The 134,568-nt window shown below is 49.6% G+C and overlaps 2 long non-coding RNA genes across 7 annotated transcripts; one reads left to right on the forward strand and one right to left on the reverse strand.

Annotated features, from left to right (window-relative positions):
• Nucleotides 1-29,574: 29,574 nt before the first annotated feature.
• On the reverse strand, nucleotides 29,575-33,865 carry LOC106980355 (uncharacterized). 2 transcript variants are annotated; one of them, XR_001431057.3, is made up of 3 exons: nucleotides 33,578-33,865; nucleotides 32,819-32,920; nucleotides 29,575-31,129 (listed from the first exon to the last, which is right to left on the reverse strand). It is a non-coding gene; the product is annotated as an uncharacterized LOC106980355 (long non-coding RNA). The 2 variants fall into 2 exon arrangements; XR_008289657.1 differs by having other exon boundaries at nucleotides 32,819-32,957.
• Nucleotides 33,866-35,390: 1,525 nt separating this feature from the next.
• LOC106980354 (uncharacterized) lies at nucleotides 35,391-105,499 on the forward strand. Of its 5 annotated transcripts, none has more exons than XR_008289659.1 (4): nucleotides 35,391-36,498; nucleotides 98,356-98,517; nucleotides 99,250-101,365; nucleotides 104,985-105,499. It is a non-coding gene; the product is annotated as an uncharacterized LOC106980354 (long non-coding RNA). The 5 variants fall into 5 exon arrangements; XR_008289660.1 differs by lacking the exon at nucleotides 104,985-105,499 and having other exon boundaries at nucleotides 36,127-36,498; nucleotides 99,250-99,428; nucleotides 101,062-102,271; XR_008289658.1 differs by lacking the exon at nucleotides 104,985-105,499 and having other exon boundaries at nucleotides 36,130-36,498; nucleotides 99,250-102,271.
• The last annotated feature ends 29,069 nt before the right edge of the window (nucleotides 105,500-134,568 follow it).

Consider the following 134,568-nt stretch of genomic DNA (forward strand, 5'->3'; position numbering starts at 1 on the left):
ACACAAGAGCTTCCTACTGACTGAAAGTTTGCTAGCTACCCTGTGCACTCATTGTCATGCAACACCCGAACGCTCCCCAGCAAAGTGCCAAAAGCCTAGAAATGTCTACATGGAAAAACTACAGTGAAAAATTTGAAAGTTGAAAAAGCACAATGCACGGCAGGAGCCCAGTGTCCTGAGGGCACCTGGCTGCCCTCCCCTTAGAGTCCCATCCAGGCTGCCACCCAGCCCCTCAGCTGCCCCTCTGTGGCCGGTCTCCCTGCCTGGGGCTCCTGGCATCGGAACCCCCGGCTTCAGGTGCTATCCTGAACCCCAGGTGTGTCCTGGGAATGTAGGGCAAGAGGGACCATTCCTTCCAGGGCCCTGCACCTGTGGGTGGAGTGGGGACAGCAGGCTCTGGGCGGCATTGCAGAGTGAATTATACTTTCCCCGACATATTGTGCTCAGAGTGTTCGGAGGCCAAGACAAAGACCTTAGCTCATCCATTTGTTCTACATTGAAAACACTGAATGCCTATTTTCTGCCAGCCCCTACTTACAGTTGTAAATAGGCAACTTGAATATTAACACTTCTACTGAGCTCACTATGGGCCAGGGGCTGCTCCACACCACACCTGGGTTATTTCATCCACCACCGACAGCTAACCCATCTCTGAGACCTCACTACCGTGTGCCCCCTTCACAGACACAAACTGGCACACAGAGGAAGCAACATGTCAGTGAGCAGCGGAGCTGGGTTTGGACGCAGGCAGCCTGGCCCCCGAGTCCACAGTGGGCCGTGCATACACTGAAGGCAGCACTAGGACTGAGAGGGCTCGACGTCCCTTCCACGTGGGACCTGCAAGGTTCCAAGACCCAGCGTCCACCTGCTCCCATCATCTCTAAATGGCAAAGCTGTGCCGCTGCCCGCGGCTTCTCTTGCTCTGCTAATTCCCTTTCTGGGTCTGTGCTCCATCGTGTGGTGCTCTGTGCTCCTGCCGGGAGCATCCCCACCAGACGGCATTACCCAAACAGGATGGTGCCATAAAACCAGGTTCACTCAGTGAACCTAACAGAGAAGTGAAAATGTGAAGGGGGTTAACATCATATTCAAGTTTCTCAGGCACCCCTGCCTCAGGGGATTTCTCCCTGCCCTTCTCAGTCCTTAGCTTGCTGCCCTGCTTCCCACCACCTTGACCCCCTTCTCCCCTCTTTTCTGCGTTTTCAAGACTCCCCCTGCCCCCCTCTGCTGGGAATGGAGCAAGGAGTGATGTGTCCTTTTTTCCTCACCTTTACATCTCACCGTGGTGCGCCTGGCCATGTGTTCCTACGTTGTGTGGGGATGAGGGCTCCTTGAATTTTCCACCAAGAGTTCGTACAAGTTCTTTCCTCAACTGACGAGCGAGCCATCTCCTAAATCGATTGTCACCTTCTTAATTTAAGCCAGTTTCTGTTTTAAATTGCACTTTCTGCCTCGCTTGCCTCTCAAGTTTGCTCCAGATCACAAGGTTACCCTGTGCCTTCACATCCAGAACAAAGATGCTTCGTGCTCCTCTCAGGGACGTCATGGTAGGGGGCTCAGTGTGGGTAGGTTGGGAGAGGTACCCAGAGGTGGCACTTGAAGGATAGAGGCATCTCAAATGGGGGGTGGGGGTGGGAGGCATTTCAGGCAGAAGGTCCAGCTTTGGCAAAAATAGGGATTCAAAGGGCACCTGGGTGGCTCAGTTGGTTAAGCGTCCGACTTTGGCTTAGGGGTCATGATCTCGAGGTCTGTGAGTTCGAGCCCCTCGTCAAGCTCTGTGCTGACAGCTCAGAGCCTGGAGTCTGCTTTGTATTCTGTGTGTCCCCCTCTCTCTGCCCCTCCCCTGCTCTCGCTCTGTCTCTCTCTCAAAAATAAATAAACATTAAAAAATTTTTTATGGACTCAAGAGGCTTCATGCTGATGAGGCATGAACACAGGTGTGGGAAGAGATGATGCTGGAATATGGTGAGAAGTCACCTGCAACTTCTCTGCGGGTCTTTGAGGAGGGAGCAGATCCGGGAACCGGAGGGATGTGAGGCTGAATCCCAGGACAGCAAAGAGATGGGGAAGAGGAGCTGGGTTTGAAAACTTGTTCAGAGGTGAAACCGGCAGAACCTGTAAGGCCTGTCCCCACTTCACTGGGCCTCACCTTGCCCTCCCCAGGTGCACTTCTCACGTGGAGTGAAGGTTGTCCTCTGAGCGGGTGGTCATGGGGGGCAGAGGTGATGGGAGCCCACTGCTGGGCCTCAGGGGGGTCATCTGATGCCACTTCCCAGGTTGGCATTTCTGGTAGGTGGACCCCAAGAAGCATCTGGGGAAAAAGTCTTCTTTTAAATGGGTCTGCAGGGGACTGCCACACAGGAGTGTGGGGCTGTGCCCCCTGCTCCGAGGCTCGCTCTCCACCTCTGTCTCCGTCAGCAACCCCCCCCCCCCCATCCCCTTTCTCTCCAGCCTGGCACAAGAGCGAGGCAGGCTGGCTGCCTTGGAAGACCTGAGCTCTGGTTCCCAGAGCTGCAGAAGCAGAAGGGGAGGGCCCTGAGCCAGGGGACCCTCGAGGAGCTTGGGATCCTGCCAGCTCTGCCTGGCCGTGATCACAGCTCTCACCTGGCTTTCTCCCTCCACCCCCCCCCCCTCCCCAGCATCATAGCACCCCGTCACCCAGTGCCTTCTTTGAGCATCACCAGCTCTACACCTGCTGGCAGAGTGCGGGGGTGCGTGTGAACGCACTCCCAAATTGGGCCCTTGGCCGTGTTACCGTATGCCTGCTTTGCTTCAAGCCTGGGCTCACAGCTCTAAGGAGAGGCACTGAGGCCTCTGTGCCCCTGAACTTCTGGGTCACTCCTCTTGGCACCTCTCACCACATCACCTAGGTGTGTGCTTCCACATTGGCTTCCTGCTACCCTGGGTGCTTCCTGCAGGCGGACGCTTTATTATGACCCAGCACGAGGCATGCGCTCACTGCAGAAAGGGAGTCTTTGCCTTTGGGGTGCTCCCTGTAGCCACCTGGAGCTGCTTGCCGTCTTGCTCTGAAAGTCAAGCTCGAAGCTTATTCACAGTGCAAGGCACCCCCGCACCCCACAACAGAGGCTCACATTAGAGATGGATGATAGCTGGGGAGCACGTGGAGCGCCCGGAACTCTTCCAGGCGGCTGGAGAGCGTGCCAATGGACACGTGCATGGTGGAGCAGAATCTGACGAAGAGAAACCTGTAGCTTCCTTCTAATCCAAGCGGAAGGAGGGCTCGCGTCCGCTGGAGGCTTCATTCACCATACAGAGCCCGAACGTGGAAACAAACCCCAAACAGGACAACGGCGAACTAGATGGTGACACGCTGATGCAGTGGAATACTCCTCCGCAGTCAAAGAAACGACCAGCTGCTGTTCCACGTACAACATAGATGAGTATCACAGGCAATGCGTTAAGCTCAAGAAACCAGACACAAAAGAGCCCCGATGGCATGATTCCATTCATATAAAGTTCAGGAACAGGCAAAGCTAATCGATGGTAATAAAAGCCCGTGGTGCTTCTGATGGGGGTGTGGGATTGGCAAGGCAGGAACATGAAGGAAGCTTCTCTGGAAGGTTCTCTGGCTTGATGTAGGTGGTGATTACAGGGGTGTATGCATACGTAAGGCAATCATCAAGCTATACGCTCCAGATGAGCATATTCTGTGTATGTTATTCTGCAATAAGAAAGTTAAAGTGGGGAGGGAGGCTTTTAAAAGGGCTTCTGAGATTCTAATTAGTTCCTTTAAACCCCACTGTAGCTTTTTCAGCAAAAAAACGAGGGAGGCCCACATGGCCTACGTTTTCTTTGGGATCCCAGAGGATTCTAATTTATGGGCAGAGAGGCCCAGGGCTAAAGCCTTTCCCAGCCGTGGGCCGAACAAGATCAAGCCGGCTGCCTCCCGGGTCGGCAGCCCGATGCAGGGCCCGTGCGCCGGCCAGGAGGGTGGGCACCGGGCGGAGGCGTCCCGATGACCCTTGGCCCGGAGCTGCAGCCGGACCCCGCGCCTCCTCTGGGTCCTGGGAGCTGCCCGGTGCAGCGGTGTTTCCAGCGCTTAGGGCCGGGAGCTAAGCCGCAACTCCGCTCCAGGAAAATATTTGTTCAGGGACTTGGCACCACCAAAGAGGAAATAAAAGCCACCGTGGAGTGAGCGGGCGGCGCTGCTGCGGGTTGCTTTGTCTGCCCCTGCAGACTGCCTCGGCGGGCCCTGAGGCCCCGGGATCCCGCCCCACTAACAGGCCTGCTCGAGAGCCGAGCCTGGGTGCCAGCTGTGCGCTCGTTCATTTCAGGAAATCATCTGTCAGTTCCGTCAGCAATCGCTGTTGAAACCCACCGTGTGCCAGGCATAGAGCTGGGCCCTGGACGCTGTCGGTGAACCAGGGCCTGTCCTCACCTTCCAGGCCATTGTGAGATAGTGTTGGGGGTGGGGGGTGGCTGACGGGCGGAAGAGGCCTCACAGCGTGATAGGAGCGCCTGCCTGACAGAGGTGAGGCCAGGGTGCTGGGGAGCCAGCCAGGCAGGGCGAGACGGTGAGCAGCGGGGGAGGGGGCATGGGCAGGCGCCTGGTGCCAGGCTGAAGGAGGAAAAAAGCAAAACTAAGAGGCAGTCGGAGGGGCTGAGTTTTCCAGGTGGATGGAACAGCATGGCCAAAGGCCCAGAGGTAAGAGAGAGCAAGGGGCTCTGGGGCGTGGAAAGCGGATGGGGCTGACTGTGGCGGACCCAGGAGTCGGGAGACTGGAGGGGAAGCAGCCGCTGGCGCCAAAGGACCTCCCAGTGTGAGCGCAGGAGCATGGACTTTATCCCCAGGGCAGCAAAAGTTTTTGTTTGTTTTGCAACATTTAAACACATTGACTTTGATTCTTTTTGATATAGAAAAGTACAAAGAAGAAAACTAAGTCGGCCTCAAATCCCACCACCCAGATATTTCCCGATGACATTTTTAAAAGTAAAACACTCTGTGCACACGATCAGAAATCCAAGCAGAATAATAAAGTACGCAGTGAAAAGAGAAAGCCTCCTCCTCCACACCTGTCTCTCGCCAAACGCAATTTCATTTTGGAGGGTTTTGGTGTGTGCTTCCAGAAATGTTTCCATGCATATACTTGTGAGGATAAGCCTATGCTTTTTCAAGAGTTGCACCCAAAGGAATGGTTCCAACCTTGGACATCTGTAGCTCCTTTTCCCGACTCAGTGTCACCTTGGTCCCTCTCCATTCTTCTTAATGTCTGTGGAGCATTTCACAGTGTGGACAGAGCATTAGTGACTCGACTCTCCCCTGCTGGCGGGCATCTTATTTCCAGGACTCTGCCCTGGTGAACACCGTGGGAGGAAGCCTCCCCACACCTCTGTCGTACAGCAGGTGTATCATACAGACATGACGAAGTGTTCTGAGTACAAACCATGGGCCCCTTTCTAGCAGTGGGTCCTGGATGGAAGGGGATATCCCTCACGATGACCCTCCAAAAGTTTCACCAATGTGCCACACCTGTCACCATACCCACACGACATGCGAGAGACTCCTAGACCACCCCCCCCCCCCCCCCCCGCCGCCCCCGGCCACGTTACCACCCATACCCACAAATGGTTCCATTTTCTTTTCCCCCCCGCTGTGGTGGGGGAGGGAGACATTATCACATGCTTGATTTTCACTTATTGAATTGTAAATGCAGTTAGGAATCTTTTTATATGTGTTTGCTATTTGTATTTCTTTTTTCATAGGACAGCTGCTTTTTCATGTTTTTTTTGGCATGTTTTCCTAATGGGCCTTTTGTCTTTTCCTAATGGATTGGCATGGGTTCCTCATGTGCCAGCGATTTTGAGGGAGCAGACTGTCGGGTTCTGGTGTCCGAAATATCCCTCTGGCGGCAGTGTGAGGGACAGAGGGGGCGGATCAGCTGGGAGGCCGGTGCAGGGGTCCCTGTGAGAGGTATAGGGCCTGGAACAAGTGGCCTTGGGGAAGGAAGGTGCGAAGACATTCAGGAAGGAAGACCAACAGGACGAGCCAGTGGATTGATTTTTTGCACAACAGTCCAGGGCACCTTGGGGTCAGTGAAAACAAACAAACAAAAAAAAAACCCCCGACGACATTGCCAACTGCCCTCCCCAAAAGTTGTGACATAGAATTCATATTGATAAGACACATAGTTAGGCCTGAGCCCCCACGGGCCACCTGCCTGGTTGTTTGTGACCACCCCGCCGCCCGCCACTGTGTGGAGCATGGAGAGGTGGGGTGACCAGGAGGTGGGAGGTGTCAAGGATGGTTCCCAGGTTCCCACTTCAAATATTATGGTCCCATAAACCATGGAAATGTCTCAGAAATTCCAGTATTTCAGCACATAGTTACTGATTGACCCACATCAGTCAGCGTTAGGCTGAAGTGATCCAGAGTCCCTTTAAAGGGAAATAGGGGTGCACTGGGCCTCAGCAGGTGTGTTGGGAGGTGTGGGAGCAGGCACGGGCTGATGACGGCTGAAGAGGGATGGGGGTGGGGAGGTCCCCGAGTGGGCTCAGGCTTCAGGGTACCACTCCCTTCTCTGGGCAAAGCAGAGGGCCTGGCGCACAGGAGGCACTTTGGAAATATCCACTAAGTCAAATTGGTTAATATTCAAATTTGTGTTAAGGTCAACATGAGTGGAAAAAGAGACAGAAAAGGAAATGTAATTTTTTTCTTTTTCTTTTTTTTTTTAAATTAAGATCTATTTTACATACAGCAAAACTCACTGTCGTACAATTCTTCTACAAACGCAAGCAGCCATGTAACCGCCATCACAAATACACCATAGGTCAGTTTCAGCACCCTGAAAACTCCCCGGGGCCCCTCTGTAGTCGAAACCCTACTCTCTACCCAGCCTCTGGCAACCGCTGATCCGCTTTCTGTCCTGACAGTTTTGCCTTTTCCAGATGTCCTGTAAATGGAATCATATACCATGAGCCTTTTGGGTCTGGCTTCTTTCATGTAGGAGTCTGCCTTTGAGCTCCATCCAAGCTGTGGGTACAGCAGGCTCCTTTTTATTGCTGAGTAGTGTTCCATGGTACGGATATGGTGACTTCACTCATAATCACCCCAAACTAGAACAACCCAAATGCTCTTCAACTGTTAGGATTTCCTCATTTCTAGATTCATAAATCAGTACTTCCTTTGTCCAAGTTCAAATCCAGATTTCAGATCCAGAAAGCATGGTCCTTGTTGCCTGAGGGAGAGAAGTTACCTGTGAGAGCCTGCCGGTTCACAGACACCTTTGTCTAGTAAGAGAAAGGACCTTTTCCTCCAGGCCCATGAACTTTGAACCTGGACAATAGGATATTGACCCCCTGCTTGCTCCTTGACCCAGGCAAAGCTTTCACAACCACATGGGGCAGCCCAGATTGGGGCCTCCCACCCTTAAAAGCAGCAAAATGCTGAAATCTGCAGGCCTGGGAAGCAAGGAAGCCTGAGGCCCTGTGGGAGCCTCAGAGGTGGCCTGTGCTGTGTCACTGGGCTGCCTCGCCCCCCTCCTCCCCCCGCCACGGGCAGTCTGGACCCCAGAGACCTTGCCAGGGGAGCAACTTCAATCCTGAACCTATCGAGCCCTTCCTAGGACAGAAGCCTTGGCCGGTCAGGACCCACACTGGCTGGCACACCTGCTCCAGCAGCCCCAGGTCTGAGGGCTTCCGAGGGCGGGGGCTCTTAATGCTCATGTCAAAGTGAAGGTGGTGTGGGGGGAGCGGGAGGTGTGGTTACCCCTTCAGAACTCATGGAGAAGGCAGAATGGCATGATGGTTGAGACAAAGACTGGAGCAGAAGCCTGGGCTCAAAAGCCTGGTTGTGCCATCTACCGGTCACGTGATCTCCCTCACAGGGTGTCCTGAGGACTCAGTGAGGTATTAGGTGGACAGCATGTAGTCTGTTGCTGCCTTGTGGTAAATAATAAACACTGTGGTTAAACCAGTGACAGCATCACAGGCTAGCAAGGTGCAGGAGCCTGAGTGTGGACATTCACCAGCTAGTGTTCTCTCCCTCTGGACACAATTTCCCAGTCCCCTAGGATGTAGCCGTAGGTGAGATCACCCCTCGCATCTTCCAGAACTCTGCCAGGGCAGGGTGACCTGACCTGGTGATAAGCACACCCAGGGGCTTTGAGGATGCAGATCCCAGCACTCACCCTCCTGGGAGGTGGTCCCCGCAGCCTGAGATGAGGGGCAGAAGGTCTACACCAGGCCCGAGGGGTTCCTGATGCAGACGCAGCCAAGCCTCCCTGGCATCTCCAGTTTGGCTAATCGTGAGCCACAACAGAACCTGAGGCACATGGGTTTGTTCAAGTTTAACTAGTGGCTGGCTGTCCAGAGTCCATAGAAGGAGGGAGAATTTTATCAACTCTTCTCTGTACCACGGGTCCTCAAGTCTATTTGAAATGTTGAGATATTTTTCTTTTTTTAAACTAGGATGTTTTGCCAGATCAGGTGTGCCTCCACTGGATCTCACTAGAGAAGTCTCGTTTCCTGGTGTGACAGACAAGCCGCTGTCAGGCATCACAGTGCAGACACAGAGCAGGGCTTTGCTGTGAGCAGCAAGACCACATCATCACTGTTTGTGAGGTGGGCCTAGCTGTCCCTGAGATGCGCCCCTCAGCTGCTGCTCAGCACAGGCTGGCCGCGCCCTCCCCGGGTGGGGCTCCCACCCACAGGCCAGGTGTCACCACTCTCAGCTCCTCCTATTCTCCCCAGGTCCTGGGACTCAGTGGTAGTGCGGGTGTCATTATCGCTCCCATTCCACACGTGAGGACGCAGGGCTGGAGCTGCAGGCACCCTGTGCTCCCCCGGCCCCATCCCAACTCAGTTATGTGGCCCAGGGTGGGGGCAGGAGAAGGGCTGGTGGAGGAGGAGGTGGGGAGTTGGCCTCTACGCCCCCTCTGGGGCCAGGCCCAATGGTCAGCCCTCCTCAGCCCTGTCTTTCTGGCCCCCTTCCTCACCTGCACCCACAGACACACCAGGTTTCTCCCAGGAGCCAGAAGCAGGCCCTCACCCTGCGGAGGACGGGCCCAGAGCCTGGGAACTAGCTGCGGGACCCGGAGAAGCTCACACCTCCTCAGGCCTCCGTCTCCTCATTTGAAAAGCAGGAACACCAGTGCCTACCTTCAGGTTCAGATAACACTGTGCAAGGGATATTTAAAAATTCCACCTCCTGATTATTAATAATAGCTACTATCTACACTGCGCCTGGGATGTGTCAGGCCCTACACACACCTACCTTCTAATTTTAGGGACACAGAGTGGCACAGTGGTGGCAGCAGGAGCTTTGGAGTTACACCCCGCTTTACTTACTGTGTGACTATAAACTCCTCAGAACCTCAGTTTACACATCTGTGAAATGGGGCTAACAACTCCAATCTCATAGGGCTATGGGGGGATTATGGAAGATAATGTGAGTAAAGTGCCTTTCCCTGTGGGCACTTTGCAAGCATTCCATCAATAGTGGATGTTACTCTTATGTTCACAAAAACCCTGAAAGGCAGATATAACCACTTCCATTTTATAGATGAGGAAACTGAGGCCCCACGCCGTTACTTGGTATAGCTACTGAGTGGCCACGCTGATGTGCAAACCCAGGTCTTTCTCCCTCGGCCCTTTCTCCCCCAGCCCTTCCCATACCATCGCTGCTTCCCGTCTCACCCATTCTGGTCACAAAGGACCACCTGGGCAGGACCTGGGGGAGGCTCATCCAGGCAGAGGCTGCCCCGGCAGCCCCTGAGGCCATTCCCAGGCATGGGAAAGGGTGGCCTCCCTGAAATGCCTGGGTGCTGGTGTCAAAGTCAATAATGATAGACTGCCCACAGGAAAACGTGGTCACGAGGATACAAACAACCGGGAGGGGCGGCAGGTCACTTCAGCCCCAGCCCCAGCCAGCATTGCACCCCTCTGTGCCAGGGGGCAGGCTATGGCTGGCACCTGGTGTATCTCAGACCCAGGAGGTAGACGGATGCCCCTTCCCCCAATATAGGCCATGTCCTCTGTCCCTCTCCTGCAGCTCTTCTAGAAAGCTGGCCAAGAAGGTGGCACCGGGCTCTGCTGGGAAAGGTCCCAGGGAGTGCCTTGGATCCCCGGGTAGCCCCTCCCCTGGAGCCCTGGGCCCCAAGCTTGCTACTCCACGAATCTCACTCCCTCAACTCAATCTTGAGGCCTCTTCTGGATCAGGGGCCGAGACCCAGAGACCCAGAATATAGCAGTGGCCTCTGCAGAGCCTTCAGTTTGGGGGCAAGAACAGAAATGCTTCAGGGCCATATTCTAGGGTCACAGAGGAAGGGCACTAATCAGACGTGGGGAGTTAGAGGAGACATCCTACCGGAGGAAACATCTGAACGGGGTATTAACAAAGGAGCTGGCCAGGCCAAACAGGAGAGGAGTGTTTCTGGCAAGTGCTGGGTGCACTCGGGGACCCACGGGTGCCATCCGTGTGCAGTGTCTGTGTCAGGGCTGGAAAAACGGTGAGAGATGAGGCCAGAGGGACAATTAGGGCCAGGAGAGGTGGACTTTGCATCCTTAGTCAAGGGTGAAGGGGTACAGGAGCTGAGGCCAGCTCCTCCTGACTTGTGAATGCTCACTGGGCACGAGTTCAGTGACTCACACTGTTAGTTTGAAATTGGCCATGGTGAGGATATTTACACCACAGGAACTGGTAAGCGCTATAAATCAGAGCCAGTTGTTAAAAAAAACAACAACAAAACAAAAAACCACACGTGCACACACTCACACGCATGCACACAAAGGGCAGCCTTTGGTGGATTTCAAAGTAAGGGCATGGGATCATTAGCTTTGGTCCACAGAAGGATGCCCTGGCTGTTGCGGTGTGAAGGAAGGGTGGATGGGTGCAAGGGAATGGGCTTGGAGCCTGGAGCCGGGCCTGGGGTGACCTCCTGGCTAGGTGGCGGGAGAGGACAGGCCCCCCTGTGTGGGCACAGCCCCGGGGGTGTGTGTGTGCAGGATTGGGGAGCTCCTTCAGCCTTCCTTAGCCAGAGCCTGAGAATCCGCAATAAAACCCTTAATGGGAAACACCTGGGCTCTGCCGGCCGGGCTGCGAGCCGGGGACGGGAGGGTGGGTGGTTGAGGGTGAGCGCGGAGGACCTTACTCCCCATCCCTTCCCTTGCTCATGCACCAGCTCTTGCAAGTGTTACACTCGACTCCCTGGTCCTGGGCTGGGCGAGGATGTGAGGTGCTGCAGGAGACGCAGGATGAGTCACAGGGCCTGGGCCCCCAGTGATCACCTGAGCCGAGGTGCTGGTTGTGTGGGTGCCTATTCTATGCAGGCTTTCAGTCAAGGTCACAGATGTCAAAGCCACAACCAGGCGAGGTCACATGTCTTTCGCACAGAGTCCTGGGGGATGGAGGTGGGGGCTTGACTGGTGATGTTGCAGGGAGGAGAAGGCTGGTGCTCCCGCATCCTGTCCCCTGCCAATGACCCTGTGATGCAGGGGGGAGGGAGTGTCTGAGACCCCAAACGGGAGACTTGGCTGATCCTAAAGCTCCCTGGGGCTTCCTTGCCCAGCCTGGCCTTCAGATCAGAACTGACCCCTGGGCTTTAGTGCCTGGAGATGGGGTTGTGGGAGGGGCTGGGCTCCAGGCCCCCACCCACCCTTCTCTTGAGGGAGGGACTGACCGGGCAAGATTCGCCTTGGGTGGAAGGCACATGCTACCAGGTAGCCTTTCTCTTTGGCTTCTCGGGACAGTTTGACGCTGGCCCAGAAGTGGCCATGGCGCTCCCAGGCCCTGTGGGAACTGACTGAGCGCTTGGACTCCCGGCTGGAAGCGCCAGTGGTCCCCAACCAGGTGTGTCAGAAATTGGGAAAAAGACGTTCTGGCGTCAAGGGGATGCCACTTTGTGAACTGAGTTCCCACCTGTCGTGTAGCTTCCAGACCCTCCTCCCCACCCAAATTCTGCCCAGGGATGGGCACCAGGGGCACACAGCGCATCTCTGTGCACATTAGAAACAGCGTCTCCTCTGGACTGATCCAGCGCTTCAGGCAGAGGGCAATGTGAATGGACCTGGCCTTGACTGTAGTTAGAAAGGAAGACACTACCTTCAAGCAGACACAGCCCTTGGGCAGTGACCAGTGTGCACAGACACAGCCTCAGGGGGACACTCCAATGGGCAGGAGAGGGCTTCATTTGCACACACAACTATGCCCTCTCTGTCCCTCCCGCATCCGTGGGCCACCCCAGACCCGCCTAATAAATGGTCCTGAAAAGGATGGGAGGGACCTGTAGGGCAGGGAGGAGTGCCACGAAGGCAGAAATCCTTACCCACTTCAAGGGCTGTGGGAGGTGTAGCCCACTCTAACCGCCCCCCCCCCACCGGTTCTGCCCCAGGCTGTTTCCAGGAGGGGAAACCCCACACTCCTTCTGGGCACCATGTGGGGAGGGAGGCCCGTCATCTGGGGATGAAAGGCACAGGACCAGCTGCGGCCGCAGTCACCCCTCCAGGGTTTCCCTCTGGTGTCACGTGCTCCCATCTGGCCCCCACCCTTCCTCCAGACACGCAGAGTCAACAGCATAGCCATAAATGCTCCTGGGTAGAGGAACTGGCCTTCCCAACTAGGCTGTTGGAGGTGGTGCCTTCATCCCAGCCCTTGAAAGCCGAACCCCCTTCCACACCCTGGCCCTCTTTAGGACATCGACTCTTCAGGGTGCATCCTCTGGGGAGGGAGGGGCAGGATCCCGGAGCTGCAAACCAGCAGGCTCAGGGGCACACTCCAGATCATGGGCGCATTCCTTCTTCCCGGGCCTCAGGTCTCCTCTGTGAAAGTTGGGTCATGGGCAAGTGAGGGGCAGAGCTGGGGTTGGAACCCAGAACCACAGCTGCCAGGCCTGCTCTCAGCCAGGGGATTTGTGCCGATGGCGACAAACCCCACGTGGGTCCTTTAGGATGCGACCGGCCCCTCAGCACGTCTCCACATAACACGAATTTCTGAAAATCACAAAACTGAGGATTCTTAGGGTTCTTGAGGCCATACCCTTAAAGCTGAGGTCCAGAGAAGGGGAGTGATTTGCTAATCAGAGGGGGAACCAAGACTCCCTGCGTCCCCTTGCTCCCAGCCAGGTGTCTTTCCTCCACTCAGGTGGTTGTCTAGGAACCCATCTAGTTACACTGCGCGTACATCTAACCTGTATTGTGATTGGGGCCTCCTTCCCACCGGAGCAGAATGTCTCTCTGGAGAAGCAGAAGCTGATGGGCCTTCCCCCATGACTATAGCTGTCACATGAGGCCACCCTTTCCCTCTGTCCCCAGTTACTGACTCACAGAACAGTAGTTAGTTCCTCGAAGAGAAAGGAGCAGTGGCCAGTGACCAGTGGGAAGTTGTTGAGAGTTCTATGGGAGCCAGGTCCCAGGTTTGTGCAGCCTAGAAGAATCTGGGCTGCTGCCTGTGCAGCCTGGGGCAGGGCTGTGCCCTCAGGCAGGAATTCCTGAGGCCAGCAGCCATGGGGAGTGGACAGGGGAGGGGGCAGAGGGGCTGTAGCTGAGGACTTGGCCCCTCACTGAGTTCCCACTAAGTACCTACAAGATGCCCAGCCCTAGACACCCCAGTGGCACAGGCTGTCAGGGACCCCACGGTCCTGCTGGGAAGACACACATCAGACTCTGAGCACTTGGCACTGTGAGGTGACTCCAGGCCCTGCAGGAGAAAGAGGATGAGGGAGAAGCCTGCTGAGGGCTGTGGGTGTCAGGGAGGGCCTCCCCGGCTGGCCTAGAAGGATAGGATTTCTGATTGGGAGGGGTCCAGAATTAAGAAAAAATAAAGAACTAAGAGACCTAGTCCCGTAGGGGAAGTGAGTTGGTGGGGGACCCCAGCCTTTCTAGGCGTTGCCACAGTGGGTGCTGGTTCTCCAGGAGCAGTTTCCTCATAGCAGCTGAGGCCATAGCGGGCCACCCCTTGGGCATGATGGTGCAGGGGACTGTGATGGCATGAGCTCCAGGGAGTCAGGGGCCACCCTTGGCGCTTGATTCCCAGCACCCCCTCCTTGCATGGGGAAGATGTCCTATGAGGGCTCAGGAAGAAGGGTTCAGCTCTGCCCCAGGCGGGTGAGTTCAGGTTGCCCCCAGGCGGGGAGCTCAGACAGCACATTTAGTGTGTCCCCACCCATACAGCGCTGCCTCCTGTGGGGAGGCAGCTTCTCTGTGGCCTTCTGGATGCTCCCTTTGTCCTGTCCAGGAGGGCCTTCCCTCCCTCTTACCTGCTGCCTCCCCCAGAGGGCCACCTGCACCATGGGCAGCCACCTAGAGGAAGGATCCTCAGGAGCTGGGACCACACAAAAATGGAGCCAGCCTCCTGGAGAATAAGAGCCCCAGGATGGACGTTGTGGCTTCTCCTCTCTGTCCCTCCTCCTCTTCCCCCATACTTTTCTGGCCTCTGCTTCCCCTCATTACTTTCTCAGCAGCTGCCCTCTGGTTTTAAGACTGCCAGCACACACAGGGCGGGCTTCCAGGAGGCAGTGTCACTGAGCTGGATCCTGGAGTGCTAGAAGGATCCATCTGTAACTCTAGAAGCTTCCAGCAGTTTCTAGGAGCCTTCCAGGGGAGGGCCTGAGGCTGTGAGTGGAAGCATCTCTGCCCTTTATCACCCACCCTTACTGTGACCCACAGATTCTCCTCAAGCACAATGGGGGTAGGGTGCAGGTTTAAGCAGTGGGGACAAGGCAGGACTAGACTGAGGCATTCTCAGTCTGTGGGACAAAGAATTTTGTCTGTCTGGGGGGATCTGCAGGTGTGGGACAGCTGCCTGGGGACACAGCAGGAGGATTTAAAACCGAGAGGGAGAGAGAGAGACAGGAAGAGGCACAGAGAGAGAAGGGGTGAGGCCATCTCTCCTCATTGCCTCCACAATCTTGAACACAGGAGCACCCCTGACTCTTATACCAGTGTCTCTGTTGCCAGATGTCCTCCCTTCAGCTTTTTGCTGGAGCTCCTCGTGATTTTAGTTGGGTGGTGCCCACCCCAAAGGGGCTTGTCTCTGTGCTGTGCTGTCATGGAGGCTGTGCCGAGAGATGGTGTTTTAGCCCGGTGCGCTGACCGGAGGGATAGCTAGACGCTACCTACTCATGACAGTTACAATACTATGCCCCTCCCTGACCCTGCCACAGAGACTGATGACTTCCCGAAAAGGGGTTAAATGGGGGATTTGTGACATGGAACATTTGATGTGACCTGAGAACTTCCTATTCAAATGACCCCTGGGACTCCTAACCTCTGAAAGTGTCCCACGCAGTCAGCATGAGCCCCGGGGGTCATACTTCCCGAGGCAGAGCTGTCTACAGGCTGTGACTACCCTGGGGGAAGGGGAAGCACCAGAATCCAGGCTCCCCTACTCTGTAGGCTCATCTGACTTTTTGCTACAGAGGCTGCTTGAGGCTCAGGAAATCAACAGGGGAATCCCAACAGGAAGCAGATCTTCCCATCAGAAGGTGTTCCCGACACCCCTCCCCCTCCTCAGGGCACTTAGGAAAATGGATCCCGAGTAGAACCTTGGGATCTGGTATCAAAATGCCCAAGCCCTAAAGCCCCCCAAGTGTGAAACTGCCTAGGGCTCCTGCTCAGGGCCGTTTGGGGGCCTCAGTGAGCTTCTTGAGAATACCAGATCAAACCCACTCTCTATAGGGACCCCTATATCACCATTCCTTACATGAACTAGACCATGAGGGATAGGCAGGGGACTCATTTTGGTGTCTCTCCTCTTCACCCAAGGAGTTCTTGAGAAGCCTTAATCACGGTGGGCTGATTCTTATCATCAACGTTCTTGTTCAACACTGTCTTGCGTGACTGGGGATGTCCATGCGTTTTGTTAAGAAGAAATCGCTAGCAACTGATTTCTATGGAGACTTGCATCCCTCCAATTCTGTAATACCCTGGCTATTCTGCTATGTGATGTGGAGCCCCTAGGTGTAATTTGAGCCCAGGGGCTACAGTCTGAGCCCAGGGCATACCTCAGTCTTAATGAGGAATTTTGTGGTGGAAACCTGCTTCTTGCATGAAGTTTGAGCTGAAAATGGATTGGCAGAGATAAAGGTACATGAACTTCTTGTATAGCATCATTCCATTCCATCCTCTGCCCTGACCCCTGCAAGTGAATAACATAGTTTAATTACTTCATGCCCACTAAGGTGTAGGTTCAATAGCTAAGCATCTAATGGATCTTCTGGAAAGCTTAAGTCTTCAGCAGTTGCCAGTATATCAGAGAATAACGATCCAGAAAGCAGTGCTCAGTCAACGAATACCCTATCCTCTGCACAGAGCAGTGCAGGACCTAAAGAGAGGTCCCAGGCCTGATGGCAGAACCAGGAAGGCTCTCTGGGAAAAAAGGCCTTCCTGGGTGTTTCAAGGTTTCAGCATCACCTGGTGAGTCAGAGCAAGGGGCTGTCCCATGGGCCCTGTCTCAGCCTCCTAAGGCTGAGGTCCACCCAGCTGTTCCTGTTAGCGACATGACCATCCAACTTGACCAACCAGTTGGTCAGACCTGGGTTGCCCAGAGCATTAGCTGTCTGCATGCTGGGCTGACTGTGAAGCAATGTGGCTGAATCAGGCCTTGACTAGACACTAATGAATACCAGACCTGTGGACTGGGGCTAGAGGTGGTGGGGGTAGGGGGCTTAAAGGCAGGCCAGCCTCTCAGGAGGAGACATGGTAATTCATCATGGGCAAGTGGAGAGCAGCGTTGTGCAAACCACTGCCCTCTCTAAGACCATGAATCTAAGATGAGACTCGAACTTCCCAGTGTTCTGCGAGCGAGAGAGAGCAGAGAAGCCCAAACACGCATCCCAGGAGAAGGTCCAGCATGACTGTGGTCAGAAAGATGAAGAGGCAAAACCAGAGAATGTTTGATTTCCTGGGAGAGGGAAAACTGAACAGTGACTCAATTGAGAAATATTCAATCAAGTATTTGTTTGTGGAAGGACACTGTAATCAGAGGGCAGTGCAGTTATGAAGGAGATAAAGCCCTAGGGAGGTCTGAAGGAGGTACCCCTCCCCTTGCTCCCCAAAATGTTCCAACACCAGGACCCACCCTGGAAGAAAGCCTGGATCTGACCTCCTGTCTCCTACAAGCCACAAGAGATGGGTAGTTAAAAAGATTTAAACCAAATACTGTAAAACCTTGGATCATGAGTAACTTGTTCTGCAAGTATTCTACAAGATGAGCAAACATTTCTTTAAGAAAAATTTTTTTAAATGTCTATGTATTTTTGAGATAGAGAGAGACACAGAGTGTGAGGGGGGGGAGGGTCAGAGAGAGAGGGAGACACAGAATTCGAATCAGGCTCCAGGCTCTGAACTGTCAGCACAGAGCCCGACGTGGGGCTCGAACTCACAAACTGTGAGATCATGACCTGAGCCGAAGCTGGCCGCCCAATAGACTGAGCCACACAGGTGCCCCAACAAGCAAACGTTTCTAATAAATCTTAACTTGATAAGTGAGTGATGTCTTGCAATACAAGTAGTACGTGACACTGAATGTCACATGATCACAACTGAGCCAATGGTTCTCTCTCTCTCTCTCTCTCTCTCTCTCTCTCGATGCAGGATTGTGGGGGATCATCCCATGCTCAGTTGCTCAGTCTCAGGCCGTGGTGTTTGGCAGAAATCAGTGATTTTTCAGAATGTTGGAAGGTGCCCACAACCGGCACCACTTTTTTTTTTTTTTTTTTTTTTGGTCACTTCAAAGCACCTATGGACAGTCCTTTGCTTTTCCATGCAAGAGTAAGCTTAGGAATGCTTTGCTTCATTCTAGGTCGGGCTGCCTGCAGATAAAGACCCTTTCCTCTGCTGCCTTATTACCAGTTACATTAAATACAGTATATGACAAGAGTTTATTTATACTGCACTGTAGTCAACCTCCGTGCAAGCGTATTCAATGGCCCCTATGCAGAAAAAGATTCCACTGAGCCAACAGATAGCAGTGATTCCATTAGTGATCATGAAAGTCGTCCTATACGATAACCCTCCTCTCTCCTGTCTCCCCTGTACCAGCCACGAAGGTTTTCAAAGGTAAGTGCAGGTTACTTTCTTTTTCTTTTTCTTTTGTATTTTCTTTATTATTTTATATTATATGACAGTATTGTAATCATCTTTATATGAATATTTTGGGGTTGTGGAACGAATCATCTGAGTTTCCATTATTTCTTATGGGGAAATTTGCTTTGATATGCAAGGGCTTTGGAGTACAAGCATGTTTCCAGAGTGAATTAAGCTTGCAAACCAAGGTTTTAGTGCATATCACAAATGGAGGTGCCTCATCATGTTCAGCATCCCTGGCTGATGGGCAAAATTGCCCCTTGTCAATATTACTGGCTGGTGGCTCTGTCTTTATTTAACCAATGGCTCTTTGGGGACAGAGTCTTCCTGGACCTCTCCTGAGGGCCCCAGCATGCCCTGTCACTCCTTCTTGCTGAGTCCATGCATCTAAGTGCCTTCTCCCTGAATCTAAAGGGCCAGCAATCATTTATGCATTGACGCCTCTCAAAGGCTCCCCGGCTATTCCCAGCGTGGTGGCGCATCTGGGGGAATGGAGGGGTCATCGCTAAAGGTTGGGTAGAAAATCAGGGCTGCAGGAGGGCTAGGGTACACCTGTGCACCCAGCCACCTGGATGTCCTGCAGGCATCACTTCAAACTCATCATTTCCATTCCAAATGGCTGCCTCCCCTCCTGGATACCTCCTGGGTATCTCCATCTTCCCAGTTATCCAAGCTGGAAATGCAAGATGTCCCAGAGACTCTCCCTGTCCTTCACGCTCTCCGTTTGACCTGTTTGGCTTCTAACTCTGTTTTGGTTCCAGCTCTTCCTCCCCCCCCTCCCCCCCACCCCCCGCCCCAGCCCCAGATTATTGCTTCATCTTCATCAGAACGACAATGGTCTCCTAACTGGGATGTCTCTCCAGTCTCCCTCTCTTTGAGTCAATCAGCCAGGGTGCACTCCAGTTCTGACAGCCAGAAGAATTTGCAAGCATGTGAGCAAGGGGTAGGAAACCGTTGAGAACTGGTGAGGTCAGCCAGGCCTGGTGCTGTGGCTTTCCCCAAGGGGTGCAGCCAGTTTGCGACACCCTGCAGGGAGTTGATGCCTGAACCTGCTTCTCCTGTCTCCCCCCACCTTCTGCAGGGGCTCCCTGTGGGAAGGTAGAGATGCCCATCAGATGTTGTCCACACAGGTTGGTCTTCCCAGCCCAGGGCCGCGGGGGGAGGGTGGATCTAGAGGGCAAGTGGAAGGTATTCACACCAATGCTGACCCATTCTTCACATGGCCACCAGGGAGATGTTTCCAAAATCCACATCTGAATAAGTTGCCACCGAAAAATTTGAGAACAACTGAAACAATTGTATGAGTTAATAAGGACCCCCTTCCCATTCCCCACCTCAGCAGACCAGATTCACAGGACTTTTAAGGTCAATGCCAGTGTTCCATTTCACTCTGTAGCAGTTGAAGCTCAGAGAAGCAAACACCTGGGTCTCATAGCCAGGGCCTGGTGACACTGGAGCCTGACCTGGGGCTGACCCTGCTGTGACAATACCTGCTCTCAGGGCCCTCAAGGCACCCTAGGGGTGGCTCCAGCCCTCCTCAGTCTTGGCCCAGCCTCACTTCACAATCCTTGGGCTCCTGGGCTGTAGCCAATCTGCATAACTAGCTCTCCAAGCCTCCATACTCTCTCACCTCTGTGAGCCTTTAGGGCAGATGTTGGCAAACTGTGGCCCTCAGCCAAATCACTCCTCACATGCCTGTTTTTGTATAGCACGTGAGCTAAAAACACCTTTTACATTTTAAAAGACTGAAAAATCTAAAAGAGGAGTATTTTGCAGTGTATGAAAACTGTGTCACATTTCAACGTCCTTAGATAAAGTTTTATTGGCACACAGCCATGCCCATTTGTTCACACACTGTCTGTGGAGGCTTTGGGGCTCCCGTGGCAGAGTTGAGTCGTGGTGACAGAAAACGTATGGCCTACAAAGCATCAAATATTTACCATCTGGCCCTTTACAAGCAAAGTTTGCCAACTCCTGCTTTAGGGTGTTGCTTTTTGACATGTTACTTAGTCTTTATTGTGTTTGTGTGTGTTTAAATTTCACCTGTAATACATAAATATGTGCTCACTATAAGAGATTCAGACCAGACAGAGGTATGGGGATACACGGCCCCCTGTCCCCATCTCCTCCCCGGGGTTGTGGGGGTTGCTCGCTGCTAGCATCTCCCAGCCTTGCAGATATTAATTCTTCTGTTGGGGTTGCCCCATGCTGCTTCTTGACAGACTCCTATTCACACCTCAGGCTCGGTTCTGCCACCATCTGGTTTAGGAAGCTGCCCCTGGCCATCCCTTTCTCTTCTATGCTGCTTCAAAGGCAGCAAAGCACTGGTGCGGCTTAGAACACTGGTGCCCCGGTTTGAATCCTGGTCCTGCTGCTTACATCCTTGGGCAAGTTACTCAATTTCTGTTTTTCCCTCATCAGCTACTGTGCGGGGCATATCTTCCTGTGAGGCTCATGGCATAGAAATCAGTAAATACATGGGACCTGCTTAGAACAGGGCCTGGTACACAGAAGGTGCTGTTTAGGGGTCAGAGCAGCCAGGACAGGCCTCCATCGTGGCAATTCTGACCTGTTCTCTGCCATTTGTTCATGTGCCGGTCTCTCCCAGGAGGTCACGTGCTCTGAGGGCAGGGAGCATATTCTATTCTCTTCCCCTCTGTCCAGCCCAGATGCGGAGTGAACAAATGAATTTGCTGAGTGAACAAATGAATTTGCTGTAAGAAGGCTGGTGGGAGGGGCTCAGCTGAGAGGCTGAGACCTGGGTTCAGGGCAGGGGCGTGGGGGTGGGTGGGGGAGGGTTGATTTCAGAGAATACGCAGGACGGCCAACACTTGAGTTCCCGAGGTGGCTGGGCAGGTGAATCTGGGACAAGGAGGAGCTTACCCTTTGTTTATTACTGAAAAGTTTTTGGAAAGCCTCGGGGTCGCCGTGTCCCTAGACTGTGAGGAGAGGTCAGGCAGCCCAGTCAGGCCCAGGCCTTGCTTAGTGCCCCCACCCCCGGGGACTGTAGGTAGCTGGGGGGGCCATTCTCTGAGGGGCATCCAAAAGGCTGACTGACCCCCCATGTCAGCCAAGACACCTCATTGGACCAGCAAGGAATGGACGTCCTGGAATATTGAAGAAGAGGAGTGGGAGCGGGGAGAGGGTCAGCCCTGTCTATGGCACCCACACCTCCCTTCCAGCTTCACAGAAAATTGCCTTTCACTCCTCCACCCCGCCTCCCACCCACACAGCCCAATCCCATCTGGCCTTCTGAAGCAGCGAAGGCAGACCTGACCCAGGCACAGACTTTATGCAGGACAAAGGGCTTTCGTGCTCCATTCAACCAACAAACAGGCCGGGCCGCAGGTGAGCCTGGGAATGAGGGCGTGGGCATAGCAGTGCATCTCGAGGCTGACTTGGCCTGGTCTGAATGTGGGTTCACTACCATCACCGCTCCAGGAACTAGTGAGCAACTGGGGAAGGGGCCCTGGGGGCGGTGTGGGGGTGGGTGCACCATGCCTGCAACATGCATGTGCCTGTGCTTCCTGCTGTAGCAAGGACAGGGGAGGAGGTGCACAGGAGCTAGCTGTGTAGCTCCTTCGGCCAAGAGCCTGAAGCGGGGGTGGAGGGCCCCCAGGGGGAGCTACCGCCTCCTCTGGTCCAATCTGGGTATACTGTTCCTCAGCTGGACTAGAGGGGATGGGCTTAGGTGATACGATCTGAAAAACACCTCCGGCAAGGCGGATCCCACCAATCCCTGTGGCTGGAGTCTACTGATGGGACGCACAGGAGCCCCCAGAAGAAGCCCCACGAGTTGAGGCCAGGGGCGCGGGATGTGGTGGCGGTCCCTTGCAGCCAGGCTGTCCCCCGTCCTTCCCAGGGCCGTTTCCCTAGCTTCTTGGAGCCTGCCCGGCCCTGCCCCCCCGCCCCCCCGGGCCGCCCCTGAGCCGGGCAGGCGGGTGCGGCAGCCGTTGTGCAAGGGGTGAGCTCACCCACGGAGCCCGTCCCAGCCTGCACTAGCCTGCCCACTGCAGTTAATCATTGTTCAAAGGCCCTGGCAGGCGAACGAGCTGCTACGGAGGAAGACATGATGGGCAGGGCTACCCCTGCCAGGGATCTGCAGAGCTCCCCCCGAAGGCGTGGGCTGGAGCCTTTCCCCAGGACCCCATAGTGAGCGTCCGAAGGTGGGCCTGAGACCAGCTCTCCTAATTCTCTAGTAGGAACTCAGCAAATAGGTTGAATGCATCAAAGAACGTCTCTTTGCCAGTCTCCTCTTAGAGTGATTCCAGAGCAGTGGGGTGGCAGAGAGAGGCTGGTGGGTACCGACGTCAAATGCCTTGGTTCAAACCACAGCTCTGCTGCTTACGGCTGTGTGACCTTGGCCAAGCGTTGCCATCTCTCTGGGCCTAATTCCTGGACTATGAAAAAGATGGTGTTGTTGCGGATGATGATGATGCTTTCCTCCGAGGACTGTTGTGAGGAGTAGGGTATACATAAAGTGCTTACTGGGTCAATAATGCAGAAACCCCAGCACCCAAAACCAAGATGAAAACACTCATCACTGGGCTTGGCTAATCCGCAAGGGGAAGCCAAGAGGCCACCAGGCACTGGGCTGGGCTGTTTGTGCCCATTGTGTAATCACCCCTCACGCGGTCCCTTGTGATTTAGGCAACTGTCCCCACTTCCCAGACAAGGACACTCAGGCTTAGGGGAGTGAAGCCACTACCCGAGGTCACTCGGTGTGGGTGACAGAGCGGGGATTCCAGCCCGGGTCCGTCTGTGCCCAGATCCTGAGTTGTCTCCTGCATTGCCAGGTTTGCAGATCAAAGATGCGAATCCGAACTTGCCAGGCAATAATTAAATTCTGCCCACACTCATTGACATCCTCTGTCCACGGGGGCGGGGGGTGGGGACAGGGCGAGGGGGTTCTGGGCTGAGTTCTGTTGTGGGAAAGACAGAGATCAGCAACACCCAGCCCCAGCCCCAGCCCCATCCTTGGGCCCAGAGAACCCCAGATGGATGAGGAGAGGGCAAGAGCCACAAGCAGGCCCTGTAGAATCCCAGTGCTACTGTAGGCTATGATCTGGGGAAACTCAGAACCCCTGGACAGGCAGGGCTTGGGGGGTAGCTGGTGGGAAAAGGGCCCAGAAGCAGCAAACCGGTTTTGTTTTGTTTTGTTTTACAGGATATTTATTTGTCATGATTTGGGGAGGGGAGCTAATAGGATTATGGTAGACCTAGAACCCCTTCTCCCTCCCACCCCAAGCTTCCCCGTGGCACAATACCTGGCCCTAATAGAGGCAAAGACGGCTACAATGGGCTTGTACCAGAGATTTCCACTAAATAACCCTGGCAGAAGAGCACGGGCCTCTGGGGGGATCTCGGCCCCCTGCAGGGACTCTTCTGACTGTGACAGAGTTGCCCATTGAGGGAACTTGCCTTTGGGCCAGTGGGAGCATTTGGGGGGCTCCGAGCCCTCACACAGTGGCATTAGCAGCTAGGAGATCTCCATGTGAGGCATGTAATCTGAGACCTCGGGAAAGAAAGGGCCCTGAGGTCAACAAATGCAGCCCAGAGACCTCTGGTGGGCTTGTGTATGTGTATGTGTGCACATGTGTTGAGGACTGGCTAGGACGGCAATGCTTCTCCTCCGAATGGTGAAGTTAGTGGAGTTCATCTCGTGACAGCTCTAGAAAGTTCTCTGTGGGCCCTGCAGCCTCCCTCGGTGTGCTGGTGTGCTGGCATTCTTCCCCTGCAATGCCCACCCCTTTCCCCACTCACTCGGTGGTCCCTGCCCTCTCCACCTCTCTCCAGACAAATAGGCTTTTCAGAATATGCTCTGAGAAGCTCACACCTCCTGAGCTGTTGATGACTGAAAATGAGGCTTCTTGAGTGGTCCTCCCAGCCACTCCCACTGTTCACTAACTGCCCCCTGCCCCTAAATGCAAACCACCACTTATGATCAGGGAGCCTAGCTGGGGGCAGGAAATGTGACGCTGAGCGGCCAGGCCCCCTGGCTTTCTAGGACATTGAGGCAGCCTGTTCCTGCCTGACTGCTGCTGGAGGCAGATGAGAGGAAGCTGAAAACCAGTCTTGGCCACCATGATGAATTCCAGCCCCAGAGGCCAGACTCAGGCCACAGAGCTCTCCTGAATGTCTACTGTCCTGCCTTGGAGGCCCTGGGCACAAAGAGACCATTCCTGGCCATGGTTGAAGCCACAGATGTAAGTGTTCGGAGATGTGGATGAGACCCCTGCGGGATGGGAAAAGGTGTGATATGTGGTGCTGGTGCCAGGAAGGTACAGGGCTTTAGAGACACTGAAGGAAGTGGAAAATGTCCATTTATCCTCTGCTCACACAGCCAGCATCATCCTCCTGACCTCAGCCAACCTGGCCATTCCCTGATCCTCAAGTTCTTAGGTCAACATTGGTGTCACCAAGGATTAGGTGGGGCTATGAGTCTTTAGGTGATAGATTGTTATAATGAAAGCAAATTTCAGACCAGATTCTGCCACAGTGGCATATTTTCAATAGCGAGTAGGCACAAAAACGGTCATTTGACCCTGTCTACTAAGCTTGGGGGCATCCCTTTCCTTTGTCCTTAGGTATGCCAGCAAACACGTGCGTGAAAAGTTCAGTGCCCCAAAGACAAGCCTATGTTCTGTCTGCCTGAACAGCCCACCTTCTGGTTGGACGAGGGACAGAATCTTCTATTGATGTTGGGGGTTGGTTGGGGCTCAGAGAGAGACCCAGAACCACATGGAAACAGACCCAGAGCACTAGTCCATGGGCATGAGCCATTTATCCAGCTTTGTGGGATTCTTCTATCTTGTTCAAGTAAAGACACGTGCATGTACCATCTTTCCAGCCAAACACATCTCTTGAATATCACTTACTTCCCCAAAGACAAAGTATCTAGAACACCTTCCATGCTAACTAATGAATTTTGGGGAGTGGATTTAGGTAACTATATTTGAAGCCCTTACTTGCCGCTCCTACAGTGTGAATTTCTGTGAGTGTTTGTTTACTAATCATCCTTAGAGCACAAATTACAGTGAACGCATACCATCCTGCCTTCACGGATTGGTGCTTTAAAGTAAATTGTAGACATTGTCACTAGCCCAGGTCCCCCAACCTCAGCACCACTGACACTTTGGGCTGAATAATGCTTTGTTGTGGGGGCTGTGCTGTGCTGTGCACCGCAGAATTTAGCAGCCTCGTTGGCCTGTACCCAACCCCACCCCACATGGTGACAACCCAAAATGTTTCCAGACATTGCAGACTGTTCCCTGGGGACAAAATCCCTCCGGGTGAGTGAACTAGAGTCACCATATTTATTGTCCAATCTGGGACACTTTCTTTTTTAACTTTTTATATCGGGAAATTTCAGGGGCACCTGTGTGGCTCAGTCGGTTAAGCATATGACTCTTGGTTTCAACTTAGGTCACGATCTCACAGTTGGTTGAGTTCAAGCCCTGCACTGGGCTCTGAGCTGACAGTGCGGAGCCTGCTCGGGATTCTCTCTCTCCCTCTCTCCCTGCCCCTCCCCTGCTTGCTCTCTCTCTCTCTCAAAAATAAATAAACTTTAAAAAAAATTTAAAAAAAGAAAATTTCAAACAAATATCAAAATAGAGAGATTAGTATGTTCATTAGCCTCCATGTATCCACACCAAATCTCAAAAATTATTAACTCAGCCAATTTTGGTGTCATCTCTGCTCCCACCTATCCCCTGCTGCCATCCACCCCACAGATTATTTGGAAGCAAATCTCAGACAACATTCACCTATAAATAATGAAGACTATATCCCTAAAAGATAACAACTCTTTTTTTTAAAAAACGTAACCACAATGCTACTATCATATCTTAAGCAATTAAAAATAATTCCCTAATAGCATAAAATATACAGTAAACAAAACCAGGATGGTTTTGAAAGTGTAACAGGGAGTTAATGGAGATAGCAGGCATAAATCGGGACCGTCCCAGAAAACCAGGACTGAGCCAGGCACACTGGAACATTCGGTTTCCCTAAATAGAACATTTCTAATGCACATGTCTCAAAAGTCACTCCCCTGCTCAAAAACCTGCAAAGGCTCCCCAGCACTGAAGAACAAACTCCTGACTCCAGCAGACCCCCAAGGCCCCACTTGCTCTGCCTTGTCCTCCTAGTCCTTCTGCTGCTGCTGCTGAGGTTATATCTGGTGGGCAAATCTCCCAAGAAGGCCAGCCCAGCTCCCCGCTGCCCAAGGTCCTTGCTGGCACATGGGGCAGGGGGCTGTGCCTGCAAGAGGCGCTGGTGGTGACCAGGTGACCACGGTGTGGTTTCTTTTATCATGTAAGTTCTAGCTGTCCCTTCCAGGCACCTGAATTTGAATGTTGGCAGAAGTAGGATGTTTGATGTTTTCTGTAAAAAATGTTGTGGGCTAGAGGTGCCTGAATTCCTTTTTTGTCCCTTTTTTCACTCCTTTCTTTTTTTTAAACATAAATCCTGGGCCTACTTTGCTCTGGCGGGACTAAAACAACTCATTCCTGGATGCCAGGGCTCCTGTCCACGCTCAGCCAAGCTGAGTGAAGGGGTGTGGAGCTGCGGCTCCACAGGGTGTGCAGAGGGAGCTGCTGAGAGAGGTGGTGCCCAGTGCAGAGGGACAGACAGACAGACAGACAGGCAGAGTTCAGCTTCTTTGACCAGAGTCAGCCCTGCTGCTTTCTGGGAGGGACTTCTCAGAGCCTGGGGCTCCCAGTGAAGGGGTCCTATCCTCTCTGCCTGGAAGAGACAGAATCTCCTTTCTGGCAACCTGAGCCCCCCCAGCCAGGCTTGCTGGTGCGACCCCATCTCTGTGTGCCTCTACAAACCTCTTGCAGGTTGAATTTGGGGGCTTCTGGCAGAATGCAACTCTGAAGAATGATAGCAAAAGCCATACTGCTTGCAATGAAACTAGAAAATAACCAGAAAACCCTTCCAGATCCTGCAAGGACTTAATCCTCAGCTCTGTCTCACCCCCCATGCCCAGGACAGGCCAGAGACTGCCCTTGCAGTCCCTGGCCATCCACCACCAAGATGCCTTCAAGATCAACCTTGCCCTAGTGCTCCCAGAATCCCATTTCCTGGCTTTTCCCTGACTAGATGAGTCTCTCTCTCTCTCTCTCCAGTGAGGAGGCCTTTTTGTCCAGATCCCCAGCCAGTCTGCTGTAGTGCCCAGTGCCTGGCCCAATCCTTATGTTGACCTGTGGCCCAGGTCACCAGGTGTCCTTTTGGTGGGCACCCTTCTGAGCCCTTGGAGTCCTTTCCTGCAAGCACACCGTCACTCATTTATTCACTAAACAAATATTTACTGAGGACCCACTATGTGTCAGGCCCAGGAGTAGGTTCTGGGGATATGTAAACGATATAAACCAAACCTCCTGCCTCGTGGGCTCATACTCAGGAGGGCAGTACACCCAGGCCACCATGACGAGTGTTCATACAGGGGTTGGGATCCCTTCTCTTCTCAGAAGCCCTTGGATCCTTATGAACAAGATCCCCCTCTTCCCAAGGGACCAGGTTTACAGACCAAGGGGACTGAAGATAGATATCTGTCCAGGTCAGGCCACAGAAGTTTGCAGTAACCCCTTACCCTGGGCAGTGGGTGTCTCCAGCCCCTACATTCATGTAAGAGATGGATCTATCACGTGGCTTTTCTCTGAGGAAAGGAGGCCCCGTTCAACGTGACTTGCTTCTTCTATTGGAGGAGATAGGAGCGTGTGCGTGAGTGTAGCAATGGGGATTTAGGCTTCTAGGAGCAGTCTGGTGAATTCCATGAGGATTTTATGTGGCTTCTCAAAGGATTCTATGAAGCTTCTACATGGATTCCATTAAGATCTCACAAGGATTTTATATTCATCCACAAGAAATATACATGGATTCTATAAAGACTCTAAGAGATTTTAATGTGCCAAGCGCTGACACCTTAAGTATGAGCTGGAGGAGCAGGCCTTTGCTCTCAGCTGCGCCCCATTTGCCACAAATGGGCTTTCACTTCCTCTACCCCCCCATAAACTGTAGCATTTTTCTTTTCCACTGGGTTCCTTCTTTTGCTCTTTACAGAACTAATTTTACGAGATGAATTTAAAAATGAATATAAGGGAAACCCCAGAGCAGACAGACGCAGTGAGCTTGGGGACATCCTCTGACATCAAGACTCCAAGGCACATTAAAGATGCCTTGAAAAAAACCACAGTGCTCGCCCCCTTCTGGGGCCCTCCTGAGCCTTTCTGGGCTGCTGTTGGGCCCAAAGACAGACTGCCCCATCTCTGACACCAGGAATAAAGTCACATTTCAGAGGACATCCATGCCTGTCCCAGTGATGAAAGCCAGAGGCTACCGGAAGGCAGCCAGACTCACCTGCAGCCCCTAGCCGGCTCCCTTCCCCAGCTAGGTTTTTTGTCTGCAAAGCTTTCTGGGGTGTGGGCAGGTGGGCGGCGCTTTTGCTGGCCCCACCCCAGCTGGGCCTTGTGTTGGCACCCGGTCAGCTCCTTGCAGGTCCCCGCAAGCCCATTCTCTGCCCCTGAGTGGTGGGGACAGCTGCAGACAGGCCTCAGGGCTGCCTGGGAGGGCCAGGAAAGAGGACCTGGGCCTGGGGGTGGGACCTGCTCTGGGCCGCTGGTCTTTCAAGGCCTCCTCTATGACCCACTCCTCCTCATCTGGCTCACTTCCAGAGGGTTTGAGCACTGCCTCTCATTCCATCTGACTTTCTTCAGTGTTGTAGCAGCTTTTTCTGGTGATGATGAAAACATTCTATGTCTGCACCATCCACCACATAACCTCTGGCCAGAGGTGGCCGTTAAGCACTTGCAATGTGGCTATTGTGCCTAAGGAATGGAATTTTAAGTTTTGCTAACTTTTAATTAATGTCAATATAAATTGTGAAATGTGGCCAGTGGCAACCAAATGGAGAGTGCAGCTTGTGAGCAGGGCCTTGTTTGGTCCCTGGCTGTTCTCCTTCTGACAATGCCTTCCATAGGCCAAGGCTGACTCCCCTTCTGCCCTCCTGAGCCTTTCTGGGCTGCTGTTGGGCCCAAAGACAAACTTCCCCATCTCTGACACCAGGAATAAAGTCACATGTCAGAGGATGTCCACGCCAGCCTTTGGGGACATTCTCTACCCTCAGCAGGTCAGCAGTAATCCAGCATCCCCACGTCACCCTGATATTGCAGTGACCCCACAGAAGTTCTGCAAAACACCCTGTCAGAGACTTGTAATATTCCTGTAGGAACTTTGCAATGACCATACCCAGAATGGAGCACTTCCGGGGCACCTGGGTGGCTCAGTTGTTCAAGCGTCCGACTTCAGCTCAGGTCATGATCTCAGGGCTCATGGATTCGAACCCCTTATCGGGTTCTGTGCTGACAGCTCAGGGTCTGGAAACTGCTTCGGACTCTGTGTCTCTCTCTTTCTTTTTGCCCCTTCCCTGCTCATGCTTTCTCTCTCTTTCTCAAAAATAAATAAACATTAAAAAAAAAAAAAAGAATGGAGCATTTTTCACGTACCCATATCAGACAAACACGTCTGTGTTTGTCTCAGGCGTCCTGGTCATTCAAGGCCTAGTTCCACATCAGTTTCCCAACTGAATGTGAGATTTTACTCTCTTGCTTTTTACAGCTTCACTTGCTCTCTGCATATCCCTTTCTTTCCTTCTTTTTTAAATGTTTATTTTTTGAGGAGGTGGGGAGGGGCAGACACAGTGAGGGAGACAGCGCTGTCACAGCAGAGCCCCATGTGGGGCTTGGACTCATGAACTGTGAGATCGTGACCTGAGCCCAAGTCGGATGGTCGGTCGAATGAGCCACGCAGGAGCCTCTGCACATCCCTTTTTAAAACTTCTGTCAGTGTTCCCCGTGGGAACACTCCACTCCCACCACCCTATGGCACAGACGAGAACTTCACGGCTCCACACCACGGCAGGACTTCCGGGCAGCACGGCGTCACCCCACCCCCACTGTGTCTGAGGTGTGCTCGAGCGTGGGTCGCACCTGCTAGGTACTGCTGCTTTCTCTCCCGGCAGGCCCAGTGGGCATCTGACCCGCCTTCTAGCACCTTTGTCACTTGCTCCTTCCGCTTCCGCTGCTCAGGTGTCCCAAAGCGGGAGAACACTTGAGGCACCACCTCGGGGCTGGGCCACACATCGAGGTCCTCTCTCCTTCCAATTTGCACCACATTTTGTCACCTGGGCCTTAAGGTAAGAAGCAGCTGATGTCCAAGCTGTCATAAAGCTCGTTATTTCAGGAAGAGAAAAAGAAACAAAACTCTTTCAGTTTTTGTCTGTAACCCTTCTGTAACCCTCTGTAACCCTGTAACAGCCTCAAAAACTAGCCCAGGGGACGAAATGGGGTGAAATCCGTCCCTGGTGCCACGTTCTCCCTACCCCTTAGCCAAACTCTTCTTGCCCTGGAGGTTCCCCTTCTTCAGCACCATCACCTCTCCAAATGAATAAAAGAGGAAAAGAAAACTTCTGGGCAAGGCTACTCACCTAAAAGGATTCCCGTAGGAATACCAAAGAAACTCGCTGTCAGTATCACCCAGAGAGTCTGTTTAGGGGACCCTTCCCTTTCCATCCTGCAAATGTGGGATATTCCACTTCACTCCAGCCCTAAGTACAGATCAGGAGACACGGCCAGAGTGGGACCTGCTGAAGGTCATGTGGCCGGTGCCAGGGACTGTACCACAAGTTTCCATGTATAAAGCCTCTCTGTTTTCTACTACACACAGGCTTCTCGACAGCAAGGATGAGTGGGGGTTATTTATTGCAGAGCCAAAGGACTTTTCAACCCCTCTTTCCCCTGCGGGCTGGCAATGTTCACATTCCTCCCTCACGTGTGATTGGAAGGAAAGGAGGGCCGGGACCCACCATACTACCCCTCGCTGTATCAAGGCCAAGAGGACTCTTGTTCTGTGGTGTGGCTGCCCTGGGACCCTGGCCAGTCTGCTCCCGGGCATGAGGAGACCGGTGGCTGCTTTGAGGGTTCTGGTTTTCTCCTTTCAGGCCCCAGGAGGCCATCCACATGGGGAACAGGAAGGGGACTCCTCCTTTGCTTCCATGTGATGTCCTGTTGACCCAGCACCATGGTGGCACCTGCAGAGGAAAGCCCCAGAGCGTGACCACAAGCGAGGCCTTCCCCAGAGCCCCAAGGTTGGGCCCCAGGAGAGGCCTCCAGGGTGCCGGGCAGGTGCGGGGTCAGGAATGTGCTCCTGGCTGTGCCCTAGCTGCCCTGGCTGTGGTGGCTGTGCTGGGAGCGTGTGGAGTTGACGATTGATTAGCCTGATTTGGGGTCACACTGGTTTGCTCCCCAGAATTTACTGAGATATCCTCGAGCAAATTCTTTTAATTGTTAAAACTGAAATATAGCTGACACACAATGTTACACTGGTTTCAGGTGTACAACACAGTGATTTGAATACTCTGCGTTATGCTGTGCTCACCACTAACGTAACCGCCATCTGTCACCACACAACGCTGCTACGATACCATTGGCTACATTCCCTACCTTCCCCAGCTGTGTCCAGTCCACTAATAAACCCATCCAAGGCATTCCTCATTTCTATTAGTGTTTTTGATTGTTAGCATTTCTATCGGTTCTTTCTTAGACTTTCCATTGCTCTGTACGTTGTCTGTCTGTTCTTGGATGGTGTCTATTCTTTTGAGTTGTTAGCATCTTACTTATAGATGTTCAAAAAAAATTTTTTTTTAAATTTTTTTTTTAACGTTTTTTTTATTCTTATTTTTGAGACAGAGACAGAGCATGAACGGGGGAGGGTCAGAGAGAGAGGAAGACACAGAATCTGAAACAGGCTCCAGGCTCTGAGCTGTCAGCACAGAGCCCGACACGGAGCTTGAACTCACGGACCGTGAGAACATGACCTGAGCCGAAGTCGGCCGCTTGACCGACTGAGCCACCCAGGCGCCCCCCAAAAAAATTTTTAATGTTTATTTTGAGAGGTAGAGAAAGAGAGCATGAGCCGGCAGGGTGTGGGACAGAGAGAGAGGGAGAGAGGGAATCCCAAGCAGACTTCACACTGTCAGCACAGAGCCCAATGCGGGGCTTGAACTCACAAACTGTAAGATCGTGACCTGAGCCGAAGTTGGACACTTAACCGACTGAGCCAACCAGGCACCCCTATTCTGTCTCTTCAAACTGTGTTTTGTCTTTTAGTATGCCCTTAATTTTTTCTTGACAGCTGTATGATTCATTGGGTAAAAGAAATTGCTATAAGTAGGTCTTTAGTGATATGGTTGTGACGCATGGAGTGAGGGGAACATTCTATAGTCCTGTGATTAGGTCTCCATCTTTCAGCGAGCCTATGCCTCTGGGCTGTGAACTTCGCAAATGTTTCTCCATTTTTTCCTCCCCACTTAGATGGGACAAGATGGCTAGACTGGGCTGAACTGGGTAGTTCCCTTTTCCTAGGTCAGTTAGACTCAGATAAAATCCCCACAGGTTAGGCTGTGCTTAACTAGTTTCCCCCAGGGCAGGGTGTGTTAAGAGGCGCTTTCATAATGGTTCCTCTTCTCATCTCCCTGCTGGAAGCAAGTTTGAGGGGATTTTTCTTTCCTTTTCACCGTGGAAACCTGGGAGGTCTTGGAGATAAAACTGACAAAAGTCCCCCCCCCCCCCCCCCCCCCCCCGCAACCGGGTCCCCTGTAGTTCTTCTCTCTCAGGCTCCACCAATCTCTCTGGTCCAGTCCCTGTACCAGCACTGCCCACCACTGCCCAGCACTGCTTCCAGTGTATTCTGGAAGCTGCACTGTGTTCACGGCACTCACCTGTCTGTCTCTCTGGTTCTGGGGGCCATGGTTTGCTCGGTGACCCCACCTCTGAAGGATCTAGGAAGGATTGTTGAGTGTTCAGTGTTTGCAGCTCTTTACCTGTTGTTAGGAGTGGCCGCTTGTAGCTTTTTACATGCTGGACGAGAAAGAAGGAGTGCCCACACAATCTCACAGACGCGCGTTTTTATATGTGTACACTTTTCCCCCGAGAAAATTGTCCATAGGTTTCGTCAGATGCTCTAAGAACTCTGAGCCCTTTGTCACTGAACCAGGTGGTGGATAGAAGGAAGGCTTGGTCTTGGAGCCGTGGCTTAGAGTTCTCACTCAATTCCAAATTACCGTGTGAATTCGACAAGCCACTTTATTCTAAGCGCCTCTCTGAGACCAACGTGGGGCCTGAACTCATGACCCCAAGATCAAGAGTCACATGCTCTGCTGACTGAGCCAGCCAGATGCCCCAACTAAGACCCTCTCTGAAACGGGACAATAACCCTTGTCTTGTGTGGTGAGTTAAAAACACGTTCACAATCATGTTCACACGTTCTTTGACATGTTTCCCATCAAAAGACTGAATCTAATTGTCCTCCCTTCAATATGGGGCAGCTTTGAAGACATGCTTCCAATGAATAGAGGCAGGAATGATACTATGTGGCCCCCGATTCTAGGTCAGAAAAGGGGACATGGTGTCTGCCCATCTTTCTCTTGCCCATGACACTTGCCCCAGGAGCCCCGAGCACAGGTAAAAAGTCTACTTACCCAGCAGCTGCCATGGAGAAAGGTGTGTGTGAGGAGTCCCAGCTGTTCCTGCCCCCAGCCGTTGGCTCTTACCAGGCCAGAACCAGGCACGTGAGTGGCCCTACATGATGACTGAACTCGGCCTTCGAGCTGATGCCCAGTGGAGCAGAGACAAGCTGGCCCTGCTGAGCCCTGCTCACTCTGCACATTCCCAGGCAAAGTAAATGTGTTTTGGGTGGTTAGTTCTGCAGTGTTAGGTGATAACCTGACACCCTGCCTGTCTCTGAGGGATGTTGTAAGCCCCTCCCGGCACAATACCTTCCACGTGGTAGGCAGTCCATGAAGGTAAACACATGTGATCTGGAAACTGGGCTGGTGTGAGCGACCGTTGGTCACGGGATAGGATAACCTGGTCAGCCTGCTGGGAGCTTTGTTTAGCTAAGTCACTCTGGGTTTTCCGGAGGGGCAGAGTGTCAATCACCCCAGCCCGGCCAATTGGCTGGTTCCTTGGAGGGGGGCCTGTGTCCCCAGACCAGAAACAGGCTCTGTGAGGGAGCACTGAGAGGGAGGGTTTTCTTTTTCCTGTTGGCCGTTGCCCATGACAGGCTTCTCAGGAAGGGATGGAGGGAGTGAGGGGGGGTCTGGGAACTCTGGGCTGAGACCAGGCTGGGTGATGGTGGTCCCCACAGGATCCACAGCCTGCCCTTCTGCCCTCTGGGGTCTGTACTCTCACCCTGAGGCTGGGACCTGCCCTCTGTGCCTCCTGGACCAGCTCTGCATTCCGTTACCCTTGCTCCTCAGCACAATCTGTGTGTTGCTCCTACTCTCCACAACCAGGAAGACATTGTATTTCATTTACTCAGTAACCCCAGAGCTTAGTACACAGGCTGTACTAGGCGAGGTGTCCACTCTCTGTGTGTTGAAGGTCTCTGAGCATCTCATCACATAGCCTGGGACCAAGGCAGGGGCTGGCTGTGAAATGAAATGGCCCCACCAAAGCTTGCTGTGCTGGTGGCAGAAGGACCGGAGGGGGAGCCCCTCTCTGCCTTCCCAGTAGGGAGAGGAGATCCCGAGGGGCAGCACTCTCACCTCCAACCTAGCTCTGAGGTCCCTGTCTGCTTTGAGCCCTACCTTCCATGATCAATAATGTGCCCAGCACTGCCAGTCCTGTAGGACGGGGGCCCATGGCTGGTCTCCCCACCAGCTCCCCACTCACTGCTCCGACGTGCGCTGCCTCCTGGGCCAGCTTTCTGGATCCCCTGCCTGGTCACAGCTGGCAGAAGGGGCCCTCCCTCTTCCTGCCTGTCTCGTTCCACAAGCCATAGTCTGATATCAGTTCTGTTTTCCCAGAAAGGGGTTTGCCCAGACCCAGAACTCAGAATCCACGTGAAGAGGCTACCGAAGAACAGGCTGAGTCGTCTGAGGCACTGAGACCCTGAAGGAAGCAGCGCTGGCCGCCCCTGCCTCTCTGCCAGCCTGCATTTCCTATTAGACATAGGGCTTTACAGCAGGAAGGCCTGCCTGCCAGGGCCTCTGGACCCCAGGGCCCTGGCTGCTCCATCTGCCTGCCTGCCCTGGGCCTGGATATCTGCCCGAGCAGATGCGATTTAACTTGCTGCTGCAGAAATATCTATAAACCTTAGCTGTCAACATAAAAGCAGCCTGTCAGACCCAGGACCAGGCTATGGGAGGAGCCGCGGGCAGCTGGGTCAGTCTCCACGTGGAGGCTGGGACTCTCACACGTGCATCCTTTCCCCCACCCCTGCCCCCCACCATAAGATGCCTTGGCTTGAGGTCATGAAGCTACCCTGATGCAAAAGCAGGCCAGCCTTGCGCTGTGTGACACGGCCATGCCTCAGTGTCACTCCCAGGCCAGAAGGGCCCTGAAGCCACATGCTTCGGAGACAGGGATGGCATCTTCACAAGAGTGGGGTGTGGCCCATAGCTAGAGCAGCAAGAGTGCAAGGTGAATGCCTGAATCAGGGCGAAGCAGGGAAGCAGGGAGGATGACATTCCCCTGGCCGTGAGGCCCACCCCTCCCCCCCTCCCGGGACCCTTGTTCACACAGGCATGCCCAGAGATTGTAAGGACCAGGGCCCTGGCTTTCCCTGGGGCATAGACTTGACTGTGGGCATGAGGGGGACACCTCAGGAGAACAGCTCTCCCGAGGGGGCTCTGCTGCTTCCTCTGGGTCCTCCGCTCCTGGCCCCCCTGCTGCCTGGAATTGCCACACAGCTTTGGGGACAGGGGAGGTGCAGCGTGGGGGGCGGTACTTTATAAGCTGGGGAGGGTTTGTTGTCCTGGTTCAATGCTGGTCCCGGGCTCCAGTGCTCCTGCCTCCCTGCTTGCTCTGCAGTGCTGGCGACAAATGCTCTCCGAGCCTCTCGCTTTCCTCAGTTGGAAAGCTAACTCATGCTCAGCCTCAGGAGGCCGGGCAACAAGACCTGGGCAGGCTGGCAGTGCCCACTGTGCGCATGTGTCCCCAAGTGGTGGGGTGGGTTTTTTCTTCCTTCCTACACTGCCCACATTTCTTCTCCTGCCCACACCTGTATCCCTGGCACACACCAAAGCTGGGTTAATAAATGGGGCATTGAAGTCAAGGCGAAGAGAGATAAGGCCCCTGGGCACGATTTCATGCTGGCTACATGCTGATAGGTGGCCCACTGTGGCAATGCCCGTGGGCTGTTTATCCTGGAGAAGTGTAGCTATGGGATCTGAGGTCGGACTCCCACCCTTGGGGCACAGTTCGAGTGAGAACAGATGCAGCAGAATGGCTGACAACACAAGCCAGTGGTCAGGGGACAAGGGTCAGTGTGGTGCCAGAAGGGAGAGGAGCCAAGAGCCTGAGTGGCCGTGCCAGGGGACGGAAGAGAGAGGCCCGAGCGGGAGGGGGGCTTGCTTCCCTGTGATGTGCAAAAGGAGGGCGCTGTGAGAAGAAAGGGGTGAGTGGAATGGCGTGGAGGGACAGGGCAGATCCCCTTTCCAGCGAGGCCTCTGCAGAGGCTGGTAGACATTACCCAGACATAAATGAGTAGGTTTGCTTCAGGCTTCTGTGTCTGCACCTGATGGACAGATAGAAAGGTGTGCAACAATAAGGTGATTAACAGCTGACGTCGGGGCTGGACATGGGGGGTTGGTGTACACGTCTGTGTGTGCACATGCGCACACACACACACACACACACACACACACACACACCCTCGCCTCGGGTGAGCTATGCTGGAGCCAGAAGTTCTGAGCAGGGTGGGCAGTTATTGCTATGTCCTTCCTGTGTATCCATGGAGCCACAAAGGAACAAGAGGATCTTTCCACCATAGAGGGGCTTCAGTCTGTCTGGGGAGGACACACCCACACCCCCACACCCACACAGCAGACACCCAGGGGATAAGCAGTGCATGAGTAAGCACTGTAGCGGCTGTGTCACCCTGGTCTGTGTGTGAGTAATGGGGCTAAGCAGTGCCATGGGACAAACAGAAGGCACACTGGGCTCACGAATCTCTTTGTTCTTGGCCTGGTGTGAATCAGAGTCGCCATTTTCCAGACATGAGGACCCATAGATTTTTGAGGTCTTTCTCCCTAGAGAATGTGAAATTCTCCTGCTGTCTCGAGTGAATTCCATTTAAACCCATCTTTCCTGTGATACAAATGGCAGACGGTGTCAGCCCCCAGGAGATTCAGAGAGTTTAAGTGGGGTCTGCTGTAAAGCACAGAAGCTCTATGGGAGGGGTGGGAATCAAGTATCCAGGCCTGTGTAGTTACGACGACGTCCTCTTGCTGGGTGCTGCTGGGTAGACTGCCGGGAGCGACGAGCGAGCTGGCCTGTCATCTCAGAGATTGGTTGAAACTCTTGGTTTGAGGTGTCCCCCACCCCCTCAAAGAGCTGAGGCAGCAAATGGAAGTGAGGGGGCATGTTTTGCTATAGCTGACACTGTGTGTGTGTGTGTGTGTGTGTGTGTGTGTGGTAGAGGGTGGTGGAGGGGAGGGATTGGATCTTGCTCAGCATGGCCAGGGAGGGTGGTAAAAGGACATGTGACACATCCGGAGCTCCCTGTGCCCTTCTATGGACAGAAGAGTTTCCCTGGCCTGGCTCAGATGGGGAGGGGGGAGGAGGTGAGGGAAGGATGCATTCAGCCCAACACTCATAAAACCTCTTTGTCTGAGTGTTTATGGGCCCAGGTCCCTGTGGTAAACCTTTAAAGTCACACAGGAGACTCCCGTGTGTTCATAAGATCCTTTCTGTCTATAATATGCTGCCCCAGCAACACTTCCCTCCCAGGCCACATCACAGCCACCGGGAGCTGGGGAGGCAGGAGACTGGAGAGTCTGTCCAGGGGTCTGTCCCAGGGTTGGGGGGAAATAGGGGCTGGGGGTGCAGTGCCTGGGCTGGAGGCTGCTCCTGGGCATAGGTTCTCCAGCCCCCCAAGGGGCTTCCTCATTCCCTCATTATCTTCTGCCCAGCTACCTTGATGACATCCAGGTTCCCCACGCTGTGTCTCAGCTCTTCCTCATTCCAGGGAAAGCGGGTGAGATGGAATCGCCAGATAAAACAAACGTTGCTCAGTTAAATTTGAATTTCAGTTAAACAATGAATAATTTTTTTTTTTTTTTTTTTTAGTACAAGTATGTCCCAAACACTGCATGGGATATGCTTATCCTATTCATTGTTTATCTGAAATTCACATTTAACTGAGTGCCCTCTGATTTTATTTGTTGAATCTGGCAACTTTAACTTGAAGGTAACCACAGTTTTTGTCACAAGTCATTGAGAGAGCCCTTTTTGTGTTCCAGGCAATGGGCTGAGACTTTGCATATGTTATGTCATTTAAACCTCACCATTACCCCGCACCCCAAACTTGGATGATTTACTTACCACCTTAAAGATGTTTGCCATATCTTTTGCACGACAGTTGTACTATTTTCTACTTATTTTCTTTAGGTCAAATTCTTTTTTAAAATTGTATTTATTTATTCATTTATTCATCTATTTATTTTTAAATTGGTTTCACGTCCAGCGCTGAGCTGAGCCGAGCCCAACACAGGGCTTGAACTCAGATCAAGACTTGACTGAGATCAAGAGTCAGACTCTCTCTCTCTCTCTCTTTTTTTTTTTTAGATATAATTTATTGTCAAATTGACTAACATACAGTGAGTACAGTGTGCTCTTGGTTTGGGGGGCAGATTCCTGTGGTTCATCCCTTACATACAACACCCAGTGCTCATCCCAACAAGTGCCGTCCTCAGTGCCCATCACCCATTTTCCCCTCTCCCCTGCTTCGCCCCCATCAACCCTCAGTTTGTTCTCTGTATTTAAGAGTCTCTCAGGGTTTGCCACCCTCCCTCTCTGTTCATAACTATTTTTTTCTCCTTCCCCTCTCCCATGGTCTTCTCTTAAGTTTCTCAAGATCCACATCTGAGTGAAAACATATGCTATCTGTCCTTCTCTGACTGACATATTTCACTTAGCATAATACCCTCCAGTTCCATCCACGTTGCTGCGAATAGCATGATTTCATTCTTTCTCATCACCAAGTATATATATATATACACACACACACACATACATATACATATACATATACAATATATATATATATATTGTATATATAAACCACATCTTCTTCATCCATTCATCAGTTGATGGACATTTAGGCTTTTTCCATAATTTGGCTATTGTTGAAAGAGCTGCATAAACACTAGGGTACAAGTGCCCCTATGCATCAGCAGGAGTCAGACTCTTAACTGACTGAGCAACCCAGGTGTCCTTCAATTTCTTCTTTTTTTTTTTTTTTTTTTTGGACTTAAATCTACTTATTCTTAAAGGAAATTATAACTGGTAGCACTTGTTAGAAATAGCTGCACAGGGGCGCCTGGGTGGCGCAGTCGGTTAAGCGTCCGACTTCAGCCAGGTCACGATCTCGCGGTCCGGGAGTTCGAGCCCCGCGTCGGGCTCTGGGCTGATGGCTGAGAGCCTGGAGCCTGTTTCCGATTCTGTGTCTCCCTCTCTCTCTGCCCCTCCCCCGTTCATGCTCTGTCTCTCTCTGTCCCAAAAATAAATAAACATTGAAAAAAAATTTTTTTTAAATAAAAAAAAAAAAGAAATAGCTGCACAATTAAATGTAGTGTTATCATTTTATTGTCTGCTGGATACTATTGCATACGGGGAGATTTGGGGCTGAGGTATTCTGAGATATTTTAACTACTGTTTGAGAGGTTCCAGGCTTTCACTGTGACTGACACTGTTATCTACAGCCTTTTCACACCATCTTTCTTGCTGGAAGAACCCTCCTCCTCCTAGGGAGGCTAGACACCCTATACTTTTCCCAGCCTCCCGTCAGCCAGCATGGAATTATGGCCCAGCTGTGGCCACTGAAAGCTGAGTAAAATCTCCTGGGAGCTTCTGGGAGAGATTTACTTCCCTCTTTACAAAATAAACCCCAGAGGGGATGCCTGGGTGGCTCAGTCGGTTAAGTTTCTGATTCTCGGCTGTGGCTCAGGTCGTGATCTCATGGTTTGTGAGTTCGAGACCCGAGTTGGGCTCTGTGCTGACAGCACGGAGCCTGCTTGGCATCCTCTGTCTCCCTCTCTCTCTGCCCTCCCTCAATTGCGTGTGCGCTTTCTAAATAAGTGAGGAAACAAACCCTGGAAACAATCTGAATGCCCATCAAAGAATGAATGGATAAAGAAGTGTAGTATATGCATACAGTAGGGTATCCTGCAGGCTTAAAAAAGAAGGCAGTCCTGTCACATGCTGTAACATGGGTGAACCTTAAGGGCGTTGTGCTAAGCGAGACAAGCCAGGTACAAAAAGACAAATACTGCACGTTCCCAGTTATATTTATATAACTATCTAAAGCAGTCACAATTCTTAGAAACAGAAAGTAGAATGAGGGTTGCCAGAGGCTGGAAGGAGGGGGAAATAGGGATCGTTAGTTTGGTGTAGTGTTTCAGTTTTGCAAGATGAAAAGTTCGAGAGACTTGCTGTACAAGAATGTGCATTCGCTATTGTACTATGCACCAAAAACTGGTTAGGATGATAAATTTTGTTAGAGATACTTTTTACCACAATAAAAAAAAAAACTGGAATTAGATGGTGGTGATGGTTGTATAACCTTGTGACCCACTGAATGGTTCACTTTAAAAAGGTTATTTTATGTGAATTTCTTTTCAGTACCACATTTGTGTATATGCCTTAAAGCAAACAAGTTGCGACTACCCTTAATGTCTGTAAATAACATTAATGTGCATGTCTTAAAGTATAAAGACATAAAGTGGATGTCTTTAGGCTATATACTAATCCTGACCTGGGGGTGGGGGTGTGGGGGGGAGGCAGCCATTTTGTAGCTGCAAAGACACATGCCTAAGGACTAAGCCAATAAGGTGAGGAGGAAAGATTAAAATAATGTGGACCTTTAATGACTTCATTATGCTGCTGAGCTTTTCTGGAACAGCCTTACCCTGTAAGGTTAGGTGAGGTAATGTATTTTCCTCATCATTTTATTCACTTTTTTTTGTTTGTTTTTTTTGAGAGAGAGAGAGAGAGAGCACATGCAAGTGGGGGAGGGGCAGAAGGAGAAAGAGAATCTCAGGCAGGTTCCATGATCAGCACAGGACCCGATCCCACAACCCTGGGATCACCACCTGAGCCGAAATCAAGAGTCAGATGCTCCACCAACTGAGCCACCCAGGTGCCCCAAGGTTCATCATTATTTAAAGCTATGTCCACATACTATGTAAAATAATCGATTACACCACCCACTCTCTCCAGTGATAAGTGTTTTATAACTTGGGGAACTTTGTAGGATTATTATCTTTATTTTTTGGATGAGAAAATAGCTCTGGTCACAAAGCTATAGGAGCTGAATAACCTTCATGTACTACAGAAACCCTGAATTTGCATGGTGCAGCTGAAATGGGTCTTTCGGGTGAGAAAGAGCAGGGCGGAGTCTAGCCCCAGTCTTCCTTCCCTCTGCGGGGTTCTCTGTCTGCTTCCCTGTGACGCCTCTACACTACACCCCGGGGACACTGATTCTGCACTCGCTTGGGTGCTCTTTCCCTCAGCCTCCTGACTCAGCGAGATGGGCTGGGACTCTTCCCGACACCAGATGACTCCTGAGTGAGACAAACACAGGAACAAAGAAGCCAAGTGTCATGCACACGATTGAGCCCCCCCCCCCCCCCCCCCCCCCCCCCCCCCCCGCCCCGCACACTTGTGACTCACAGAGGTGGACTCCCAGCATTCTCACTTCCCAGGCTCCCAGACTGCCCCTCCCCACATCTTGCCTCACAGGGTGGCTACTTCAGAAGCTGCTGGCCAGGCCCCTCAATTCCTGCGGTAGGCCTGCCTTCCCATAGTGGATGTCACCCTGCACCCTGGTGCTTGCGGGCTGGTCTCCTTCATTCCTGACCCCTTTGCTGCCCAAGCTAGGAATTGAGTTGTTTTGTTTTTTTAACTTTTTTTTTTAATGTATGTATGTATGTATGTATTTTATTTTTTATTTTTAAAAATTTACATCCAAATTAGCTAGCATACAGTGCAACAATGATTTCAGGAGTAGATTCCTTAGTGCCCCTTACCCATTTAGCCCATCCCCCCTCCCACAACCCCTCCAGTAACCCTCAGTTGGTTCTCCATATTTATAAGTCTCTTCTGTTTTGTCCCCTCCCTGTTTTTATATTATTTTTGTTTCCCTTCCCTTAGGTTCATCTGTTTTGTCTCTTAAAGTCCTCATATGAGTGAAGTCATATGATTTTTGTCTTTCTCTGACTGACTAATTTCACTTAGCATAATGCCCTCCAGTTCCATCCACGTAGTTGCAAATGGCAAGATTTCATTCTTTTTGATTGCCGAGTCATACTCCATGGTGTATATATATATATATATATATATATCTTCTTTATCCATTTGTCCATTGATGGACATTTGGGCTCTTTCCATAATTTGGCTATTGTTGATAGTGCTGCTATAAACATGGGGGCGCATGTGTCCCTTTGAAACAGCACACCTGTATCCCTTGGATAAATGCCTAGTAGTGCAATTGCTGGGTCTTAGGGTAGTTCTATTTTTAGTTTTTTGAGGAACCTCCATACTGTTTTCCAGAGAGGCTACACCAGCTTGCATTCCCATAACTTTTTTTTTTAATGCTTATTTATTTATCCTGAGAGAGAGAGCGCATGTACGTGCAAGTGGGGAGAAGGGCAGAGAGAGGAGAGAGAGAAGCTGAAGCAGGCTCTGCACTGTGTACAGCCTGATGTGGGGCTCAATCTCATGAACCGTGACTCACTCACCTAGGTGCCCCTAGGAATTCGGTTCTAATCTGGCTTCTCCATACTCACTTCTCACCTCTCACCTTGTCCTCGAGGAATGGTCAGTGGCCTCATTGCCATTACCAATGCCGTGGTGTAATGACCCTTTAACCTGTTACTAATCAGGGCATCCACTTACCAGGTTGGACCCTTGGATCCACATACAGTAGACCCTGGTCACAGAGCCAGGTAGAAACACAGGCCTGGCCTGTGAGAGACAAGCTGCAAAGCAATAGGGAGGGAACAGGGATGGGAGATAGGGTGGGGGAGGGGAGATAGGGGGTGGAGAGCTGTAGTTAAGTCTTCATGGAGCCTCTCTGAGGGGGAGGACAAGTTAAACCAAACCATGAGGTGGGTCCCCACTCAGGAAGTGAGAGACCCCTCAGCTCTGCTCTTCTCCTCACCCTCCATTCCAGAGCCTTCCAGGCAGTTCTGGATGCTTGAGGGGACAGAGGACTTGCATTTGGCCCTGGGTTCCCCTCTCTGAACTCCAGTCCCTCCCTTTTCACATAGAGGTTTCCATAAAAAATTCCTGTGTGTATCCTATGGGAACATCTACATGAAAAGGCTTTGTTCCTCCATGATAGCGACCAGTTTGAGAATATATGTGAAAAAAGATCCTGTTCACCACACAATGAAAACTCACAACATATTTTCTTAAGAAAAAATGAGAGGCTTATCTGGAGAAAACCATAAAATTTAATAATGGACATAAAAGAAGACTCAAACAAATGGGGGTTGTACTATATTGGGAAATCTCTTCCTTGTGAAAATGTCCATGGTGGAAATTTATCTATAGGTTCAGTATAATCCCAGTAGCCATCTAATTAAAATTGACAGTTTTATTATTATTCACATGGGAGAAAAGATGCAAAAGACTGTTTTGAAGAGGAAGAACAGTGACGGGGACCGTCTCCTCCCAGATATCAAAACATATTGTGGGAGCACCTGGCTAGCTCAGTGGGAAGACCATATGACTCTTACTCTCAGGGTTGAGAGTTCAAGCCTGTGTTGGGCATAGAGTTTACTTAATACACAAGAAAAAATATTGTGAAGTTATAGAATTAACAATTATATAAGAATAAATAGACAAATAGACCAATGCAAGAGAACAGTGAGTGCAGAAATAGTCCTGTGCATATGTAGGAATGAGGTATGTGATAAAGTTGGTATTTCAAATGAGTGAAAAAATATTCAATTAAAAGGGTTGAGAGAAATGAGTACAAAAAAATGAAAATCAAGTTTGCACCTTACTCCACACAATTCATAATTTAAAAAAGAACCTCTAGATTACTTAAAAAACAAAACATTTTTTAAAAACTACAAAAGAACAGAAAAAAAATAGGAGGTTTTTTTTATGGTTCTGTGATTAGTAAAGCTTGTGAAATGCATAAGCTTTTTTGTAGATAGAGACAAATTATCCTAAAATTTATATGGGAATGTCAAGGAACTAGAATAGCTAAAACAATTTTGCAAAAGAGAAGTTAAGTGAGCATCAATCTACCCAACTTTCCAGGCACTATGCAGCTACAGTAACGAAAGCTTATGTTTTTGATAGGGTGATGGACACGGATCAGTGGGACAGGGCAGAAAACCCTGAAACAGACCCACACAAACATGCCCAATATGAGTTTTGATTAAAAAAGCCAACGCAACCCAAAGGAGGAAGGAAAACCTCTGAAACAAATGGTGCTGGGACAATTGGACCCATCCAAAGCAGAAAAAATGAACCTCAATCTAGACCCCATAGCCTGTGTAAAAATTAACTCAAAATGGTTCATAAACTTAAATATGGAACACAAAACTATAAAACTTTTAGGAAACCAAACGAACATAAAAGAAGAATCTTTGGAATTTGGAACTAAGCAGAGTTCTTAGCCTTGATACCGAAAGCACTCTCCATCAAAGGGAAAACTGATAAATCGGATTTAATCAAAATTAAAAACTTTTGCTTTGTGAAAGGATGCCTGGGTGGCTCAGTTGGTTAAGCACCAGACTTCAGCTCGGGTCATGATCTCACGGTTCATGGGTTAGAGCTCCTGGTCGGGCTCTGTGCTGACAGTTCAGAGCCTGGAGCCTGCTTCGGTTTCTGTGTCTCTGTCTCTCTCTCTCTGCTCCTCCCCTGCTCACGGTCTCTCTCTCTCTCTCTCTCTCTCTCTCTCTCAAAAATAAATAAACGTTAAAAAGTTTAAAAAAAACCCAACTTTTGCTTTGTGAAAGACCCGGGAAAGAGGATAAAAAGATAAAGACAGTGTGTGTGGGAGGGGATATTTGCAAAACACTTATCTCACAAAGGACCATCATCTAGAATACATAAATACTTTTCAAAACTGAACAGTAAAAAGCCAAACCATTAAATTAGAAGGTGGGCAAAAGACATGAACAGATATCTTACTGAAGAGAATATCCTAGTGGTAAATAAGCATATGAAAAAACCTTCCACATTCTGAGCCATAGGGAAATGCCAATTAAAACCACAAGAGATAGCATTACACACCTATTAAAATAGCTAAAGGAAAAATAGTGACAACATCAACTTCTGACCAGGATGAGAAGAACTTGGATCTTCTTGGATGTACTTTGCAGGTGGGGAGGTAACCACAGGGAAACTGGTAGTGTCTTAAAAAACTAAACATGTAACTCATTTGACCTAACAATTGCATTTCTCGAACAATCTGTACACAAATGTTCCTAACAATTTTATTTGTAATAGCCCCAAACTTGAAATAACCCAGATGTTCTTCAACAGACAAATGGGAAGCAAAGTGGGTGTACCCCCACCATGGGCTGCTTCTCAGCAATAAGGAGAAAAACTATTGACACACAAAACAACTTGAATTGTTCTCCAGGGAATTTTGCTGAGTGAAGAAAGCCAATCCCCAAAGGTTACATACTGTGTGATTCCACTCATAGAACATTCTTAAAATGACAAAATTGTAGAAATGGAGACTAGATCACTGGTTGCCAGAGTTAAGGATAGGGCGGCAGTGGGGCGGGGAATAGGGGAATGAGAGGTAAATGTGGCTATAAAGGGGAAACATGGGGGCTCTTTGTGAGAGCTCTTTACTGTACCAGTGTCAATGTCAAGGTCATGGTAATGCCCTGTGGTTTTGCAAACTGTTACCACTCAGGAAGAGTGGGTAAGGGGTACATGAGATCCTCCTGTACTATTTTTTTTCAACTGCATGTGAATTTACAATTCTTTCAAGGCTAAAAGTTGAATTAAAACAACTACAAAAGAGGGGCACCTGGCTGGCTCGATGGAGCTGGAGCATCTGACTTCAGCTCAGGTCATGATCCCATGGTTCATGGGTTCGAACCCCACATCGGGCTCTGTGCTGACAGCTCAGAGCCCGGAGCCTGCTTTGGATTCTATGTCTCCCTCTCTCTCTCTGCCCCTCCCCCACTTGTTCTCTCCCCCTCTCTCTCTCTTTCATAAATAAACATTTTAAATAAATAAATAATAAAATAAAATCTTTAAAAAAAAACCCAACTACAAAAGAATTAGAAGAAAACAGAAGATATTATTTTTATGGATTTGTGACAGGGAAAGTTTGTGAAATAAGATACTCAACACAGAAGCCATTGAGGAAGGGATATTAGTAAATTCAACCACATCAAAACACACCAACAAACTGAAAACTAGAAACCATCTAAGGGAAATCCTTGCAACAGTCACAATACACACAAAGAAACAGGACAAAGGCTCTGAAAGGACAATTCACATGAGGAGGAGTCCAAATGGTCAAGAAACTTAGGAAAGGGTGTAATAGCTCCAGTAATAAAGGGAACGTAAATTAAAACGATGGAGGGACACTTTTTATTCGCCCAGCCAAGCAAAATAGAAAGTTGGATTGCTGTAGGGCTGATGAAGATGTGGGCTATTCTCATATTCTGTTGGTGAGAGTCTAAATTAGTAGAATCACTTTGGAGGGCAATTGAAAGACTCTATTAAGCTTTAAAATGCCCTTACCTATGATCCAGTAAATCCTCTTCTGATACATTCCTAGAGAAACAGTCCCATGGTAAAGGGCCCTTACTGGAACTTCCCTTATCATGGTGAAGAGCTGGAGATGACCTCACTGTCCATCACCAGGAGAATGGTTACACAAACCACAGAGCCTCACTTCTGTGTATAGCACACTGGAAGCAGTAAAGCAAGTTGCCAAAAATGCATAGAGAATGATAGATACCGCTCCTAGACACACACACACACACACACACACACATGCACGCACAATTCCTAGAGATAATTTTCATTTTAAATTCATGACCACAAACCTCAAATGATCATTCAATACAACCTGGTAATCCTAAAATGTTTCCCTGCTAAGTTTATTTTCTCTTTCTAAAATGACTATTTTGTGTCTTCCCCCTCCTCCTGTCTCTCACATCCCCCACCCACTTTATTTATTTTTTAATGTTTTATTTACTTTTGAGAGACAGAGAGAGCGTGATCGGGGAATGGACAAAGAGGGCAGGGGAGATGCAGAATCCGAAGCAGGCTCCAGGCTCCGAGCTGTCAGCACAGAGCCTGATGTGGGGCTCAAACTCATGAACCGTGAGATCATGACCTGGGCCGAAGTTGGACGTTCAACCGACTGAGCCACCCAGGCGCCCATTTTTTAAAATTTTTTAAAATGTTTATTCATTTTTGAGAGACAGAGAGGCAAAGTGCCAGCTGGGGAGGGGCAGAGAGAGAGGGAGACACAGAATCCGAGGCGGGCTCCAGGCTCTGAGCTGTCAGCACAGAGCCAGACACGGGGCTCGAATCCACGAACCATGAGATCATGACCTGGGCCATAGTCGGACTCTTATCCAACTGAGCCACCCAGGCACCCCCATCTCCCATCCACTTTACATCTAGCTGATGACCTTGCTCAACACTTGACACCCCCTCCCCCCCCACCGCCAAAAAAAAAATTAAAAATAGAATTACCATCTGATTCAGAAATCACACTTCTGGGTGTATACCCAAAAGAACTGAAAGTAGGATCTTGAAGGGATATGTGCACACCCGTGTTCATGGCAACATTATTCACAGTAGCCAAAAGGTGGAAATAGCCCAAATGACCACCAACAGATGAATGTATAAACAAAATGTGGTGTATTACGTATAATGGGATATTATTCAGCCTCAAAAAGAAATGAAATTTGGACACACGCTACAATGTGGATGAATGAACTTTGAAAACATTCTGCTGAGTGAAATAATCTAGACACAAAAGGACAAATATGGTATGATTTCACTTACATGAGGTACTGAGAAAGGGCAAATTCACAGAAAGTAGAATAGAGCTTCCCAGGGGCTGGGGAGAGGGAAGATTGGGAAGTTACTGAGTAATGGGTCCAGAGTTTCTGTTTGGAATGATAAACGGTTCTGAAAATGGATGGTGGTGATGGACACCCAACACCGTGCATGTACTTAATCACACTGAATTGTAAAACTAAAGGTCAAGATGGTAAATGTTATGTTTTGCCTACAAGAAGAGTGAGGGGATTCATTATTGGTCTTTCTTCCTGACCAGCAGGACCCACCGGACCACTAGGGCGGGGTTAAAAAAAATCTACCTTGTTTTCAAAGCTATCCCCTCCTCCAGTCGGCACCAAAACAGAGGTGAAGAACAAGGCCCCTGGCCCCAGGAATCGGTAGCTGTGTCAGATGATGGGTGTCTGTGTCCTCAGTGACCACCAGCTGCCAGCCCCTGTACCCTGGGTTCTCCATGCTCTGTGCTCTAATGAGTCCTGCCCATTTCCAGGAGGCCCGCAAGTATTTGACACCACAGAGGACCCAGCCTCCCGTGCTTGCCAGCACACCCACAACCGAGATAGTCCCTGTGTAGGCACAGATGACAAAACTATTGCCAGCAAATAGGAGGTGGCAAATTTAAAAAAAAAAAAAAGGAGGTTGTGAGGGGAACTTGCCTGTAAGATGATGGCTTGCTCCAGCCCCGTCTCTGGCCTCCACATGTCCAGGCTTTAAGCCCACCCCGTGCAGCTGAGGTTTGCCAGGCAGACCCTGCCGACGAAACCATGAAAACGAAATGGCCTTTGGCTCCTCCGATTTTATACGTCCCTCCAGACTCCCACAACCCACATCTTCTGCCTGCCACCATGTGCTTTAGGAAATGTGCGAGCAATAAATCAAATGAATCTCATGAAGGTCCCCTCACTTAATGAAGCACATGCACTCCATCAAAATGGCTACAAGGTGATGATGGGCTTTTAAGTGAACCTCGTTTTCCCACAGATTTTCATTCTGAAATCAGGAGTATGTTCTTCTGGAGAAAAATAATTGCCCACGATTTAGACATGGTTTTTTTCCAGCTTTATTGAGGTATAATTAACAAATAAAATTGTATATATTTAAAGTGTACAACATGATGATTTGATATAAATATACATTGTGAAATGATACCCATAATCAAGTTAATTAACACATTCATCACCTCACAGTTACTTTTGTGTGTGTGTGTGTGTGTGTGGTGAGAACACTTAATATCTACTCTTAGCAAATTTCAAGTATACACTACAATATCATTGACTATATTCCCCAAGCTTTACATTAGGTCCTCAGAACATATTCATCTCATAACAAAGTTTGTAGCCTTTGACAAACATCTCCCCCACACCTCCGGCCCTGACCGCCACCACTCTACTCTCCGGTTCTATGAATTTGACTGGTTTTTTTTGTTGGTTTTTTTTTTTTTTTTTTTTTTTAGATTCTACATAGAAAGTGATACCATACGGTATTTGCCTTCTCTGTCTGACTTATTTCACTTAGCATACTGTCCTCCAGGTGTATCCACATTGTTGCAAATGGCGGGGTTTCCTATTTTTAGTGGTTGCATAATATTTCATTATTTACATCACATTTTGTTCATCTACACATCTGTCAGCAGACACTTAGGTCATTTCCACACCTTTGCTGTTGTGAATATTGCTGCAATGAACAGTTCCTCTTTTTAGTAGCTGAGTAGTATTCCATTATACATATAATATAAATAATAAATATAAGTACATTTGCTTCAAAGTATAGGTAACGCTGGGAGTACAGATATCTCTTTGAGATACTGATTTCATTTCCTTCGGATATAGGCTCAGAAGCAGAACTGTCGGATCATACAGCAGTTCTATTTTTAATTTTTCGAGGAACTTCCATACTGTTTTCTGTAATATCTGTACCAATTCACATTCCCAGGGCTCCTTTTTCCCATCTCTTTGCCAACATTCATTATTTCTTGTTTTTGTTTGTTTGTTTGTTTGGATAATAGCCATCCTGAACAGGTGTGAAATGATATCTCAGTGTAGTTTTGATTTGCATTTCCCTGATAATTAGTGATGTTGGGCACCTTTTCATATACCTGTTGGCCATTTGGATGTCTTCTTTGGAAAACTTTTTATTCAGGTCCTTTGCCCATTTTTAAATCAGATTATTTCCTTTTTTCTCTTTAATATTCATTTATCTATTTTGAGAGAGAGGGTAGGGGGAACGAGAGAGAATCCGAAGTAGGCTCCATGCTGCCGGTGCATAGCCCAACACGGGGCTCAACCTCACCAACCGTGTGATCATGACCTGAGCTGAAATCAAGAGTTGAACACTCAGTCGACTGAGCCACCTAGGCGCCCCACCTTTTTAAAAAACGTGCATTTATCTATTTTGAGAGAGAGAGAAAATTATTGCCTTAAAAAATTTTTTTTAATGTTTGTTTAATTTTGAGAGAGACAGAGACAGAGTGTGAGTGGGGGAGGGGCAGAGAGAAAGGGAGACAGAATCCGGAGCAGCCTCCAGGCTCTGAGCTGTCAGCACAGAGCATGACACGGGGCTTGAATTCACAAACTGTGAGATCGTGACCTGAGCCAAAGTCATACGCTTAACCCACTGAGCCACCCAGGCACCCCTTGCCTTTTTTTATCTGTTGATTTCTGACCCATTTTTTTCTCAGTTCCTCTGAGTACTTTATTACCAAAATAGCTCAGAAAGATTTGACCTCTCTAAGACATCCTTGGCTATTTACACATCCGTCACAGACTTACTGAATACCTATAATACAACTGTCACTAAGAATATCATGGTGTAGTCCTTGTCTTCATGGAACTTATAGTCCTGTGGGAGAGTCAGACATTAGATAAGCATGTATATATGTATATCTAACTATCTATCTATCTATCTATACACAGACATATATACATATATAATAAAGAAAGAAAGGTAGGTCAGAAATCAGAGCATTTAACAAGAGGGTTGTAACCCAGAGAAAACTAAACTGAAGAAGTAAAGTGTGAACCGAGGTCTGATATATTATTCATTCATTCATTCATTCATTCTCTCTATAGCCATTTATCAAATGCCGACTGTGTTCCAGGCACCATCTAGGCTATGGGGATGCAGTGATGAAGCAGCCAGCCAAAGTCCCTGTCCTCATGGAGCTTCCCTCTAGTCATAGTTCATGAAGGAGGTTGGGGTCATGAGAAGGGCAGTCAGAGGGAGAGCAGGAACCAAGGGCCTGGGACAGAGAGGAACATGACACTCTCAAGAGACAGCCATGTGCTATTTGGCCAGAGCTCAGAAAGGGAGAGGCAGTTAGAAAAGAGGCTGAACTGATAGACAGGGGCCCAAACCAGAGCCTTGTGACTTAGGATGCCAGTAATGCAATCGCTAGAACACATCAGTGTTAATGGTTTCATTCCCAAGCACACCCCTTGGTTTCATGCCCGTTGATGATGGGGGCTTGCTCGACTTGGCAATGTGCTGACTGCCTGGGACGTTATCTGACCAGCTGGATTTTGCTTTCCCACATGCATGTGTAACAGATGGCAGCAGCCTCACCAAGCCGGCCACTGTAAGATGTATTCATGGGACACCCACATTCCCTAGAATTTGTGTGTATGTCATTCCTTTGAGATCTTTTCACTTGCTTTAACAATGCCACTTACTAACCTGTGACCAGAAGAGAGTTATACAACCCCTCTGGGCCTCAGATTCTTCGCTGTCCTATGGGGGATAATACTCCCTCTGTTGTGGCGTTGATGTGACGGCTCATTGGATGAAATGCGACAATGTCTGTGGAGTTGCCCAGCACCTGGGTGCACTCAGTAGAGGTGCATCACAAATGCTATTTCCTCTCATTTACCCCTATTCATTTTGGAGTTTTGTTAAGTGAATTTCTGTTAAGCAAGTGGTGTCTGTTCTCAAATTACAGTTAACTGCTATTTTCCGGGGCAAGAGGTTATTAGCAAGGCTTTCTCTTGAAATGGTTCAGGACCAGCCAAGGGAGATGGTACAGAGGGTACTTCTGAGCTCTCAGGGTGAGACTTCATCCTGTGACAAAAAAGCAACAATGATCAAATCCAGGCCTTTGTCTTCCTTCTTTCGAGGGGACCAAAGTCACGCGTGCGTATGTATGCAAGATTGTGCCACGTGACCACGTCAGTGCTTTAAAGCTGTTGCCTCTAAACGCTGGTCTCAAAACAAAATAATTGCATACAGACATTCCTTTTGATCACATTCTAATACCGATTTACAACTCTGCTTCCTTATAACCCCAAAGAAAGCCCTAATCATGGAGCACATACCAAAAATTAGAATTTTGGCAGTGTAGAAGAGGGTGTCTGTAAAGATGTATTTGTGCAGGGGCAGTGAGCAGGGATTTACCAATGTTTAGTTCTCCTTCCCCAAATTAAGCTCTCCATGTGGCTAGTGGGATATTTTCATCTGAATGGCTCAGTTGAGCACTGGAGGCAGAAGACAATTTTTTTGCGGTTTGCTAGAGGCCAGGCAGTTTTTCCATTCTGTTCTTTTATTATGATCGTGATTACTTCATTACCTACCCCTGATGGGGTTTCTTTGGGTCCCAGTCTGTTTTTAATAAGAAGCAGACTAAAAACAAAGTTTCGGTTGTGTTTGAAATCTTCAGCTCTTTTTCTGAAATAATAGGTTAAAGAATTTTATTTGTCTTCTGAGGTTCTGAGGTTGGCTCAGAAACGCCCTGACCCAAGTCCTTTGTGGAACAGGGTGATGGCACTTAGAATACCACCATTAAATGCAGATTCTTGGTCCCAGCCTCCATCCACTGACTCTGAAGTTCCAAGGTGAGGACCAGGAAACCGCACTTTTACAAACATGTCAGTTGATTCTGGTACACTAATGGTTGAGAACAGAGGAAAGGAAGAAGAACCCATTAGCAGTATTTCTTTTTAATTGCGATATGATCCAGATGCCATAAAATTCACCATTTTAATGTGTACAGTTCTGTGGTTTTTAGTATATTCACGAAGTTATGCAACCATCGCGATCCAATTACAGAGCATTTCTAACTATCCCCCTCCCCCAAAGAAACCCTGTACCTATTCACAGCTAGCCCTAATCTCCCCCTCCCCCAGCCTCTGACAACCACTAATCTCTTTTCTGTTTCTGTGGATTTGCCTCTCCTGGATATTTCATGTAAACGATCTAATTTATGGCTTTTTGCATCTGGCTCCTTTCACTGAGCATAATGCTTTCAAGGTTTACCCTTATTGCAGTGTGTTAGAATGTATTCCTTTCTTCTGCTGCATAATACTCCATTGCATGGATCTGTCATGTTTCGTTTATCCATTCGTCAGTTGCTTATTAATCAATATTTTCTGAGTGGCATTTATGTGAAAGACGGTCTGCTGGGCTGCCCAGAGGATGGAAATGGGTTGTCCAATAGTGCAGGGGTTCAAGGTGGGGGGAGCACAGCATCTGGCACGAAGCAGAATGAACGAATGAACGAATGAACGAATGAACGAGAAGCCACACACATCGGGAAAGAAAGTTAACTTGGAGGGGCCGCTGTGTCCAGCCAGGTGGTGGGCAATGCTGCCCATGTGACAGTCACTCAGCCTGGTGTGGGTCTTTATTGCGGGTTGGGTCTGGGTCCCGACATCCCAGAGATGAATCAGTTGCAATCCACCCCACGGAGCTCACAGGCCTATGAAGAGCTCAAAACATGAACCCAAATTACATCATAATACAGGGTAGCCACGGAGGGAGGGGCAGAGGAGGATGGGGGGGGGTCCCCTTCTAGCTCAGGGGCTGGAAAAAATGAAGGAGGAGGCAGCATTGGAAGTGGGCTTGGCAGTGTAAGTAGGACTTAAATGGGTGATTGGCAGTGAGAGCAAGTTACCGAAAAAGTCAGAGACAGAAAAGTCTGACATGAGCCCGGGGACAGAGTTCCAAGACACTTGTTTTACTTAGGTCAATTGTCTTGAACCCTGGCTGCACATCAAAGTTGCCCGGAGGCTTAAAAAAACCCCGAAGCCTGAGCCCTGCTCCTAGAGATTCTGTCTTAATGAAATTGCTTGAGGGTCAGCCCAGGCAGCAGTATTTATTAAAAGCTCCCCAAGTGATTCTAATGAGCAGCCAGAGTCAGGAACCACTGACTTGGAGCATCCGAGGAGAGACTGTTGGACATTAGCCTGGAGCGTTAGGTTGGGAGTAGACTGTAGACAGCTTGGTCACATCACTTATTGTCCAAACTGGAACACTTCTTTTGTATGAGAGGAGGTGCTATTAATCATTGTGCCGGGGCAGCAAGTATAAAGCAGACCGTCTCAGACAAACTGGACTGTATGGTCACCTTAACCACAGACGGCCCTGAATGTGGGCTGTGGGATTTGAACTTCACCTCATTGCAAGTGGGAGCCATTGAAGGTTCTGGAGCAGAACACTGACACCTAATAAAACTGGTGCTTTATGAACATTAAGGAAGCAGGTTAGATAGATTGGAAGAGAGAGGCTAGAGGCAGGAAGGCAAAGGAATCTGGGGGGAGGATTGACCTGGGACAGCAAGAAGGCAGGTGAAGTGCTGGAATGACAGGTGTACCCCCCAAGACCACTCCAAATACATCTGTCGTTTAAATAAAAGTGGTGCACTTGCTGGGCAGTTGCTGCTTCAGGGCAAGTCCGTTTCCTGAGTCATTGCCTCTTTCTACATGAAGGTAAGAAGTTGGGGGGGGTGGGTGCGGGATAGTCAGGCTTCCCCAGTGCCTCTCGTACGGAGGTCCTCTGACAGCTGTTTGCCCAGTTGCCCCAGCTCACTTGTGAACTGTGAGAGCCCCAGGAAGGCTACCTCCGTGCCCTGCCCTGGCCCTGCTGCGTCTAGGCACTCCCTTGAGAGTTTCTACCCTTGGAGAGACCCTAGTCCTTCTTTCCTCCAGCTTCTGGGTCAACACTTTCTCTCTCCCTTTGTCTCCTGCCTTGTAGAGCTCGTTAGACAAGATATACACCTGTCCCACCCAGCCTGAGGCCCCAAAACTGGGTGTGTTTGACTGTGAACCTGAGAGTTTGGGCCAGCTTCTATGCACAGGTGATCCTCTTCCCGGAGGCTGGCACCCTGGCAGGTGGCACCAAGTTGGGCCCCTGCCCTCCATGTCCTCTGACCCCCCAAAAACAAAAAAAATGGTGGCCCAAGGGCCGGAGTGGGGGACGGAAGATGTAGACCCTCTCTACCTCCCCACCACTGGGCTGTGCTCTCTAGCAGAATGCAGTGGGGCACGGGGGGCACCCGAATGCCGAACATGTGGCCCACACGTGGGCAGGATGTTGGGAAGGGGAGAGGAAGCAGAGACAGGAATGACCAGCTCCCAGACACTCCACCTCTTCATTCCCCTCTTCTCCAACCTGGGGAAAATATATTTAATTATCTCAAATAATCTCAGGCCATCAACACATAAATGCATACCAAACTGCTCCCCACTCCCTCCATTGTGCACTGCATTCATGATGGTGGCCGAGGAGGACACGCTGACTTCAGGGACTGTCCCAGCCCAGCTCCTATCATGCCCCGGAGTTGACAAGATGCCGCCCTGGCCCAGATAGCAGGGGACAAAGTGTCGGTGCCTTTGGCCTGGAAACAGAATCCTTCCTGCCCTTGGGCTGCGGGGTACCACAGCTGCACCTAGAGCCTAGTAAGTAGTGCTGGCAGGGCCTCCCTGGGTCACATGGCCTGGGGGCTGGGGCCAGAGGGCAGCCGGGGTTCCTCCCAGCAGGAGAGGAATTCCTAGAGCATCAGTGTCATCAGTGTGAGGAAACTGCCTCGCGATACAATCTTCAGTGCTCGAGGCTGGAGCTTCAGTCTCTCAAGAAGTAAGCAAATGGTATTGGTGGCCTTATCTGGAGAATGGGCATATTGCAAATTTGCTGGTTCCAGGTAGTTTGCCAGGTCAGAACTTTCCCTTCTTTTTTATTTTATTATTATTATTATTATTTTAACATCTATTTATTTTTGAGAGACAGAACCCAAGCAGGGGAGAGGCAGAGAGAGAGGGAGACACAGAATCCAAAGCAGGCTCCAGGCTCCAAGCTGTCAGCACAGAGTCTGATGCGGGGCTCGAACCGATGAACCTTGAGATCTTGACCTGAGCCGAAGTCAGACGCTTAACTGACTGAGCCACCCAGATGCCCCAGAACTTTCCCTTCTTTTTAATGCAAGTTGCAATGGGCTCCTTCTTTGTCTACACAACTGGGTAAGAATTGACGTCTTTGTTCAGGACCCGTCCCATGAGTGGCCCCTCTTGGTGGTGCATGGGTTAGGCTATGGGCCTTGATGTCCCTGGGGAAAGGATGGAGCAGGTTCCTGGGTGGCCTGACAAAGGCAGGCTCCTCTAAGTGCCTGTGTGGAGGAGCAGGGAGATCATTTGTTTGGAGCCAAGGAGCATCTGGGGAGACAGGGATAGAGACAGAGGCCCCTTCCATGTTGCAGTTGGAATCCCTCTGAGAACGTGTCCCTGCAGGGGAAGCCCCCTGCCCTCAGGGAGGGGGTGCGGTGGGCACCAGGAAGAAGGGGGCGGGGTCAGAATTGGTGACCTGGCTTAACTCTGGCACCTATATGCCTGGGCCTGGGGTGTGGCTGAGAGTAGAAGTCCCCCTGTGCTCAGCTGTCTCTGGAACCTTGGAGCCTGGTGCCGGGCACCTCTGTGAGCCGGCAAAGGGCAGATCCCAGCAGTCTGCAAGACCACTGTTCACAGAGACACAGTAGTGCTGTTCCAGAAGCCGTGGGAATTGGGACCACTTGATTTTTCAGTTTGTCTCTGCCATTTGCAGCCAGAATCACTCCTAGGACTGAGTATGTCCCCAGTTTCTGTGGTGGTGGGGGTGTGGAATAGTGGGTGTGGTGTGGGATGAGGTTTCCTGTTCATATGGGCATATGGAGCTCAAGCAATTGTTGAATAAATAAAAGTGACTGAATTTTTGCCCCAAACTAGTGAAGTGTGTTTGCTTAGGAAAAAGTCCAGAAAGTTATACAACAAAAAGTCATTAGTCATTGCCTCTAGCTGGTAAGATATCAGGTGATACGATTCCTTTTTTCTTTTCCTTTATCTGTATTTTCCACTTTTTTCTCTACTGCAAAAACTCATGTAATTACTTGAGTTATTAAAAACACCTAAAATTTTTTTTAAACATTTATTTATTTATTTTGAGAGAGAGAAAAAGAGAGAGAGAGAGAGAGAGGGCGTGCGTGCATAAGTGGGGGAGGAGCAGAGAGAGGGAGACAGAGGATCCAAAGCAGGCTCTGTGCTGTGAGCACAAAGCCCAATATGGGGCTTGAACCCACGAACTGTGAGATCAGGACCTGAGTCGAAATCAAGAGTTGGCTGCTTAACCGACTGAGCCACCCAGGTGTCCCTAAAAACACTTCTAGAGTTGTTCAAAAAATTATTATGATCTAGAGTTTCCAAAGAAGAGTTATGTTTTATCTGTTCTCATCTATCTCTTCCAGGAGGCAGGAAAGAATACGTTACGTTTTGGAAAGATCTTTCTTAATCCCGAATGGTTAAAACAGAGAAGTTAGGTGCCTACTTGTGTGTGTTCAATTGTCTGAAGAAAATCAATGAGCAGAATCCACAGAGCAGAGCTTGACCTACAGTGATGAGGGAGACTGAGTCACGGGGGACTAGTTAAAGAGGCAGAAGACAGAAGATGCACATGGGGCCAGGTGTGGAGCACGGTTTCCAGGTCTCTGAGGACTGGAGGGAGCCAGGGCCCCTAATGTGCAGAAGTTACAAGGGGTGACCTGTGAGGCAGGCCGAATAAGGAAGGCCTTTCCGGTACAGCTGCCAATGGATGTCTTGGAAATGCTGTAATGAAATGACTTCAAACTTTTAGCTGACAAAGATGTTTTGTCTGCATCTGATTATGTCATCTTTTTTTAAAAAATAAAGTTTATTTAGTTTGAGAGAGACAGAGACAGCGTGAGTGGGGGAGGGGCAGAGAGAGAGGGTGATGGAGAATCCCAAGCAGGCTCTGTGCTGCCAGTGCAGAGCCCGACTCAAGGCTTGAACTCACGAATCCACAACATCACGACCTGAGCTGAAACCAAGAGTCGGACACTTAACTGAGCCACCCAGGCGCCCTTGATTATGTCCTCTTCAACAGACAGAAGGGTCAGTGAGGACAGGCAGTGAGAAGACAAAAGGTAGGACAGCTGATCCAGCCAAAAGGCTCCACAGAGAGAAGAGTTCTAGCATGTGTGACGCCAGCAGTCACGGCCAGTTTGGGAGGGCTGGGTTCTAGCTGATGTGGACATGTGGAGACGGTGCAGGTCCAGCTGGTACAGGCATGGAGGAGGCAAGGGAGTGTCCAGCTTAGAGCAAGGGACCTTGGGGAAGGGAGGTGTGATGCTCAAACACTAGCCCATATAATGCATTTGTGCAAATTAGAAAAAGGTGCCCCAACTGGATGGATGCCACCTTGCATGAGGAGACATGGGTAAATGCAGTGTGGGCTGGATTTTACCCCTCTGTTGACTCCTTCAGACAGCTGCCCTTGCTCAGTAAGTGGCCTGTGCAGTTGTACATGGGGGCCCCGGAGCACATTATGGATGGCTGTTTGTCCACCAACCACCTCAGCCAGCACTGGGGATAAAGGAGCAGGATGAGGCACCCGTGAGGAGACCAGCCCCATGCATGGCATGACCCAGTGAAGTAGGCTGAGGTCCAGGGCAGAGTTCTAAGGCCAATAGTGAGTTGGAGTTTGAGTCAGGGAAACTGAGGCAGCATCCTATTTGTGTGGACAGTGGCAACAATGCAGGCAAATGGCTGGAGGATGTGCCCTCAGGCTCACCCTGGCCTTTGGGGCACATCTCTGGCAGTGAGACTCTTTCCAGACCCCTCTGGAACGTCCTGCCTGCAGAAGTCCTGCCTGATCACAGCAAGGGCAAGCAGGGTGGGCTTGCAGGAGGTTCGGTGAGGCCCACTGGGGTCAGGACTGGCAGGTACTGACCAGGTACCAGACCCACTAATCGCTTTTGCTATTCTTTTTTTTTTAATATGAAATTTATTGAATTTAATATGAAATTTATTGGTTTCTATATAACACCCAGTGCTCATCCCAAAAGGTGCCCTCCTGCTTTTGCTATTCTTTATGGCAGAAAGAAGATCAAACTTGAGCATGTATCCAAATCATCTGGAAAGCTTACTGGGCCCACCTCCACGTGTCTGATTTAGTAGGTCTGGGGCGGAGCTGGCGGATTTGCATTTTGTATTTCTAACAAGTTCCCACGCGAGGCTGCTGCTGTGGGGCCAGTGACCATACTCTGAAAAGCACTGCTCCCCAGGCTGTGCTTACCTCCTGAAACACAAGGCATGCTCTGGGGGCTGGCAGACCTTTGGCTCCTGTCTTCTTCTCCTTGTCAGCTCCGGGTCATTGGAGGGTCCCTTTACACCATCTCTCCAGGCCTTTGTGAGGCTGCACTCAATCTCTTCCTGGTAGGATCTTACACCTGTTCCTTCTATTCTCTACTTTGAAGCAACTGATCTCTCTGAAGAAGTGGCCACTCCCCACTTTGGGCAGTGGTTCAGGCCAGGGTGACCCTTTGATCTCCTGCTGCTCCTGGTGCCTCTGTGCCCAGGGGCAGCCATGGACCCTGGGGCGTCTGGACCCTGGTTCCGGGCCTTCCTGGCTGGGTGTAAGGGCTATGAGCTTAGTGACTGAGAGAGCAGTGATTCTTTCCCCTGACGTCCTGGGGGGAGCCCTGAATCAGCCTCTTTTGGTGGAAGAGCCAGGTTCAAAATGCATTACCGCCTGTGAACTGGAATAAACTGGTATCCTTCTCAAGGTCCCAGGTCCCCCCGACTCTAAAGGGAGGCTGCCCCAGATTCTCCCTAAGACCCATCCCAGCTCTCGCATTCTTGACTCTGAGGAGAAGGTGGATCAGAGGAAAAGAGGGTTTGCTGGAAAGGGGTGGGGTGAAGGTGATGTCAGCTGCGGTGAGCTGGGCCTGGGAAGGCAGCGTGAGTCACTGGGCATGAAAAGGAGGGGATGGGGTGCCAGGGCAGGTTTTAACGAGGAGTCATGTGGTCAAACCACTGGTGAGGAAGCTGGGGCTGGCTGCGGGGCTGAGCACTGGGGCTGGTGAGGCGGCCGGATGGTGCCATGCAGCCTCTGGCCCAGGGTGCTAGGCCCATGGGCCACCCCATGGCGCTGGCTGGATCTTTGAGGCAGTGATGGCTGCTGGAGCCCTGACCCAGCTCTGTGTGGGGACTTAACGGGAGGCCTCCGCATAGCCAGGCCCTGCTGGGAAGTCTCACTTGCAAGGGGCCTGCCTGACCCTCTTCACTCTACGCTCCAGTCCTGGGGTCCCTTTACGTGTGTGTGTGTCCCTGTTCCTCTGCCAGCGCCTCAAAGGCAGAGACCAGGAGCCCCCTCCCCCCCGCCCCCCTTATAGCCTCCTGCACAGCTTAGCACAACGCAGGGCACACGGTGGGGACTGACAGGAAGGCATCTCTCCAGTTTAGTCCAAAAGCTACTTGGAGAGAACATCGGAGGCTGAGGGTCTGACTGGCCCTGCTCCTGCCCATCCCTCTTCCCTTTGTCCCTTCTCAGCCCTTTGCAGCTTTTGCTGAGACCCCTGGGGCTTTGCTATGCTTGTCACTATGTGGAGACGGGTGGACCACATCTGGTGAGAGCATGTCAGCCTCTCAGGCTCACAGACCAGGTGGAGACGCACTCATGCTCCAGCAGCTCCAAGACTGATCGGCCTTGTGGTCTGCGCCTTGAGCTTCCCTCCTGAAGGCCCTGGCTCATGGCTCCCAAACCTTACTCAAGGCTCCAGCTCTGCCACACACTTGTGCTCTTCATGTCCCTTTTCTTTTCCATTATTGGCTTCCTCATCCGTAAGTTCAGGGCAATTGTTCTGGAATGACCAGGTTCCCTGACACAGGGCAGGTGCTGCACCCATGGTTTATTGTTGCTGTTACCGAAAATCAGGAAGGCAAGAGACCAAAGGTGCTTTCGTCCTGGATTCCTGGGGGCTGGGCTGAGCTGGGTCCAGAACCCTGGGGAGATGTTTGGTGGGTGCACAGGCATCTTCGGCTCTCGAGACAAAAGAAGGTACTGGGAGGCAACCAGAGGTATGTGTGTGTGGTGGGGAGGGGGGACTCCAAGTGGACCATGGCTCAGGGAGGCAGTGCCCCCTTAGAAGGGGCTTCTGGTCAGGTGGGGGCTGGTTTGGGAGGTTATCTGAGGGCACAGGAAATATCTGGAATCTATGGGAATGGGAACTCAGGTCAAAGGTCACCTCAAATTAAAATTTAAAAAGCCCTCTGTATGAAGGGAATCAAAGGCAGTAAAGACATTGGCTCTTCCGGAGTCTCCTGCACCCAGATGTTTGCAGTTAAAATTCTTGTGGGGGCAGACAATGGGCACTGAGAGCCGCTCTTGAGGCCCCATGGGGCAGAGCTGCCCAGGGGATGACTGTGATTCTCAAGTACCCTTTAGGACACTCAGCACAGGTTTTACTGAGCAAGCTGGTGCTGTAGGGGGGATGGAGGCCTCTGGAGTCGAGGGCCCCTCTGCCCCCCCTTGCTCTAGGCTGGCTTTTCCCAGAATGAAACAGGATCCAGGATCCTGCTCCGGTCTGAGCCAGGACAGCTTATTAGCTGGAGGCCCAGCTCCTTCAGATTTATGGTCTGGAGCCCCTCATCTGAGGGCCAAGGTCTTTTGATCTGAGCCCAGGGTTAGGGGCAGGGGATTCCTGGGTCTTAATTGGCATCAGCCCGGCTGATGCTGACCAGGACTCCGTTCCAGCCCTAGCTGCTATGGCAGATGCTGATTGGACGTGCGGAAGTCTGGGAGGAGGACAGGGCTTTGGTCCTGCTCTGGGGCCTCATGTGCAGAAAGGCCAGGAGTGAGAATTAACAGCCCTGAAGGACCTTCTTCCTGTAGCAGCCCCCAGACTTGACCCATCCCTGACCCCTTCCCCTTCCCTCTCTGACCTCACCCGGACTGAGTCATGTCCTTCCTCGAGGGGTGGCCCTGTGCCTGGCCCCGAGCTGGGCACTGTGAGAATACAAGGACAGTCAAGCAGAAGCAAAGTATGCTCCCAGCTGAAACTAACAGACAAAATATAGGCCGTGCTTTGAAGTTCCTCAGCCCAGAGTGTCCGTTTGCATGAGTTTTATTATGTTTTGTTCTTTTGTTTTGTGGCTAAAATACCCCATATATATGGGATACTTGGAGACAGAGAGACTTTAGGGAGAGGAGGGGCAGGGAGGAGAGCGGGGAGGGAATCTAGCTATTTCAAAACCTAACGAAAAGGGTCAGGTCTTTTCAGATCTGTGGCCCAATAAATTCTCTCTGGGCTTCAGTTAGATGGAGCTCGCCTTCTCTCCTACACAGGGTGAGTAGTGAAGAACAGAATTAATGGCGGCTCTGATGAACACGGACATTTTTCTCAAGCATCGGTAGGGTGTCCCATGCCTGTCCCACGCTGGGCCTTTGTGAAACTGGCAGCAGCTAGGACAAGGCTCCCACACTCAAGAGTTGACTTTAGTGTTGGGAACCCAACACTCCAAAGCGAAAGTTGCTAGAAGATGCTGTCATTCCGGGCAGGGAAGGCAGAGGAGGAGAGACCAGGTCGGAGTTGGCAGCTGCAAAGGGCAGGAGTGTGGCCAGACCTCAGGGACAGCAGGTCCACGTGGCCCTGCTGGCCTGGAGAAGCCTCAGGAACAGGCTGAGGAGAGAGATGCCACTGTGTCTCGGGCTGGTGACTCAAGCAAGCCACGCTGGCTCTGGGGAGACAGAATAGTGTCTCACTCATGAAAGGATAGTTTTTTATTCCTCATGAAAGATGGATGAGGTTCTCTCAGGCAGAGCAAGGAGGAATGAGGATATCAGACAAGGGATCGAAGTTGTGATTCAGGCAGAAAAGCAGGGCATCAATGCACCAAGGCTTGAGTCCATCTATATGTAGGGTCTATTGAAGGTCAACTGTTCTATGATGCCCTAGTTTTGTATTTCTTCAAGTCCTCCCTCATCTTCCCTGGTCACTTAGTGTCTTATTTCTGTTAAGTACTAGATGCTTCCTAAGGGTTCTCTAAGTAGAGAAATTATTCCTTGAGTGTATGGCCAGGCAAAGTGAGGGTGCATCCCAGACCACGTTTTCCAAGCTGAAAGAGCTCTTGCTTTATTGAGGCATGGCTTACATATAGCAAGATTCACCCAGTTTAAGCCTATAGTTTAAGAAGTTCTACAAAATGGAAATAGCCATATACCTATCACCAAACAAGATACTGAGTATCTCCCCACAAAATCCCCCCATGCCCTCTTCTAGTCAGTCTCCAACTTCTCCTTCCCCCCTGAGGCTTCCACTAAATAGCTTTCTAGAGTTATAGTTTTGTCTTTTCTAGAGTTCATATACATATAACTGCATATGTAGCGTTTTGTGTTAGTCTTCTTCCATTTATTTAAAAAAAATTTTTTTTTCCAACGTTTATTTATTTTTGGGACAGAGAGAGACAGAGCATGAATGGGGGAGGGGCAGAGAGAGAGGGAGACACAGAATCGGAAACAGGCTCCAGGCTCTGAGCCATCATCCCAGAGCCCGATGCAGGGCTCGAACTCATGGACCGCGAGATTGTGACCTGGCTGAAGTCGGACGCTTAACCGACTGCGCCACCCAGGCGCCCCAGTCTTCTTCCATTTAGTTATTTTTTAAGTTTATTTATTTTAAGAGAGAGAGAGAGTGTGTGTGTGTATGAGAAAGAGAGAGAGAGAGAGAGCCAACTCCAGCACAGACCCTGACTCAGAGCTCAATCCTACGAACTGAACCCGTGAGGTCCTGACCTGAGCTGAAACCAAGAGCCAGATGCTTAACCGTCTGAGCCACCCAGGTGCCCCAGTCTTCTTTCATTCAGCTGCTAAATTTTTGGTTAATGCTCTTGCGATTCACCTGTGTTGTTGGGGTACTTTCCTGTTTTGTTCCTTTCTGTTTCTGAGAGTCACTGTCTGTTTGTGAGCTGATGAGTGTTCCGTTTTCCCATTTTTGGAGATGATGGCTGACACAGCAGGGAGGCTGTGTGTGTGTGTGTGTGTGTGTGTGTGTGACACCAAGGGCCTCTCTTCACTCTGTCACCCTGCCCAAATGGGGCGGGTGGGAGGGCAGCTAGAGCCCGAACTCACAGCACCACAGGACCCCAGGAAGGGTGGGAGCCCAGGAACCCGAAGGTTGGGTGTCGAAGGGACTTCCTAGGCATCTTTAGCAATAACAGCCACTGTGATTTAAGAGCCCGTTCTCTTCGAGCATCTCCAGTCCTCACTGAAGCCATGTGGGGAGGGCTCTGATCTCACTTGACCGCTTGAGCAGACTCACTCACAAAGGCCAGGCAACTTGGAGTCACAGAACCATTAGGATTCGGGTCTCCTCAGTTTGTGGGCCTCCAAAGCCGCCACTTCCCCACAGTCTCCCTGACAGGGGTGAGGTAGGGTTGTCCTGGGAGTTTGGGAGGTCAGAGGCCGTGAGACCTGCAGGGTCGGGGAGGCAGGTGCAGACCCTCTGAGGTTGGTAAGGACCCTTCTCAGAGTCCCATGTAACGGCTGCTAGGAAGGCTGTCTGCCTCCAGGGCTCGCAGAGGAGGGCGGGAAGTTCTCCTATCTCCTGAGGACGATGGGGGTGCGCTCCTGACTGCCCTGGGGTGTCTGAGGTGAGCTCTGAAGTGAGGTGGGCGGCAGCTTTGGAGGAGCTGAGCACAAAGGACGGGGGACACATGGGCCTTCCCGCTCTACCGCCAGGTTCCTGCCTGTCCCAGGGAGTCTGAGGAGCAAGGCTACTTCACGTGGGTCTGAGAGCCTCACCCGAGACAGCCTGGGAGCACCTCCTGAAGTTTTCTGCTCAACTTATGATTCTTTTCATGCTGCTCCATAGGGGCAGGGGGCCAGGAATGGGGCCGGAGGTTCAGAAATCTGAGCAGTCTCGGCTCTGCCACTGACTGTGATTGTTCCCCTCCCCTTTCTGAGCCTCAGTTTCCCCATCTGTGAAAGGAAGCAGTTTTAGAGACAGAGGACAAGAGTGCTGTCCCATCTGATTCTAGATCTCTGTGGAGTGAGGAGTGACTCAAAGAAACTGAAAGTGAGAGGACCCTTGAGGGAGGCACAAGGCGCTGGCCCTCCATTCTCTGGACACTCCGGGCCTCTCCTGGTGGAGCCTGTCTGAGGAAGGGGCTTTGCTCTCCTGCCAGGGCTCCCTGGGGCTGCAGCGAGGACCTGGTCCCCACCAGACAGCAGGTAGAGAGGGGGCAGGTGGGGAGGAGCTGCAGAGGCAGGCTGGGCCGGAGCAAGAGCTACTCCATCGAAACCAGGTCAGCCCTATTGCAGCTCCTGACTATTATCCCAGTGAAACTGGGAGAGCGCGCACCTGGGGCCATTTGCTCAGCGTCCCGGTTTTACGATCAGGGCGCCTGAGCTGAGGAAAACATGAGTTCATTCCCGCTGCCTCCGCCTCTCTGAAGGGCTGCCTCTGTGTGGCCCACGCCAGCGCCTCAGCCTCCGCAGCCTGGCCCGGGGGCACCACATCCACGGAGCGGAGGGAGGAGGCCAGCCCCGCCTCACCCTGAGGGCCACGGGAAGGTGAACAGGCTGCCAGCGCCCCGTCCTGTCCACGGGAACGCGTGTCGTGCGGTGGGCCGTGGGCCGCCCCCCCCCCCCCCCGGAAGCAGACGCACAGGAGGACAGAGCCGGCCCCCTCTCTTCCACATCCGCCAGCACCGGTCTCAGAGCTCAGGACGTGCAAGGCATTTCTTTCACCGACTGGCCAGAGTTAAAAAGGCACAGGTGACTCCTACCTCTCCTATTTCCGGAATGTTCCTCTGGAAGTTCTCAAACACTAGTGCATCCTAGAAGGGAGCCTTCTCTTCTTCCCTTCCCCTCCCCCCACTCCCTACCAAGCCTCCCTCTTCTGCTCCGGGCTCTGACTCCCTGTTGTTACACCAGAGCCCCCAGCCCCTAGGACTGGGATGCCAAAGGAACAGATAGACCTCAGGGAAGCAGTGCCTACTTCCCGAAGGCTTTGTGCACATCTTGGCCTGGCAATGCCCTTCGGTTGTCATTTAAGGCTGTTTCCTGCCCGTCAGGCCACAGATGTTCCCAAAACTCTGGCTGCACTTGCCCCCAGACCTCCTAGCAGGGACCAGTTGTGCTGGATGTCTCAGAGATTTGCCTTCAGACTCAAAATGCCATGCGGCATACAGAAAGCCTTTCTCTGGATCTGTGCCACAGCCTCCATCAGCTGCTCCAACACTGCTGTCTTCAGTCTCTGGTCCCTCGGTCAGGGGTTGGGAGGACACAGGTAAGTGGGGGTGTGGGCAGCGGGGTGGGTTGGAAGATGGTAAGACCAAGGCTGTGGTCCTGGTTCCTGGGGGAAAGGAGACACCAGGTGAATGAAAGGTGGGCAGGGCAGCAGGGACACGGAACAGCTAGGGTGGTCTCGGAGGCCTGGTCCCGAGGTAGGAGCTTGAAGCCAGGCAGGACCTGAAGATCGGGAGCCCAGAGTCAATGGGCAGCCCAACTGTCCTCAGTCCTGTTTTCCTGGCTGCTGCCTTGGACGTGAAAATAACTATCTCCACCCAATAGCCCCACTCTACCCTTCCAGTAGCGTTTGTCATGTCTGTGGCCTTCCTGCATCTTTTGCACACGCTTCCTGTGTCTGGAGAATCTTCCATATGGTGAGTCCTTCCAGGTTAAGGTCAAAGCCAGAACTTGCTCCTCTGCCTGCTGAGGGGAGGTACTATGACCAGACTCTGCTGTTTTCATGTCCCTGAATGGGACTTGTAGGGGTCCTCCGTTGGAAAGCATGGTGGTGGAGGCATCTGGCTCTTCTGGGCAGCAGTGGCAATTTCTGGGACCATGCCTAAAGCAGGGCTATGTATGGTGTGGTGGCGCCATTTTGTCTTCTCTGGGCAGCTCCTGTTTTGTGGGTTGGTCGTATTGTTCTTGGCTTCATGGCAGCCAAGTCTGACTCTGGCCTCCTGGGGGTTCTGTGAGCCTCATAATATCTTTTAATAACTTACTTTTCTGCATAATCTCATTAGAGTAGACTGTGTTGTTTCGCAACTAGGATCCCTGACTGGTTTACCTTTTGTCCCCCAAAGACCCCAGCATTTTTGGAAAAACTCACCCCAGAAGGGGACAGAGGAGGAATCCCAGCCAATACTAACAGTTATTAACCCTTTAAACTGGCTGGCACTCATAAAACATGTTCACATCCACCATCTTATTTGCTCCTGTGTAACCCATCTTTGAGTTCTTAGGGTGCCTCCAAATTCTCCAAGATTATGGGATTACCCTTTTCTGTAATATTTAAATACATTGGCTTGAGTCCCTATCAAGGATAAGGTTAAGACCCTAAGATGTCTCTCCTCCAATGTCATGGAGAAGTCTTGGTGACAAGGAGGTTTACTCTGGTCTGTCTCCAGTGTCCTGCTTCTGCTTGAAGTCCCTACCATCCCCGTCTCCTCCTTGTCTGCATTGTGTCATTCCTGGGGAGACTCCCCTCTCCCTCTGGAGCCCTCTGTTCCCCAAAGGGCCACCATAACACAGGCTGAGACCACCAACACAGGCTGCGTAGCAGAACTTAATGAAATTTAGGAAAAAAGGGGAGATGACATCACAAAACAGCATGGTAGATGACCTCTTTTCTTCTTAAAAATTTTTATGGTGAAATATGTCCCACACATAGAAAAACACATAAAGCATAAATACACGTTTTAACAAGTTATTTTATTTTTATGCTTATTATTTATTTATTTTTAAAGTTTATTTATTTTGAGAGGAAAAAACAAGCAGGGGAGGGGCAGAGAGAGAGGGAGAGAGAGAGAAAGAATTCCAAGCAGGCTTCCATGCTGTGTGTGCGGGCCCTGTGGGGGGCTTGATGCAGGGCTCGATCTCACGAACCATGGGATCAGGACATAGGCTAAAACCAAGAGTTGGACACTTAACCGTCTGAGTCACCCAGCTGCCCCTTAACAAGTTATTTTAAAGTGAACACCTATGTGACTATCACCCAAGACAGGAAATAAGACAGTGCCTCCAAAAGACTCCCATGTGCCCTTGCAAATCATCTGTATTGTGAAGTATTTCATACATTCCGAAGAGTGTGTAAAATGGGTAGATACAATCAGAACAACAATCATAAGATGAGCATTCATGTGCGCGTTACCTGTAGCATTACCTGTACCTTTGTGTGCTATTCCCTGGTCATACCGTACTCCCACCCCCAGTCCTCTCGCTAGATTTTCTGTGTCCTTCCAGACAGTGGAGTGTTTGGCGCTTGTCTCCATCAGCACCCTGGCAGGACACAGCACACAACCAGGGGAACTGGGGAAAGATTAATGAAGGGACGGTTTACAAGGTGTGAATGGAGTTAAGGGAAGACGGGGCTGGTGACAGTGGGGAGCCATTACTACTCCTAGACCTGAGGGGTCAAGAGGAGGGAGTGATTCCCAGAACCCAGGGGGAGAGCTATAGCTCTGAGATAGGGCCCCCCTCTGGGGCCTTGAACTCATGGTAAATAGCCTCCTGAAATGGGTCCAGGGCCATCTGCTTGGCCTCACTCTCCTCCTTCCTCCACACCTGCTGCTGCTTCCATTGGCTGGACCTGACTGGACACCAGAGAGCCCGGGGCATAAGGGATCCCATCCAGGTGACTGTAAAGGTCAGCTCCTGGGCTTGGAGTGGGGTGGAGAAGAGTGAAGAACAGATCTGGATCAGGTGTGGGAGAGGGGGCAGACAGAGCCAGACTTGAAAACCAGAGTGGTAAACACGACCAGACATCTAAGGGAAAGGCTGCCGGTGTTATTGAAGATAGAGAAGATAAGCGGAATAGAGTCCTTGGGCCACTGTGTGGCTTCTGAATCGCCAACAATTTACAAAATCCCTTTCTGGGGACTTTGCTGGACAAGGCCCTGAGCGAGGGCATCTGGTAGGGCTGGGGTGTGGGCCACATGCAGGACATCTGGCAGAAGAGTGAGCTGCTTTACACTTTTCCATTCGTTACAAGTTCCCTACAGCCCACACACTGTTCTCAGGAGCAGGGTAAACCAGAAAGTCCTGTGGGGCGGCCACAGGCCAGGACAGGAGGGCATGCGTTTCCCCAGTACCTGGTCAAGGCAAGCCCAGGGCAGGGCAGATTTGGGCCAGGCTCAGCCAGGCCTCTGTTCTCAGGATGGCGAGACAGCCTGGTGCCAGTGGGCTTGCTGGTGGTGGGACAGCCTTCTGCACACGCATCTTGCCTGAGTCTCCCCTGCTCCTGCGTCATCCACATCCCTGAAGCCCTGTCTTCCTGCACCATCATCCGGGGGGGTGGGGGGTGACTGTCTGTCTCCTCCTCTCTAGGTCAGCTCTGCTGTATCCTTTCTTTTCCCCTCAGCGTACTGTAAGTTTTGGGACACATGGTCCAGTAGTTTCGCGAAAAATATTGCCTCGGAGGGATTGTGATATCACCCATCTAGAATTGTCTTTATTCTCATGCATTATTGGTCATTTGTCCTGATGGAGGGTTCTAGATTGGAGAGCATTTCCTCTACCAACTCGGCTATTCCTTCATTGTCTCCTTGTGTCCCAGTCCTGCTGATGAGACAACCAAAGCCATCCTGATTCCTTATCCTTGGCACGTGGCCTGTGGTCTGCCACCCCTTACCGCTTACAGAAGCCTGCCTAGGGCCCCGGTTGTGTGAAATGCTGCAGAGGTGTGCCTGGTGTGGGTCTGTGTTCACCTTCTCCCCGGACTCTTCTTTCTTTCTGTCACATGACATTGGATTCCCTGGACTAATCCTCCATTGCTTGAAATCTTTGCTCTCCTACTTTCCATTTCTGTGTCTTTTTTTTTTCCCCATTCTTATTTCTAGGAAAATTCCTCAAGTTTTTCTTCCAACTTTGTCCTCCAAACCTCTTTATGGCTGCTATCATGTCTTAAATTTCCAACAGTGTTTTATTTTTGTTCTCGGAACATTCATTTTTAAAAGTCGTTCTAGGGTGGGGCTTGCCAAACATGGCCTTTGTTGGAGAGAGATCTGGGTGGACCCTTTGTCGGAACATCGCCAAATATCAGTACTAAGGTTTTCCTCTTGAGCAGGCCAGACTTTTCAGAGAAGACTCTTCTAGCCTCCTGCCTAGAGGAAAAGCGGTATCATCCAGCATTTGGGGTGCTTGGAGCAGAGGGAGTGCTGGGGGTACGGTCCCAATATGTGCAGGATCCCCCAATTTTCCCACCTTCTCTTTAGTGCCCCCCAACTGTACCTAATCCCCAGCAGGATGGGGGGGGAGAGGAAAGGGGTCTAGGGATCTGATTGTTCCTTAAACAACTTCCAACCAATCCCCCCCGTTGTAACTCCCTCTTTCCCCTCCACCTGCAGAGGTTTCCTACCCGGCTTCTGAGCCCTCTGAGCCCTACTGGCTTAGTGGGCTTGGTGCCACCCTGTCCCTACCACCGGCTGAGCAACAGCCTTTCTCTGTGGGTTGGATCAGTTACAGCTCATCGGCCAGCTTCCCAGGTCTGGCTGTGGCTATTTCCTCTTTAGTTTTCCTCACCCTTCCCCTCTCTTGCTGTTTGAGCGAGATTTGGGGGAAAAGCGAAACTAGCGTACGTTTAAGCTGACACTTTAAACTGAAACCCTCGCAAATTTGTCTTACACAAGCCCCCCAGGCATGTCCTGAGCATGGGAGTCTTTCCCCCCGGCCCTCTCCTCCCACACATCAACCTGCCCCCACCCCGTGTTGCTTGGAAGCTCCCCCCACCCCTCCCAGCCCCCTCCGAGGCCCTCTCCCGACCCTGGGGTCCAGGCTACACCCCCGATCCTTCTGAGCCTTCTGGCCTTCCCACTTTCCTCCCCTCGTCATCCGGACTAGATCCCTCTCATCCCCTGAGAGAGGCCATCAGTGGGCTCCACGGTTCCAGACAGCAGAGCGCTCCCACACCCCAGGCAGCAGGGAGCTCCTGGCAGGGCTGTCCTTCCAGAGGAGCAGCGGGTGTGGGCTGACACTTGTGGGTGCCAGGCCACAGCGTCTGGGCCCGCCTGATTCCGGCACAGCTGTGGTGGCCACTGCAGGCACCTTGCTCGGGCCCCGCCCCAGCATTTGCCTCAGCTGCTGTCTGCTTCTTTCCCCGAAGGTTGCCTTTACATCTACAAAAACCAGGCACCCCCTGGAAGTGGATGGTGGCTGATGCTCCCCAGGGCCACCCTCAACACTGAGGGACAAGTTGTTTCTGGAGAGATGCCCAGACTCTTCCTCAGCAGGATGAGGCTAAGGCATGTTCCACACATTCCCCAGAGGGTCCCCTGTGAAGCTGGGCCCCAGGTGCCTAAGGCAGTAACCAGCCCTCCCAAACCACCCCACTTCTTGGAATCACAGTCCCAATAAACTAGTTGAACCCAACTATCTTAGGCTCTGCTAATGGGGTACCCCAAACAAAGACAGCTGTGAATGGAGATATGGCAGGTAGTCCCTTATGTTAATGTTCTCACTGGGAACCTTCCCCCAGCTCCCAAACCCACATCCTGGGCCACACACAACCACTCTGCCTCTTCCTTTGCTTTCACCCCATGCTCCTCTAGTGGCCAAGTTCAGCCAGCTCCCTCTTGCCAGCCCCACCTCCTGTATTTAGGCCTGCCTCATCATCTCTTTTGAGAATGGCAGCCATAGCCCCCTGACTGGGCTCTTGCCCTGACTGGTTCCCTTCAACTTTTCTGCCCCAACTGGGTCAAGTGGCTATGTGAAACTCTCCAGATTTGGGGAAATTTGTGGCAGTAGAAAACAACCCTGGATATGTATGTATGTATGTATGTTTATTTTTGAGAGAGACAGCAAGTGGGGGAGGGGCAGAGAGAGAGGGAGACACAGGATCCGAAGCAGGCTCCAGGCTCCGAGCTGTCAGCACAGAGCCTGATGCGGGGCTCGGACCCACGAACTGTGAGATCATGACCTGAGCTGAAGCCGGATGCTTAATGGACTTGAGCCACCCAGGCACCCCAACCCTGGATTTTTGTAATGCAAAGGTCTGTCTGCCCCAGACACTTTCCACAGTCCAGCCAGGGAATGGGTCTGGCTTGGCGTGCTAACAGTATCGGGGTGTGGGGTGCAGGGAGGTAGGGCGTGGCCATGGAGGAAGCACTCGATTTTACTTCTAACCCTGGCTCTCTGCTTCTACCCTGCACCCTTCTCTGTCAGGGACAGCTGCCCCCCACCCCAGTTTCAGCACAGATCCAACCTTCTGGGGGAGCTCATGAGTTTGGAGATCCTTCCAGTCTGAGTCTACTCAGATTCATCTGGAACTTCCATGATGGACGGAGGGTCAAGAAGAGAGACAGACTGACCAGGGAAAGACAAAAATGGAGAGAAAGGAGGACCTGGAGGTGGGATGAGGGGAGGGGAGAGGAACAGGGGGATTTTGTAGCCCAGAAGAGGGGCTCAAGTGGAGACCTGGGAAGAAGTGTGAGGTGCCCATTCTCTGTGTGGAAGCAGAGGATGGTTCCCAAGTAGGTTAAGTCAGGCAGTGCTGGCTGGAGCTGAGGAGGGTCAGAGGAGGAAGGAACAAAGGTGTTCTCTGGCATAACATGGGGCTGGGAACTAGGACACAGGGCTCCTGTCTGGCTCTGCTGTAGGCTCACTGGGTGACCTTGGGCAAGATCTTTCCTTCTCTGGACCTCTGTGGAAAGTGGAGGCTGGGAAAGCTGATCTTTTATTTACCCTGCATCCCTGTCCCTCCTCTGGTCCTTCCTCTCCCCTTCCTGGAGATTGCCTCCTCCAGGCAGCCTCCCTGAGCTTTTCCCACCTCTCTGGCTGATGTCCCTTCAGCCACAGCCTGGGCTCCCCTGGCATCAGGACCTCAGCCTGCTCACAGTCTGCTCTGGGGTTCTCTGTTTGGGAGGTGGGCTCTCCTGGGGCTAAGAGCCCTCTGAGGCAAGGACCTCCTCTGCTTTCTGTCCACTTTCCTCATGGGGACTCTGTAGCACTATCAGAGGCCTGTACCAGGGAGGGTGGAAGACACTAGAAGGGGCATCTGCCCTGGGAATAAGGATGACAGGGTCTGGGGAGCAGTGGGGAGCCAGAAAAGCTTCTGGTCCCTGGCTCAGATCTTGCCCAGGCAGGCTTATAGACAGATACTCTCAATGTCCTGTGGTCAGTGCCAAGATATGGAAAGTACAAGTTAAAGTGGAAGCCCAGAGAAGGTGTGGCTGGCCCAGTGAAGTGTGGGGGAACCACAGGGGAAAGTTAGAGAAATGTCCTAGACTGAGCTGAGTCTTGAAGAACGAACAGCTCTTGGTCAGGCGGAGGGAGGGATGGAAGGGGGTGGGTGTTTCAGACAGGGCCTCTGCTGGCCCATATGGTACCTTTGTGTGAATTAGACAAAAGTGCCCCCTCCGGGCAGATGCAGCCCCTGCACGGGCGCGACCTGGATCTGAGCCTCATAGTGACCTCTCAGTCAGCCATTATTCTGCCTGTCACAGTGCAGGGCGGCTTGTATATGCCACGGCTCAGAGTGATCTCTGACTGGCAGGGTAAAGAGTCCCAAAGATGTCCATGTCCTAATCCCTGAAGCCCGTGAATGTGCCACTTCACAAGGTGAAAGGGACTTTGCAGATGTAATTAAATTAGGGATCTTGAGATGGGAAGATTATCCCGGATTATCCGGGCTGGCCCTAAATGCAATCATAAGGATCCCTTATAAGAGGGAGGCAGGAGAGTCAGCCTTAGAGAGAGAAGATGTGATACAGAAACAGAGGTCAGAAAGGAGATTGGAAGATGCTCCCCTGTTGGCTTTGAAGGTGGAGGAAGGGGCTCTGGGCCAAGGAAGGAGGTGGCATTTTGAAGTATGGAAATAGATTCCTGCTTAGAGCTTCCAGAAGGAACATCTTGATTTTAGCCTCTGAACACCCATTTTTGGACTTCTGACTTCTGAGGGATAATCCATCTGTGCTGTTTTGAGCCACCATGTCTGTGGGAGTTTGTCACAGCAGCCGGAGGGGCTCAGGTGTGAGCCATGGCGTTTTGTGTCCCAGGCTGAGGGACATTGTGTCTGGAGCCCAGAGTAGGTGAGGTAGGGGATGGGGGAGGTATTCCAGGGTCACCAAGGGCCTTCTAAGTCCTAGAAAAGAGAGACACAACAGAGGGCAGAGTCCTCTCCTGCTAGCCTCATCTTTCCCTTCATGCCTCACCCAGGTGTGGGGCCACTTGAGATAAGGCACTGACTTTGGAGGAAGAGCAAATGCTGAAGAACGTTCCTGAGGGCCCAGCTGGGAAAGGGTTATTGGCTTCCTGTGTGTGCCCAGCATGTGAAAACCTTACGCACCCACTTACACAGGAGGGGTTCTAGCACGCCCTGTCTCCTCTTCAGCCTTCTTCCTCACAGAGCCAAGGGTGAGGCAGCTTGTCCTTGGCCATCAGAGGTGCCCTAGGTGTGGCCCTGTGGGGCCTATCTGATGCCAGGTCTCCAAAGGTGACTGCCCTTTGGGGCAACCAGGTCGAGGAGCCGAGGGTGGGTCTCACAGGTCTGAACCCCGGGCGGGATGCACAGCAAGTGCAGGAAACTGATTTTTCATTTACACCTGTGATCGCTGCTTGGGCGAAACCCTGCTCACTTCACCTGAAAGATGAGGATCAATCAAATTAATCACAGAGCACAGCGCCCGTGGTAGGCACACCTTGCTCCATCCACCCAACCTCACATGTGATGCCCCAGTTGCTCTGAGCCATGTCAGTTCTTGAAAAACCTCCTGCTTCTCACCTCTGCAAACATCTGGCTCTTTCCCCATTGCTGATCTGCCTGGCCAACCCCTCCCAAACCCTCAGGTGCCACATCCATGAACCTCCACTCCTGCAGGAAAGCTCCTCCACCTGCGCTCAGTCCCCCTGTCCCCCAACCACCTGCCACATCATGTGGAAGCGGGGCAAAATTTCCTGCCTTCCCTTCTCACGTGGCCCAGGTCTGTGGTCCCAAGGCAGCTGCAAGATGTTCCAGACTGCATATTCTCCTGCTGAATTTGATATTTGAATTTATGCATATTTCATATTTGTATTAGTAATGTTATTGTACCATTCAATTCTATTTATACGTTAAATGTGAATTTCATATACAAATATGAAATTTACATATAATATTTGCATATGAAATTTATATTTATAAGATAAAGAAGGAAAGAGGAAAAAAATTTAAAGGAAATGCTATTTCTTTTCTTCCCCTCTGCTGGCCTGGCAGAAGGGAGTTCTAGCAGAAGATTAGAGGAAAAAACTTTGTAAAGCTTAGTGGGGTGTCTTTAAGAACTAAATGTCAGAAGGAAGGCAGAATTTTATTTATTTATTTATTTATTTATTTATTTATTTATAAGTTTATTTTTATTTTGAGAGAGGGAGAGCGTGCACACGAGTGAAGGAGAGGCAGAGAGAAGGAATCCCAAGCAGGCTCAGCGCTGCCAGTGCAGAGCCTGATGTGGGGCTCAAACCCACAAACCATGAGACCACGACCCAAGCCAAGATCAAGAGTCGGATGCTCCATGAGCCACCCAGGCACCCCTGGAAGGCAGAATTTTATTTTATTTTTTTTAAATTTTTTTTAGCGTTTATTTATTTTTGAGACAGAGAGAGACAGAGCATGAACGGGGGAGGGTCAGAGAGAGAGGGAGACACAGAATCGGAAACAGGCTCCAGGCTCTGAGCGGTCAGCACAGAGCCCAACGCGGGGCTTGAACTCATGGACTGTGAGATCATGACCTGAGCCGAAGTCAGACGCTTAACTGACTGAGCCACCCAAGCGTCCGTGGAAGGCAGAATTTTAAACGCACCTGCCCTTGACCAAACAATTCCACTTCTATGAAAGTATTCTGTAAATATATGACACTTGTTCAAAATAACATGTTCACAGTCATTCATTGTAGCATGATGTGTAATAGTGAACAGTTAGAAAAAAAGCATTATAAGCCATTAATTGGTGTTTGGTTAAACAAATTATAGTATATTCATTTAATGAAATACTATGATATTGTGCTATCATTAGCCAACAATGAGGTATCTCTACAGTGGTATGAAGTAAGCTGTAAGATATGTTGAATAAATTTTTAAAAACCCCTGTGCAGAATATTGTGCAACCATTTACATAAAAACTACATGTGTGCAATGTGTATGTGTGTGTACACATGTGCATCAGATTTGTATTATTCATAAAATGTAGTGTATCTGGAAGGCGCAAAATATGGGCAAGGATGTGTTCCTCTGCGAAGGCTCATAGTGTGGCATTAGCACCTTTTGAATCTTGTACACTAAAATATACTAAAATAATATACTATACTAAACTAAAATAATACTAAATAATACCGAAATAATAAATACTAAAATACTATACTATAGTAAAGCATAAAACAATTAAAAAAATAAAATAATAAACATCAAAAAAAATAAATAAATAAAATCAAGAAGACAAAAAAATAAAACAAAACAAAATAATGAAAGCTTAAATAAAAGAAGTGCTTAGAACAGAGCCTGGCACGCAGTACTCGTGAGTGAATCTTATCTGTTGGCCTCCTTCCTCCAAGGCTGACCTGGGTACATCTCAGTGTTGTCACTTCATTATGTCCACACCTTCACTCTGTCATTATATTAGTGTGTAATAACTGCCTAGATACATGCTTGTCTATCCAGCTAGACTAAACATGACTCCAGGGCAAGGACGATATTTTGCGCCTTATGCACCAAACAGAGACACCAGCAGATAGTAGATTGTTGAGTGATGAATGTATTAGAGGGAAAAATGAAGGGATGGCACCCGCTCTCTAGAAGCTCATGGTTTAGTCGTGGGACAAGAGTCACACATGACACATTTCAGTGAATACAGGCCACATATGACAATGACTCTGTGAGCCTCTAGATTTAGAAAGAGAAGGAAAGACTCCCAAAGCAGAGAAGTGATCACAGCTGCAGGGCCGGGGTCCAGGTCTGCAAAGATGGAAGTCAGAGGACTGCTGGTCTAGGACTGACGCAGCATGGAGGCTGCAGCAGAAGGACCGGATCTGGTGTGGCGGGACAATTTGGGAGAGACCCAGCCATGGCCAAGACAGCAGAGCTATACTCAGGTAGACTGCTTCTCCGCCAGCCAGGCTGGGAGGTGGCTCGGCCATCCTCCCCCTTCACTACAGCTTCCATCTCAGAGCCACGCAAGGGCATCTGAGTGGCACCTGACCCTTGCCATCTGCCTCTCTGGGCCAGCCCTCAGGCATGGAGCTGGTTAGCCAGCCTGTCCCCCTTTCTTGGTCTCCAGCCCTGTGGGAACTGGGTGTTTTGTCACTTTTGGAAGCTCAGTGCTGGCGTCTGACAGCATGTATGCATCCGTTTCTATACTTGTCCTAAAAATTGGCTGGCCTGCTAGGAAAGATTATTAGTATAATCACTTGCCTTGTCATTAACCAAGACCTGACTTAACCTTGTTAGGTCTTGGGGGCGGGGAAGAAGGGGGCACCGGGCTCAGGAATACTGGCCAATCTCCCCAAAGGGAGATTGCAAATCACTCCAACACTCAGTTGCTTTAGCAAAACCACTATTTAATTCTCTCTCGTGATTCTGTGGGTTGACTGGGTTCAGTCAGCTGGTTCTTCTGCTGGTCTTGCTTGGGGGTCTCTGATGCCAGAACCTTCAGATAAAGGCTGGGGCTGGAGTCACCCGCGGGCTGAACAAAGATGCTGAGTCAGCTGGTCCTTCTTCCTCTCTACGTGGCGTCTCCACACAGTCCCTTCAACAGTGTAGCCAGATATCTTACATGGTGACTCAGGGATCTCAAAAGTAAACCTTCTAAGAAAGAGGAAGTAGAAGTGGCTATTTCTCTTGAAGGCTAAGGCTGGAACTGGCTCTGAATCACTTCTGCCACATTCTGTTGAATAGTGTGTCACAGGCCAGCCTGGATTCAGTGTGGAGGAGAGACTACCTCATGGCCTGAGTGTGAGTCATTGAAGACCATCGTTGGAAACCAGCTTACACAGCCCTGCAGAGTGATGGAGGTGATAGCTGAGGCACCAAGAGGGAAGTGAGGGGTGGTCTGTAATGACAGGGATAGATCCTGTCAACTGGGCTTAGGGAGCCTCCCGTGCTGATCTTGGCTCTCTGACATGGAAACGCTGAGACCGGACGGATCTCCTTTACACAACAGCCTCCCCACTCCAGCCACATACCCTGCCTGGGCTCGGGGCCTTGACTCTACTGCCCTCTGAACGTGACCCTTGACAGGTCACTTTAATGCACAGGCTGAAAGAAGTCTTGAGCGGGGCAGTGTGTGTCTGGCCACTGCAGGGGTTCCAGCCTCCTATACCCAACTGCTTCCTAGGTTGTTCCCCTGGGATGTTCCAAAGGCGCCTCAAATTCAGTGTCAAGAAGTAATCCCCCACCTCCCTCTTCTTTTTGTTTTGTTTTTTTTAAGTTTATTTATTTATTTTTGAGAGAGAGACAGAGAGAGAGAGAGAGTAGGGGAGGAGCAGAGAGAGAGAGGGAGAGAGAGAATTCCAAGTAGGCTCTGCACTGTCAAGCATGGAGTCTGATGTGGGGCTTGAACTCACAAACTGTGAGATCATGATCTGAGCTGAAACCAAGAGTAGAATGCTTAACCAACTGAGCCACCCAGGCACCGCCACCCCCCTCCCCCACCTCCCTCTTCTGAGGGAAGCTTTAACTGGAGCTCCAAGGTCATTTGTCCTTATACAGGAGATGGCTCAAGGGACTCCATGTTGATTCTCTATTAGCAGAAAAGAAAAGTCAAGTTCAGTCAAGTCCAGAAGTGTTCTTGAAATAGTAAAATGTGGGTGATAACCATGCCTGGCTCAAGATTATCTCCTGATTAGCAAATTGGATAAATTATGTGGAAGCATTAAAAAGTATAAAATGCTGTAATGGAGGGAGGGACTAATATTTAAGGAAGGTGTATTTGACTTCTGTTGATTTATCTGTCTATGGGGCGCCTGGGTGGCGCAGTCGGTTAAGCGTCCGACTTCAGCCAGGTCACGATCTCGCGGTCCGTGAGTTTGAGCCCCGCGTCGGGGCTCAGAGCCTGGAGCCTGTTTCCGATTCTGTGTCTCCCTCTCTCTCTGCCCCTCCCCCGTTCATGCTCTGTCTCTCTCTGTCCCAAAAATAAATAAACGTTGATTTATCTGTCTAGTATCCATTCTCCACTTCTGATAACAGAGCCCCCTTTCCCCTTAAGAAACCTATTCCATGGTTTGGACAGGGCTGGCCTGTTTGAGAAGTAGATACATGCCTCAGGCATAGCCATTATCTCTGACCATTAGGATTGGCTCAGAAATGGGCATGTGAACTCAGACAAGACAATTAAGAGTCCTCCAAGCTTTTTCTGCTCAAGTTCTCGGCAAAGGTAGTCTCTATCAACTGAAATTGCTAAGGTCAGTATGGCCTCCCATGTTGGGGGGAGAATCCATTTGGGAAATACAGAAAGACAGAGCCCTGCTGACATCACCCAAGCCTCTGGATCCAACACTGCCTGAAGCCAGAACAACCCTGACTTTTCAGTTCCATGAGTCAATCAATATATTATCTTTTTTTGTAGCCTGATTCAGTGTCTCTAAAAACAAAAACACACACACACACACAAACCCTCTTTACCATTCATTTTCACCATCCCATGACTTACTTGAAGACTTGGCTCAAATTCTCTTTTTCCAAGAAGCCTGCTTGAGGAACCCCATCCTGTAGTATACATGTCATTCAGATTTCATTACCTTGTACTGGTTCATCTGTAATATTATAAATGTTATGGGGAGGGAGCATTTCTGGAACGCATGTGGTCCTCCTTCCAAGTAGCCTCCTTCCAGGAAGCTTCCAGAGGGCTGGAGTGCTTTGTGTGAGCTGAGTATCTGCATACTGGGTTCACTGCTTGGGGTGGGGTTGGCGCCTATGTGAGGACACAGGCATCTGTGTGAGGGCATGAGGACAGGTGTGGGTGTGTGCATGTGACCAGAGCAAAGGTGTTGTGCATACCTGTGTGTGTGTAAAAAGCCAGTGTGTGAGCACATACACAGAAAGACGGGCAGTGAGACTGGTTCAGGGACAAGTCCCTGCAGGGCTGGCAGGAGTGTCCCTGCTTCAGCCTCGAAGCCCAGGCACATGTGTGGCAGAGGAACCCAGAAGTGCCCTCCGTAGAGTGGCTGTGGTCTCGTGGTGTGGCCTTTGGTGGAGACTTCCTTTACCTTCATAGCTCAGCTTGGATTCTTCAACCACAGAGGCCTCAACCCTTTCATTTCTGACTCCCCAGCACCTAGCGCAAGTCCTAGCATGTTGTCAGAGCCCAGGGGTTAGTGTTGAAGGAATAAGTGAAGGAATGAATGCTCTGGATCCGGATGATTGCCTCCCCCTTTTCAAGCAGCCCAGGGAGGAAGTGACACCCCTTCTCCAGTCAGGCAGGCCAGGCGGTCTGCAGGTGCTGTTCTCTGAACCCCTCACTGTGCTCTCACTCTCCTCTGGCCCTTTGCATGGCCAGGTATCCCTGCCTAAGACACACTCCTCTATCTCTCCCTCCCCTGCATGGCCTACCATCCGAGAGGTCTCAACTAGGACACAAGACACAGCTTCCCCAGAAGTCTGCCCCCGCACATGCTCACACACGCTCTTTTCATGGGGCCCCCACAGCACTGGTCCTGGCATTTATGGAAGTGCTTAACACACTGCATTATGAATGCCATGTTTGAGTGCCTGGGGGCTGGGATCATGTCAGATTCTGTTTTTGTTTTATTTCCACTGCCTGGTCTCCATTTGATCATTTACTCAACAGCTGTTTATTGAACACCCATGAATCTGCCAGGCACTGTTCTAGATGCAGGCAACATGGAGGTGAACATGACAGAGAAGTTCTCTGCTCTCATGGAGCTTCCACCTTAGTTGGGGAGGGAGAGACAACCAGCAAGCAAGCAAGCAAATGCTCAAAATGGAAACAGATCATTTCAATGAGGCTAAGTGCTATACAGGAAAGAAATCGTGGTGATGTAGCTGAGAGCTTGGAGAGCCTGGAGGGGTCAGAGAATGCCTCTTGAAGGAGGCAGTATTTAAGCTGAGACAGGCAGAAATCTGGGGGAGAATATTCTAAGTAGAGGGAATATCTGAAGAGCTTCCCCCAGGGTGGCATGGTGCCCTGCCACAGCAGGATGAAGGCTGATTCAAAGGAGCAGTGGGAAGAGCTGAGGTCGGAGAGGCAGGGAGAAGCCCTAATTTTGCAGAATTTCTGGCCATGGCAAGGAACCCAGGTTTTATTCAAATTACAATAGAAAAGTGACGTGACCTTATTTAAAATCTTCAAAGATCACCCTGGCTGTTGTAGAATGGCTGATAGGGAACAAGAGGAGGCTTGGATTGGGAGACCAATCACATGGAGGAGACTGTGGCAGTCATGGATGTGGAGAAGAAAGGACGGACTTGGACATATTGAGTTGAACTTATAGGACTTGGTGAATCTCATGTGGCTTGGAAGAAAAAGGGGGGAACCCGGGAGGCCTTCTAGTCTTGGGAGTCTGAGTGTGTGCTGGTGCCAGTTTTGAAGATGGGACAGATCAGATCAGGGTGGGGACAGAAAGCAAAAGTCTTGTTTTGCCTGTGTCAATTTTGAAACGCCTGGTAGATATCCAGAAGAGATGACAAGTAGATATGAGCCTGTAGCTCAGTGGAGAGGTCAGAGTTGAAGATGCAAGTGAGGAGGCATCGACATGCAGATGGTTTTTAAAGCCTTGATGAGATCATCCAGGTAAAGCGTGTTTAGAGAATAGAGAACAATGACCAGGCCCCGACACATGACGACATTTAGAGGTTGATTGAAACCAACAGAGGGGCCTGAGATGGTCAGAGAGAGAAAGAGAGAAGAAAAATAGGAAGATGGTTTTCCTTGAAACCAAGAGAAGAGAATGTTTCAATGAGACTGAGCCAACCATTCCAGCACTGCTGGTACAGCCAACACATTGGCAGAGAAGTGACACAGGCTTCAACAACGTGAAGGGTGCTGGAGATCTTGACAAGGCAGTTTTAGTGGAGTGTTGATAATGGAAGCCCAACGTGGCGGGGGGGGGGGGGTATGGAGAGAATGAGGGTGAAGAAGTAAGAGCACTGGATAGGGAGATCTTCCTAAAGAAATTTTGCTGTGCTGGAGAGCAAGCAATTGGAGCAGTAGCTACTGGAGAGCAGGGGCATCAAGGGGAAAATTTTTTAAATTTATTTTTGTTTTGATTTTTGCTTTTAAAGAGATGGGAGCTCCTAGAGCATTTATGTGTGCTGATGGGAAAGATCCTGTGGAGAGGGAAAATTATGATGGAGAGGGGACGATCATAAGAAAATTTCATGAGCAAAGATCTTGAGAAAGAAAGATGGGATCTATAGCTCAAGACAGAGTTGGCTTTAGACCGGAATTGGGGTGAGTAGATGGGTACAGATGCAAGTAGGCTTATAGTTTTAGTGATGGGAGAATGAAGAGATTCCTTCTAGCATTTTATACTTTCTCAGTGTAATACAGGACAGAGTGATCAGCTGAGGACTAAGTGGCATTTGAAGACAGAGAAGGTAGAGTGAAATGGCAGAGAGGTATAGGGAGGACGCCATGTTGGGCGCCCATTTGAGAATTCTGTTAGTTGAGTGTGATCAGTCACCATGGTGCATGTTTCTCTCAGCCACACTCAGCCACACAGGTGCAGGCATAGAGGAAGCAGAAGTTAAAATGCATGGCTTTTGGACAACCCAGGGTTTGGGCCTGACCAAGCGGATGAAGTCTCTTCAATGTTCCCACTGATCTTGGCCTCACTGACAAAGAAGCCTATGCCGTCACTGCCAGCCCCCACCATGTTCAGCACTCAAAAGAATGTCAGCCCTTCCAATGTCTGGGGGAAATACCTGGGGGCGGGATAGAAGGGTGAGATCACTGTATGGAATGCTCATTCCTGCGCCCCCAACCTCCTCACCTCCCTGCTCCGGCATGACGTAGACGAATCACACCCATGTGGTGGACCCAGGAACACAAAGATAACACAGTGTGGGGCTGGGTCCTGGCCCCTGACAAACAGGCTGCCCTGGGACCCAGCCCAGCCACAAAGAACTTCTCAGAGGAGTTTTATTGGGGTGCATGTGTGTGTCTCTCTTCTTCACTGTCAGGCACCCACTTGCCTCCGGAGAAAGGGCTCCTTCATTCCTGGGGTTAGTCATCCACCCCTGCGCAAACAACGGGCCCTTTCCACAGCTTTCTCACCCACCCTGGGCCAGGGCCTAGCACAGTCGCTGGCACAGAAAGGTGCTTCATAAATTCTTATTGGATACGTGAATGAATGGACACATCAAAGCAAGCATCCATCCAAGGCAGGAAAACCCTTGCCTTTCGCCTGGTCAGATTGAGCAGCCCCTCTGTCATCTCTTCCCGGCAGTGCCGCCTGGATGAATAAGACCAGCTCTGGCAGAGCAGGAAGGTCTCCAGGTTCAAAGGAAGCGCCCCCTGAGAGGGGAGGGCAGAGAGAGTTCTCAGGGGCTGAGGAAAGAAAGAAAGCCTGTCCCTTCCCTGAGTCTAGTACAAAAGGGCCCGGTGTCACTTCAGTTCTGGACACTGTGGTGGGCATCAGCTTGACTGCCTTCTCCCGTGACCTTCTGGTCATAACCTCTTGGAGGCCAGAGCAGCCTCTGGTACATAGGCCCTGGCTCCACACCAGCCATAGGGAGGCTCTCGACCTCAGGCTGAGGGCCCTTTGAGCAGAATGACCGCCTCAGAGACTACAGGCCCAGGAGGTCAGCCAGTCAGGGATTGTACCAAGAAGGAATTGTCATTTCCAGCAGGGCTCCCAGGCCTCGATCCAGCTGAAAGAATTGCTGAAGATGACCTACCCCTGGGGGTCCGAGCCTGAGGGGAGATGGGCCGTCATGACCATTCTCCTGCTCCTCTATCCGTTCCCACCTCTCCTTTGTTGCCAGGATTCTCCTGAACACCCTGGTCACCTACGTGAGAAATGGAAACCGCAAGTGGCTTTCTGGAGAAATTCTGAGCAGTCAACCTCAGGGAATACTCACCAAGCCCTCTGGGAGGGGTTCTCGACCTGGATGGGAGCCAGGAGAAAGAGTGAAACCAAGAGGGCTGAGGGCCCAGAAGTGGTGCAGGTGAGGGGTGTCTGCACCTGGCTCCGGGCTCCTGCTGAGGTGCTGGGCAGGAGCAGGCCTCAGCTGCTAGGGCCAGGCCCAGGGATGCTTGAGAGAGCTGGTGGCCTGGCTGTGGCTGGTGAGAAAGGAGCCACTGCAAATGTGAGGGCTGAGAGTAGAGCACACCCTGCCTAGCAGCACCCCTGCCAGGGAAATATCACTCATGAGAAGGCCTTCGAGGAGCTTCCAGGGTGGAAGCTTGCACCTTCCAAGCAAGGAGGTCCTATGGGTGAGCCTGGCGATCCCTTCAGTAACCGTATTAGTATCCTGGGGGCAGCCGTAACAAGGCACCACAGATTCAGGCTTAAACAACAGAAATTCGTTCTCTCACACCTTTTAGCCCCATAGGAAGATAAAGGTGTTGGCAACGTAGGTTTCTCCTGAGGCCTCTCTCCTTGGTTTGCAGATGGTTGCCTTCTCACTGTGTCCTCACATGGCCTTTCCTGGTATGTCTCTCTCTTCTCACAAGCGCACCAGTCATTGGCTGAGGGCCCACCCTTATGACCTTACTTAACCTTCATCACCTCCTTAAAGGCCCTCTCTCCAAATATAGTCACGTTCTAAGGTACTGGGGGGTGAGAGCTTCAGCATATGAATTTGGGGGGTACATAGTGACTATGGGAAGGCTATCGTGACTGTGACTGAGCATGTCATGGAACAATTGACTGCTGGGCCAGTTCCACATATACAGCAGGCCCACTTCCTTTGACTCACCTCATTTTTCCCAGAACCTTGGAGAAGAACAGCCATTATTGGCCCATTTGATGGACAGGCTAAAGCAGAGCAGTAAAGGGGCAGCCCTGGAGCCTCGGTGTCCTGGGTGCTCCTCGTCTACTGTCCCGTGCTTTCCAGCAAGGTCATGTCTGAAGATCTCACACCACCCAGCTGGAAGAGCCTCCAGCAACCTGCATGCTCTCTACCTGTATGGTGTAGGAGGAAACTGAGGTGGCAGCCTGCTCCCTAGAGGTGAAGTGATTCATGAGGCCCATAAGATTACTAGCTGATGCCATGTCTTATCTCCTTGACTCACTTCACTCAGGCTCTGACAAGCTCAGTGATTTGCTAAGGGTCAGACAGGTCCTGGAACCCAGAGGGCAGAGCTTATCCCCAGTCCCCCTAGAGGTTCTTTGCAGGCTTCTGGAAACTCTCCTGAGTAGGTCTCTCTGGGGTGGGCCATCCTACCAAGGCTCCACCCTGACAGCCTTTGCCCCTGCTCTCCGGGGGTCTTTGTACCTCCCATGCCTGAGAACTCTGTATCCATGGGCCTCACCCTCATCCCTCCATGTGGGTGTGAAGGGGCTCAGCTCACCGGGGGGGGGGGGGGGGGGCTCCTGTGGAGGGATGAGGGCTGTGGCAGGCAAGGTCAGGTGTGAAAGGCAGCCAGGAGGCCAGAATGCCCAGTCTCCAGGACACTAGCCAGTTTGTCAGGGAAGCCATAAGAAGTGCTTCTTTGAGTTGGCCCTGCCTGGTCCCACCTAGTAAGGAAGCTTGACCAGCTGCCCTTTGTTCATGGGCTAAGGCCTTACTTTGGTTTCCTGTTGGAAAGCTTCATCTAGATACTTCCAAGGAGCTCAAGCTCTCTGGTGTCTTCCTCTGTGGCCATGGCAGATGAAAGGCCAGAGGGCAGATCTTTCCCTAACCTGGCCATGGCAGGTGAGGGGTCCCTGGGAGGAGCATCATGGCCTAGAGATCTTCTGGGTTTTGACTGTCAGCTTCTTCCAGCCAAGCAAGCACTAGAAGGTCCCCATCCGCCACTTTGGGTTTAATGGTGGCTCCAGAGGTCTTCCTGCCTGACCGTAGCAGCCTGTGAGTCCATCCACAACTGCCAGGTGGCTTGGACTACTTAGGATCTCTTCTAATCAGCACCAGCATTAAGGCCCATCCTCACTGAGGCCAGCACATAGTGACCAAGAACGGTCCCTTAAAGATCCTTTCATTGACTGTGGAAAATGGAGCCAGAGAACCCACTTGCTCATGTCACGGTGCCACTGGGTTTGTCTTAATCGCTGCTGCATCCCAAGCTGACCATAGAACCTGGAAGGTGGTGGAGTTGAATCAATAAACAGATTCCCCAGACAGTTCAAATCCCCTTCTCCTGGCCCCACCCACCAGGGGTCACCGTCAAGGACTTGAGATTCAGTCCATCCATCGGGGCAGGCACGTGGGGGACACCTCTCCATTATCACCAGGAGCCCACAGTGGGTTGTCTGCATGGGAAGAGACTGTAGGTCTGACCAGGGGCATTGCTGTGAGCGTCGGGCTTTTCAGGAAATAAAGAGGCATTGATTGTGTGAGACCTCTTGGCAGGTAATTGAAACTGCCTGATTCCCCTCAGACCAAACCCTGAGGTGCCCTGGGCTGTGAGCTGGCACGGTGGTTAAAGGCACTGACTGGGGCCTGGCCGGACTCCAGCAGGAGCAGCGTGGGAACGTGGCCTTCAGCCCCTGCTGGGCTCCATGTGGGGGAAGTTGGCTACCAGGTGGGGGAAGTCATCCAGGCCCAAATACCAGGGCCGTCTCTGATGGGCACTTCTGGGCAAACCAGGCTTCAGAGGGCCCCACAGCAGCCGCTGCTCCTGTGCCACTTGTCCCTCCACGTGGCTTCCTAGGACTGCCTTTTGGTGGCCTTGGGGACTCACGGGAATTCCCTCACTCCCACATGGGGATGTGGCCATGGCAGCAGGGCTGAGCAGGGTGTACCCCTCACAGGGACAACACCTGGACCACCTGGAGGAGGCAGGGTTAGAGCAGAGCGAGTCCTGTGATGGCACCAGCCCGTCCTGTGTTTCTCCACACCGTTGACCCACCAGTGACTATAAGGTGGGTACAGGGGGCCAGGGGGTGCTCACGTCTAGGGGTAATGAGTGGCTGGCCTGGCAGGCAGCGGTGGCCACAGATGGGCTTGTTCTGCCGCATATTCTTGGTCTAGCCTGGCTGCTCCAGAGCCTGAGGCCGAGGCCGCAGGAAACCTGCCTTTCCTGTCCAGCCCTCCTGGCCCCTGTCAGGCACCCTGGATGAAGGCAAGGCACTCTCACCAGCTCTCACATGAACCTCTCTTGGGTTGGGTTCCCAACAAACAAGATCTTGCCCAGTGGAGCCCACTCACTTTTTTCTTCTTCTCTGCCTGGTTCCAAGGAAAATGGTAGACAGTCTCGGGTTTGCATTCTGGCTCTGGCTCTCCCTAACTGAGGCTTGGGGCAAAGCCATTTATTTTCTCTGAGCCTGATTTTCTCATCTGTAAAACAGAGTGGTGGTTGTGAGAATAATTTGAGAAGCTATAGACAAAAACACCTGGCACATTGGGGGCTGTTCGTGGTTGATAGTTCCCACCCCCCACCTCCCAGTCCCCAGAGTCCTGAGCCCTGAGTTTGCCTGTGCCCCCTGGCCTGATCCTGCTAGATGTCACCTTGCCCAAAGCCGGGCCAGACTTCTGAAGCCCTTGCTCTTGGCCCTTTCCGTCCCCAAGGAGCTGCTCCTGTGCGCTCCTTGGGACTTGCCGGGCTACGTCTCACCTCCCAGCCTCATGCTGGCGTTGAACCTGCCTGAATGGGGCGGCCCTTCCCCTGGGCGCATCTTTCTTGTTCCTGCAGGCCCCTCTCCTCCTGGCTGAACCAAACCTTATCAGGGCACCCTTCTGAGATGGCGGCTCCCTGTTACTGACTGGGGAGTGTCTGTCCTGTGCACCAGCCAGTCCCTGGGGCTTATGGGGGCGCCCTATCCATACCTGTGCTGGAAATCTGCTGCTTCTCCACACCTGACCTGGCTTTGATCAACCCGACCGCAATGTCCTGCCCTCTGAGGGCTTCAGGACAATAACGCCAGCATGGTCATGCCTCCTATCAGCTGGGGTCTGAAGGGTTTCATGCCCAAGATTGCCAATAAACCCTCCCAACAATATCCAGATAAGTATTACTATTCTCACTCACAGAGGAGGAAATGGAGGCCCAGAGAGGTTAAGTGACTTTCCTGAGGTCACTCAGCTAGAAAGTGATCAGTCAGGGATTTGACCCTAAAGTCCATGCACTTTCCACTGAAGGGAGTACTTCCTGGCAGGGGGAAGGAAGGGGTGTGGAGCTATCTCAGGGGCAGTCATGGGCAGGGGCTCTTCCCCTGGGGTCTGGCTATGCTGTCAAAAATAGACAGCAGCACCTCTAGCCTTGGAGGTCCATCTTCAGAAGTCCCCTCATCTTTGGGGCTTTAGTGTCTGAGGGAGACTTCCCTCCACAACTTCCCATGGTGAGGAGCCCCTCCTCCCACCCACCAAAGCCTATCAGCCTGCCTGCCTCTCTGCCTGACTCCCCTTGCCCCAGCCCCCTGTTCTGGTTCCACCCCATGCAAAGGGGACTAAAGGTGGGATGGGAGGCTCCCAAGTCAGGTTATTTTATGGGCTCAGGGGCTGCCTGCCAAGACCCAGGATGTGGCAGAAATACTTCATGGCTTCTATCTAGGACTTTGCAAACAGATAGATCTGGATTCATATAGTGGCTCCAACATTTCTTAGCATGATGCAATGAGAAATTTATTTGGCCTCTCTGAGCCTCTGTTTTCTCATCTGCAAAATGGGTGAATGCAAGGATTAAATACTGAAAAGAAAAGAATAGGATTAAATACTGAGGAGAGAAGATGGCATTTGGTATTGTGCTCGGCATACAGTAAACGCTCAATAAATGGTGGTAGTTATTATTAACATTCCTCTGGATTTGGATATTCTGGGTGAAGTCATCTACTTGGCACTTTAAGAAACTTCTGGATTTCCTCTCTGTATGGAGATTTCACAGTTGGGGGGGCTGAGATCAAGGGCCATTCACTAGATAGGGGAACCTGCTGTGGGATCAGAAAAGCCCTCAGTGGGTTGAGCATCTGTAGGGACAAGAGAGACAGTGAAATCATAGTCAGTGGCAGTAGCCCATCTCCTCCAGGGGCCTGAGCCCTGCCCCCTCCTCCATCCCTCTGCTCACTTGCAGCCTTACCCCCTGGCTCCAGTGAGCAGGACGGTCTCAGCAGCATGAGCCTTGAGGATGTGATGAAGGCAGTCTCTGCTCTGTGGTGGTTGTGGAAGGCCTCCCTGCCTCTCATTGCTCAGACCAGAAGGGGCAGGACCCAAGACACAGCAAGACCGGGAGGGAGGAGGGCCTTGGATGCTAGGGTTGGGAGGAGGCTGGGCTTTATGCAGCAGGGTTTGGGAGCTAAGGCGAGAGATCAGAAGGAAGCCAGCAGCTGGCTGGGTGAGGGAGCCATGGGGTAGGAGGTCTTTCCCCAGTCCTACAGCTTGTGCTCCATGTCTTTGGAGCCACCATAACAGGGCTGCTAGACAGGATTGTGGCTGGTTACCAAGCCTGCCTGGAGGTTGGACATAGGTCCCCTGGGAGCCAGGCCCCAGCACAATTGTGCTCTCCAGCAGGAAAGCTCTCAACTGGTTTGACTTGATTTCCAGAGCTCCCCGGCTTGGGGCTGGGACCTCAGAGAGAGGGGCTGGGGAAGACAGAGCTTTTGTCTGCATAAAAAAAAAAAATGGTAAGGGGAGGATTTAAGAGCTGTCTACTGGTGGACAAAGTCAAGGGCCTGCAAGATTTCCAGCAAATGGACCCATCCCAGAGGTGGCCAGGCATTCCCACTCACATGCCCTGGCGGCTGTGCTGGTCACAGCATGGATACAAATTACATGTTATTAGAACAGTCCGGATGATGAAGTCACTGCAGCTCTAATCCTATTTATTTCAATGACAGCTTTGGCAGAGCAGTAAATCTTGCTGCCAACCCTGTCTCTTGTGGCCAGTTCCCCGAAGGAGCTACTGTCAGACGTGACTACAGGGAGGGGTCCTTGTCGGAGCCATAATTCATATTACCTTTTTCCTTCAAATGGAAAATTCTTCCAGGAAAGGCTGCCATGAGGTGTACTGTATTTTTAAAAGATGGCCCCTATGATATATGCCATCTTACATGCTCATTTTGACACCCCTCCTGACAAGTAGAGGTATATGTCCCCTTTCCTTGAATTTGGTTGGGATTCGATGACTGCTTTGATGAGCAGAAGTCACTATGTGACTTCCAAAGCTAGGTCAGAAAAATGCCATACACTTCCACCCTATTTTCTTGGAGCTCTTGCTCTTGGAACCCAGCAGTCATGCTGTAGGCAGCCCAGGTCACTTGGAGAGGCCACATGTGGGTGTTCTGGCCAGCAGCTCCCACTAGGTCCTAGCTGACCACCAGCATCAGCCAGACCAGCCATGTGAGTGAAGAGATGGTCCAGATGACTGGCCCAGCCAGCATCTGACTGCAATTTCATGAAGGACCCTAAGTGAGAACCACCAGTATGAGCCCAGCCAGCCCCCAGAATTGGGACACATGATAATAAAATGATTGTACAGTTCACTTTCGAATAAGGCTGGGATTAGAGGCACTGACACCCTGTGCAGTTGAAAATTTGTAGGGGCGCCTGGGTGGTTCAGTCAGTTGAGAGTCCAACTTCGGCTCAGGTCATGATCTTGAGGTCTGTGAGTTTGAGCCCCACGTCAGGCTCTGTGCTGACAGCTCAGAGCCTGGTGCCTGCTTCAGATTCTGTGTCTCCCTCTCTCTCTGCCCTTCCCCCACTCATGGTCTGTCTCTCTCTGTCAAAAATAAGATAAACATTAAAAAAAAAAAAAAAAAAAAAAGAAAGTATATAAAGGTTTGACTCCCCCCAAACTTAGCTACTAATAGCTTACTGTTGACCAGAAGCCTTACCAGTAACATAACGGGTTGATTAACACATATTGCGTATGTTGTATGTATCATACAAGAAAGGAAGCTAGAGAAAAGGAAATGTTATTGAGAAAATCATAAGGAAGAGAAAATACATGAACAGTATTGTACTGTATTTATTGGAAAAATCGGTGTATAAGTGGACCCGTGCTATTCAAGTCCGTGTTGTTCAAAGGTCAAGTGTTTTAAGCCACTAAGATTTGAGGGGATTGGTTACAGAGCAATAGGTCACCAGAAAACTCACAGGTGATGATAAGGGACAACCTTTGCCTCTCAGGCTTCTCTGCTACGGGAAAACGCAAGTACACTCCTCCCTCCCAAACTTTCCTTCTTAGATTCTGGAACTTTGTCATATCTGGGTGATTCAATCTTTCAAAGCAGGACTTGAGAGCGGGAATTCCAGTTTTCAAAAGCAGGAAGACTACTCTCTTACTCACTTTCCCAAGGAAGTTATTCTCTCGGGCATTTCGACTAAGAGAGGCAGTTACGATGTCCTGGAAAGATCATGACTCAAATGTCAGGTAGACCCAGTCTTCGTCTGTTCAGGATGACAGAACAAAATACCAGAGGCTGGGTGCTATAAACAATAAACATGTATTTCTCACAGCTCTGAAGGCTGGAAGTCCCAGATCATGATGCAGGTAGGTCTGGTATCTGATGAGAGCCCACCTTCTGGTTCATAGCCAGTGCCTTCTGGCTGTAACCTCACGTGGCAGCAGGGAGACTGGTTCTCTGGGGTCTCTTGCATAAGGGTACCAATCCCAATCGTGTGGGCTCTGCCCTCACGACCTAAGAATTTCCTCCAAGGTCCCACCTCCTAATATCCTACACTGGGGGGTACACAAACATTCAGACCATAGCACCCAGGTACAAATTCCAATTCTGCCACCTCCTGGCACTCTGTCCTCAAGTCAGTCACTTTACTTTGTGCTTCAGGATCCTCAGCTGCAAAATAGGAAGGCCGATACCTACCTTACTGGATCAGTATGTCAGTTCGAGATTCTTTATAACCAGTCTTGCTCTGAAAAAGGATTTGAGACAGACGATGGAGATGATGTACGTAAACTGTCTTGCATTAGCAATAACTCATATTTGTCAAATGCTAAGTGCCGGGCACAGTTTTAAGCACTTTGCCCATATCGACTTACTTGATAGTTATAACAATCCAGTGAGTGAAATATTACTGTTGTGTGCATTTTACAGATGGGGAGCCCCAGACACAGAGAGACTAAGTAACTCTCCCAAGGATGCAGTTAGTAGGTAGTGGAGCAGGACTTTGTACCCAGGAAATTTGACCTTCGGGCCCACTATGCCATACTGTCTCTTGGTAAATGGTTAACTCTGGGTCAGAGGCCCTGCTGGCACGAATGTCTGGCACATCCCCTTCCTGAAAGACCCTTCTGAAGAGGTCCAGGGCTTGGACCAAAGTGATACCAGTGGTGGGATGCCTGATCCTGAGATGTGCTAGCGTGGGAGACACAGTAAGGGTGAAAATCACGTCGAGGGCCCCCCAACTGCTGTGGGGGAGAGTGACAACCAGAACACAAAGAAACAGCTAAGAGGACATTTTGAAACATCAGGACAGTAACATCCATCTAGAGACCTCGGGGGCTGAGTCATCCGGGAGAGAGGCAGCCACGGGGAAGCCACTGAGACTTGCCCTTTTACTTCAGCCAGGGGACCCTCAAGTGAGTCACCTACCCTCGCCCCTCAAGTGGTGATACATTGTGCACTGTCCTAAATGAGAGTAGGTGCACAAAGTGCTCCATCACCAGAAATGGAAGCTGCCACTTTGCTTCCTAGCTAGCAGGGGATGGAATCCTTTAAGCTTCCTTACAAAAAATATAACTGTTTTGCAGGGAAACGAACTAAAAACGAATAAGGTGCTTCCTGAACTTCTTAAACAGTCATTCGAGCACCATTTAACTTTTCTTCGTGATTCAGGGTTAATCATTATGAACATCATTTCTATACTGAGATGTAACGTGACACTGGGTCAGAGGGCACTGCTTTGCCTAGGTGTGGCTCCGTGCCTTGAGCCGGATGGCCCCAGGCTGCGGGGCTTGAGTATAGTTGATCAGTCTCATCCCTCACTAAGGCTGCCAGCTGTCACTTCTCAGTGCCATCAGGATGTCAGCCCAGAGCAGTTTAACGATACTTTGATTTGTTACTCCTAATCTGTTGTGCATTTACTAACCAGATGCCTGCATTAGTTAGAAATGTTCATAAAAGCAGGGATTCCTGAGTATGAATCATGGATTTCAACAGCTCCAGGTGGGGGAGGTGTTACTGTCGCTGGTGACCTGTCACTGACCCTCTTTTATTTAGTTTTAAAATTCTTGTTTTTTCCATAGAACTGTTTCTCTTCCTTCTAGCAATGGGTGTTTATTGTCACTCACAGTAACTTCAGGGCCACTACTGCTTCTATAATACCCCGCCCCCATGCAACCTTGACTCACCTCCTGACAAGCATTTTCTAAGTGCCCCTGGACGGCCAGTGCCTGGGCAGGCATTCCGCAGGGGGCACCGCTAGGGCAGCCCAAGCCATGGCCCTGCCTTCTGGGAGCTCCCAGTCTGACTCAGGAGGCCAGGTCAACACACAGGAGCCGTTAGGGAACACACAGGAAGGCCAGAAGCAGGGTAGAGGCTGTCAGGCTGTGGCCCCATGTGGCCAGTATATTAGTGCAATAGGTAGTCAGGAAGGCTGCCAGGAGTTTCAGGAAAGGCTATGGGGAGACCAGCGGTGACACATGCTGGATGGCTAATGCTAATTCTCAGGTTCCAAAGAATGCTGGCAGGTAGGAGGTGCAGGCCTCCCAGGATCCCCTAAGAGAAATGAGGCATGGCTAGTTTGGGAAGTGTGGTTGGAGCCCTTCAGGATTATTGGCCGATGGAAAAACTGTGGGCCTTCCTTCAAAAGATTTGGGGTTGGGGCTGGGGTGAGGAGAACACCAGGAGACAAAGAGCAAGAAGGGAGGGTGCAGACAGGAGGTCAGAGTCCAGGCTGGGAGAGCCCCAGTGTGAAGGTGGCATAGGGGCTAGGAGGGGGGCAGGCAGTATCTGCCCACTGGGGAAGGGTGCCTGAGCTCTCCAGCATCCCTGGGAGGCCGGCCAGGCGGAGCTCAGACAGAGCTAGTTCAAAGCCCAAGGGAGCCTGCCGACTGGTTCTCCGGGGTTCTGGCTATGGTGCTGCGTCTCTCCAGCCTGTTGTGATAGGCGATCATCAAAGTGAAATGGAGACAGGAAGCCTCACATTTGACCACCTTGAAGTTGGTTTCAGGCGATATTAACTGAGAACGCACAAAATCTCTCCCCCACACACCCCTTGCACACACAAAACAAAAGAAGGTTTTCAGATTTACTACGGGTCCGGAGCTCACTTGCACATGCGCGGGAAGGGCCGGCAGGCCGTTTTTCCCCACTCCCTGCACCAGCAAAGCAGGTTGGTTTGAGGGCAGAGATGTCCCAGGAAATACGGTACGAAACGTCCCAAGAAAGGCCCTTGGAAGGGTTGCAGAGGTGCAGAGGTGCCTTGTGGGCCCCCTGACTTTGTTGGCAGTCAGATAATCATGCCCATCCCGAGGCTGGCCTTGCCCGGACATGCCCGGCTCCCAGCCCCGTAGAGCTCTGAGGGCCTACCAGACACATACCACACTTGCGGGGCAGGGTCCCGGCAGGGGTTTGGCCCTTTGCTCCAGAGACCTTAGGAGTGGAAGCAGGGGCCGCTGTGCTGGCGCTGCACCCCTCACGCCCTTCACCTTCTCCTAAATCCTCTGGGTAGACCGTCGCACTTCCACTTTGTTCGGATGAGGCCACCCAGGCCCCGAATGGTGCAGCCATTCCTCCAGGGTCACACGGCTGCTAAGTGGCACCGACCCACTGCTGCTTTCAGGCCCCACATGACACGGAGAGGCGGCCCTGGGTGGCATGGGGGGGACACGAATCTCACCAGTTTGGAAATACACAGAAACTCCTGTGTTCCACGAGGCGACAAGATATAAAGGCCTCTGGTCATCCCACGCGTCCCCAGCTGGGCGCCATACAGGGAAGGCCCCCTCCCCAGGGTCCCTGCCGGCCAAGCCGGCCCCTTCCCAGAGGGAGGCGCCCCGGTGGCGGAAGCGCCGAGAATTCCGCGGGCGCGGGTGCGCGGGCCGGCCGGGGCCCCCACCGCGCGGCCGGAACGGGAACTGCGGCAGCGCGTCGCTCGCCCGCCCGCCCGCCCCCTACCCGGTCCTGCGAGGCCTTTCCACCTCGGCACAGGCCTGGCCTTCGCGGAGCATCACCGGCTGCAGCGAATCCGGTTTCCTTCCCGCGGCAGCCCGCAGTCAAGTGTCAGAATGGGCAGCGCAGTGACAGGAGGGGAATGTTTGGAGAATGACACCAGAGATCCGGAAAGATCCATCCCTCTGGGACAGGAGCCTTACACAGGGAAAGAAGAGAAGAATTCGGGCAAAGGTTGGAGGAGTGAGGCCCCAGGATCCAAGGCAGGGACACCTGCGGGGGAGTTGGGCGGGGGGATGGAGGGGACTTCAGCACCCCACTGAGGAACTGGGACTTTTCTTGGAGATTGTTGTTTCTCAAGGGAAAGTGGGGTGGCACCCCTGCTTCCAGAGGCATTTGATGATGCGCAAGGAAATCCAGAAGTCATGAAATAAACGTGACTTAGCTTTCTTGAGTTTGCAGGAGAGCACATAAATAATGGATATTTTACGGAACCTGTAATGCAAAATCCCCATGCACTTAAAGCTGAAATAGACTTTCATTCTGTTTGACTGTGGCGGGCTACTTCAGGATGTGTCCTCAGGCCCGGGGACACCATTCTGCCCACTGTGCCCTGACAGCGTGTCTGTGCAAGTGCAGGCAAAGCCCTGGGAAGTCTTGGGGGGAGAGGGGGTTGGGAAGGTTTTCTCGGCAGGAGAGGAGGTCACGTGGCATTTCACAAAGCTCACTCCTGCTGCGCCAGTAGGGGGAACGGATGGCCGCAGGGGCCTGGGGCCAGAGAGAAAGAGTCCTCAGGTCTGATTCCCTGGAGAGCATCTCAGTGCTTTGCAAAAATTATCTCTAAGTCCTACCACAACTGGAAAGGGGGATTCTATTCGTTTTACAGTTTTACGGAGGAAGAAACTAAAGCTGAGAAGGACAAAGAGAACTTCCCAAGGTCATGCAGCTAGTAAGTGGCTGTCTCAGAACCACAGCAGCCAGACTCCAGAAATCCCGTTGCCCAGGCCCAAAGTATCACTACTGACCATCTCCTCCTCCCTGGAAATCTCAATCAACACTGTTATGGGGTCAACCTCAGAGGTGAGGAATGCTGTGAACACACCCCAAAATCTTGTGCCTAATGTGTCCCCTTTGGTAGTTCTTCTAGTTTTCTGAAGTCCCCATCACTAGAGATTTCTCTGAGGAGGAAGGTATGGCAGGCCACTGTCTACTATGTGGAAAGAGTGATCATTAAATTTGGGGAAGCTCAGGGTTTGAGGAGGTGGCCAGGAACTTCAGAGGGAGCAGAGAGCAGAGTGCCCGTGCCAGAGCCCTCTGAGCAATGCTTCTGGGTGGCAAGGGTTGGCTCAGGGACAGTTCTGTTTCTAGGAATAAGCAAGAAATCCTTCTCAACTTTCTTGTTTTAGAGGAAAGAGTGTCCCCTGCTTCTGCTCAGTGTCCAGGAGTATCCCAAACAGAAGGTAGGGCCCTCTGACAATGTCAGCCACCAGACCAGGCTCTAAGAAGTGGCCAAGCTCCAAGAGGATGGGTGAGAAACACTCTGAAAAGTGCTCCACCAACCGCTGATGACTCCCCGGAAGGCTTGCCTTCCTGCCTGGGTTGGGCCTTTGGGTCAGGATCTCACCAGGCACAGTGACCATTTGGGGACATTTCCTCTTGTCTCCTGTATACAGATCATCGTGGGAGCATGCGCCCCGCCCATCTCAGGGCTATGTGTTCTTTGGCTAGCAAAGAAAGGAGAACCCAAACATCAAGGCTGGCCATTAACAAAAATGTTATGTTGTAGACTTGTACCAAGGCCCTGGCTCAAGTGTTCATATTCTTTTTTTCCAATATTTATTTATTTTGAGAGAGAGAGAGAGCACGCGTGCACATGACCACGCACCCACTCAAGGGAGGGGCAGAAGGAGAGGGAAAGAGAGAATTCCAAGCAGGGTCCCCGCCGCCAGGATGGAGCTTGACATGGGGCTGGATCCCACGAACCGTGAGATCATGACCTCAGCTGAAGTCAGGAATCTGACGCTTAACCGGCTGAGCCACCCAGGCTCCCCTCATGTATCCATATTCTTAATTCAGCAGTTCTCATAGCTCTCTGGGGCCCATTGGGAATCCCTAAGACCCTTTCAGGGGGTCCTGAGGTCAAACATATTTTCACAAAAACACTAAGATGTTATTTGTCTTTTTCAGTCTCATCCTTGCATGAGTGTGCAGGGGAGTTCTCCAGAGCCCGTATGACATGTGACATAGCAAGAAACCAAACGCAGAAGCAAATATAAGAACCTAGCTCTCTTCTGCTGAGCCATTGTTTGCAAAAGTGCAAAACACCCTTTCTACGAACGTTTTTGTCTTAAAAAATCTAGTTTTCATTAAAATGTGTTAATATGGGTTTATTGTTGCTATTAAAAAATTTTTTTTAATGTTTATTTATTTTTGAGACAGGGAGACAGAGCATGAGTGGGGGAGGGGCAGAGAGAGAGGGAGACAGAATCCAAAGCAGGCTCTAGGCCCTGAGCTGTCAGCACAGAGTCCATCACGGGGCTTGAACTCACAAGCTGTGAGATCATGACCTGAGCTGAAATTGGATGCTCAACTGACTGAGCCACCCAGGCGCCCCTATTGTCACCATTTTAAGTGAAGTAATGCATAGTTTTAAAATTCTCAGCTTTACTTTCTAATACAGTATAGATCAAAAGATACAACCCACGCCAACACCCTGGATCCTTAATCATTTCTAAGAGCGTAAAGTTGTGTAGAGTGTAAAGGGACAAAATGTTCAGTCTGGCTGGAGACACTCTCACACAAGCCTGGCTGCTGCTGCCTCCACCCGCAGGGGCCGGCCACAGCCTGGCGTTTCTCCTCAGGGCACACAAGGTGGACCCACTGGCCAGAAACAAGGAGAAAACCCAGGCGGGAGACCGTTGCAGGGATGATGTTGCTGCCTCCAAGACCCAGTTGACATTACACTGTAGTAACACAGGGGGGCGCCCTTACCAATCAGCAGAACTGGATGCCAGGATTACCAATAGGAGTTTTACTGACCGATTTAAACAAATTTAGTCTGTCAGCGATGATGTAATGTTTACCTCTCTTGTGTTTCCCTTGCTCAGTGTGTGCTCCAATAAATTTGCACGGCCTTCTTGTTTATCAGCTCTGTACTGGTAAATGGTGCTCTGGCCCCTCACAAGAGCCTCAGGAAGGCATGACGTCATGTGTGGGACGCTGAGCCTCCTGAAGTGGCCACTGAAACTCCAGCCTCCCGTGGAGTCCTGGTGAGGATAGAGGGATACTTTTACTATACAGAGCTCCCATAGAAGCCACAGTGCTATGGCAGCCACCACCAGTCAGGACTGACATTGGACACAGCTGAGGTCATCCCAGTTACCACAGTCTGTGGATCAGTGCATGAGGTTGCCTCCTCACCAGGCCATGGGATCCTGAGATCCTGATCCTTGTCAAGCTCTCCTACGGGACCGGCACCAGTGCGCCTCGCCCCCACTGGACTTGTTGAAACTCAGCTTTTGGCATCAGGGCCAATGTGGAATGGTCCCAAGAGATCCAGAAATCCAAACCCTGGCCTGAGGGTTAGGACTCAGTGAGGATAACTGAATATGACTTTCTCCTGCCCTCAGGACCAAGATGATCCTCCTTCCCCCTGGACAGGCCAACAAGCTTCCCCGAAGATGCTTCCCACTGACTGGCCAATCCCAACATCCCCCTCACAACTCTGTCCCTCTGCCTCTAGGTGCTTACCCTCATTATATGGCAAGCTGAGTCAGATTTCTTAGGAAGAGTTGAGGGGAAAATTCACTGAGATATTAATATGCATTCTCCCAGTGTTTTCTTCTCCCCCTTGAAGGTACCCAAGCCCTTGGTAGAGTCTTGCCTGAGGTAACTTTGCAAAGCAGGCCTGATGGGTCTTTAATAAAAGCTCAAACTCACAGATGTCCTGCAGGGGGCATCTTTGAGAGTAGCATTGAAGAGAGATTTTTTTTTTCCCCTAGGTTTGAGGGAGACCACCATGAGACATGTGAACAAAGGACAGGCTCCATGGTGCACCTGGACCTTCTGGACCCTCCACTCTGGGGCTTCCAGCTGTGCCAGATATCCCTGCACCAGGAATGTTGCACAGAAAGCACAGAGCCACCTGACTCTAAGGGTCCACGCCAGGCTGCTTCAGTCAGTAGGTGTCCAAGTGGTAAAGAGGCGGGCCTAGTGACTACATCAGAAGGAAGCTCCAGAAGTTTCCACATGGTTCTAGTAGGGGTGTGAGAGCACTTGGGGTAGATTAAAGTTGATTTGGAAGAATTAAAGGTCTATGAGTCAGTAGAGCCATTCAAACCAGCGTATGTCTCAGGGCTTACTGGAGTTGAGTATACATGGGTTGGGCTCTGGGTGGAGAGGACCTTTGTTCCTAGAGTGGCCATGTCCAAGAGGATGGCCAGGCCAGACCAGATGCTGGGTGCCCAGAGGTGGAAAGGGAAAGAAATTACCATGAATGGTTTAAACTAATGAGATTCATCTCTTGAGGATGGGAAGGGGTCCTTGTGTTCATGGCTGCCTGATATCTGACCAAGAAAGGTGGACAGAGAAGGCTGTTGGGTAGGAAGCTACTAGTGTCTGCTCATACCCGCTTCCATGTGTTCTACCTTGAGTATTTCTGAAGCCTGTTGTATATTGCCGTTTAATCTGAAAGGAAGAGAGAAAGCAAAGACCCACCTGATGTTTCTGAGTATCAAAGTTACCTCAGGAGGAGGGAGGCGCATGGCTATCCTTAAGCCAGGGGCTGATGTGTGTTGTGGCCTGCCTGCATCACTGGTAAGAAGGGCCCAGAAATCTTTCTGCCTGGGGGACAGAGAAGCCTTCTGGGAAAGCATTCAAACTTAAGCCAAAGTATGTCCTTGAGAAGAGATCACAGACACAAGTCTGAATCAGTTAGAATGCCCCAGCCCTCAGACAGGAGCAACAACGGAAGGTCAGCAGAGTGCCGTCACTCCGTTTTATCCCCTTCCCAGCACCCCCATGTCCTCAACAGTTAAATTAATCCCATCGTTAAAAAAGAGTGAGCTTATAAAATATGGCTTCACCTTAGTTCTGAGTGACTGAGACTCCGGCTGGGAAACCATGGGGCAAAATGAGGCACTTTTCCTGGAGTCTTGTGCTTTTGAGGATCTCAGAGAACACAGCGCACCGGGGCCCCTCATGGAGAGCCCTGCTTACCATCGACAGTGTCCTGCAGCGGTGGCCATCCATCCAGCAATGTCAGGGGCCCCTGGCAACTGTGGCTGAGCCCACTGGGGTCTGACAACATAGCCCGAGTGGGTAATGGTGGTCACTCCAAGTACCTTTGTCTAGACTCGCTCCCCAGGTAATTTTAGCCTGTTCTTGGCTCGCACGTACAGCACCTTTGTGAGAATTAGAAATAGGAGCCCGGTCTGGATGGAAGAATTATGAAAAGGCAGCTCTCCCCTGGTGTGTAGCAAGACTTGACAAGTGGGTCTAAGGCTGCATTTCAGCCTTTCTCCAAAGCCAGGCATTTCTGGACATTTTAACATTTTTAAAATCCAGAAAAGTATAAAGAGGAAAATAGAAATCACCCATAATCTCAATATTTCAACCCTCGGAAAACTTAATGTGGAGAGAAGTTGGATCCAGAGGGTCCTTTAAGGCCCTTCCTTTGGACGATGACGTTGAGTCTTGCTGGCCAAACCAGGGCCTGTGCTGGATGCCAGGTCTCGCTGCTCCCTCGCCAGCCTGGGGCCCTGGCCATGGTGCTATACAGGCTGTGCTGAACAACACTCTTGTTTTCTCCACAGCCTTGACCCAGGAATTCGGTTTCTCTTCATCGGATTCCAGGTGTTGCGTTCCTGGAACTCACGGCCCTCTGGAAAACCATTCATTGACTCATTCTCATTTGAGAATATTTCTGGAGCATCTTCTCTGCCCCATTCTTACTCTGGAGAAAAAAAAAAAGTCACAGTTGAGTCCCTCCCCCTCTGCCCCTGTGGGCCAGCTGCTCTGACTCTTGGCAGCTGTCAGCTGTCCCTGTGCTCAGAGCCTTGTCTCCCTTTGGCCTCTCATCCCAAGATACTCAGCTGCATGCCAAAGATCTGCTCTCTGGTGAGTCCCTCTAGTAGCCATTCTCGGTACAGGGCCCCGAACATTCCTTCACTTGGGTCGACCTTTGGCAACATCCTTTATACTGTCTCAGGACCAGGCCCTGCATGATCTGAAAGGTCCCAGCAGAGGTGCGTTTGGGTGATTGAGTCAGCTGAGCTTCCAACTCTAGATTTCTGCTCAGGTCATGATTTCACGGTCGTGGGATCGAGCCCCAAGTCATACGCTGACAGTGTGGTGCCTACTTTGGATTCTCTCTCTCTTTGCCCCTCCCCCCACTCATTCTCTCTCTCCCTCCCTCTCTCTCTCTGTCTCAAAATAAAGGAATAAACATTAAAAAAAAAAAAAAAAGTCCCAGCGGATGGCAGAAAGATCGCAGTGGAAAGAAGGGAAGTGTCAGACAAAACTCCAAGGAGGAGGTAGATTTGAAGGACTGAGGTTCTCAAGAGGTAGAAACTGCAGGCAGATATTTTAGGTACAGGTGGCAGCTGAGCAGAGCAGATGGACCCTCGGGACATGCCAGGGTAGCCTGCCACCATGTTTCTACACATGTAAACTTCGCGTGCATGCTAATGTCATACACCTGCATGCTCACATCTGTGTACAAGGGTTCTTCCTGAGGCTGGGCCCGAAGAGCTTTAACAGGCAAGTGGTTCTGACACCAGAGGTAAGAGCTTCAATTAGCCTTTAGAGCAGACCCTTTCTTCTCTCCTTCCTTCCTCCCTTCCTTCCTTTTTTCCTTTCTTCCTTCTTCTCTCCCTCCCTTTTTCCCTTCACCATCAAAAAGGACCCTTGAGTCCCACGAATATAAGATGACATTATTCTTGGGGAAAACCATCAAGTTATTAACTCATAAGGGATTGTATATGGATGTGTCTGAACTTTGTCACCAAGGCTGCTGGCAGTGTGTGTGGGTGGGGTGGGGGGGGCACAGAAGGAATGGAGGGGACAACGGAAGTGCATAGGATTTGTGACAGCATTATCCCTCCACTGGTGTTCGTTCCCGAGGAGATGGGTGATTGATGACATAGAAAATAGGAGGACGCTGCACCAGATGTTCTGTGAGTTTTTAAAAAAGATTTTCCTTCAGGAATGTGAAAATTATTTTTTTAATGTTTATTGATTTATTTTGAGAGAGAGAGAGTGCACAAGCAGGGGAGGGGCAGAGAGAGAGAGGGAGAGAGAGAATCACAAGCGAGCTCTGCATTGTCAGTGCAGAGCCCGATGCGGGGGATCGATCCCATGAACCCTGAGATCATGACCTGAGCCAAAATTAAGAGTCAGATGCTTGGGGCACCTGGGTGGCTCAGTTGGTTAAGCATCTGACTTCAGCTCAGGTCACGATCTTGAGGTCCATGAGTTCGAGCCCCACATTGGGTTCTGTGCTGACAGCTGGGAGCCTGGAGCCTGCTTCAGATTGTGCCTCCGTCTCTCTGCCCCTCCTCTGGTCACTCTCTCTCTGTCTCTCTCTCTCTCTGTCTCTCTCTCTCTCTCTCTGAAAAATAAATAAATGTTAAAAAAAAAAAAGAGTCGGATGCTTAACTGACTGAGTCACTCAGGCGTCCCAGGAGTATGAAAATTCTGAATGCATTAACACTGCATACATGTTAACAGATCATTACATAGCATTGTGGGTTTTTTGCTTTTAAAAAAATTTTTTTTAGTTTGTTTATTTACTTTAAGAGAAAGTGAGCACAAGCAGGGGAGGAACAGAAAGAAGGAGAGACAATCCCAAGCAGGCTTCACGCCATCAGCGCACAGCCCCATGCGGAGCTTGAACTAGCGAACTGTAAGATCATGACCTAAGCCGAAATCAGGAGTCACTTAATTGACTGAGCCTCCCAGGCGCCCCTATGTAGTGCTGTTGTGAAGCAAAAGGACTGTTTCTTAAAAATAAGAATATTATAATAGTGGCATCATCAGCAAGCATAAATTAATAGTTGATGTGTTTAAATATATATTGTCAGTAAATGATATACACTTCGTGCCTCCCCGGGCTGTTCCTCTGGCATGTGCGTGTGGTCACATCTGATAACCCCAAGTGGAGACGGGCTCTCAGGGTGCACACCATGAGCAGAGGGGGCTGCAGTGAACACCAAAACACAACGTTCCCTGTACTACGTAAAAGACTTCACAGACTCCTTAAAACTCATCCAGGGACACCAAGTTCAGAACAGCAAAAACTAGAGGAAACTCTCTCCCATGGAAGAAACACCACAAATCATTTGAATCAAGTCCTTACAAGACAAACATGAAAAAGATGTTTGGCGATCTTGATTTTAATTTAAAAATTAAACTTTATATTAAAAAGGCAATCTTATTTGACTGCTATTGTGTGTGTCCTAGGGGAAGTGGTACACAGAGCAGGGGTTTAAACAGCCATCAGAAAAGTCCTGACTCTACCAGGATGGGACCCGTGTGACACTTCCAGCTTCCCTGACCCCATGTGACACTTCCAGTTGCAGTAAGAATTTCTGTCACCAGAGTCAATGCGGCAAAGATTTGCTGAAGGAAAAAATGTAAACAAACCCAGATCATCTGATTCCAAAGCCTGTGTTTTGGGTTGTTATTGTTGTGTGTGTGTGTGTGTGTGTGTGTGTGTGTGTGTGTGTGTGTGTGTGTGTTTTCATTATACCACAAGTACCAAATGAGGCAGATCTTTAGTTATTTAATAACTATAATTAAATTGTTGAATTATAATAAAAGGATGTAATTTTAAAAGAAAATCATTGTGTTTGCATTCCCAGCACTGTGCTGAAGGGAAAGCTTAGAAAAAGAACCCTGTACTCTGCTCGGGGAAACGAGAGACAGAGGCAAGACAGCAAGTGGGAACAAGGACAAGGCTGCCGGTCATGAGAAAGAACCCTCTCTGCACGTCCAAGTCCTGGCCAGGAGCCCTTGATGGCTTCTTGGCACAGACCGTGGTTGGGCACCAAGTGTGTCCTTTCCCCTTACCAGGCCTGAGGGTTCTTGTTGTGCCCACCAGGGGATGAGAACAGATTCCCCAAGAGCACTTTCCAGGGCTAAATGTTGCAGGATTTTTTTTTTTTACCTCAACACCCGGATTCGTCCTCTTGCCGCTGGAAGAATGAGGAGAGGGACACACAGTGAGCAGCAGGCAAAGTTTATTAGAGTATAAGAAGGGAAGAATAGTAAGAAAGCTCTCTTTCCATAGAGGGGACGTTCGAAGGTGAATACTGGGGACTATAGGCAAGGGTCCTTGTTTTATAAGCTTCTGGTGGACCACCCTTCCCTTCCCCCTCTTTCCTTTTCAGGTCTTACGCTCATTGGCTGGATAACTCTAGATGCTGGGTTGTCTATTCCTGATTGGCCGGTTTCCATTGTATGAGGGGTGGTCTATGGCCATATCATTCCTTGTGGATTATACATTTTATGGTCTACTGTTTACTTTTAGTCAGGTAGACAAATTCCTGAGGGGAACCTGAGGGGGAGTAGGTGGTGTCTCTTACGTTCCTAAGAGGGGCCTTCCTCCCGAGGGGGTTTGCTGTCGTTAAAGGCTCCCAGCATTATTTCAAAATATGTTTTTTTCCCCCACCCAGAGACCTCAGGTCCTAATCTTTCCCTCTCTGCCTGTTTTATCCTATCTTTCCCTATCATATAGATTGCATGACTGCCCAAGGGAATAGCATAAGCAAGAGCCCTGAGGCTGGATGGAGCCACAGTGAATTTCTTGTTCACCCAGGAGCCCTGCCTGCTGGGAGGATCAGATGGCAAAGACTTCTTGGAAGGAGTTTGAACTTGGCCCTGTAGACAGTCGGAGTCGTTGTAGGTCCAATACGAAGCAGGTAGTAATACATTTAATCCAAACCATTGAAGTCTCAGTGAGGAGAGGGGAGCCTTCCTCCATCTTCCATCTTCTCTGCCCCGGCCCAGCACAGGGCAGGGCTCACAAATGTCCACGGAGTGTGAGTTCAGCTGCACGAACATGTGACAAAGTTCACAGACCTGGCAATGCGAGGGCTTCTGTGCACTGAGTTTCTCAGAAGGGAGAGCTTGTGGAGGGGCTGGGTTTGGGCCTCTGATGGCCCCTGGGGCTGAGTGTAAAATACAGCAGAGTTAATGGGATCATTTGGTGGTATTTCTCCGCTGTCGATACCCCTCCCATCCTCTGGTGCGTGCGTGTGTGTGTGTGTGTGTGTGTGTGTGTGTGTGTGTGTGTGTGTGCCGGGAGATCCAGCTTTGCTGATGCACTCAACACAAGCTTTATCTGTTCCTTATGGGACCCAGCACTGGGAGGTGGAGCAGGCCCAGGGGCTTCCCACCAGATGGCAGACAGGCCCACCCACAGCCTGTCCTACTAGGCACCTTCCTACTAGGGAGGGCTAGGATTTGTCCTCGGGGCCACAATCTGGCAGACCAGTCTGATCTTGGCTGGTTTCTCCTGGGCCACAGACCACTCACCAGCTCCGGGGTTTTGAGGTGGACTGTAGAAGGGGTGGGGGTGAAGAAGCCCTCTTAGGAAGCTCAGAAGTACAGCTCAGGCACCCTTATCCCTAGGTGGGAGTGGGGCTTCTGAGGACCCTGGGTCTGCTGCTGGGATCGGCCAACTTCTGGTTTGACGTCAGATTGGTTGTGGGCTCCAGTCATAGACCACCCAGCACAGGCCTCATCTGGGCTTTGCAAAATAAACAGTTTGCAACACCTGGCCACACAGAGGCCGGACCCCCTCCCGGACTCAGGCCTCCAGGGGTCCCACGACTGAAATCCAGTGCTTGGAGCCAGGCCAGGCCAGGCCAGAGGTAAACCAGACAAGGGAGGATCAGAGCCACCGCACAGATCTAACAGCCTGTTGCTCTGCCATGGGGACACAAGCCACAGACCCACCCCACCCACATCCCAGATGCCATTCTGCAGAGAGGCAGGAGGAGGGGAGAGGAAGCCTGGGTAACATCATCTGGAGGAAAAATCGAAGCTACTGTACCGGAAGAAGTCTCTGGAATGGACTAAAGGCATTTTGCTTCTATTTCTGCTCAGTGGACAGTAAAGATTGGATCTACCCTTTACAAAGTTGAAACAGCTGTTTTCCCTGCAAGGCTCTGTTGTGGTGTAGACCAACTCTGGACTCTAGGCCAAATGGAGAAAGTACTGCACTAAAGTGAAGACTTAAAGTGTCAAAGGGCCTGTTGAAGCAGCCAACGGTGCTTCGAGGACAGTCTTGAGGCTGACATCCAGCGCCGCCTGCTTCTCCATCTGTCATGAAGCAGACATGAACCGTGACGTGGAGACCTTCGGAGTTTCCTTGTTCCATTGTTTTAGCGATAAGCTATCTCCCTATGGCCACAGGTCAGGGGCTGAGGACCTGGGCTCAGGACGTGCTTGGAGGTGGCGATAGCTCTGGGGACAAGGCAGTTGCGTGTCGCTGTGGAGTTGCTGGAGAGCTGGAGAGGTTCCCACTGACCATGGCCGAAACCCTCCCACTCCCAAACCTCTCCCTGAGTGCATGATCCTGGACCCATTTAGGTGTCGGGCAGAATCTCTGAGAGGCGCATTTCGTCCTTTTTTCAAGGATGGAGGGCCCCTCACACAGCCACCTGGGCTTGTTTTAGGGAGGACCTTGGAGATCATGGGGTGTATCCCTCCTCCCATCAGCTGGTGAGCTCCCCCACTCAGCAGTGGCTTCTCCTCCAAACCTCCATTCGCTTGCACTTGCGGTGCTGGTTCTATTCCATTTGCCCCCCCTTCTTAGCCCTGACTGCCCTGAGGGGCTGACATATGGACTGCATCGCTCTTGTGATGCTTTCTGGCTTCCATTTGGGTTTGGCCAATGGGAGGCCCCAGAAAAGATGGGAGGGCAGGAGAGAGAGACGGCTAGGTTTCCACCCCCATCTCTACACACACTCACACACACACACACACACACACACACACACACACACACACCCGCCACCCACACACCTCCTCCCCTGGTAACACAGTTCCCTCCCCTTGGTCCCTTCAACCTGGCACCTCACACTTCCTCTGATGCGGTTTCCAGGGTGCTGGGACGTCCCTCTGGCCCCCTTAACTCTGCTCACACCTCTGACCACCGTCCAGTCCTTTAATCTTTTCAGTGAAACCTTGTGAGCTCCTGCCAGGAAGACAGCCCCAGAGAGTTCCTCACTGCTCAGCCAACACACTAGATTCCCCAGGGCCTCTGCTGGTTCTGGGAAAGTCCCGGGCTAAAAACTGGGTCTCAGCTGTTCGGCAATGATGATGCTTTCTGTTGCATTTCTCAGATTCCACTCCTTCCCCCAGCCCCTCACCTCACTGGTTTGGAGTAGTCTGATTATCCGAGAAGAATTGGGGGTTGCTGCCTGGGCCTGTCTGGGCCTAACGGTCACCTTTACTTTAGAACAAGACTCTGCTAGTCACTGGGTGCCTCGGCAATACCATGGCAACCTTTCTAGGAGACAGACCCACTGGACCTATCCTAGGACCCTGGAGAGACATGGCACCACCGTGACCACCATCAGCACTGCTACCTCGGGGACGTGACTAGAATAGCACTGGGGTCAAATCTGGGTCACATGTTGCAGAGGCTGGGGTGAACTGGGCCCCAGAACAACCAAGGGAACCCTACACCCCGGGCCCCTGCAAACTGGAAGCTGAGAGTTTGCTCACTTTCCATCTGACAAGGTTATTCTAGACCCAGCTCAGTTCTCAGACGTCTGTGAGGTCTTAGTCCCTTAGCAGAATGAATCATGGATCATGCTCCCTAGGGGTTAGGGGACATCACATTGTGTGAGCTAGTGAGCTGATTCTTGTCCTCCCACCCACTGCCATCCCCAACAAGAATGGGAGCTCTTCAAGGACAGACCTGGTCTCATTCACTGCTCCATGCCAGTTGAATGAAAGAATGAGGGAATGAATAGTTTCCTCTCACTAGACTAGAAGTTAAACCATGTATTTTACTAGCCTTGTAAGGTGACAGAAGGTAGTCACTCTAGTCGTGAGCACAGCACAACATACAGAGCTGTTGAATCGCTGTGGTCCACCCGAGACTAATGTAACATTGTGTGCCAACTACACTTCATTTGGAAAAAAAACAACTAAATCATGAATAGGTCGGATCAGGCAAGTCAACATTTTATAGGTAGTCACTGAGTATGGATTACAAAACATGTCTCAGTGGCTCCGTTGGTTAAGTGTCTGACCCTTGGTTTTGGCTCTGGTCATGATCTCACAGTCTGTGGGATAGAGCCCCATGTCTTGTTCCGTGCTGACAGTGTGGAGCCTGCTTGGGATTCTCTCTCTCCTTCTCTCCCTCTCTCTCTTTCTGCCCCTACCCTGCTCGCTCTCTCTCTCTCTCTCTCTCAAAATAAACAAACTTAAAAAAAAAAACAAAACATGTTTCAAATTTAATTTGCCTGGGGCGAGGGAACCAGAAACATCCTAGGATTTTCAGTGATTGGGAAATATGCTCACTTCACAGCATCTCCTTTGCTGAGTCTAATTAAATAGGCAGAGGAAGCCCTTAGCCTCAAGTCAGGAAGCCTCGGCTGTGAGCCAGGCTTCACGGCTTCAGCACTTGGCTCTCCCCATCTTCGGGAAATAAATGCAATCATGATGTACAGAACCCGTGAAGCTGGAGCGCCTGCCCCCATGGGGAACCTTGGCGAGGACAGCGGTCCAACTCTGTGAGTCCTAATGTCGCAAACCGCACAGGGGCTGCATGCTGGAAAGGAGTGGGGGGTCCCCCAGGAACGCCTTTGACGAAACAGCAGATGGACTGCTTGGACTTGCTTAGTGGAGTCATGAGCAGCTCTGAATTTGGAGAGGGAGGATTTGGGGAGGGTGCTGGAGCTATCTGGTTTGCGAAACAAAAAGAGGGGGTTCTGGAGGCCAAGAGGGAGAAGGAAAGAGGAGCTGTTCTAGGGACAAGAACTCAGGGCAAGAACAGATTTATCTTTTCTGAGAGAGCGCAGAATATCATCTCCTCTTCCCCGGGAGACCCTCAGCACATCTACCCTGCACACCAGTGCCTTGAAACCAGATATGTGACCCAAGGGGCTCCGGGGATAAGCTGAGACTGGTCACTGGGCAGATGAAGAACATGGCTGTCCCCGAAGGCCTAGTCACACTGGACTGCCCAGGGCCGGGCTGATTTGGCAAGGAGTGGAGTAGGCAAGTACAGACCTCCCTCCACATATTCAAAGCTTGGCCCACTGGCCTCCTCCTCTCTGGAGTGTGGCTACAGGGTAGGTGGTCGGATCTTGAGTTTCCTTGTAGACACCTGGACTGGAGTTCTGCTCCAGGTACAGGAATGAGGTGCAGGATTGAGACCTAACACATATTATTCCTCCCTGGGTGCATATAGGTGGTAGAAGTTGCTATAGAAACAGAAGCCAGTTTCAGAAAAAAAAAAAAAAAATAGAGGTAATCCAAGGTTAAGTTTTGTGGCTCTAGGAGAAGGAAAGATGAAGAAATGGGCTTATAATGGTTTAGTAAGCCAGACTATTGCTGATCTGAGCTGTAAGAAAATGGTTAATAGTATAGACTTAACTTCCGTAGGACTTGAGGAAAGACTCCTGACACTTGAATATATATCTACAATATTTGCTCTCCTGGGAATGGTCTTACTTCAAATCAAACAATGAAGTCACACAGCATGGGGCCAACACAGAAGGGGTTATTCTGTATCACTATCACTCTCTGTGCTCCCATTTTCTGCTAGGGATGGACAGAACCACCTCTCCGACTGTTTAACGTGCCTTTGTGATTTCTGTTCATCTGGATTATTCCTTCCCTGTGAGTGCTAAATGCTCAAGGAATTAAGAGGAGCCAGTGTGCCAGGGAAACATGAGAACTGACATTTACTGAATGCCTTCTGTGTGGCAGGAACCTTGCTGGGTAATTTGCACACACTCCATGTATTGCTTGAGAAGATGGTGTCTTGTCTACTGTTGAGTGCAAGGTTCTATGTATCAAGAACTGTAAAGGGTCTGATGTTTTATCCTACTTGCAGCATAGTGACTTAGCCTGGTACAGTTTCAGAGCTGCTGACAGAAGACACGAGCCTTTGGGATCAGAAGCAATGGACTTTATCACCACGCAGCATGTAGTATGAGCTCCCTGGCTCCTTGCCCCTCATGCCCCACAAGGGTGATATGGAGGGGCCCAGGTGGATGCTGGGCATGCAGTGGGTTTCTTTCACAGCCAAGGATCCCCAGACTTAGGAAGCCCCAGTGTTTTACAATGGGCTGCAAGTACAAGTACCAAACCTGCTCAAATTTTGCTCTGAAGGGAAAAAGGTATCTATACTATACTGGACAACGAACAAATTTCTCTTCTGTTCCAGAGGGAGACACAGTCTGGATATTCCAAGGCTGTTCACTACGCAAGCTTCCTCGAACAGATATCCAGAGCAAAGGATGAACTCACAGGATCTGCAGAAGCAAGAGAGACCAATGGAGAATTGTCTCCTAATACTATGTGTATTAAATCACACTGGTTATTTTTTTCAAATCTTTCTAATTTTGTGTATGTGTGTGCTTGACATATCAACGCTACTTGATGGAGGTATGTCAAATTTGTTAATTTCTCCTTGTAAGTCTTTCATTTTTGCTATATATATTTTGAAAATATATAATTTTTTTCACTATTTAAATAAGTGCTCTACAGGTTTAGAATTGTTATAATTTCCTGGGAGAATTGAACCTTTTGCCTTTATTTTGTGATCCTCCGTCCTCCTAGTAACGTTTTTGTCTTAAAAATATAGCTTGTCTGACATCGACTTTCTTTTGGTTACTATTCCCCTGATCTATCCATTTCCTATTCTCTGATTTTCAATGTTTTCATTCCCTTATTTCTAGGTGTAGCTCATGGAAAGAGCACATAGCCGAATTTTTTACCCAAGCTGATAATGACCATCTTTTAAATGACAGATCAGGAGCAATTAAATCTATTGCACATTGGATACATTTGGACCTGTGTTTAACTCTCTTACTTTGTGCTATATGCCCCATTGTTCTGTTTTTCTCCCTGTCTCCTATCTTACCTCTGATGGGATTTTTACATGTGCAGTACAGAGATTAGAAAGAAAATTCCGGGGTGCCTGGGTGGCTCAGTCAGTTATGCGTCTGACTTTAGCTCATGTCATGATCTTGTGAGATTCTCATGGTTTCAAGCCCCGCATCGGGCTCTGTGCTGACAGCTCAGAGCCTGGAGCCTGCTTCAGATTCTGTCTCTGTTTCTCTCACTCTGCCCCTCCCATGCTCTCACACTATCGCTCTCTCTTTCTCTTTCAAATATAAACTAACATTTAAAAAAAAAAGAAAAAAGAAAAGAAAATGCCAAAGGATTGCAGTAGAGGGAACTAGGCTAGAATGTTTGTCAAGAAGAAGAAAACAATACTTATTTTAATAAAACCCAACACTAAGCAGGCTAAATGACTGGTTTCCATTTGATCTATCAAAATGAGTGTTAGTCTCAAAAAATGTAATCTGTGTATTCACTGTTTTTCTTTGTAAACTAAGAAAAAGAAAAGTGAAAATTAAGGTTACAAAAACTTAGCCAGTCAGGCAACAGCTCTTTATTGAACTTTCTGTAAAGCTCTGAGCCAAAATCTGGGAACTTCCATGTGAAAGGGGAGACAGGTGATAGACAAGGCCACCGACATGGTAATTTCTGCATGTGATAAATACAGCAGCAAATTAAAGAGAATGATATTAGAGAGAGGGACTGGGGTCAGAGTAGAGGAAGCTACTTGAAGGGGATGGTGCCAGATGGTTTTTCCGAGCTGGGATCTGGGGGAGGGTGGAGGCGTCCTTGGGAAGGCTCAGGAGACAGTGGTAAAGTCCAGGCGCAGGAACAAGAGGAAACAGGTTGAGATTTAGGAATAAAGCTGGCCTGTTGATGGCAGAATGGTGACTAACGGAAGGGATGAGGCCAAAAGTGGTCCCAGGGCAGAACGGGATGAAGAGGGAGGGAGGTGAGATCCAGGTTATGAGGGGCTTGGAGGCCTTGGTAAGGAATTTGGATTTGAATAAGGGATGTAACATGATTTGACTTTTTTTTGATGTTTATTTATTTTGAGAGAGGGGGGTGGGGGAGGGGCAGAGAGGAGAGAGATATTCCCAAGTAGACTCCTTGCTGTCAGCACAGAGCCTGACAAGAGGCTCAGTCTTACAAACTGTAAGATCATGACCTGAGCCAAAATCAAGAGTCAGACACTTACCTGACTAAGCCACCCAGGCACTCCTGATTTTTTTTTTTTTTAATTTACCATTTTGTAGAAGCAATTTTGAATAGGGTGAACAACTCATCCCAGATTGCCTTTCAGTACCCAAAGTCCCACATTCTGGGAGACCCCTCTGGCCTGAGCAAACTGGGACGACCCTAAGTGTATCATGGGTATGAATCTTGATCCACGTTCGGGTCTTCGGGAAACATTACTATATTTCGAATAGCTCAGCCTAAATCTGCTGGAAGCCCCTTCCTTCCTGACAGGTCATTATTGAGACCCCTTCCCCTTTCAGGAGCACAAGGGGATCACTGGGCACTCAGAAAACTGGCCAAGGACCTCTAGTTATCTTGGTTACAGCAGATACTCTAACTGTTCAAGACAAGGATGGTCCCCTCGATGACTCTATGCCCCAGCCATGGGTAAAGATCCCCTTCATTGGCACCCCAGGCTGCTAAGCTGTCTGATCTAGTACCTTCCTTCCTAGAGTCTTGGCTGGGCTCCTCACTTCTCTCAGGAACCATACACCTCTCTCCCTTCCCTCTCTGGAAACGTCTCATGTGTGTGGCTCTGCTCCTGGATCCAGACACACTCTCTCTCCCCACAGCCTCCAGGGCATCTAGCAAAAAGCCATCTCTGATCCAGGCTCCTGCAAATACAGACACTGGCTGCTTTACAGCCTTTCTGTACTTCCAGAATCATGGAATTATAAAGTCTGCCTGCCTGCTTGAAAAATGAAATGGCGGTTGGGGGCGGCGAGAGAGTGAAACAAAGAAAAGAAATTTATAGAGAGAACTTTTCAATCCATTTTCTGCCACAGGGAAAGCAGAGAGACTAGTGAGGACGTTATTGCATATTCCAGCTGACAGAAGGGGCAGCTTGACCGGCGTGATGGCAGTGGAGGCGGAGAGAAGGGGACACTTGGAAAACCTATCTTGGAGGTGGGATCCAGAGCACGTGCTAGTGGAGGTGGGAGATGAGCAGACCAGGCGCGCAGGACCACGCGCTGAGTAGTCACTTGGGCTTGAGCGTTTGGTGTAAATAACTTCTGTTCAATTTGGAGACGAGGGGCATGTGCCCACACACCAGACAAGAATGTCTGGCAGGCACTGTGTTTCTGCCTCCAGTGGGGAAGCTCTGGCAGAAGGTATATTATTGGGCTGTCCATCTGAGGGACAGCTCTGTCACATGAGCCGCCACTGGCAGTTTCATATCTTGGAAACTCTAAGAGGCCCTGGTTATATTTGTCTTTTAGAATGAGGCACCAGGCACATATAATGCAAGACTGTGAAGATACAAGCTGTACGTTTCTCAAAAATGCACAAAAATGTGCTTAAACCTCTTGAAAGAGTTCAAGAAATAGATAAGATATGGGGCACCTGGGTGGCTCAGTCGGTTGAGTGTTTGACTTCGGCTTAGGTCATAATCTTATGGCCTGTGAGTTCGAACCCCCCGTCGGGCTCTGTGCTGACAGCTCAGAGCCTGGAGCCTGCTTCGGATTCTGTGTCTCCCTCTCTCTCTGCCCCTCCCCTGCTCATGCTCTGTCTCTCTCTCTGTCAAAAATATATAAAAATTAAAAAAAAAAAAAAGACCTTGAAGAAAAGCTGGGAAGCATCATTAAAAAAAAAAGAAAGAAAAGAAATAGACAAGATTTTGGTTATAATTTATATTAAAAGAATATCCTTACATTTTTAAAAACCAGCTAGAGCAGTGGGACAAGCTCCTTTTTTAACTTTTTTCCATTTTGATTTTATTGGGACTTAGCAGCTGATTTTTCACCGGGGCCTGAGCCAAGAAATTCTGGTTTAAAAGAAACTGCAACAAAGCAAACAAAAAACTCCAAAGATCTGTTTGAAAACGTGCCCATGGGTTGACGAAGTGAGTGGCGTTTGGGGCTGAGACTCCGTTCACTGCTTGGAAAACCTCCCTCTAGGAGTGGGTGGGGAGGTCAGGGCGAGGTGGAGAAGTGGGGAACCAAGTCAGCCTAGAGTTTGGGGGAAGATGAGAGGGCGTGGAGAAGGGGACTAGGGAGGGAAAAACATGGGGAAGAGGCAGGAGGCTGGAGGAATTTGGAATCACACAGCAAACAACAGCGTGCTATTAACTACTACCATATGTTGATCATGAATTTGCAACACATGCTGGCTTTTTTTTTCTTTTCCTTTGAAGCAAAGCCCTGTTATTATGGAGTCCAAATCTTTAAGAGCTGGAAAGGCAGAGGGTTTAGCAGTCCAGCCCGTGCAGGGATTTCCTCTGCAGGCCCCTTGTGAGGAGGGGGTATCTTTACCCAGATTTGTAAGCCTAAAACGACAGGGCAGAGTCCATTCTGTAAGCAGAAAGAGATTTCCTCTGGGTGGGGTTAAAGGCTCCTGGGACCTATGTCATCTTGCTGGTCCTCAGACCAAGGAGTGAGCAGGTCAGACTTCACTGCAAAGCAAAAAGCACTGCTCGATGCTCCTTGGCCGACCAGCCTCATCCTGGCTCCCACAAGCCTTTCCAAAGCTCCAGCTACAACTTCCCAGCCCCTGGCCTGCGCCTCCACCCTGCACACTCGCACCCTGTCCACGCCACTCTGGAGCACACTCTGGCCTCCATCCCTGCCCCTCCCCCTTGTCATCACTTCTACCCTAACGTGGCTACCCCTGCATCTACGGCCCTTGAGGGGAAAGGCTGGGACATATCTCTAATCCATGCAGCTGGGATCTGAAGCTGAAGTCAAGGCTTCTTCTGCATATACGGTAGAATTTCAAAAAACACAAAAGGCCATAGAGTGAAATGAAAACTAAGTCTCTTTCTCTTCCCTGTTCCCTGACCACACGGTGCCCTTCTTTAGAGGCCACTCCCTCCTTCCCAACACCAACGTCTTGCTTGTCCTTTAGGATATATACCAATAAATATATTGTGGGACATCCATACAATGGAATGGTACTCAGCAGCAAAAAGGAATGACCCACTGATTCAAGCGGCTACAAGGGTGAGCCATGTAAATATTATGCACACAAAGCATGTGTAAATATTGTCTGATTCCATGTATATAAAATTCTAGAAAACACAAATTAATCTGTAGTGATGGAAAGCAAATTGGTGGTTGCCTGGGAACTGAGTTGGGGGAGCAAGGAAACATTTGGGGGTGATGAATATGTTCACTGTCTTGATTGTGATGACTGTTTCACAGATGTATACATGCATATGTCAAAACTCATCAAGTAGTACACTTTGAATATGTACAGTTACTGTATTTCTCTCTCTCTCTCTCTCTGTAGTGTTTCAATATAAAGCTATAAAATCTTATCTTGGATGTCAAAAGGTATATATTAATGCTTTCTTCTTTCTCGCATTTTTTCTAGAAAAATCTTAATCTTCCTCATGTAAATGAATGCTTTGGGGCGATTAGAGCACGTCACATATTCAGAAAAGCAACAGGGAAAAGCACATTAATATTCTTCCAAACCATCACCCCAAATTTATGTGGTGAAATATAACATGTAGTCCCCACACAGCTCTCCTGCTTTGTCTCCCATCTCCCAAAGGCCAGGTGAGCTACATCATACTCAACTGTCAGTTCCCCGGATACGCCAGCTGTGGTCCCTGGGACCTGCAGAGTGGGCAAAGCTGGGCCAGCTGCAGAGTCTCCAGGGCAGGACCTCACCGCCAGCCTTAAGGGCAGAGCCTGAGGATGTCCAAGGGTGATGCCCTTCCTTGCTCTGGGCTGAGCTCTCCTTGCCCGGTTCCACGCTATGGGGGGAGAAAGGTGAGTCAACGCCACAGAACAGCCTGCAAGAGACCAGGGCACTCCTCCCTGCTTGGCAGCCTGTGTCGATGCCCTTCTGCCAGGTCCAGAGAGGCCCTCGGCAGCTGCCCCAGGATAGGACTGGACACTGGGCGAGCAATCAGAAGCTCCTTTTAGGAAGCAGCCGGTCCCTCTTATATGTCACCACAGGCCAGAAGCAAGAAGAATATAGCTGCCTGATGAAGGTGAGATTTGAAGGATTCAGCACAAGCTAGCTGGTCTGGCTTCCCTTCGAGGCTGCACAGCAGAGGGCCAGGAGCCTTTTCAAAGTCTGATATTCACTGTGCTTCAGTGAGCCCTGAATACCCAAGGCCCGGGATGGTCTCAAGCAGAAGACTCCAGCAAACTTTGCTTGTCTTCTATGTAATTTTCACTGGCGTCCATTGTTGCTGCAAGGGACCCCACCCCCACCCCCAACCCTGCCATTCCCCAGCCTGGCCCAGTCTTGTTTTCCCAACCCAATAGAAGGATCTTCTGGCCTCATTATGTTTCTCTTGGACTTCAGAGGGCAATATTCTCAATTTTATGAACCGTACGAAAAAGATCAACACATCCTGCCCGTCCCCTGCTCATCCAGGGACGATGTTAATGGAATCTGCATTGTTTATAACTTTTAAAAATTATAGTCCAGGTGTTTGGCAAGTTCATATTCGCAGGATAAAGAGAGAGATGCCTAAAAGCTCAGATACTGAAAACAAAAAGGCAAAGGACTCTGGGTTCTTTGCTTTCACTTGCCTAAGACTCACAATTCTGTAGACTCTCCTAATTTACAGGATTACTGTAGCTCACAGGCACAGGATCCTTGTATTCCCTGGAGACTCGCATGCTTGGTTATGCTCAGCTATTTGTCTTTATTTTGGATGTTTCAGAATAGCTGTAAAATTGAATGGTGAAGTTGGTGGAGTATTCTATTCTCAGGAAGACGTAATTAGAAGATTCTGCCATTAATAACAACATTAGGTAAACAACATGTACAAAGAATCCCAAGATCAAGTACATATGAGGCATCAAAGGCATCATTTTATCTTGGCCAGAACGTACCTGCGAGTAGGGGCAAATGTATTCTGCACAGGTAGGAGCTGTTTGATATGCATTGTCAAAGTTATGAGGGCCTGTACGAGAGAAACAGAGGGACCGGATTCATATTTTTCAGAAATAATCTGGAGACTACAGACCAGACCAGAGGTGACATAGGACAGTATATTAAGTCAGGGCCCAGCCAGAAAAACAGAGTAAGAAGGAAGTATATATTAAGTGATTTATTTTAAGGCATTGGCTTATGTGCTTGTAGGGCCTGGCTGGGCAAATCTGAACTCTGTAGGAAAGGCCACCAGGAAGAGCAGACTAGAACTCTGGGGATGAATGGGTGATGCCATCCATAGGTAGAATTTCTTCCTTAGGGAAGCTGTGGCTTGGCTTTTAAGGCTCTTCAACTGATTAAATCAGGCCCACCAGATTATCTAGGATAATCTATTTTATGTAAGGTCAACTGATTATGGACTTTAATCACAGCTATTAAATACCTTCACAGCAACACCTAGAGTGGTGTTTGAATATGTAGAAACTGTTACTCAATCAAGCTGACACAGAAAACAGCCACCACAACAGCTTCTGCCTGTTGGCCTCAGGCTAAGCCATGTCCATGGAATCCTGAGAAGTCTGGAGAACCAGTAGGCCAGTGGCGGCTGGAGCATTTGAGGGACAGTCCCCCTGTGGTGGGTGAATGGAGGTGCCCCAGCCTGCATGGGACTTTATACCATGGGGTCCCAGGAAGACCAGAGCCTCAGGGCTGCGCGAGCTCTTAAACACCCTCGTTCGAACACACTCCCTTTGTCCATTGAGAAAACCGTGACTCAGTTCAGCAAAATAGCCCAAACCAGCTAGGAAAAGAATAGAGGTCTCCCATGTGCAAGGACAGGGAAAGAGTGAGAAAACAGAGAAGAGGCAGGAAGGAAGATGGCCTGACAGAGAAGGAAAGGCAAACAAGTCCTCACAGCTCAGAGCTGAGAGGGACCCTGGGGTTCCCTCATTGCACCTGTGGGGAAACTGAGGCCCAGCAGAAGGCCTAAGGTCACTCTGTGAGTTGAGGGTGGAACTGGAACTGAAGCCAGGCCCCCCGGGCCGGTGCTGGTCCCCTGCCCCCCACCCGCCTACTGTCCTCCCAGGAAGCTGGGGGCACTAACAGCAGCCCTAGTCACCTTCAGGCATTTGGGGTTTGCTGTTCCAGGAAGAGAAGAATCAATTCATTAATCTGGACAATTAGTTTCAGAATCAGAGGGTGTCATGGGAACAACCCCAAACTCAGCCTCCACCCTGAAAAAACATAACCACCTCTGTTCTGTGTCCACAGGTGACTCCCAGCCTCAACCATCCAGGCTGAGGGCATCAGGGAAGGGCTGGTGGCTCCGTGCAGGCCTTCCCCATCCTGGATCCCCAGTTCTCACCCCCAAAGGGACACATGGCTCAGGACAAGTGTCCCCTGGATGGCGGGGCAGGGCACCATCTTCTTGTTTCTCTCCTGCATCTCGGAGCACAGAGAGATAACTGGCTCAAAGCCAGCCAACAAACTACTGACTGAAATCTCCAGTCCTCGGGATCTCCATTCGGCATCTTGCTTGTGGGTTTCTCCCACTCTTTCTCATTCATTTCCGGCAGGCAGCCCAGCACATAGACAACGCCACAGAAGTGCCTGGAAGTGTTCTCACTGGGTGTTAGCGGGCAGATGAAAGTAGGCAGGCTTGAGAGGGCTCAATAAGGTATAATTTAGTTTCTCAAACTCTTACATTAGGGGAGAGGTATTCAAGTATGGTTTGGAGGCCTCATGCCTCAAAAAAGTCACCCAGAGAAATGCTGTGGGCCTCTGGGAGAAATGTGAGCCTTGGCTGTGCTGTAACTGCATAAACAGTGGTTATGACCATGACTAATCCAAACCCCACTCTGGGATCTGCAGAGCGTGTCAGCTCTCCCTGTGGCTCGTGAAGTCCCTGCTCAAAATGGAACCCTTTTAGAAAGGAGGAAGCTGACGCTTGCCGCAGGGGCAGAAAGCCACTGTGGGTCACATCACACTGCTGCTCGGAGACGCCCTGTGTCACAAAAGGTCACATTTCTAAATGACTAATGTTAGCACCAGATGCCAAAGCCGGGCAGAATCAGGTTTGTGGAGTTCTAAAATAGAGGCTCTTGCCAGATTAAATAGTCCTTTTATCTGTGATTCAGGGTCGATGACCCCATTTCTGGATTGTCCATCCATCAGCAAATATTTACCAAGCTGGGTTTAGCGCTAGGTGGTGTGGTATATAAAAAGATTTATAAACGTGTCCCGGCCCACGAGGAGTAGTCTAGCCGAGCTAGTAAGACAAATCACATACAGATACTGAACAGAGCCAGCCTGGGTGTGCACACAGAATGGTGCACATGAATGGTGCCCCCTGGAATTGTGTGTTGTGATGGCCCTAGCCACTGTGGTCCAGGCCGGAGATCTCAAAGGAGGGGCAGATCCCATTGGGCTGGGCTGGCCAGGGAAGATGGCTGTTCAACGACAATATCCCTCCTCTTCCTTTCTTCTGCTGGCAGTCTCTGGCCGGGGCTTTTGCCAATGAGGGCGGGAGCCCGGTGACAGTCTGGCGAAGCGATGGATAAAGGAGGGCATCAGCATGACAGGCAGAGGCCCCCTGGCAAGCCACGTTCTGCATTCATGCAGATCGCCTTGGGCTCTTCCACAGCATCGAGGCCAGCCAGCTTTCAGTCTCCTCCCCTGCGGCCCCCCGGCAATGCCCACCCACAGGTTTACCAGAGCCAGCTGTCCACCATGCTTATGGAGGCCACTCGCTATTTCCCTTCTCTAATCAAGCATGTGATATAAGGGGCAAAATTTAGGCACGAGCGTTCCTGAGCACCCCACCCCGTGCATTTTCAGACGGAAGGTTTCACCTAAAATTTTTACTGCAATTTTCCTAATACAGCTTGATTCTGATGGAGTTAAGTGGGACCCTTCCCCATCCCCATCCTCCTTTTTTGAAACACCAACAGGGAAGTGGAAAGGATTAAGCTGCTCTGGATCTCACTGGAAGGGGCCCTACTGAGAGACAATGACCCATTGCCTCCAAAAGAGAGAAAAAAGCAGGACGTGGCGAGACATGAAATCCCATCCTTTGAGGACAGGCTAAAGGAAATGTGTTTTATTTTCAAACCATGTGAATATATTTCCTGGTAAAATAATTACATTTGAAATTGTTCTAAGAAAAAGGGTGGTGTTATCATCACAATGATGTTGTGATGACCGGAACCATAAGACCGAATCAGGCACCTCACAGGGCTGGTGGACACGGGGCCATGGAGGTGCACAGCAGGACCAGCACGTGACCACATCCTCTCAGCAGGCTCCCAGGGACATTTACACGGGGAAGTAAGGACGATGAAGGGAAAGGCACCACTCTTTCAGAAAGCCACTCTGAACATTCATTTCCCCTTTTTTGGCCCTGCTTGGGTCTGATTGCACTCTGGTTCCCTCAGCATTCTGTGCATCTCAGTCCATTCTGCCCCCGGGTGGACGCCACCCCTTCCTCATGGTGGCAGATGATGTGTATGTGGGTAGACTCAGCTCCACTTCTCTAGCTGATTGGTCTCCCCAAGGTCACCACTGACCTCATACGATGGCACTATCACAGCTCAGAGGAATCTGACTCCACTCCCATGATGCAAGTTTCGCAACACTGAACTTTTATGATATTACATCCACTTCTTGGATGAACCTAGAAGCAGCCAGATCACGCCCAGTTGTGTGCTCTTATTCTACAGAAAGTCTAAGATCAAATGCTAACAAATACATTGATGAAATAAGCTTCCAGGCCTTTTGTTTTCACATTTTTGATTAGGTAATACATTCACATGATTCAACAATCAAAATAATGCTCAGTGCTCAGTTAAAAGTCTTTCTCCCACCCTTGACCCTATGCTCCACCCCCTCCCAGGTTCTTACTTATTAGTTTTATATGTTTTTCCAGAATATATTTATGCAGATATACATAAACATGAATAAATATTTTATCCCCCCTTAGTTAAAAAAAATGTTTTTAATGTTTATTTATTTTTTTGAGAGAGAGAAACAGACAGAGTGTGAGTGGGGAAGGGGCAGAGAGACAGGGAGACACAGAATCTGAAGCAGGCTCCGGGCTCTGAGCTGTCAGCACAGAGCCCGACGCAGGGCTCAAACCCGCGGATGGTGAGATCATGACCTGAGCTGGAGTCAGATGCTTAACAGACTCCGGATGGGGCACCCCATCCCCCACTTAGTTTTTTGTTTACAAAAATGGTATATATACATTGTTCCATATCTTTTTTCTAATATCTTAGAGATCTTACTGTTTCTGTTTATGTAGAGAGCTTCTTCATCCTTTCCATTAAAAGGGCGCAGAGGGGCACCTGGGTGGCTTGGTCGGTTGAGTGTCCGACTTGGGCTCAGGTCATGATCTCACGGTCTGTGAGTTTGAGCCCCGCGTCGGGCTCTGTGCTGACAGCTCAGAGCCTGGAGCCTGTTTCAGATTCTGTGTCTCCCTCTCTCTCTGCCCCTCCCCTGCTCATGCTCTGTGTCTCTCTGTCTCAAAAATAAATAAACGTTAAAAAATTAAAAAAAAAATAAATAAATAAATAAAAGGGCGCAGATTGTTTCTTAAACCAGTTTATATTGCTGACAATCTAAAGTAGTTTGGATGGCCTCTAAACTTTTCCTATCACAAATACCACCACCACAATGAATAACATTGTTCATGCATCATTTCACACAGGTGCAAATGCATTTGTACTATAAATTCCTGGAAGTTGGGTTGCTGGGCCAAAAGGTGTGAAGACATTTGAAATTTGATGTCAGGGGCGCCTGGGTGGCTCAGTTGGTTGAGCATCTGACTTCAGCTCAGGTCATGATCTCGCAGTTTGTGAGTTCGAGCCCCGCGTCGGGCTCTGTGCTGACAGCTCAGAGCCTGGAGCCTGCTTCCGAGTCTGTGTCTCCATCTCTCTCTGCCTCTCCCCTGCTCATTCTCTGCCTCTCTCTCTGTCAAAAATAAATAAACTTAAAAAAAAATTAAAAAAAAAAAGAAATTTGATGTCAAATTGCCTTCCACGAGGGTTGTATTGGTTTATATTCCCACTAGCAACATATGAGAGGGACTAGCTTCCCATAACCTTGTCAAAAGTGTGTATTACCAGGGGCACCTGGGTGGCTCAGTAGGGTAAGTGTCCAACTTTGGCTCAGGTCATGATCTCATGGCTCGTGGGTTTGAACCCCACATTGGGCTCTGTGCTGACAGCACAGAGCCTGCTTTGGATTCTCTGTCTCTCTCTTTGCCCCTCCTCCCCAAAATAAACTAAAAAAAAAAGTGTGTATTACCAAACTTTCAGATTTTTGTCAAACTATTCACTCAAAAATGGATTTTAGTTCAGTTTTTTGGGTTATTTTTAAAAAGATTTTATTTTTTAAAAATCTCTATACCCAATGTGGGGCTCAAACTCACAACCCTGGGATCAAGAGTCATGTGTTCTACTGACTGAACCAGTCAATAGCTCAGTTGGCTAAGTGTCGGGCTCTTGATCTTTGCTTAGGTCATGACCTCATAGTTCGTGGGGTCAAGCCCCTAGTCTGGCTCTGCACTGACAGCATAGAGCCTGTTTGGAATTCTCTCTCTTCTCTCTCTCTGCCTCTCCCCCCACTCTTGTTCCCTCCCCCCAAATAAATAAACTTTTTTTAAAAAAGGAAAAAAAATTGTAAGAATATACAAAGACTTCCTATATATTCTTGGTTTGGCTTTTTGGCTTTAATTTGCATTTCTTCTCCTCCTTCTCTTCCTCCTCCTCCTCCTTCTTCTTAGAGAGAGAGAGCAGGGGAGGAGCAGAGAGAGGGAGAGAGAGAATCCCAAGCAGGCTTTGCATGGAGCTCAATCTCAGTAACTGTGAGATCATGACTTGAGCAGAAATCAAGAGTCACACATTTAACCGACTGAGCCACCAAGGTGCCCCAGTTTGCATTTCTTCTAATTAAGAGTTAAGTTGTAAGTAAAGCCACCAATGGCATCACCAACAAAACTAGGTGCAAGGTGTTCCTATGGATGTCAAAATACCGGCAGGTGGAACAAATCTGCAAGACCAGCGGTAAGACCTGCTGGTACCCATTTCCATGCAGGGGTGGGGGGGAGCAGGGTGAAGATGAGATTCTGCTGGGGCCTCTGCAAGCTGGAGGAGCCGCACTCACCAACAGACGCTCACCGAAGCTCAGCAGGCCACTCGGAGGGTAGCGCCCATACTGGGAGGGTGCTCTGCCGGCTCCAGTTTGTGGGGAAGGTTACCTACGTGTGGCCGGTAAGGTTGGATGGTGCGGCCCTATCAACCCTCAAAATTAACCAACCCAAGATCTCTCCCAAGACAAAGCCCCATGTTAAAGAGAACTGTGGGGGACCCCTGGGGGGCTCAGTTGGTTAAGTGTCTGACAGGCTTAGGTCATGATCTCATGGTTTGTGAGTTCGAGCCCCACATCAGGCTGTGTGCTGACAGCTCAGAGCCTGGAGCCTGCTTCCGATTCTGTGTCTCCCTCTCACTCTGCCCCTCCTCCACTTGCACTCTGTCTCTCTGTCTCTCTTTCTGTCTCTCTCAAAAATAAATAAATGTTAAAAAAATTTTTTTAAAGAGAACTGCTGGGATACTATGCAACTTGAACAGAATGGGGACAATGGGACAGAGGAAGCAGGAGGTCTGTGGAGGGGGAAACAGAGCCAGCAGGAAAGTACAAGGCCATATTTTTCAACACTTGTGATAAAAGCAAGCCCAAAGACACTGGCAAAGCACAAAAAGGAGAATGCAACAATATTTACTGTAGCACTATTGGCAACAGCAAAAAACTGGAACTAAATCCAAGAGGATCAACCATGGCACATGCACACAATGGACTGCAGGGCAGTTATAAAATGGAATGGGCAATATGTGTTTGCCCCCAGGGTGTGGTGTCCAGAAGACATGATTAACTGAAAATTTGGAGGTTGGAGGAGAGTTGCCACTATTTCGCGAATAAGTGGGGGTGATGGGAACATATGCACACGTGTGTGCTCAGATTAAGTTCTTTTTTAATTAAAATATCTATGGCAGACGGTAGAGAGTAGATGGGGACAGACATAAAAACTGGCTACCTATGAATATATTTTGTTTTGTAGATTTGACCTTGGAGACATGTCAGTTTTACTTAACTAAGAAAAAGCAAACCCAAATGAAAACACAGTCCTTAAAAGTTGAGAAAAAAAAGTCGTATGTAGTTGTGCATCCGTTGATGAGATAGTCACACAGAGACGAATTACTTCAAGTTACTATATTATTTTTTCGAGTTTATTTATTTTTGGAGAGAGAGGGAAGGGCAATTCCCAGCAGGCTCCATGCTGTCAGAGCAGAGCCCAATGCGGGTCTTGAACACACGAACTGTGAGATCACGACCTGAGCCAAGATCAAGAGTTGGATACTTAACCTACTGAGCCACCCAGGTGGCCCAGGTGCCCCACTTTAGGTTACTTTAATGCATAGTCATTCGACTTGTGGGGAGAGGGTAACATCCTTCAGATTTGAGAACCTGAAGGCTCTCTCTTGTGTAGCAGCAACAGAGTGCTTCTTGGATATATGATGTTGTGGGGTGAAATGTGAACCATCCAAACTTATTTACTGAAGTCCTAGCTCCCACTCTCTTAGAATGACCTGGTTTGAAAATACAGTCATTGCAGATGTAACCAGCTAAGCTAAGATTCGCTCATTAGGATGGGTCCTAATCCAAAGGACCCAGCGTCCTTACAAAAGGAAGTTTGGACACAGAGACACTCATGTAGTGAGAACACCCTGTGAAGGTGAAGGCAGGGATCAGGGTGATGCTTCTCCAGGCCAAGAAATGCCAAAGCTTGCCAGCAGATCACCAGAAGCTAGGGGAGAGGATGGAGCAGCTTCTCCTTCGCAGCCCCAGAAGGAAGCAGCCCCCTGACATCTCCATCTCGGACTTCCAGCTTCCAGAACTGTGACGATAAACTCTGTTGGTTTAGCTGCCCTGTCTGTGTGCCTCGTTACAGCAGCCCTAGCAGAGTAACGCCTGTGGCTCCTCTGCTTACTTGTGTAGGCCACTTACTCGGCTAGTTTAAAATCCGATCCCAAGAGAACGAGTAGCAGCAGCCCTGCTCCCCGAAATCCATCCACAAGGAGATGCGCACCTCCCCTCCCAGGTGAGTCCCTCACCGTAGGAAGGTCTATTTGCTCGCGCTTTCTGGACTCTGCTGCTCTTGTGCCCCACGTCTTTTCATTTCCGCCTCTGTGGCTTCTGTCTACGCTCAGCAGCTCACAGCAGCCCTGATTCATATTTTGAAGGCTATGGATGTCAGCTCTTAATTTTGCTGAACACCGAGTTCGTTGATTGGGTCATCTTTCCTGATGTTTTTTTGTGATTTAATAGAGAAGAAACAGAAAGGCACTAAACCTATATTAGCATGTTGGTACCAGAAGTCCTTAAGGTTAAAATTTAATTCCACAAGCCCAAGTAGTGATTTTAGCCAAGTACATGGAAAGTAATTTTCCCATGGTGATAATTACATAGTGCTTTTCATCTTCAGGGTACATGGGCAACGCTTACCAATTATTCCTTCCTATACTCTGGAGCAATTAAAAATAGAAACCACATATTGAATTTGGCTAACGGAGATAATTGCCAATATTAGCATACAAGAAAGACCTTGAGGGCCTGGAGATGAATAATTAAATTACGGTAGAAATGTTTCAGGGAATGACTGCCTTCCGCTTTCATCAGAGTGAAGCAATTATGGCTTCCTTAGGAAGCAAATCTTATTTCCATTTTATAAATGAAGAAACATATTCAGACAAGAAGCTTCTTGCTCAGGCAAACACCAATTAGCCAATAATCTAAACTGATGTTAATGTGAGAACTGTGTAAGTCCACAGTATTACAAATTTTGAAAATCCTGAATCCATTTTCTCCTCTGTTTAAAGAAAAAAAAATGCTGATGGCAGTCCTTAGTATCCCAAAGTCTCCATTCTGAATATCAGTAGCCATTGTCCACTGTGGTGGTTAGAAGCCTTAGGTTAGTGGCTCTCAAACTTTTTGATCTCAAAACACTTTGTATTTTTTTTTTTAAGTTTATCCATTTATTTTGAGAGCTAGAGACAGTGCAAGCACGGGAGGGGCAAACAAAGAGGTAGACAGAGGATCCAAAGCAGGCTCCACACCATCAGTGCAAAGCCAGATGTGGGTCTCGAACCCATGAACCGTGAGATCATGACCTGGGCTGAAATCAAGAGTCAGATGCTCAACCGACTGAGCCACCCAGGAACCCCAAAACCCTTTATATATCTTAAAAATTATTCAGGACACAAAGAGCTTTTGTTTATATGGATTATAGCTATTGACAGGTACTATATTAGAAATTAAAGTTCAGAAAATTTCAAAATATTTATATATTCATTTTAAAATAACAATAAGTCGATTAATATGTTAACACAGACAACATTATTTTATGATAAGTATATTTTCCAAAATTTAAAAAAAGTCATGAGGAGAGTGGCATTGTTTTATATTGTGAAAGTCTCTTTAATATTTGGCTGGAATCTCACATCTGTTTCTGATTCAGTCTTTTGTGATATGTCCTTTTGGTTGAAATATATGAAGAAAATCTAGCTGCACACGGATACGTAGTTGGAAAAAGGGCTGTATTTTAATAGCCTTTTAAATCATCGTGGCTATTCTTTTATTCTACCCCCCAAATTAGAAAGTGGTTAATTCCTTAAAGGTCAGTTGCAATGTAGGGTAGGAAACCACATCAGTAAATTTTCAAACTGCTACATTAAAAATGATTAGTCTTCCTTGTATTTTGATTGGTTCTTTTATTGTGCATGACTTTGTAACATTGTGCATTGGTTATCTGGGAAATGTTGGGTCACTGAGTCATGCAGCTATTCAAATATTGACAACATAAAGCAACATAAAAAAAATCACATTTGTGTATTTCACCTCAAATCTCATCAGAAAACTCTTTAATTACTGTTAAGCTCACGGTGGTGGATACCAGTCTTCCAAAATTCTGATTTTAAGCCTGAAACCTCTAATTTTATCCTTGGCGACAAATACTCTAGTTAGGACAGGCTCACTTCATTCATTTCAGGAAAATGACTCTGAAATACCTACATCTGAATCTTAATATCTTCCTGTCAGTCATTCTTTCAGGTAAAAATGGTGCTCCGTGGAAAAATGAGTTCTGTTCTGAAATCCAACAGCTGCAGAAGTGCTTATGTGTTCTGCCCATTTTGTTGCACAGAATTTAAAAACAATTTTTTTTTACATTTATTCATTTTTGAGAGACAGAGACAGAGCACAAGTGGGGGAAGGGCAGAGAGAGAGAGGGACCCACAGAATCTGAAGCAGGCTCCAGGCTCTGGGCTGTCAGCACAGAGCCCCACGTGGGGCTCGAACTCACAAACTGTGAGATCATGACCTGAGCTGAAGTCGGATGCTTAACTGACCGAGCCACCCAGGGGCCCCATTGTTACACAGAATATTTTTAAAATGTGGCCTGGAGGGTCAACGTGACCCAGTAACTTTTTGTTCATTGTGAACATTCTGAACCCAAGCCAGCAGTTTTAAACTGCCACGGCGCAGTAGTGAGGAGCACTTTGATGACCCAGCTCAGGTCAGTACTGGTGATGCTGTCTTGATTTGTGCTAAAGCTCCAGCGGGTTCCTCTACCATCGCTTGTGCACCATCAGTACAGATGTTGGCACAGCGAAAAAGGCAAATGATATTACTATGAAATTAGTTTTGAACTCAGGGCCTCTGAAAGGTTCTTGCAGGCCCCTAGGGGTCAGCGAACCACACTTCGAGAACCACTGGCTTGGAGAATTTCCCTGCGTGAACACTGAGCCCAGTCAGTATTTAAGAAATGGACATTTTGAAACAATTCCTGACATAATAATTAGGAGGACAAAGTGAGGGAGACAGAAGCAAAGGCAGATGACAGATGGACGGGTGGATGGTTGGACAGATTTCAGTCTGGTTTGGTGGTTTGACATGTTTGACATAAAACCAGTACTTCCCTATACCCAGTACCCTATCTTTCTCCCTCACTTTATGATCTTGCTTCTTGTAAATTACAGTTTATCTTTAGTGCTTCTCCTTCTCATTTTTCACTTCCATCTATGTCCCATCACCACCGCTACATTGAACCTACTCTCATAGGTCTCAGTAAATCCCCCCAAGGTCGGGGGTTTCTAAATCCAACCTTTTTCTTACTTGATACTCTGAGGGATCTGACACTATTGACTACTCCCTCCCTTTTATTTAAATTAACTCTATCTTGGGGCGCCTGGGTGGCTCAGTCAGTTAAGCGTCCGACTTCGGCTCAGGTCACGATCTCGCGGTCCGTGAGTTCGAGCCCCGCGTCGGGCTGTGGGCTGATGGCTCAGAGCCTGGAGCCTGCTTTCGATTCTGTGTCTCCCTCTCTCTCTGCCCCTCCCCCATTCAAAAATAAATAAACGTTAAAAAGAATTTTTTAATTAAAAAAATAAACTCTATCAACTTAATAATACATATAGTTATAAAAATGAAATAGTAGACTTGTTACATCCACACACACAAATGTAATGCTGGCAAGAACATGGTGTGACTGGTTATTAGAATATACTTCTAATGGTAAAGTGATACAAATTTTCTGAAAAACAACATATATATATATATATATATATACTCTATGTAAATAGATATTTTTCAAAAAGCATTAAAATGTTTATACTTTCTTACCTAAGAAACCCACTCCTGGGGCACCTGGGTGGCTCATCTGTTGCATTGGACTTCGGCTCAGGTCATGATCTCACGGTTTGTGAGTTGGAGGCTTGCATCAGGCTCTGTGTTGACAGCTCGGAGCCTGGAGCCTGCTTCAGATTCTGTGTCTCCCTCTCTCTCTGCCCCCTCCCCCCCCTCAAAAATAAACATTAAAAAATTAAAAAAAGAAGAGAAACCCATTCCTAAGACTCTATCCTAAGAATATAATAATTTTTTAAATGGCTTTAATGTAAAAAAAAGGTGCTTGTTGAAAAGCTATTTGTAGTAGTAAAATACTAGAATGGTTAGTAAATTATGGCTTGTCTACCTGATAAAATATTATATAGCTATCATAATAGATTCCCATAAAGCCTATGTAAGCACAAAGAAAACCATTTTTGTGTTTAGTATAGTTAACACACAATGTTACTGTAGTTTCAGGTGTACAACATGGTGATTTGATAAGTTTACACATTATGCTGTATTCACCCCCTGTCACCATACAACCTTATTACGATATCACTGACTATCTTCCTTGTGCTGTACCTCTTATTCCTGTGACTCGCTCATTCTGTAACTGGAAGCCTGTATCTCTCATTCTCCGTCACTCATTTTGCACATCCCCTCCCTCTGGCAATCATCAATTTGTTCTCTATTTATAGGTCTGATTCTGCTTTTAGTTTATTTATGAATTTATGTTTTTAGATTCCACATGAGGGAAATCATATGGTATTCGTCTTCCTCGGTCTGACTTATTTCACTTGGCATAATGCCCTCTAGGTCCATATATGTTGTCACAAATGGCACAATTTCATTTTGTGTGGCTGCATAATATTCCATTGAGTGTGTGTGTGTGTGTGTGTGTGTGAGTGTGTGTGTGTGCACGCTCACGCACGTGTATAACATCTTCCTTATCCATTCATTTATCAATGGATACTTGGGTTGTTTCCATATCTTGCCTATTGTAAATAATACTGAAGTAAGCATAGGGGTGCATATACCTTTTTGAACTAGTGTTTTTGAAAGAAAACAAGTTATAAACTTGTATATATGCTGTTACAAATGTTATTTAAAAGGTCTTTAGAGGCAATTGCAAAAATATATATACAAAACTAAAACTGACTTTGCCAAACAATACAATAAAATAGTCCTAAAGCGTTTATTATAAAGTACCTCCCAGGTCCCCTCAATCCCCTTACCCATGTCCCCTGTCCCATCCTCCCTTCCTCAGATCCTCTCTGTAGAGACAACTACTTTTGAAGCTTACGCCGTATATCCTTTCCATCCCTGTATTTACATCCTTCTGCAATGTGACCTTGCAGCTCTTAACCATCATGACATAGTTTTCCATCCCTTGAATCTGGGCTTAGCTATGTGATTTGTTTGGGCCAGTGGAACTTTAGGGCATGTAAAAGAAGCCATACAAAACTGCATGTGCCTTGGGTTTGCCCTTTCACAGTGCTCTTACAAACCCTGTAAGGACTATATGAAAGAGCCTGGGCCAGCTGCCTGGATGATGAGACACAGATGGCTAAATCATCACCATAACCCCAGCTGACCCGGAACCAACCACCAGATGGGTGAGAACATTCTGGGCCATCCAGACTCAGCTAAGTTCAACAGCTGACCACAGGGTTCAGCTGAGCTGGCCCAAACCAGAAGAAATGCCCAAGCTTATCTACAGAGTTATGACAAATAAAAAGATGTTTGAAGCCACTAAGTTTTGTGGTGGTTTATTACATAGCAGAAGTTTACATGTACATGCTTTCGGCTTTTCTTTTTTCCTGGCACACACCTACTTCCATATTTGTAAATAATAGGTACCTATGCTGTATTTTCACAATTCAGCTTTTGATACTATCTATTGGCTTCTATTTTGATAAAGATTTATTACTCTTGCCCTGTCATCTACCCTTCTCCCAAGTATACATATTTCAATGCTTTGTGAAATCAATAGTCAGTGTTTACTTGGTTATGCCATGTAATCCTTATCCACATCTAAACATTGTGGTATACTCTGGCTAAATTTCTTTTTCAACTTTGTTTTTCCTGGACTTACAATAATTGCCTTGTTTATTCATGTGCTTGGTTTTCTTTGTGCTTATTGTCTGCTAGGTCTTGCCACACTTTCCCAGGGCCTTTCATAACAACTTAGGCGGTGCGTCAGTTCTGACTCTTTTCTTCCTGATTTACCTTCTGGAGACCTTTCTCTTCCATCTGCGCTGGCTGCTTCCCAGGCCTCCTAAGCAACTGTCATCCTGAGACTCTTCTTTGCTCTCAGCCTTTGAAATTCCTTTTGCTTTTCTCCTAGATTTGATTCCCTATTTCCTGGTTCTCATGTCTTCCTCTTTTTTGGTTTTCTCCTCTGTTTTGGTGGAGAACATCTTCAGGTAGCTTCCTCGGGATGAAAACTCAGCAGAACTGCAGAATGCAGACATGATGATAGCCCCCCATGTATTCTCTGGACTCGCAGTGCTCCGGTCGGGATGGGTTGACCTCTGCACTTGACACAGTTTTCACACTGAGCCCTTTATCACCTTCGGGAGTCTTCATCCACATCTCACCTGTGTCAGATCTCTTGTTTTCTGTATCTCACACCTTACTCTTTCATGGCTTCATTTCATTTTGATGTGCCACATCCTCTGGTGGCTTTCTGAAGTGGGAAGTAAAAATTTTGAGACTTGTCTAAAAATACAGTTATTCTACCCCCATACTTGACTGGTAGTTTGATCGTGTGTACAAATAAATTGGAAATCATTTTTTGCTCAGACTTCTGAAGGAAAACCAATATTGTGTTCTAGGTTCTAGCATTTTGTTGAGAATTTCAAGGCTATTTCATTCAGATTCTTTCCATATGGTTTGTTTTTCTTCCCTCTCTCTGGAAGCTTCTAGAAACTTTTCTTTGTTTCCAGTGTGTTGACATTTCACTCTGATGTGCCTTTACGTGGATCTGTTTTACTCTAAAAGGATGGTCATTCAGTGAACCCTTTCAGTCTTGGAAACCCATTCCTGTAGTTTTTTTTTTTTAATTTTTTTTTAATGTTTATTTATTTATTTATTTTTATTTTTTTTAACGTTTATTTATTTTTGAGACAGAGACAGAGCATGAACAGGGGAGGGGCAGAGAGAGAGGGAGACACAGAATCTGAAACAGGCTCCAGGCTCTGAGCAGTCAGCACAGAGCCCGATGCGGGGCTCAAACCCACGAACCGTGAGATCATGACCTGAGCCGAAGTCGGACGCTTAACCGACTGAGCCACCCAGGCGCCCCCATTCCTGTAGTTTTGAGAAATGTTTTTATAGTAATGATTTCCTCACTTCTATTTCCTCTTTCTTCTGGGAATTTCTATGATTTCCATTTGGATATCTTTGACTAATCCTCTCATTTTCTTTTCTTTTTTTTCTTATCGTATATATCTTTGTCTTTTGCCCTGCTTTCTGAGAGATTTTCTCAACCTTCTTTTCCTACCTATTGAGTTTGTCATTTCTGTTCTCATGTTTTTTAGTTTCTAAGAACTTTTTTGTGCAGTGAATGTTCATGTTATGGCATCTTATTCTTGTTGTATGGATACTGTAGCTTCTCTTTTTTCTCTCAGGACATTTTCTCTCCTGTCATGGTTGCCATTTCCTCCTCCTCCCTATTTCTGATGGTTTGACCTCTGTCTTGCCTGCTAGAGGATTTTCTTAGAGCCTGGTATGCTTCTGTTCTGTGTTCTACAAAAAGAGTGGGAAATTAAAAGGTTGATTTTAAAATCTGAACACATTGGTGGGATTTGTTAGCTTTGAGCTTCACTATTTGTTGATGTAGGTGGTCCATTAACTGGGAACCTACCCTTCCTCTTGGGCTAGTCATGGGGTGGATTTGGGTTTCTTGGGGTTATAAACTTCTGCAGTTGAGAGAACTTTTTAAGCAAAACAATTCAAAATCACAACGTCAAAATTAAGTTATGAAAGTTAATACTTATTTAGAATTAGATAAAATCACAATGATGTACAAATGTTTAAAAGCAGATAACTACATTGAGAAAAATTAAAAAACCCATAACTTTTAGATGAGTTACTTGACACACAGCTATATACTTTTTTCTTCTAAACTCTTCTATTGCCTTTGCATTTGACAATGATTTTGTAATATCCAAAAATAAAGGAGAAATAATTTGGACTTTCATATAGCATCATTGATCAAAATTGTTTTTTGTTTTTTACGTTTATTTATTTTTGAGACAGAGAGAGACAGAGCATGAACAGGGGAGGGTCAGAGAGAGGGAGACACAGAATCAGAATCAGGCACCAGGCTCTGAGCTGTCAGCCCAGAGCCTGACGTGGGGCTCCAACTCACAGACTGTGAGATCATGACCTGAGCTGAAGTCGGATGCTCAACCAACTGAGCCACCCAGGCGCCCCAAAATTGTTGTTTTTTTATTGATGCTTTTAGGAAAGGTTTTTTTTTTTTTAATTTTTTTTTCAACTTTTTTAAATTTATTTTTGGGACAGAGAGAGACAGAGCATGAACGGGGGAGGGGCAGAGAGAGAGGGAGACACAGAATCGGAAACAGGCTCCAGGCTCTGAGCCATCAGCCCAGAGCCTGACGCGGGGCTCGAACTCCCGGACCGCGAGATCGTGACCTGGCTGAAGTCGGACGCTTAACCGACTGCGCCACCCAGGCGCCCCTGGAAAGGTTTTTTTTTTTTTTTTTTTTTTTTTTTAAATCAACTGCATAACTCTATTGGTAACTGTCATGTAAGTTTGTAGGATTGTTGTCAAATTTGGGAAAACTGTCAAGTGAGTATATTAGTGGTTGCCTAGGGATGGGGGGATGGGGATTAGAGAACGATAGATAAAGGGAAAGGGTTTTTTTTTGGGGGGGGAGATAAATGTTCTAAAACAGATTTGGTGATGTTTGTACAACTCTGTGCATATACTAAGAAACCACTGGGCTGTATACTTTAAATGGGTGAATTGTTTGGTATGTGATTATATCTCAGTTAAACTCAATTAAAAAAACCAAAAAAACAAAAAAACAAAAAAAAACACCTCTGTCCATACAGTTTCTATCAAAGCTGGAAGATTTGGAAATATTCTGCACAGACCAGTTTCTGGCTCTGAGCATTTCAAACCTTGCTTCTCCTCCATGACCCAGGTACTTCCAGAGCCAGTTGTTAAAGGACATGCTTATATGTAGTGAGATCCCTGCTTTGCCTTCCATGGCACAGCACCATGTAAGTCAGCACAGTGGGAATGAAAGCAGTCCTGGAAGCCATTCCTGTGCAGGGAAATGCAACTAAGGCACATGAATTTCCACTACACCCAAAATAATGAAACTTCAGTTCAACTTCTCCTTACTTGAATGCCCTATACCCCCACAGCCACTAAAACACCACCTGATACAAGAGGAAATGTA

The sequence above is a fragment of the Acinonyx jubatus genome, chromosome A3 (genome assembly GCF_027475565.1).
Source record: "Acinonyx jubatus isolate Ajub_Pintada_27869175 chromosome A3, VMU_Ajub_asm_v1.0, whole genome shotgun sequence".
In the NCBI taxonomy this organism is placed as follows: domain Eukaryota; kingdom Metazoa; phylum Chordata; class Mammalia; order Carnivora; family Felidae; genus Acinonyx; species Acinonyx jubatus.